The sequence below is a fragment of the Cyanistes caeruleus genome, chromosome 10 (assembly GCF_971803275.1).
Source record: "Cyanistes caeruleus chromosome 10, bCyaCae1.hap1.1, whole genome shotgun sequence".
Taxonomy (NCBI): domain Eukaryota; kingdom Metazoa; phylum Chordata; class Aves; order Passeriformes; family Paridae; genus Cyanistes; species Cyanistes caeruleus.
In genome coordinates, this window is record NC_141710.1 from 2,845,630 (window position 1) to 2,980,466 (window position 134,837).

General features: G+C 42.8%; 2 protein-coding genes and 1 long non-coding RNA gene across 38 annotated transcripts; 1 reads left to right on the plus strand and 2 right to left on the minus strand.

Annotated features, from left to right (window-relative positions):
• Positions 1-9,358: 9,358 nt before the first annotated feature.
• Positions 9,359-57,401, minus strand: PER2 (period circadian regulator 2). Of its 36 annotated transcripts, none has more exons than XM_086844213.1 (27): positions 56,895-57,241; positions 48,489-48,545; positions 48,013-48,147; positions 47,558-47,621; positions 45,446-45,698; positions 38,774-39,263; positions 38,045-38,113; positions 34,819-34,973; positions 34,077-34,198; positions 32,423-32,624; positions 30,839-30,890; positions 29,312-29,454; positions 29,030-29,108; positions 24,570-24,676; positions 23,782-23,935; positions 23,495-23,603; positions 22,962-23,093; positions 21,698-21,794; positions 21,028-21,181; positions 20,818-20,945; positions 19,189-19,362; positions 18,669-18,929; positions 17,073-17,920; positions 15,118-15,304; positions 14,442-14,634; positions 12,743-12,893; positions 9,359-11,796 (listed from the first exon to the last, which is right to left on the minus strand). In XM_086844213.1, exons 6-27 carry the CDS (start codon positions 39,043-39,045, stop codon positions 11,647-11,649), a joined length of 3,939 nt encoding a protein of 1,312 aa, XP_086700339.1. In that variant the 5' UTR covers positions 39,046-39,263; positions 45,446-45,698; positions 47,558-47,621; positions 48,013-48,147; positions 48,489-48,545; positions 56,895-57,241; the 3' UTR covers positions 9,359-11,646. The 36 variants fall into 36 exon arrangements, with proteins under 36 accessions (XP_086700339.1, XP_086700347.1, XP_086700353.1 ...); XM_086844221.1 differs by having other exon boundaries at positions 45,446-45,606; positions 56,895-57,097; XM_086844227.1 differs by having other exon boundaries at positions 45,446-45,612; positions 56,895-57,097.
• Positions 57,402-71,429: 14,028 nt separating this feature from the next.
• On the minus strand, positions 71,430-120,351 carry LOC111933754 (vesicle-associated membrane protein 2-like). Its single transcript, XM_086843467.1, has 5 exons — positions 120,210-120,351; positions 88,906-89,023; positions 84,430-84,588; positions 82,571-82,622; positions 71,430-80,202 (listed from the first exon to the last, which is right to left on the minus strand). Coding segments are annotated over exons 1-5 (348 nt in total). The 5' UTR covers positions 120,212-120,351; the 3' UTR covers positions 71,430-80,185.
• LOC147651189 (uncharacterized) lies at positions 98,544-111,049 on the plus strand. Its single transcript, XR_015274331.1, has 3 exons — positions 98,544-98,812; positions 109,315-109,362; positions 110,739-111,049. It is a non-coding gene; the product is annotated as an uncharacterized LOC147651189 (long non-coding RNA).
• Positions 120,352-134,837: the final 14,486 nt, after the last annotated feature.

Genomic DNA, 134,837 nt, shown 5'->3' on the forward strand with positions numbered 1-134,837 from the left:
GAGTTCCTCAGTGGGTTTCAGCTTCTCCTGGTCCCTGGGGAAGCCTGGCTGTGTTTTGGGCTTTGCACACAAGACTTCAGACTTCCAATCTTCCTATCCTAAAGTAAGTTCACCAGCCTGTGCTGAGCAAGGTCACTATGAAACCCCTTCCACTGTCACCATGCAACAGGTTTTGTAATCATAAATTCCATACATTAGTGGATCATCAGTTCCATCATAAGTTCCTCGTACTGAGAAAGCGGGGAAGCCCAGAAGAGACACATCAGCCCCATCAAACTCTTCCACCAGTGGGGAAAGGTTGTTCACAGCACCCACACGTCTCACCAAGAACTCAGCCACACAAGCTGAGTGAATTTGCCTCCTGTGGGCCTGCAAATGTCACTTGATGTTTACAGCCCTCGGTGGCCTCATTGCTCACGGCTGTCCCAGTGTTGGTAATATCTACCTACACACTCCCACTTGCCAAAACAACGTGCTCGGGTTCCTTTCCTGCTCCACAGATCCTCAGCAGAGGCCTGCACAGCACCAGGAGCCTGAGACTACTTTACACACATAATCCTGTTCCAGATTCTCTCTGTCATTCACAGGAGCAGATTAACGGGTCAGAAAATGGGTGTAATTGAATCCCCACATCCAGGCAGAGGGAGCACACAGCTTCTTACCAAAATCTGGGATTCTGGAGCAAATCTCTACTGAGGAGCTGCTACTCCCCAAGCAGCTGCAAGTCCCCCACCCATTGATCCCTCAGCTGAAGCAGTGTTTCTTACTAAGCCAACACATGCACTCAGTAGAACTCAAGTCTCCTCAGGAGCCTTAGGGAACCTCTCCAGAGTGCCCAGGATGTCCTTTGTTTCCCAGAAAACTTTATAGAAAGTGACAGAATTTGGAAAGCTCCCGAATGCACTTGGTCTCAGAGAGGTTTTAAAAAGCACAGGGAGTCCCACATCACACCTGGAGGTGATGCCTTGGGATGGATCCCCAGAGCAGGGGCTGGACAGAGTTAGGAGAATAAAGTGGGTGTTTATTGAAGACCTTCAACAGGCACACCTTGGGCAGTCAGAAACCTCCCAGAGGCTGCACCCAAGCTGGAAGATGGTCACAAGTTTCTCACACAATTACAAGTTTGGTCCATTTCCATCTCAGGGGTTGATGCTCCAATTCCAGCTTCAGCTAATGAAGTCATTTACCCCCAGTTTGCTCCCCCAATTCACTTTTGTTTATTCTTTCAGGGCCTGAGGCTGTGGGGTGTCCTTGGGTTCCAGGCCAGAGGAATTGTTTTATCTGAATAAACTGGGAGAACAGCGGCTGACAGGCCATGGAGCTTTAGGGTTACACCCTAAAACAGTTCAGGGTCTGAAAAATATAAAAGCCAAAATCCTGAGGCATCAATGGGCTTGGCACCCCCAGCTGCAGTGGGACCACACAGTGACCACGGTGGCTCAGGAGCAGAGGGACACTCTGCACTTTCAGCTGCTGCAGGAAGCAGGAAAAATGATTCATATCCTCTCAGGCAGCGCCAAGCCAGAGCGTCCCTCCTTGGCTACAAAACTCCAGCAGCAAAAGGGAAACACAACACAACCCCCCAGCTCCCTGATGCTGCTCTGTGCTTACTCAGGACTCAGTTCCCAGCCCTGTTCCTTCCCAGAAGCACCACTCCTCTGGTGCTGAAATTTTAATCTACTCCCTGAACCCCTTTAAAAAGAAAAGCAAACAAAAACCACTAACCAAATTCTTATCTGTCAGCTTTTTGCTAGAAGAACTGGCTGCATTTCCTGGGAGGACGTGCAGCAATATGTACCTGCTTGCTTTAACACCTTGGGATTTATTTTTGCTTTTTAAAAGATGCAACAAAAGCATTCTGCTGATGTGCAACTTGTTATAATTTCAGCCAAGAACAATTCACAGTTTGCTCTTGTTCAGTTCTGTCAAGAGCTATACAAAGAAGGGTGAAGTATTATCTCAGGGTTTCTTGGAGGGAAAGGCAATAAAAACAGAATTTACCAACAACTTCCATGTATCTTTTGTGGGTTTATACAGTCACACACCAATTTACAACTGTTACAATCAATCATTTCATAGCACAGAGATGCAAGGGGCAAAGGAGAAGGAAAAGGGACTAAAGAACTGTTATTTGGGCTACAAGGGAGAATGAATCTGTAGGGCCAGAGCATCTGCTGACCTCTCAGAACTGTCAAATCTTCCCTAAAATCAAGGCTCTTGCTGCCAGCCACTGCTGTCGAATCAAGCCAATGTTTTCTTGCACTTTAATTTGCATCATACATGAAATTCAAGTGAGGACATTCAAAACAAGCAAAATTTCAGTTTCCCAGGATGGAGCCTGCTGCCAGGCACTCCTGAATTTAATTCCAGAATTCCATTAAAGGACAACTGCTCACTTGTCTCTCAAGGTGGAGTGTTACTGCCTAAATGGCCAACTCAACTGAAAAAGCCTCCTCAAATTTTACATTCTCAAGTCTCCTATGACTCAGATGTGACGAGACCCAGGTACTGCATGGATCACCAAGGTCTTCCATGAAGAGCAAGTGTTGGTGGGTGAATGACAGATGCACAAACTCTCCCTGCTCCATTTGGTCACCCAAACAGGTTTGTTAAGTCCCACTGAACACTGGAGGGAAGGGTTTTCCTTGGTCAGCCTAGCAATGACCACTCTGACTCAGCCACATACCTGCATTTAAAATAAATAGATGCAAATGACATGGGCCAGGTGGAAAATGAAATATGCAAACAAACATAATCCATGTCATGCAAAATAAGTAGATCAGGGGAAAAAAAAAAAAAAAAAAAAGTTGCATGTATTCAAGCATTCTTTGGTTTGGTTGTGGGTTTTTGTTCTTCCCCCACCAAGCAGAATGCTTGCATCCCTACTGCCTGCCCTGGGAAAAGGGATTCTTGCAGTGCTGGCAACACCACGGGAATTCTCAGGTGTTGCCTCCCTCCTTGAACGTATTAGAGTCCATGCCAGGCACTTTTAGATCTTGTGGACACAGACAGGTGGATTCTTTGGCCTGGCAGTCCTTCTGTCACTTTTCCAGAGCAGCATCTCCAGTCACTGAGCTCAGGGTGACACCTGGGACACAGCTCCTTGCCACGAGAACGCAGCGGTGGCTGCCTGAGCAGGAAGAGCTTTAGCTGTGGATCCCAGTTTTCCCCACCACTTCTGGGAAAACCTAGCAGTTTGTGACAGTCTCCACTCAGTGTGCTGTCTTCACCTTTCCTTCATTTCTTGTTGGTGAGAAACCAAACCAAAAGTGCTGCTCCCACTGCACCCCCCCTAGAAATGCAGCAGAATCCTACAGAGATTTGGCTTTCTGGCTCAAATGAAAAGGTTTTGACCTCTGGTCCTTTTTTTGATGCTAAAACACGTGAGCCTTCAACGTTGCTGTATCTCCTGTTAGGATCATGGCAATGGGCAGGGAAATGGGAACTGGAGAGGAGGGAGAGCCCACCTGGTGCTCAGGGTTTGTTTTCTGCAGTGCCTGTCACCATGGCATCTGAGCAGCACCAAATCAAACACACACCTTCCAAAGAGGAAGGGCTCCACTTCCCCTGGCCTTCTCCTGGAACAAAAGAGTAGCATTTTATACATGTTTTGTACTTACTGGCTTTGTTTTCAGAGAACATTTGATATTAAGAAACTCTGTGGACAATGATATTTTAGACATTTTTCTGAATAATGCTGCAAAGAGATTCAAGCAGCCCAATTTATTATCTGGGGTTTGGTTTTCAAAGGACCCAAAATCTATAGTGCCTGGACAGACAATTTTGATTTGACTCATGCTACAGAGCTCAGATCTGACAATGCAGCTCAGCCCAGATGAACACAGCCCTTCATGGGATTGGGTTCTGCAGCTGTATCTTCTTTTGCCAAAAGCTCTAAACATCACTTTTCTCTGTCTTGCTCAAATTTGTTTTGTTTTTTTTTTTGTCTAGACACAGGGCAATTCCAACCTTCCCTGTTCTGACAGCTTTCTCGTTTGTTATGGTCGCAGATTATAGATGCACACAGATTTAACCCCGTGTCTTTCTTTTCTGCTTGTATTTTAACAACTTCTCACTTCCATTCAATTAAACCGTTCCTAAATGTCCAAACATCCTCAAGCCTTAAGAGCGATTCATCTTTGTTCTTTCTCAAATTCTCTCTGACAAGGAGCCCTTGCATCTCATCCAAAGAAAGAAAAATCGTGTTTTGCTGTGGATAAAACTATTTTTAAAAAGGCAGTGTTAAGCAGTCTCAAAGCAGCAGTGCCCTTTGGAGCTGTTATTATCCTCTTCCTCCAATTCTTTCATGGAAGTCACAAACCAGAGTGCAAGAACCCAAATGTTCCCAAGAGCAGCAAGCTGTCACCTTCTATATATAGCCCAGGTGTCACAGCTCAACCCCAGCCTTATCTAGCAGCCTTAGCAGCACAGAAACAACGCTTGGGAGGCTGGGGATACATTTAATTACAGCAATTTAATCACCCTAAGTTTTGGCAACCAGCTTCAAGTCACCTTCGTGTGTGTGTATAAAGGCTGCAGAGTTTGGGGAAGGCTCCTGCACTCACTCCTGGGAACACTACAAATAATACAGATTTCTCTCAGCTCCTCTCTGTAATGAGTGAAAAGTAACACCATAAACTTCACAGGCCTGTGAACACTAAATGAGGTGGTAAAGGCAGTCATATATCACTTCATCAAACTAATTCTGTCAGTGAGTGAAACCTGTAAAACCATTTCCAGTATGCAGTCTGTTCAATTTATATCATTCTGCCACAAAATCGATGTGAGGCTATAAATGGTTTTCTCAGATTGAGATACAGATACCTTTATCCCACCTGATAGCCAAGACAAAAAAGAAAAAAAAAGAAACAAACAACAAAAAAGGGCCAAATAAACAAACAGATTTTCCTTAAAAATCCAAGCCAGAAATCCCTGAAAATTCAATTAAAATTTAAGACTTAAGCATCACCTCATAATGGTAGAGCACATACAGAGCAGGTATTTTAGGGGGCTGGCAGGACTAATAAAACAATGTTGTTCATATGTGTGTTCCTAATCAGGTCTTTATAGCTGAACTCATTTAAATTCACTGCTCATGTAATGCAAAGTAATTATTACTAAAATAATACGAAATTCACTGCCTGACTACATCCAAAGCTTCAGAAGCCTTTACTGAAGAGTTTAGTACCCATATTTTTGCATACTAAAAGACAGTGGAAGCTTAGGACAATGGAAGAATTTCCCAGTTCTTTGCACAATGTGGGAATCATTCGGTATTGCCACGTAGCTTTGGCAGTTAAAAAAATTCAGCTCAATTCTAAAATAAATATATTTCTACTTGGCTTTGTCTCTAAAAGGGAGGGAGGAAAAAGAACTTCACGGCAAGCAGGAGGGAGCAGAAGTTTTGCTGTCCTCAGGGATGTGGGGTTTAGGAAGAGGCATCTCCCCAGGAATGAGATGTGAACAGAAGGTTCTGCCCAGCTGCCCTCCCCTCCCAGCCCTGCTCCGAGCAGCTGGGACAGAATCTCCCCTATTCACAGGCGGGCAGCAGCTCTGCACAACACAAAAAAGGAGGAGGCTTCTAAAGACAACTGCATATAGAGCCTGGAAATAACTCCCGATGGCCACATTCCTGCCATTGTCGCTGCTGCCCGCTTTGTGGCACGCCATATGCTTCATGCACATGCATTTATTGCACAAATTGCAATACAGAATTGCTTGGCCCCAGGCCCTGGGTTTGTTACTGAGCCCAGCACTCCAAAGCTCCTCCTGCAGCCATCCCAGGTCATTCCTGGGTTTTCCATGCCCTGAGGCAGACTGGGTTTTTTTTTTTTCCAATTCCATTATTTCCTGGAGATTTTTTTTTTTTTAAGTAAATTGAAACCTCATTTAGCCTAAACAGGAAGAGAAACTACACTAGAAAATAGCTATTGCACTGAACAATGGAAAATACAAAATGGTTCACTTCCACACCATTTGATACTGAAATACACTGGTTGGTATAGGAAATTACATGTGTTCTCTCACTGCAAGAGAAAAATAACATGATTTTATTTCCTACCATCCTGTATTGCTGCAGAAACAAACTAGTATTTTAGGGCTGTAAAAGACAGTACCTCTGCATTGCAGGTACTGCTCAGCACAGAGTTGTTACTCTGCAATTTAATTAACCATTTTCATCAGAAACCCCTGGTTTTTACCAAATTCAGAAACGCAACTGAGCCATGAAAGAATAATTTCCAAAATACGTGAGGAGAGATCTGCCAGTGTTCAAAACCGAGGCTGAAGTTAAAAGGAGGTGAGAGAAGTTTATTAACACAAGAACAAAGCAAATCCTGAGCCTATTTCATGTGTCAACCTCCATCTTTATCCACTCCCGACAAAACTACAAACACTTAAAACGCTGGGGAGGAACAGAAGTGGCAGCAAACAGAAGGGACAGATGGCCCAGGTTAAATCATTGGTGCAAATTCCGTGTACCACCCCTGCACTCACCTGGGACCTGGAGGAGCTGAGCCCAGCAGGCTCCTCCAAAAGGAGCTGCTCCAGCCCCAGGGCTCTCCAAACCAGAGCAGGGCAGGCACAGCTCACACACCCAACCCTGCTTCTGCTTCCTGGAGCTGAGCTAATTAAAGATTACAGCCAATTAGAAAAGTACATTTGCTGAATTTAGCCAGCACCCTGTGCAAAAAGCTGCAGATTTCTGAGGGAGGCAGCTGGTGACAACAGAAGGGAAAGCAGTAGACCTTACCTTAGACAAGCAATGGTCAGGTTTTTTAAAAAGGAAAAGCATAGCAAATAAATTCTTGGACAGAATTAGAATTTCTGAAGCAGGCAGTGCAACAGCAACACAAGCAGTTTACTTTTAGACCACTCTAACAATTTAAAGAGAGTAGTAAATTCACTATATCCTGTTCTACTGCAGACTGAGGAATGAGAAGTACCCCTTGACAAATCCTGGAATACCAGGAAATTTGCATTCACTCTTATTTGTCTCCAAAAGATGAAAACAAATGAAGTGCAAAGCAGTACATCCCTCTAGGGCTGAGGGTGTAGTGGCTGCCTCACCAAACCTTTCACCCCAGCTCCAGCAGATGCTCATTTTCCCTTCCTGCACTACACAGACAGCATTGTCCCCACCCTGCACATCCCTCAGCGATGCCACCTGCCTCAGGAGGGGCCTCTTTCACGTCGTGTCCTTCAGCTAAAAAGCATTTTCTCACTGAGTGGCAAGTGTTTTCATACTCTGTATTATCCACTGAGGTTAAACACTGTTCATGACTTCTCTGTCTGTGAGAGTCAGTGAAACCCCAGCACACACACAGCTGGTGGAGCTCGTGATTTATCAGCAGATACCCAGAGAAATATCCGGGATTTCAGAGTTCAGTTGCCTCAGTTTCTACCCAGTCTTATGTTGCTTTTCCACTTGGAAAGCCTGGAGAAGTTTGGGTTTAGTTTTTTGTTTGTTTGGCATTTTAAGTTGTTTCAGTGAAGCAGAGACAAAGCTGTAAGACACCTTGTGTCCTGCCCCTGGAAACAAGGTCCTCTTCCACAGCCCCTGAGGAAAAGCAGTTTCTGAGCTGTTCATTACCTTGTTCAATACACTGGGAAAATTTCTTAAGCTCCTTGTGATCAATTCAACAGTGGAATTTCCAGAAGTTACACCTACAAACCTTATCCTCCTTCAAGTCATCTGCTTGTTACTTTGCCAGAAACATGCAACTCATTTTACCACATTGTTTTTTTGGGTCAGAGGTTTATCAGTGCCTTGGGTTCTTTCCACTCTTCTTAGAGACAAAATAACCATTAAGGATCTTGATTCTCAGTAAGAACAGCATCTTTTTTCACCTCTAAATTCATGACAGCTGTTAAGTGGACTAAAACCTGATGCTTTCAGCAGTCTGTTTCCCTTTTCCAAGCAGAGCTTATGTTTGCATTCACTATTGTTGGGCCAACAGCTCCTCAGTATGAATTTTCCCATCATCTTATTTGAAATTCAAGCCACAGAGCTTTCACTTCCCATCAAATAATGTCATGGCAAACTCACCAGCCCTAATACACAAGAAGCTGAAGAAAGACAAACAGTGATGGAAATGCTGCCAAAGATAATCCCAGGACACCAGTGACATCTAGGGGCTGCTGAGGTGGGGAAAACTCGGACAAAGGCTCCTCCCAACAGCTCTGCAAGCTCCTGGCTCTGCGTGCTGACAGAAGATACCTCTCCAAGGAGGAGTTCATGAATGCCTGAAGTCACGTTTAACTCTTATTCTGATTACTTTCACAGCTGAACAAAAAGAAATTACCAAAAGCAGAAATATAAGAGTGAAACACCACCAGGTAGTTTATCCCAGCAGCAGCACTCAAGGCTCTTGTTATCAGCACTGGAATCCAAATGCCAGCACCTGTGGAGTGGCACAGGGGGGTGACACTCAGGTTTGGAGATCTGCCAAAGCTCCACCACACATCTCTCCTCTGCGTGTTCAGCTGAGCCAGGAGCCGGTGCTGTGAGGACAGAAGTGTTTGCAGACAGACACAGACCTGCCCACCAATTTAGGGTTAATTCAGAGGACTGCAAAGGGGCTTGGATGATGTTCAACAATAAATGCAATTTTAAAATGCAGCCAGTGAAGTGCACGACATTCTGCCCTTGGTGTGAAGGCAGCTCACCCGTGTGCTGAGCTGTGGTACCCAAACACCCCGACTGTGCAGCTCACAGAAGTTTCTGGGTCCTTTATGACCAAAGCAGGGCTTGTACTAGCTTGCTCTATTTAAAAATTCCCACAAACCTCTCAAAACACAGCCATGGAAATAAAGAGATAATGAAGGTCTCGTAAACTGAGTCCCTTCTGAACAGGAGGAGTCCAAGCCCTGAGCTCAGCACTGCTCCACTCACCAGATAATTAAACATGAACAGGGAAGCACTCCAGCTTGGAAAGTTTCAGCAATCTTCAAAGACAACACCTCATACCTCGACAGAAAACTTAAAATCACTGAAACTCTGAAAATACAGAATAAATCCAAGGGGCATAACTGAATTCTCTGTCCCTAAGCCACCCCTGCAAAAGCTCACATGGAATAAAGCAGGAAGCACAAGGAAGGTGTCCTCTGGCAGATCAGAACAACACAGAGCCCGCTGCACGTGCTCTTCCAGGAAATGTGCACAAGATTTCAGAACAACTCCTCAATATAAAGATTTAATCTTCCATGTGACCACTAAACTTAGAGGTCAGAAAAGCTGGCAGCAATTTGACTCCAGGACAGGAAGCCAGAGTTTGAAATACCAGTTCACACAGCATCAGTAAAGCACATGTTCTGACTTCTTACTTGGAGTAGAAGCCTCAAGGAACAAAAAGGCAACTAAAAATATATCTGTTTTATTTACCAGTTTTCTAAAAAGCAAAGTCATAAAAATTAGTCACAAGTGGCAAAACCAAAATATATTGCACAGTGTACAGAAAACATTGTTGACATATTGACAAAGTGTCATCACAAATAAATCATCTTACAACAGTTTGGAAAAATTACAGCTTCAGAATCTTATCTATAAATGGAGGCATGTAGATTTAAAGTTACAGGAAAATATTTTAATACCACCCTGTAAATGCAAACACTTTAAGGATGCAAGATTAAGTCCATAAGTAAGCACATCCACAAAATGCTCTAAATATACTTTTCTCTTCCTTTCACTAAGTTATGGTTACAAGATGGTCATTGAAAAAAAAAAATAATAAAAGAAATGAGGATAAATAAAAAAAGACATGGGGGGGTGAAAAAAAAAAGCATGCTAAAGCAAAGAAGTTCAAAGTGGTTGAGAAGTCTTTGAAAATTATTTGTATAATTATGATGCACTCCTTTTATATAAAGCTTTTATTTTTCCCAAACCCTGGTCCATGTTTGTGTTTCCATGTAAAAATGAAATATATTTCATATGTTGGTATAGCTGCACTGTTCCATTTATGATTAAAACATTTAACACATCGGACGTGAACACCAACACTGGAAAATTTCTCATTCACTTTGTATTTACAAATATTTACGTTTGACCTTGCTGAACTGTTAAAGACAGGCATCAGATCTTGCTGGGTAGTGCTTCACACTACATTTAAGATATTCATTTTTTAATATCGTGATTCTGCTTGTTTCACAAGCTGACACACTTTACTACCTGCAGAACCTGTCTCCAGTGCAAATTTTCCAACTAATAATGAATTACTTGGAACAAATTATTTCTTCCACTAAGCAAATACCAGTCACTTTTGTGTGTTTTTGGTGCCAATGTAAATTCACATCCTCTCTGTATACAAACAGAAGTATTTGTATAGAATTAAAATAACCTTAATTTTCAGTGAATAGAAATGTTACCCTAATAAAAAAGGAAATGCTTCCCAAGAAAAAATATTTTAAGACAAACATATCAAAGTTAATTCAATTAACTTTCGTCATTTTTCACCCCAGGACTTACAGCTGACATCTAGCAATACAGCAACTAAATGTCCTTTAACTAACCAACATATTAAAAGTTGTTCTCTCATGTTCTCTTCCCACATCCAACAGACATAAACAGCACAAGAACATAAAGTACACATATTCAAGTCAATACAATCAGAGGCATTAAAATGAGATCTTTGACAGCAAAGGACTCCAGCCACACTAAATTTGAGATTATGTAAATTGAATAGAGTGAGTAAACACTATTCTCAGAATCACTTCTTTTTTAGAAGAACTATCTTCAAATGACAAGACACATCTAATCCTCCCTTGCCACAATTTGATGTTTGTTTAGCCACATTGGAAAAACTGATGGCCAACCTCCTGACAGAACAAGTCAGAAAAGAAGATTAAAGTTACCCCAAGCTTTGCCTAACTGGGGCATGGCCAGACATCCTCCGTGGTCTTAGGTTTTTTAAATCTTTAAGCATAAGGATTTCTTGAGTGTAAATTCTCAGAAATTATGCTTCAAGGTATTCAACAGTTCATAGTTTTGCAGTGTCCATTTAAAGAAAAGGCTACAAAGTTGTCAGCACTCCTCTACACTTACACATCAACATGAACTCTAACCCCAGACCATCTCACAAAATCAGCTCAACATTTCTCTTAGACAGAAAAAGTTCCTACATTCAGAACTAGAGGAGACAAACAAAGAGGATGGGATCAACTGGTATGAGAAGGGCAAGTGTGAATTGATTTCCTTGAAGGTTATTTCTTCTACTATGCTGGACCACTTCAAATATTAAGAACAATGCTAAAGAGCCACTAAGCAAAATTGCTCAACAATTTATAATGCTGAATCATCACCAGGAGATTGAAGAACTGTATGTATGTGAGGAGATTTCCAGCACTTCTTAACCCACTCTACAAAAAACAGTAGGCATCAATGAAAGTTTCTAGAGTTTATAAAGAAATACTTGAGGCATGTAAGTGCAAAATGAGTCTTTTAAAGAAAAGTTATACCATCTTCAACAATGTCCTTACTGGGAAGAGATTGCCACCATTTAAAAAGAGATTCATTCACAAATGACTCTTCTAGAGCAAGAAAAACACATGTACTTTTATGAACTGCATTCATCCTGCTGGATAAAAGATTAAAACCTTTATGGATCCTTCACTGTCGTTTTGAAGCAATTTTCAAAACAACAGGCTCAAAGGCTATGTTTGTTCTTCACTGACTTGATTCAGAGAAACCAAGTTGTTTTCTCCACTATCTTCAATCATTTCATTAAGGTCCATTTCATGGATTTCTTCATCATATGAAGTATAAAAATTGCTCTGTATATTGTCCTCACAAAAAATACATTCCTAAAAAGAAAAAAAAAAAAAAAGAATAGAAGCACTCATAAGTAAAATTTTAAAAAAAAAAGCTTTTCCAGGCATCAGTCCACCTGCATGCAATCCTTGATTCCAAGGGAACCTTTCCACCTGTGCTGTAGCAGCACAGCAGATATATTTTAATCCAAAACTTTTCCACACACCAGGATTTTATAAAGTGCAGTAAAATCAATGAAAGTACTTGAGAACTCTACTGGAAAGCCACAGATCACGAGCTGGGTGCTCAGAGGATCAGGGCTGCAGTAACATTAACACCACAATTTGGATTCCACTGCAGCTCCTTCACACTGACTTTTGGAACACTCATGTGCAAACAGAGCCTCTGTGTTTGACAGCTTTTGTGCCAAAAAGCCACAAATGACAGAAAGCTTAGGGAAAAGGAAATGCAATCAGGTATTTGCGTGTGAATAAGTAAAATACACAGACAACAAGTAAAATTGCATGGATGCTTTGTTTTGTTGGGTTTTGGTTTTTTTTCCTTTCAAGCCATTAAACTACTTAGAAGAATCATGATCCTGAGTGAGAAGTCTGACAGGAAAAAGGATCAGCATATTGCCATTCATTTTGTACTTTGAAATCAATGGACATCCATTTCTGCACACAAACTAGAGATTTTGATGTAGTGAAGTTTCTGCTGTGTTGCTAAAGCACTTCAAACAAAGACATGGAAATTCAGAAACAGGAAGGAAATTTCTTATACTGTATTCACCAGTACTTTAATTTCCTCCATTGGAAGGAGGATTTATGCTAAATTGAATCAAGCTAGAAACCACTGCATGGAAGTTTGAATTTATTTTTTTTTCCTCTGCATAATTGACCAAGCTTTCATAGCAACAGGAAAGGAAGAGTTTAACATAGGCAGCTAATAATTTAAGCACTATTATACATGCAAAAGTAATTAACTCATTACACTTACAGAATTAGCAACAGTTTTTGGCAGGCCACCTTGCTGGATCCATGGATGAACTTCAATAAGCTCTCTTTTTTGTTCTTCTGTAAATTTTGGCTGTAGTTTCTGCATTTGCTTTAATTTCTGCTTATCTTCTTTTAAAACTGTTTCCAAATCCCTAAAATAAAATGTATTTAGAAATTGAGCTTCAGCAGTTTCTGGGCTTCGTGCCTATGTGAGGTTACACAGTCAAATACTAACATTTTTAAAGACTATTTTTGTTCTAGAATGTTATGCTTAGAAATCTTGTCTTGGAAGAAGATGAAATGTGATTACTCCAGCTGCTCTCTGCATTTGTAGACATCTCGGCTGGCTCACTGTCTTTGCAAATCCCATCAGTGAGAAGAGTTTTCTTAGAGCCATTCAGGCAGCACCACCAGTGAAACCAGCAAAACCCAGTTTCCCTCTGCTGCTGCTGCAGTTCCAAGCCCCCTGCAGTGGGAGGACAACCCAAAGCAGAGACTCCTTGCACACGAGATAAAGCAGCAGTGTAAGATGTGTTTAAGAAGGTCACCAAGATTGAACTAAACTTTAGAAAAACAGCTTTATTTCAGCAGCCAAAATTCTCTCTCCCTCCAAATGCCCTACCTCCATTCAGGAACTTACAAAACCCCATCCCACAGCAATATTTACGAGCTGTATCCCTTTGTAAAACACGACAACAGAAAGCAAGATACTCCAAATAATTTCTATTCCTTACAGGGCACCTAAGAACAGGCTGGATTTACTTCTTGGGCATTATTCTCTGACAATGAGCTTCACTCTTCTCATCAAAATACTCTGGTAGGCTTTGCTGATTTTATGGGCTACTGGAATTCCCACCTATGGCTGTCAACACTTCAGACAGCAAAAACTGAGAAATGTCAAAGTATTTTTAAAACTAGAAAAAAATGCTTAAATTCTTACAATGTATTTTTTGCCTTCTCCATCATGCCTGTGCTTCTGTATTTTGAAAGCTTGTTTACCTTCCCTTTCAAAGGCTTGTTTTTACTGAAACCTCTTATTCTTCTCAAAACACCATTCAGTGCTCCCAAGAAATATAAACAAGTAGGTTAAAAAAAAAGAATCCACAGACTTGTCACCTCTTCTTCCCCTGTATCTCCTTTCTGCTACTTAAGTAGTAAGTTTTTTATGGTTTTTATGTGTTTTATGTTTTAAAGAAGTTTATTTTATTAGAAGCCTTATGATTTTTATTTTCTACTTCCTTGTCCTAATTTATGAAGAATAATGAACATATGGAAGTTAACAACTCAGAAGAAAATGCACAAGTCCAAGAGCAGCATTCCACTGGATGTGGCATCTCAAGGATAACAGGCAAGGACTGGAGATCTTCCAGGCCAGACCATGCCTAGATCTAAGCACATTCACCAGGGATTTCTGGACAAGTAGTTACAAATCACTAACTATGAAACAGCTCCCAGAAAATACACACAGTTCATTTCAACTCAGGAAATTGACCTAAAAATACAGCCAAGCTTAATTAAATCATTCTTCCTTCTTGAGAAGTTCTTGGGTAGTATACAAAACAAAGGATGCAAGAATTTTTCTTGACACTAAGCTGACCAGTTTATTTCTCCTCAGACAGAGATTCCTATCCATCTCCCCTCCTGTACACTGTGCTTCCCCTAAACACAGAATGTGTGAAGGGCTGTGCCACTGGAATTACCGTGAGGGGAGCTGGTAAGTCATCATCACTGTGTCATCTGTGTTAGCCATCAGCAGCCAGATGGGATCCTGGAGCACATATTTGATGAAGTGCTCACTTTCTTCCATTTCTGTCTTCATTTTGGTTTTATGGTGATTCTCTGAGGAATCAATGCTCCCGAAGTATTTGCTGGTGTGACTAGTTTCACTGCTACCTGTAAACAGATTTAACATTTCATTATAAATTGTCCAATACTTGGATTACCTGAATACCTTTGAGTGTAGAGAAGTTTAAAGAGAACTGAATGTATAAATACAACCACTATTCTACTCTTTTTAAACAGAGGGAACTTTCACCCTTGAGTAACTGCATTAATCTTTTAAAAACTCAAATTCTTAAGTAAAGTCTCCATTAAATTTCAACAGACTAATTAGCTCACTTGAATTTAAAAGTTTAAAATGGATGTGAAGGAGTATGGTCTTTATATTATTCCTTTATACCTGCATAATATCTTAATGCCTGTTTTACACACACTTGGAAAAGTCTCTATTCTGTAAATCAAGCACAACAGAAAAACATTTATGTAACGCAATAAGAAAGAAATCAAGGATAAACAATGCAAGGAGAAGTAAACCCAAAGTTTTTCATTTGCTGCTCATGGTGCTTGCACCAGGAGGGTTCTGGCTGCCTGAGTTACCTGTCCTGCTCCCTGACATGCCACAGCCATTGGAGCCAGAGCCCAGGGACTCGGCAGCTGCAGACACACCGCTCCCTGAGGAGGCTGAGCCAGTGCCTGAACACGCATCCTCCTGCAGTAAAATGTCAAGCAGGACACTGGACATGGAGAGCTCATCGCTGTTTTGAGCATCCATTGGAGATTCAGCCTAGTGATAAGAAGAAGGAATAAAATTTAAAAATCCCAAACACCAAAAATCAAAGCTGTTTATTACTAAATATAATAGCTTTCTGACTTTAAATTAATAAATTCTCAGAAATTATGCTTCAAGGTAATCAACAGTTCATAGTTTTGCAGTGTCTGTTTAAAGAAAAGGCTACAAAGTTGTCAGCACTCCTCTATACTTACACATCAACATGAACTCTAACCCCAGACCATCTCACAAAATTAGTTCAGCATTTCTCTTAGACAGAAAAAGTTCCTACATTCAAAACTAGATGAGACAAACAAACAGGATGGGATCAATGAGAATTGATGGGATCAATGGAATCAATTTGTGAAGGACATATGGGACTGGCTTCATTTATTAATGCATTTGTTACTAAATGTAACAGCTCTATTACTAATCATGTAAATGATTAGGAATAAATCCATTTCATATTCTAATGTTTACATAATTATTCTAAGGCAGTCACTAGTAACATATGCCAAGGAATAATGAAGTGGATTGACAGGGGAACCTTCATTAATACCAGTTGAATTTCTCTTCAAAAAATTAATAATATGGTTTCATAAGAAAGGCAGAAATGTATTTCCTGTTCACTTTTGACAGCACCTACTGTCCTGTATTAGTCAGATTCTACCCAAGACACTCACAGCATATGAAGAATTGCTCCTACTATAATCTACCTCAAAGGATTTGCATCAACATCCCTCACTGCTCCATCTCCTTGAGATGAGAAGGAAGAGTGGCATTGAGAGCAGTAAGAAAATGTTCCCAGGTGCTTCCCAGGCAAGATCACTTATTTGTGTAGTTTTAAAGGAAGGAGCATTAACTACACTTCTTTCCAACCTAATTAAAACTTGACTGCAGATCAGTTTCAAGATTAAATATTAGAAATTAAGGCTGACAGAACTTAGCAAAATATGTAATAATTGAAAGAATTTACCCTGAACAAGTTCCTGAATAAGGGAAGGAGGCAGCCAAAAAATATACAGGATGCAGTTCCATCCCATCAGCATTTATAATGATACTCTATGGTGCCTTTAGAAAGCACAAATAATAGTTTAGATATTTCTACCATGGAAACCTTTACAGACATACTGCTCTCCCTCAAGTTTTTTGTTAGACTGATTTATCAAATTGAAATGAGCCAGGAAATAAAGAAACAACCCTGAAGTTACCAAATAGTTCAGCATAGTTTCAATGCAACAAACAAAACAAAAATAAAGTAATGGTCTGCAAGAAATGATGAATTCTTAATTTACTTTGGTTGGTTGTTTGTAAACACAGATGTGATTTTAATTTAAATCAGCTTCTTTCAGACAACTTGCAGATTGTTTTTCCCTTGCACACAAATTCACTAGCACAAAAGCTTTTGCTAAAAATAAAATGCTCACATTATTTTACAGTTTATTTCAGTGGTTCTCAGTGGGCTTATCCATATTATTTTCTTCATTGAAATGGAGCAAAACTCTTTCAGGATATATTTCCAAGCCTCCTAGTGTAACCTTAGAAGAATGATGAGGCAGATTTAGCTTTTAAAGACTGAGACTACTCTAATGTTTGGACTTCGGGTTTTATGCAGTTTGCTGAAGTTTAAATTTACCAACTACAGTTTTGAGCTCCTGATGTTAAACTTCCTGATGTATAACTTCTGTCTATGGTTAACAAAGAGGAAGTGCTAGAGCTGGAAGTGAAAGGACTGAGAATGATGCAGTAGAGGCAGGAGAAGGGTGGTGTGATCCAGACTTACAGGTAAGGATTCCTTCCCACTGCCGTTATCCACTGTCCTGATCTTGCCTATGGCTCCTTCCTCAGCCAGAGCTCCGTGTAAACCCGCAGGAGCTCCGCTCTCTGCAGTTTTGGTGGTTTCTTCCAGCTGCAGGAGATTCAGAGGAGAGCTGCACCTCGACTGGAACAGAGGTGGTGAAGCCTGGTCCTGAGGACCCAGCGACTGAGGAGTGCAGGAACGGGAGGGGTCGTTGCGTGGCTCTGCCACGGGAGCCTTTTCAGGCTCTGCTGGGGGGTTGTACTGGAATGGCTGGGCTGGGAAAAAGGGCTGCTGTGGGAAGGGGCTGGCTGTGCCAAAGGGGGGCTGTGGGGGGAACACTGTCTGTGAGGAGAAGGCAGGATGGGCAGGGAAGCTGGGCTGGCTGGGGTACAGCGTTTGAGGTAAGTTATTGTTCATCTCTGGGTACATGTAGTTGGGGAGCACAAGAGCCACCACAGGGGTCATGAAGGGTGCAGAGAACTGGGATGGCTGCATGGGGCAGCTGTTTCCAGAGTCTGGCAAGTGATTAAAACCAGAGAGCGAGGTTTCAGGAGCCGGAGGCACGGTCCCTGCTGCTGGAAAAACAGGAAGGGAATATGCAGGCATGACAGTGGGGAAGGACACTGCTGAGTAGCTGGCTTGGGAAGTCTCTGATGGTGACCAGGCTGTGGCATTTAAACCTTGCAGGGGGAAGCGATGGGGGAATTTAGCTCCAGAAGTTGTGCTGTCTGAAGATTCCTGTGGTTTAATGCGCTTCGATTTCCTGTTCTTTCCACTTTTCTTCCAAGGCTGATCCACTCCAGAAGTGGCATTTCTTTGTCCACGGCCACCTGCAAAAGGAATAATTTTAAGAAAAGTTATAAAAATGTAGCTATACAGGACCTGTATAACTAGTTAAATAAATTAAAAAAAAAAAAAAGATAAAAATCTGGAAAAAATGCTTAGCAGTGTCTGACTTGTGTTCCAAAATGAGAACAAAAATCTTATCAAGCACTCCTGAAAATGCCACCCAGAGCTCCTAGGCCTAATAAACAAAACAATCTCCCTATTACTGCTAGTCTCTGCCATTTCCATCCTGCTGATCACATTATTACCTTAAAGGCAACCAGAAAATGATCAGATTGTCTCAGCAATTACACAACAGTGGAATGGGGAAAACTGGAAAACAAAGGAGCTGAAAACAAGACAAAACCACAAATCTGAACAAAAGACAGTTGGCAAGACAGAAGGAAAAGAAAAACAAGGGCATACAAGCACAGATACAGTAAAGCAAACTTCCTAAAGCAGATTTTTTTGTCCCTTGAAAGTAGATGCATGACAGTAATAGTACAGAGAACAGACAAAAATCAAAATGTTAGTTACTAAAATGTCCATTATGACACTAAAAGCAATATTCCACTTTAAATCTTCTAGCAAGATTTGTCAGAAAATTTTTCTGTGGGTTTTCTGTATTTGAAAATAGCATGCAACTGTCACTGTTCACACTGGCCCCACCAAACAACTAAAAATGGAAATGCCTTCTCAAGAGGAGTTACTTTCTATATAAATACAATTTTATTGTGAAAACTAGTGCCATACCACGTTCAGCAGGCCGTCCTTTTGGTTTATCTTGTAAGTAGTAATTGCAGTGTGATTGAAAGATATTAAATCTCTTGATTTCTTTGAACTTATTCAAGAAGCTCTGCTCCTCTTTTTGTGTATGCACTGCAAGGACCTCCTTTGTAAGTCCCAGTTTTTTAAATGGCTCCTTCTCCTGATTTATGTGCGCAGAGCTGGATGGAGGGGCGAGCAGTTGGCCATCTATGATTTCTGCTCCACTTGGACCATCTTCTATCATTTCTACAGGAACAGAAGGCAAAATACTCAAGATGAAGCAAAGAAAGCCCTGTATATGTATTTTTAAGGTGTTACAATTCTGTAATAATTTTGCTGCAAGTTAAAGATTACACATTCCATCCCTATTTATTCCATTTCCCAAGACCATCTCGGCTTCAAGAAAAATGTAGAGTCAAGAGCAGACATCAGCTGTTCACCTGTCTGAAATTTGAACTTGCTAGCACTTGCCACCTTGAAGAGAAAATATTAGCAAAAATCCTACCTAATTCAGGTTGTGTTTTTTTGTCTCCAACGTGAACAATGGTGCTACTGTAGCTGCACTGGCTGGTGAGAGACACAACACTTTCTGGCTTGCCAGGTAAAGCTAAAGATGTTAAGTGAGCACCAACCACTGGGGGACCACTTGATTTACCAGATGCTTTCAACACAGCAGGATCTGTTGAAAGAAATAAAAGTTGCAGCTTACTGAACATAAACAAGACCAAATTCAAGTTACACCCTGTCAGGGCTGCAAAACAGCAAAGGCCAAACTGTGCCTGACAAGACAAAAAAGTGAACTTTTTACTTTATACATTCTAGGAATAGAATGACTATGAAGCAACAAATGCAACCCTCTGCACAGCCAAACCAAAACTCTTCACTGAAGGCTATCTTCCTCTTTTTCTGGTCTTCACTCTTTTTTCATGGCAAAATTTTAGCATTTCTAGCCTCCTCCAGCCCAAGAATAAGTTGCCCCCAGCTCCCACAGTGTTGTACATTGATTTCTTTCATTAGCTGGTTACTCTAAGAGCTTTGTTTTGAGCATACAGCTATTGAAAAGTCTCTGCATTGAAAGCTGCACACAGTAATCCAGCAGAGGTCAGAGCAGTGCCTCACAACACAGCATTAAAACATTCCTGCTTTCATAGGAATACTTCCAGAACATATATTTAAGATCTAAAGTTTGCCTTTTTCCTGACTGGTGACTTCATCTGTCTCAGATATCAGTGCAACAAAGAGCTGGTGACCCACATCATCTCCTGCCAACCACAACCAGAGACTCCAAATTACAGCATTTCAACCCTCCTGCAGGACTCTTTGTTCCTGGTCTACTGATACCTTCTAATTTGATTCTAAAAGCTGCATTAGAAGAACTTCTTTTTGAAGCTCATCAAATAGCCAAGATCATTCTCACCACTTTTGAGAAACTCCACTGGACACTTCCCTTCAGCATCATATAATGACAAGGTAGAATGAGAAAATCTCTCATTTGCATGGCGTTCTTTATCAATCTCACAACCCTTGTACTACCCAGTTACATTCTTCATTTAGCTCCCCATCCAGACAAGGGGCTATGTCAAATGCTACATCTAAGGCCTAAAAGATTAACTGAATGCTTCTGTCTGCAGGAGACTTAAGACAACTTGCCTCAGTAATCCCCAGCTTTTTGTTTTCATGGATGAACATTGGGTTCTAACATCTTACAAAAGACAGGACAGTCCAATTTTACCTTCTCTTGTTCCTCTTTTCTAAGCAGAAAAATAATATGCATATTTTTGTTGCAATTAATTAGCTGCTAGATTCTTCAGCTGATTTTTCTTATTAGTCCTAACTGTGAAATATTTGATATTGATTCAAGTCCTGAACCTCAAAAATCCTACTGTATTTTTAATTATATTACATAAACTATAAATTAGTTTATTTCATCTGTAAGCAGGATATACAATCAACTACTCAGTATTTTAATTGTAAGGAAGATATTAATGATAAAAGTTAAATCACCAACATCAAACACTGAGAAAGCAGCTATGAGGTCATGCCTAAGATACACCTGTCATTATTCTGCAAAGAAGTAGCATCCAACTGCCTGCCAGCAAAACTCAGCCACAAAAAAGCTGTGATGTAGAGTTACCTCCCAATGGCTGGATAGAATTATCAGCTGCTTTTTGTTCATGAACTCCAGAACTCAGTGATGCAACACTTGTTGAAGGTTCACATTTTCTTTTTGCTGTACCAGGCACGTTACAACTCTCCAAGTACCTAAAATACAATCATGTAGCAGTATTAGACATACTAGTCCTGTGTCCAGAGGTCAAGAGTAATTTACTCACTGGCTGCTCACCTGATGACACTGTCCAAACAGCTGATCTGCTGATAGGAATACACAGGCTGTTCTTTCCATGCCAGCTCTTCAGTAGTCACATTTTTTGGAGCTGCTGTTGCTGCAGCATCCTTTCCCCCTACACCTTTCACCTGACCAGCAATATTTTGTTTTTCTGTGGAAAGAGATACTGGTGTTATTCAATTAAGACATTAAATCCTTACAAACTCCCCTAAGAGCAACAGTAGTAAAGGGTTTTCATTTCTACATATTTAGCAGGTCACAAATTAACCACTGTAATGCACTAATAAATGAATATTGTGTAAATATTTTCCTGTCCTTATGGGTTCTTGGAGTTACAAAGTTTAATCAGACTGCATATGGATCCAGAGTGAATAGACATGGTTGTAAGAGAATCATTAGGGTTGGAACACACTCAGGATCAGGACAACCACTTAAATTATTTCAAGGCAACAGCTTCAGGCCATGCCTCAACTGTGTTACACCACTATTGACTCAATACAGCCAAACACAGTATTTTCCTGGGCACAGCAGAGAGACACAGGACAATATAATTTGAAATGATAAAATACTGTCTTTATGCATTTATCAGAACTCAACTAGAAAAAATTCCTGCTGCCATATTATCCAAGGCACCAGCACAAGAGACTGGGAACTGCTAATGTCTCACCTGCAAAAGACTCTTTCTTATAGTCCAGTTTTGCTTTACTGTCAGTGAAAATACGCTGTCCTTTATTCTTGACCTTACGGGCGTATTGACAAACCTCCTGCAAGCAGTTTGGGAAGAACAGTTATTTCAAGATTTTGACATAAAACATAATAAATAATGATTCCTCAATAGACTAAATCTAACCTCTGTTAATCTCTATCTTGCAATTAGTTTGATTACAGGAGAAATGTGTGTATTTATAATTTTATTGTGCAGTTGCAAAAATTTGGAATTGGAAAGAGAAGAAATTTGAAGTGTGTTTCTTGTAAACAATTGCTCTGTGTTTTGTTCAATCTGTTTGAGTAACTTGGATAGGAAAATATAAAATACACATTATAAAAATGACTTCAGAAAAAAACTCCAGAGCTATCATGTGGTAAAAAAACTAGAAGTGTAACTAAGCAGTGCCAGGATGTTACAGAACTGGACTGTAAACCTTCCCTGTCTGTGGAAACAGTGAAGGAGTGCCAGGCATCTACTCAACAGGGAAGTCCCTGTTAAATAAGCCATCCTGAGACTTCATCTGCTTACTCCAGCAGTGTTTAAGAACTGAAAGCCAGGAAAGTGAGCACCTTGGCAAGAGCAGGAGTCTGCACAGTCTCAGCACAGAAACACAAATCAGATTTGGGAGAATTAGCCTACAAGCAATACAACTTATCAAGGAAAATTTTTTGCTTTCAGAATTAAACACAAAGTAAGGTTCTAAGCACAAAGTAGAAAAATTGTTTTATTCCATTCAATGTATTTCATTCTATATAACTGCTGCATTTTTACATTAAAAGTGATCAGGGTTCAGCTATCCCTTGGTTATACAGGTATACTGCATTTAATCTTCTTACTTTCATTGGGGAAAACAGTAATTACAGGCTTTCCCCTCCCAAAAGAAACTGCTTTCACATATCCAGCTGGTTTTCCAAGAAACACAGCATATAACAGGTAACAGACATTAGATTAAACAAACACACTGTACAGGTTTAAATTCTTTTTAACACTGACTTTCATGTCTATCGCGGTACTTCAGTACCCTGAGGCTTCATCTACACCAGAAATGTTTATTCCCCCAGACAAAAGGGTTTTTCTCTGCTAAACAGTAAAAGAAAGATGGCATTTTCTTTATACTTTCTCCTATTTCTAATTTGAAAACCTTATTCTAGAAGTTAAAAATCCCCACTTTAACTAGTTTGTTTTGTGCCACATATTTGAATGAGAAAAATTCAAAACCTACTGGTTTATCCTTATGAGTGTCTTCATTATTATTTCCTGTGCTGTCACTGGAGGATGCCACACTCATCAAGTGCTCATGTGAACCATTGCTACCCAGACTTCCATAGCCACTGGATCCACTGTTGTGTACAGGCTGTTAAAACAACATTAAAAAAATAAATATATGTATATGTACACACACACACCCCTCAGGACACCAGTAATTCCATGTCAGGAAAAGAAATTGTATTTTACTCTGGGTTTTTTTGTTGCTTGGTTTTTGGGGATTTTTCTTTTTTTTTTTTGTTTGTTTGTCTTCTTTTGTTTGTTTGTCTGGAGGACTCCATGACTACATGAAATTATTAAGATGTCAATTGGAGCTTTAACATACTTCAGTAACTCTTGTCTGGTAAGCATGAGTGCAAGGAATTCCCAGGACTGTAGCCAAAAATTCCAGTAGAATAGAAGCAGCTAAACAAGACGTCACAGCAAGATAAATCAAATTGCCTTTCCTCAGCAGGAAGTGGGGAGGGTGAGAGCAAAGCCCTGCTGTACCTGCAGTAGGAGCCGATAGATCTGCTCAGTGATCTCCTGAACGCTGGGGTGAAGGATTCTGTCCTCTGTGTAGTTGGGAGCAGCAAAGACATCTTCATTTAAGGGACCCCTGCACAAACCAAACATACACCAGCTCACTGCAAATGCAAGTGTTTCAACCACAGAGACCACAGTTTCAATTTACCACCTACATATCCTACACAGAATCTAATGCTTATTCTGTTCCCTCATCTTAAGGATCTCTATGTAAACCTCAGGGAAAGGAAAACAAAAATATATTTACTTACGTCCTAACTTTGTGTCTTCCAATAATAAAGGAAACTTTGCGACTCCAAGGGTTGATGAAACTGGACCAGCTGGTGTCCATGGTGATATAATCTCCATTCCTAGTGCAAAACCTGATTGGTGAGTAGTCAAAAGGCTGCCCTCCATACTGAAGAACTGCAATGAAGGATTCAAACAGAAATTTCAGATTAATGTTTGCACAGTTCTACATAACAGTTCAGGATTCATGGAGGGAATGGACATTCAATGTGCTTCCTCTTCATGGAAGAAGATGCCACTTGTGGGAACAAATACTAGGTACATTGATACATTTAGAAATACTGAGCTACCAGAATAAGCAGATCTTCATAATTTACTGAACTATGGTCAAGAAAATCACCTTTAGAATACAACAAGCAAAAGAAGGCTGAAGAAGCAGCCTTTACAAACTTTGCCAGAATGGCTCTTATTTTCTTCTCTATGAAATAAGAAAGACTATCATGTAAGATAAAACACTACTTCTATCACATCATTCTCAAGAAAATTTTCTTTATGTATGAAATATTAATTTGCAGTCAATTTATTTAGTAGATATGTATGCTTCACAGAAAGTACAGAACTGAGTGATTTCTCATTTCCTTGCATTTGCATTAAGAACCAAGTTCTGCAGTAAAAGATTTAGTATTTATTTGTGGAAAAAAAATCAAAGTCACAATTAATTTTTTCCTACTACTTGTTGAGGACTTTGTAGTCCTCATTATTAAGTCCTAGAAAAAAAATTATATTTCTGCCACAGGAGCAGGCTACATACTTTTTTTGTGAATTGCCAGCATTAAGGGTCTGTCATTTGGGTGAAGATGCACCAAGACTGGTGTTCCTATTAAATCCTGAGGTAGGTATCCCAACAGAGGGACTGCTCTGGAGAAAGAAAGACAAAGAAAACATAATAAAAATCAAGTAGAATAAATGTTTATTTCATGTTTAAAATGTTTTCATTTTTATCTTCCTTGGCTTTTATTCCTGTGAAGAGAACCAATAATTTTAGGTTTACATTTGGTGAAAAAAGCAGTGCCAAGTAACAACAGTCATACACTTAGGGCAAGGGGGGCTTTGTTTGTGGGGTGGTGGTTAGACCAAATCAAGGAGTCTGCTACAGCAGCTCTGTCTTTTCTTTGCTGCCCAACTTTAGAGGATAAATACTTACCCTAATTTTCAAAGAGCATTAATAAAGTTTAATCTTGTAAAACTCTCATGAAGATAAACAGTACCCCAATCCCTTGGCTGGGAGCCATAGCTAAGGATCACAGCATTACCACAGCTGAACTAGCACTGGGGGAGCTGACCAGCACTCAAGACAACTTTCTCACAGGCAGGTGAAGAGTTCAGCTCAGAGGAGCTGCATGGGAGCAAGCTTATTAACAAGAGAATTAAAAGCAATCCTACTGAATTCCTGCACATTACCCATGACCACGTCTAGTGATGTGAAAAACTAATTTATGTGACAAAGTAATTTTTATTGATCACTTCAAGCATTTGCATTAAGTGGAAGTTCACAAATGCCACTTTGCACCTTACCCTGAAGGTTAACCACTGAAAATGTGCTTTGGGGAAAAATAAAATGTACTAAGTCAACACCACTCAGTGATGTTTGAGTTGCCAGATGCCAACAAGTCATCTTGAAAGCTCCAAATGCTGCACATCTTCTCCCCAGCCCCACTGACTGCCAAAGGCCTGGGAGATGTCTGAGTATGATACACTTGAATGAAGAACTCAGCCCCAGTGCACCAGACAGGGGATCTGTGTCAGGTATGAACTTCAAAGCACTGTGCAGTGAATTCTCTCAACACTGCACTTCCAACAACCCACTGGAATTACATCAGTTCCCCAAAACATCAAACATACCATTCCAGCAAAGAGGCTGAGAGGGAAAAGAGGATAGCAACTAATGCCTTATTATCAAAGTAATTCATTTAATAATGAGTCTTAAAAGCTTGTGTAGATGAACTACAGCAAGAGAGCAGAAACTGGCATGGAACCCATACCAAACCAGAGCACTTTGACACATTGACATTTAGAAGTGCTGCCAAGTTCAAAGCACATGAGAAAAGCTGTGCTGCTAGAGGACTTTAAAATGTCAGTCAACTCCAAACAATTCAGCCAGGCCTTCATCGAATAACACCACAAGAAGGATTTGTTCAGCACTATTCCTGTTCTTTGCCACCTGCTTTATGAAAGTCAGGGATCTAGAATCAATGTGAGACTGAGCTGGCCTTGCCTGCTCTGATGAAAAGGAAGCTAAAAGATGATCCAGGAACTTCCCACACTGCTGGAAAGAGGAGTTACGAAAATGGAGTTAAAATTTTCTTGATGGTGCCAGACAATAAAACTGCAGGCAAAGATCCCAGACTGGAGTCTAGAAAGCTGATGCTGGATGTTAGGAAAAGGTTTTTTAACAGAGCAGTGCAACATAGGAGGCCTCCCATAGAGATTGTGTCATCTCTGCCCCTGAAGGTTTTTCAGCATTATTGAGACAAGCTGACCTTGGCCAGGACTGGGCAAAGTTTCATTCCAAGCAAAAGGATGGAACCAAGACCCCAGCAGCCCCTTCCAACCAGCCCTTCTGTGCTCATCTAATGCTCTATTTGAGAATGATGTCTTGGCATCATTATGCTTCCTCATAATGAGTAACTCATAAAAATTCAGAGGTTAGGTTAATAAATTAATTTTATGAGTGCAAATACACGTGTGGTATAAGAATGGCTGATGAGGAGATCCTGCCAAGTTTAGTTTGTGTTTCATAGAATGACATTTAAAGTGTCAAAAAAATATGAATAAGTCTCTTTATATTACTATTGTAAGTTACATACAAAACTACTTTAATTTACAAAGATCACTCCACTGTGAACTACTTGCACCCATTACATGCATGAAGTATCAAATATATTATGACAAATAGGACTGATCTATTTAATTTCAAGAAAATATTTATTTTTACTTAATATACTCTATGCAGAGATCCACCTGCAGAGTTCAGACAAATATGCATTTTTCCAATACATGAACATGTACTGATTACAGAAATTAACTTTATTTCATGCAAGTCGAGCAACAGTTTCAGGGTTATGTTATGAACAATGCTCAGTCGACAGCAGGTGCTCAGTTGCACATTTTTAAATATTAAGACTCTGCTTTCTTTAAGAATCTCTTGCTTTGTGTATTCCACCAAACCCTGGAGAGCTTAAGAGTAATCAACTGCATATGCATGTCTTGGTAAACATTTATTGGGCTCCCAATGCTCTCAGGAGTTGAATAATTGAAAGCAAACTCAACTACACTATCACAAGAACAGAAATGAATGATGCAAAGTCCTAATTTCAGACCAAGATGCAATCAACCCTCATTGGAAGTGTTAGAAAATGGTATTTGAGAACAAGTGGTAACATCAGACCAACAGGAAAGAAGCTGCTATAGGATCCACAGGGAAGGATTTTCTGGACTTGCTCAAGCCCATGAATAAGGGCAAGGCTGTGCACTCACTAATTCTGCAGTTTCTGTTAAATGACTGCTGGAGATCACTGAGCTGTGGATGCACAGAGGAACAGAAGCTTTGCATTGTGCCCTCAGCCTCTTTGTAAAGATAAACCCATTCTGCAGCTGCCTTGAAGTATGTGTGGAAATGAAAGAGAGAGAAAAATCCATGAAGAAGACAGAACTACACTGGATTTAAGTAGTTCTTTTATCAACTTGAGCTGTTTAGAGACACTGTATGAAACACAGCATGGAAAGACTGTTTGTCAGCATTACACTGTCTATCCTACAGGAACTCAGCCACAACATCTGCCCCTCCACAGATAAAACTGGATCAGAAGTCAAACAATATTCTTTTTACCTGGACTCCATCTTAGTCAAACATCTCAATAACCTCCTTTCCCCAATCCCTCTTTTCTGCTGCCTTTAAGCATTTTGCTAAGAATTATGTATTTTTTCAGAAGCAATATTTCCATCCAAAAAAACACCACAGAATCTAAAAATTGTCCATTATACTCCTACTCTCTCTGAACACATCTACCCCCATATCTCAACCTAAAAAGAAAATTTTAGCATTCTTAGAATGCTTAAAAAACAAATGGGAGAATTTCAGCAGTCAGATGTTACCACTGTAGCTAACTTAGTTTCTGCTAAGGAGAAAAAAAAAATAATCCAAATTAAGTTCCATATACAACCCAAATATCAGAAACCACCAGAAAGAAAATACCAAGAAGAGCAGAAAAAGAAGAGGAAAGGTAGCGTTTTCAATTTAGGAATAAGTGAATTGTTCTATCAAGTCAAGTCCACAGGGCTCAAGATTTGGTCCAGTTGTATTTAATGTTTTTAGCCATAATCTGGCCAAGAGGATGGAGAGCACCCTCCATCAGTTTGCAGACAACAGCAAATTGGGTGAGAGATTTTATTCTCCCAGGGAATAAGTAACTGGACAAGAGGAAATGGCCTCAAGTTACCCCAGGGCAGCTTTAGACTGGCTATTCTTCATGGAACAGGTTGTCAAGGAACAGGCTGCCCACAGAAGGGGTGCAGTTACCATCCCCAGAGGTGTTTAAAAATGTGCACATGAGGAATTTAGGGACAGGGTTTTGTGGTGGACTTGATGATCTTCTGCAACCTAAATGATTCTGTGAAACTTTGGTTTAGACCTCAGTTCTTAGGTCTTGGTATATACATTAAGATCACAGGTGGCATTTTTGTTCCTAATTTAGAATGTAAATACTTACTCTAAGCAGTTTTCATGACTGTAAAAGCAATGTGAAGTCTTCAGCCAGTGCAATTTGAACCATTATATCTTTTTTTTTAAAGATCTAATGTTTTATTGAAAAGCTGTACCTCTAGTTGTACCTGGGCCAGCAGAGAGAGACAGCAGCATATTTGCTGAATTTGGTTAAGAAACCAAAAACCCACACCTAGATGTCTCATACAGGTAATAACTGGCAGCACAGGAATTCTTCTGAGCATGGGTTCATTGACTGAATTTATGTCCAGAATTTCTCAAGAGGGAAGGAAAGTGGAAGAACAAGTTGCTAGCAGGCACTTAAATACACTTAAATACCAGTGTAATGTGTTCTCATGCTTAGTGAAAATGGGGGGATGTACTTTTCTTAGGTTAAACACTCTTCAGCAGTTGCATAATTTTTTAACCCCATATAGACACCTTAAATCCTGCAAAGATACTGGAGAGATTGCTCATCAGTAAATTGAAAAGCAATTTTTGTAAGTTACCTTTCATCTACATCCTGGAACAAACAGGTTGGCGTGTGCGTAGTTGTAAAAATCCTTTTGTCAGGAGGAATTCTGGGTGCTGAGAGAAAAATAAAAGCATATTAGCAACTGAGGGTTTTGCATATATAATACTTCAAAAGCTGCCAGTCCAAAATTCTGGCCAAGAGCATATAGGAAAGCAGCAGGGGCAGAGAACAGAAACAATTCTCTTTCTCTTTAATAAAGCTTGAACAGTTTTTACTTTTAGGAAAGCAAACTAGACTTTGTGCACTCAAGGATTACCTTCATAGCCAGAATGGACTTTTTCTGCAAGCAACACACAGCAAAGCTGGTCTTCTGCTATTTCTGGATCTTGCACTTTGATAAGGTAAGGAGTCATCCGGAATGGGTGATAGCAAATCTCATTTTCACGCTCCTTTCCCGCACTAATAATGAAAGGGAGTCAATTATTTCAACAGATTACGCTAAATAAAAGTTTAATTTATCCATTGTATTTCTGTCATGACACAAGAACTGAACGTTAGCAGTTCACTAAAATAGTTTATTCACTAAAACAAAGTAATAAACTAAAATAGTTTATTCACTAAAATAGCACCCAAGATCTTAGCTTGATTTTTATTTTGGTGGAAGAGAATCTAATTCTGGTGGTATCCTTTGCACACCAACTTCCATAAAGACTGTGCTGCTCTCTCCACTGTCTGAAACACATATCCACAACAGCATTACATGGCAGTTTGATAGAAAAACCCAGCTCACACAATAGATTAAGTTACTTTGTTGTCCTTTAGAGGGATGAATTTACAGAGCTTTTTTATGAAGACTGATATATCCTCTCAGTTAACACGAAGATCGTCTTTTAATCAATATTTAATCCAGTTTAGAAGGAGTGAAGACTCAATATTTAATAACAGGTGTTTGCTTAACCAGAATGCAAACACAGTAATGAAAACAATAATTTACACAGTGACAAAAGAAGAATCAGCTGTAATAAGTTTATATAACAGCAGAGCTTAATGGAAGTAATGCTTTTGAAACCAGTGTTAGTTGGACAAAAAAATCTCCAGTAACACCAGCAGTACTTGTAGAGTACATCCAATCCAACACTCTGGAGCACTGCATTTCCTCCAATTCATTTCAAGTTTATTCATACCTCAATAGTAAGTATTTATTTACTAGAGAACTGATTAAATAATTGGATCTACTATTTTTGTTTCAGAAATGCTGCTAGAGAGGCAGTAAGCATCAAGAAATCAAATTGCACAAGAAAGAGCATGAACTAAGGTGCCAGCTTTTCCTAAACAAAAAAATAAAAATAAATAACAAACAAACAAAAAACCAACAAAAAACTAAAGAGGAGTGATTGTGGGCAGGAAAAGGAAGAAAAGCAAACCAAAGAACTGTGTTCTCTATTAACTGCAAAATAGATAAGTTATCCTTGCGTATCTTCCTAGGGGATACATGAGATAAATTTAAGACACTGGTTTTCTAGAATGTAGGAAGGTGCTGAACAGTTCCATTGACATGAACCAAAAGCTTTCCAGAGCAGGAGGAGATGCTGTACCACCTTCCTTTATGGCACAAAGGCCAATATTCACAGGGATTAACTCCAAGATGGAACCTCCCAAAATCAGTTTGGTTTTCTCTGTAGCTGCTACAATTAATCAACTCAAGGATGTGCATTTGTTCTGCTTTATGATCACATTATGAAAAAGCATGAAATGTAGGTACCACATGGTTCTTATAAAAGTCAAATACTTATGTAATGCTTGGTTTCATAACACAGCACTAAGCTTTGCAATATTGTCTTACCTGATGCGACAAAAAAAAGATTTCTCTTCCATGCAATCCTGGGTGGAAGACTCTAGAAATATTAAGCATATTTCATAACAAGTTACAAATTACTAGAAGATGATATTTAGCACAGGAAGTTTTCCTTAGATAATAAATGTTGAAATATTTTTTAAAAGCTTACGTTCCCTGAAGTATCCACGTGTATTGGTTAAATAATGTACATCATAAGCAACTAAATCTGAATATCACTCAGATTCTGAGGCTGGTGTGTCACTCACAGATCCTTGTTTATCAAGTCTTTTTCCTAAACATATCTAAACAACTCTCCAGTTTTATCTGCTTACTCTTACCAACTCTTTCACACCACTTAATGACCAAAAATGCTTGACTACCTAGGACCCCAAAATTTGACCCTTTTCCTAGAAAGACACTAGGACAGCTCCAACACCAAATACACTTCTTAGCACCCCTCTTGTCTCTTTTTCCTGAAGACTTCTCATGTTTTAAGCTTATTTCCCTCCTTTTCCAGAGTCCCCACACTCTGGCATTTCAAAGGCCTCCAGTGCACAATATTTTGGATATTATACTGTTTGGCAGCTGATACATGCCAGAGTGTGCACATTTCTACTTGTTGAATTTTTAAAATCTGAATCTATACACAAAGATAATAAAGCTACAGAAAATGTTTCAAGAAAGCAAAACCAAGAAAACTCCCACATAACTGAGTAATCAGGATTATAGATCATTTACCACTGACCCTGTTTTGAGCCAGAGGTTGCACTAGAGACCTCACAAGGTCCCTTTTGACCTGCTTTATGTATGCATTGCTTAGCACGTGTTTATTGCTAATTGTTTTTTCAGATTGAATTGGTTCACACCCTGGCTTTACTTCACAGGTTTAGTATGCAACAGATTGGAATTTCAAACATTTATAGCAGACCTTGAATTCCAGGTCCTTAGTTGAAATAGTTGATAGATATTTCTCAATGACTAACAGCTGTAGGTACTGTAAAACAGTCCTACCACAAACAAATATCAAGTGCCCTGAGACATCTGATTCTTCACCATTAATTATGCCCAATATAATTTTTTCTAAGGCTAGAAGAAGAGAGCTGTGATTACACTTGGTGACTGCACAGTGATGACAGCTGAAACACATTTCTCTACACCATAATCAACGTGTCCAGTATTCAAATCATAACCATTTTAAAAGGAAGGAGACAGAGCATTGTCCCCTTTATACTTGAGGAAGAGAAAATGTGAAGGAAAACTGTTTTCATTTGACTGCTAGTACAAGTGGAAACTAAATTCACCATTCAACATGAATTCCTACTTTGTTTTCATTCATCATCTGGCTGAAAGGGGAATAAGAACTGATAAATGATGACATTGAGAAGACTTTAAACCAACAGACAAATGCTGCTAATTTATATAACAAATTTGTACACCTAGTGTTGTTCAGAGGTCTTCTAATAATGCCCCTGTGCTACACCCTCAAAAGGTGATGGGGAAGGATGGAAGGAGATTCAAAATCAGTGCAAGTACTTGAATTTGCATGACTGAAAGCAGGTCAGAGAAATATCTTCTGTTGAGACCACTCACCAGCTCTATTGCAAATGTTCCATGATGGTAATCTGTATGGGGTGGTGGAAGTATAGAACACACTGACATCCTGAGGTGCCAAGAACTCCACAAATTTGGCATTTTTAAAATAACCCCTCTTGCAGCGGAGAATAGAAGAAGCTTGATCAGAGATGTACAGAATTTTCCCAGTTATCAAAGACACAGCTACAGCAAACATATCCTAAAAAAAAAAAAAGTCTCAATTTATTTAGACAGTTTGGAACATTCTTCAGTGCAGCATTTATTTCTGAGAAAAACAAGAATTTAAGATACAAAAACATAAGTAAGTTCAAAATGAGAATTAAGAAAATTTAATTTTATTACAGATGTCGTTCAACACAATGAATCTGCTCATCAAGTAGACACAGAATATTTTTTCCATGATTATTGAGAATAATACACTACTATTTACTGGATCATAAGCCCTAGATATCATTGTCTACAGTTCTTTGATGCAGAATGTATTTACAAATTAGGAATTAATGACCTTCCAACTATATAACTTCACATTTTCCCTGTGCTTGTTACAGACATGACGTACTTTTATGAAATTTTTGAAAGGAATTTTTGTTTGTGTTAGGGCTCTAAACCACTTGGTAAAAAACAGTGAGTACACAGGTGGGAAGAAGTGCCACACACTTGTATTGTTTCTCTTCCTGCCATACAGGAGCTCCCTGCACCACAACCTTTAGTTCTCCATTCACAAACACTGCACAGGAATTGAAGAGCCACCAGCAGAACGCTGCTTTCACAAATGCATATTCACATTCACTGAACAATGTTTATAACATTTGGCTGAATTTCTCAGTTGTACTCTACATTTCCTATTTATTTCACCTTGTGGGCAGCCTTTACTATTCACAGATTCAACAAAACTCACCTACTTCCACCTAAGGAACATCCCCCATCATACTCTTGTTTTAGAGAATTCAAACTTCATATATTCAAACACAGGTTGCAGTTCAAAAAAGTAGTAGAAAGTAGACTAATATATCTAGATGCCATTATTTTTTGAAGACTCCATAACATATAAAATACTAGTAATATGGAAATAAATATAATTTAAAAAATCATTCAGGTTATCATTTCACTGCTAGAACTACAGTGATGGTCCTAGCTGTTCTCATCTCTGTGAGAACACAGCATAACTGCACCCCACAGTCACAGACCAGACAAATCCCACAGGAAAGGACACAGTGATTCCAATACTTTTGTCACTCTTCAGTCAGACTAACAGAAAGAACTGGTGAAACATTAAATAACTTAAGAATCAGCTGAAGTGATTCATCATGTGGCTCGACTAAGATTTGGAAAGAGTTAGCTCTCCAACTTTTGCAGTGCTCTGTATCACATGCACATAGAGAGGTGTCCCAGCACCAGCTCCAGGCACAAGGCACAATTCAGAGGATCAGGGAGCTGAAGCCTGTTTATTTCCCACTTAACCAACAGAAACAAGTTTGCCAAGTCTGAAAAGGTTCAGAGTTTCTCAACATCCCCTGGAAGGCTAAAGGCAGTTTCTTCAGCTTTCTGGCCTAGCTATCAACCCTCCCCTTGTGAGAAGAAGGCATGACTGAAAATTCCAGCTCCAAGAAGCATTTTCAATACACACTGAGACTCAGGGCACCGTACTCACCGCATTTTTCACAATGTATTCTGAGGTTATAGTCTCCACTTCTTCCACTGTGTAAGATGATACATTGAGACCAGCAGGCTGGGATTCATTAATCATCAACAACTGGTAATATTCCTCATTGGCTACATGAGAACAACAACAACAAAAATTATAAATGTTAATAATAGTATTAATATATTAATAATAGATGGATACTAATAATATAGTAATTATATAATAATATAATAATACATAGTAATAATATATTATTAGTATTCATTTATTAATAATATAAGATTATCAATAAACACCTAGACCAGGAGTAGTAAATGGCAAAAATATCTTTGGGCATAAATGCAGAAGTTGGGAAATGTAGGCACTATTCCAAGTACATAATTTTCCCTGGTAGGGCTTCCTCATCAGTAACTCATACAAATGTACACATCTTGATCTACCCATATATGAATGGTCACATATTTTAGCCTGACAGCTCAAACAGTACGAAATTGTTGAATTGTTTTCAAATCAATTTTCTAACTCAACCAAACAGCAGTAAAATATTAAGCCTCTAGAGAGCTGCTTCAGCTCCCAAAGGAACAAGTTAACAAAGCCAACAAATGAGAATAACATGAAAATATCTGGTTAGAAAGGTTGTCATCCATAATACAGTTCTCTGTGTAGAGCTATGTTTATTTAAATTCCTATTTTGAAAGTTTCACTTTAGCCAGGTTGGCATTATCTAGGCAGAATCACACTTTATTACCTTTAACTTGTTTAATGCTTTTAAGGGCATATTTCAACGTTGTTAGGACACTGGATTTGCCTTTGACTCTCTTCTCAGAAGGAAGGTGAGCTTTCAGCTCCTGCAGTGTTTTCAGCAATTCCTTTTGTGTTTTGGCTTTAGTGGACTGCTCACTACTGTAAGATGAAGAACAAAAAACACAACATCACTTGAATGCTTGAAGTGACACATCATCCTATGAGAAGCCCAAACATACTCTGACACTTGTCATCCACATCCAATTTGTACCACCAGCCTCATGAACTTTGCTAGTACTCAGAATCAGCTTCCAGAACTTATGGAAATTCTTACATGACCATTTAAAATCAAAGATTTACCACCACGTGGAGTGTGATAGTAAAACATACTTCATATGTGCAAAGTACATATGCCCAAGCACCACAAAATTTCTTTTTTCTTTTTCTTTGCCACAGTCCCCCTCCTCCCTTTTTAGTGGTATTTTCCTTAGCTCTTTTCAAAATCAAACTCAGAAATGTTCAAGGACTTCAAAGGAGAGGAGCAGGAGGTTTGTTCAAGTCTTCACCTCCTGTTCGAGCAGGTTCTCCTGAGAAAGCTCCCTGAAAAGGGCATGGCAAGGGAGAGCATCAAGTTAACAAAACAAATGGAGAAATCCTTTGAATAATGTGTCCCAGCTAAGCATGGCAATACATTAAATAAGATAAGGAACCTGACTAAATTTGTAATGAAAAGAATCAGAGGAGGCTGGAGATAGAAGCTGCATTCACAGTTCTCAGGTGCTGTCAGCAGAGTGTCTCAGTGTAGAAGAACAAACTACAGAGATTATCAGCACCAATATCAGAAAGTTATCACTCTCCTTTCCAGTTCCTGCTATCTCTTCCCATTATTGAGAGGTGCTGACACAATCAAAAAGGAGAAAGGGAGGTGAGGGAAGTGAGGGAGAGGACAGCAAAGGTGGATGGCAGAGGAGCAGGAAGGAATTTCAATGATAAATCACCTTGTCCTTCACATTGAAGATTTTAAAAGCTGATCATTCACAATGATCAAAAGGAATATAGAGCTGTTCTTAAATATTCCTAAAAATTTTTTCCCTTCCAAAGGGAAGTCTTCTCTTACCACCTGATGGTCATGGCTGATAATCTGTAAGAAGTTACCCTGGGCACTGCTCTAGAAACAATAGTCCTGGCAACTGCACTGCCTGATTGAAGCAGCCAGAAAAGCAGCTTCAGCTGCCAAGTAATTTTCAAGAGGATTTTTCTGAGAGGTTTTAAGAGCTTGAAAAGGTAGATAAATCATTACCAAAAATGCTTGCAAAGTGACAAAGCTGTACTAGAGAACACACATTGTTCTTGCTCTCATCACAATGCACTGTGAGAAACGCAGCATTCATTTACTCACTGGTCATTTTGTACCAAGAAATAATGGCAAGGGATCAAACAAAAGGCTATAGTACTCCCTTGGGAAACACTATGTTCATGCTGTGTATTAAAATCACGTGTACAACGTGGCTTGACAGTTTGGACTGCTGCAATCAAACAGGGCTTTGTTAACAGAGGTTCATAGAAGAACCCTCCACGCTGGCAGTAGGGAAAAAGAGAGAGAGGAAAGATTATGAAATAATTGAGCATGCTGCTGATTTGTACTCTCAGAATACAGACTGCTTCATGAGAGAAGACTCATGCAAGAGTCTCATTGCTCAGACTTCTGCAAGAAAAAAAACCTTTCCAAATTAGCCTACGGCAGCAGCAAATATAGGAGATGGACATTCTTGAAAATAAATTACACAGCTCCAAAATGTTTTTTTCCAGAGAGCAGTAGCTCAGCAGGCAGCCACAGGGAAGGTGGCACTTGCAGAGGACAGAATAAACAAGCTCTATAAAGATACGAGGTTTTCATTTTGTTTTTTGTGGACAGCAAACTGGGAAGGTACCTACAGATACTAAACAAGAGTTGTTGGTTGGCACTGATACTGAATGCAAATGCCAGTAGTCTGAATCAAAGATGAAGCCTACTTTAGTCTTCTCTTTAAAGACCATTCTCTAGATTTCTTCATTCTCCCATTCCCAAATGATCATCAGGTTCTGCTCTGTGCCGTCTAGCACTGTGCCCGATGGCTAGGGAGAACACTCTGGATTCCTAATTATTTCTAAGCAGAGAGCTATTAATAAAATTTAAAATTTAAACACCAAAAAAACTACAGCAAGTAACCCCCTCCAAGATCTCACAGTGAAGGAAACAGAATCAGTGGGAAACAAAGATAATAAATGCCTTTGGTGCACTTTTTCACATTAAGCAACACAAACTCTAGATCACAATTTCCAGTTGAAAATACAGCATGGAACAAATCTCCAGGTGCCTGCAAGGCAGACACAGAAAATATGTTGAGTAAGCACCAAATGGTGCATAGGAATAATTTGAATTTGCCACTTTTCTAGGAACTGCATCAGGTAGAAACACATTTAGGTAGGCAGGTCTTAGATGTGGGTCTTAACGTCAGCATGCTCTAGCTAGATATCACTGATCTGCTCAGGACCAGGCTTTGATCTCCTGATCTGAATTAAAAGTTGAGTCAAAAAAAGCTGATTTAAAAACACAAGTGCAGCAGGGCACTCTGAAGTGTCTAAATATGAGCCTTCAAGATACTAGGCTCTTCAAGGCTGTCAGGGACAGAAGCAGAGTTCATACAGAGATTCATCCCTGCAGCTGGTGTCCGTGTATCCTTATCCTTACACCCTGGGGGTGTAATCCCAGCAAATGGAACACAGGAGAGGCAGGTGACCCAGCTGCTGGACACCAGGAATAACCCAATGGTGAATTCAATAGCTCAGTGGTGAATTCTGATGTTAACACATCACCAGGCTCAGATTCTAAATTCTGAAGAGCAAAAAAAATTTAAAAGCTACAAAACCCCATTGTAACTGAAGCAGTATTCAATGGGACCCACAAAAAAAATAATTACAGAATTAATCTATCAAATCAAAACAAAGTAACAGGACTTTATCACACAACTTGCATAGAACAGCAACCAAAAGCTCAAATTTAATCAAGTGGTTAACATGACATGCTACATGACATACTGATTATGGACAGGAAGAAATCAAAGACAGGATTTCTTGTGTAGTCATCCAGGTTGAGGCAAAACAAAACAAAAGAAACAAAATTCAACATTATTTAGTTTTCAGCATTTAGCATACATCTAAATTAATGAATAATATGCCCACTAATTTACCTGCATCCACTGCTAGACTGATTGTGTTCAGAGTTTGCAATCATCAGACTAAATGCATTTGAACTTGAACTAGAATAAGGAAAAGAGAAAAAGATTAATAGTTGAAAACTTAACAAACAACTTTTAGCTCATTGTAGCTTTTTATTTTCAATTAATGACTGTCTCCCTTAAAAAAAAACAAACAACCCACAAAAACCCCATCCTAAATTTTAAAAGCTTCTGTGTGGTACAACAAATGAGCATTAAGCTGTATACATTTATCTAAGCAGCAAAGAACAGCTTGAGTTGGAAAGGACCCATAAGGATCACTGAGTCCAAACACCCTGGTCCTCCCAGGACTACTAGGGAGGTGGTTCTTAATATAGCTTTTCTCTGTAAACTATTATTGAAAAGATTAAAATAGCTTGGTTGCATCCTCACACATAAGAGTCAATTGACAGGTTTTGATATACAATTACAGAAGTTGGTTTACAAGAAAATTAATAAATAAGGCAAGTTAAGCTCACGATAATAAGGAAGATGCAAATGATGAAAACACCAGAGACCTTTTCTTTATGAATTATGTTAAATTACATTTTACATCACATGAGAGTAGAACTTATGTAGCATACTCAGCTCCATGCTGAAGAGGCTTTATGCCTTAGTTATTATTCAGAAATATTGATTCAAATGAAAAAAGGTTTTTAGGGGCAAAAATAAAAGTGAAACGTATTTAATAATAGCTACTACCTTTTATGACAGTCTGAAGATTCCATAAGCATTGCTGAATCCTTCCCATTTTCATCAGATTCATGACCATGAGAATCATGCCCACTTGAATAGTTTTCATTTGTGTCATTCCCACTGGAGTCATTTCCACTGGAATCATTTCCACTGGAGCCACTGCTCATTTCAATATCTTCCTGAAGAACTTCATGAGAGTGTTCAGGCTTTGCTTGAATTTCTGAATCTTCAGCAATCATCTGGCTGTGGTCACTTGGAAGTCCAGAATAATCACTCATCTTGAGCTGCTCTTTTAAAGAGAATGATGGAGAAATGCTTCTACTGATCCAAGGCTGCTGCTCAGGGTTCTGCTCCTCAGTGCTAGAGGAGAACCCCCAGAACCTGACAGAGTCCGTGGGACACTCATCAGAAACACTGCCAAGACCAAGAGCAAATCAAGCCATATTCAGAATTTTCCCTCTTTACAAATTCTGTTTGGAAGTACAGATGCAGAAGTCTGAGGAGGAAGGGAAGGAAGAAAAAAAATTATTTTCTTGTTTGCCTTGCTGACGAACTGGAATTTGCACTGATTGTAGAAAGTAAAAAATGACATTCATGGTTAATATATTCAGCATTTGAATGGAGAAGTGTTTCATTTAAACTGAAAATCTCACAATGGTTTATCATAAAAATAATATTTATTTTTTAGTAAAAACCCACACATAAGAAATAAAGTTGAATAAACATGGAAAAACTCCTGAAAAGTTCACATATTCCCTAGTTTTCTACTTTCCTGCTTGATCCTTGTCAGTATGGCTGCCTAGATTTGGATGACAGCTGCTATGATTTTCAGTGAAAGCATTCCACTGCCTTGCAGTTTACCTTGATAAAGAAAAAAATCTCTATTCAGACATCAGAGCATTGCTCATTTAACTTAGAGGTAATTTGGGCTGGTGTTCTGTTTTATATTAGGGGTTTGGTGTTTTTAAGATCAGCTGGGAGGGAACACTACTGTTCTCTTCATTTCTTTCTTTGTACAAAAGCCATAGAGGTAGGCAGACAGAACATACAGCAGGAACAGGGAAACTAAACACACAAACACACCTCATCACTGCCACCAAAAATTCTAAGCCATGAATAACCCTGAGAATCATTTTATCTACTGATTACCACTAATTTTGGGGGGATATGATAAAAATTGCTTGGAAAAGTAAGGCTAAAAAAAACAAAACAAACATATCCCTGCTTTTAAACCAAATTCTAATGTTATCAGGCTCAAAAATCAGTGTATACAGAGGTAAATCAAGGACAGATCAGTACTGAGGTACCACCAAATGAGTACTGGAGAGCAGTTCAACTTTATTTATAAAAAAATCACATTTAATCTGACTCACAACCTCATCCATTTCAGCAACTCAGACAATAGTGTAAAACTATGAACTAAGATTCTCTGTTAAGAATCTCTGTTGTTTTCAAGACAACAGAACAATGTGTGTTCCTTCCTCTTTGGCCCTTTAAAATATTCAAAATTACAATTATTAACTAATAAACCTCTGACTGGAATAAGTCAATAAAAAAATTCACAACCAAGTTTAGTTAATATTAACTACAGCAGTTTTGTCTTAAACACAAATAAATAAATATTTATGTTTTTTAGAAAGATTGTAATGGAAAACATACACAATAGTAATTTAAAACACACCATGATTCAACTCCCCCCAAAGCAACACCACATGGAAGCTATTTTCTTACACTCCTAAATGATGTTTTTCCAGACATTTTACGTTTATTTTGCATTTTCCAGAAAGCACTATCTGTCTCTTCACTTGATCAAAATAATATGCAAGATATCTGCTTTCATTTAAAAGTATAGTTTAAGGACATTCACTTAAGCTATCAGCAGTGGTATAAAAATAGAATTTTTTTCTTTCCTTACAAGGAAATAAAGAAATTATTATAGGTGATAATAGAAAAATGCCTTTCAATAGAGTAAAATATACTTTTTTTCCTCTGCAGGTACTTTAATGCAGATAAAACAGACCTGCTGATATGCTGCTGTATTGAACTCTACTATCCCAGCACTGAATTACCCTTCAGGAGCTCTGACAGTTATTTTCTGGACTAAGGTTAACCACTTCTGTCTTGGAAATTACATAACCGGAGCACGCAATAAAAGAGTATTTACTCTGAGCTGAAACTGTAGGATTATGTCACAATGGCACATTCTGGTGGCCAATGATTAACTAGGTCAGATAGTTCATCTCTGATTTAATCTCTGTGACAGGACTTGCCCTCCTCAGGATGCCTGGAGTGAAGCTCAGTGCCCAGGGCTGCAGGGCACAGCCTGAGCTCAGCCACACCTGCCTGGCTGTGCCAGGGACCAAAACCACAGCACAGAGCCAGGGAGGACAGAAGGTGGCACAGGGAGCACCTGCACAGACAAACATCCCTGTACCACACAGGTTTGGTACCTGGGAATGTGCTGATCCATTTGGACCCAGGGGATGCTCTTCCCACTGCTGTGTAAATCAAAGCATTCTGCTTAAATAACTGCAGCCACCCTCAAAAGCCATCTCCCAAGTGACATCTATTCTATTATTTCTCAGAGAACACCAAGGTTGTAAAGCTCTGTGAGAGTTCCATAAATAAAGGTAATTAACCCCATCACGATTCAAATGAAGTTTTAAGAAAAAAGGCACTTGCAGCATCACCTTTAAAGGAGGTCTGGGGTATACAAATGTAAGGCAAGATGTGAAATTTCTCATCCTATATTCTGTAAGCTTAGAGTTCCTTCCTGTTTTCCTGACAAAATGCTACTTAGAAAGAGCTTTAGATAAATGAGAAAAAAATACTGCCATAATCAAAACACCACTATCTGTTAGGAAATTATATTTTCTTTAGAGATGGGGAAAAGAGGTCTCACAAATTAAAAAACTAAAAAAATAAAATTTTTGGGCTGCTCTATTTACTCCTATAAAGAAAACTATGTAAATGACTACTGATAGGTTTATGAGCATGAACTACCAAAGACAGGCTCTCAATTAGCCCAATGTCACAGTAATGTAGTATCAGTAAAACTGTGCCATTTATAGGAAGAACAGTGATAGTGCCACAGCTTTCCTACTCTGATGTAAATATCTTGTGTATTAGTCTTTAGGCATGAGAAACCTCTTCTGCTGAATTCTGAGGCCAGAGATGATTACATGTGCTGTAGTATTTCCAGCCATGAGAATTCTTCACAAGTATTTTTTTTTACACAACCTTCCCCTGGAAAATTATTTTCCCCAAAGTCTTTTTTGTAATCTTTAGAAGTTTAAGAGGCAATAAAAATGCACCAAAAAACAAAACAAACAAATAACAACAAAAAAAAAAACAAACCAAAAAAAACCCCAGAGTCTTAAGGTTTGAAATTCTGAGCTGTTAAACCACAGGTGAGTAATTTTTTTCCACCTCCAAATATCCTCTATTGTCTCTTCTCCTCCCTTCTTTCCCTGACCCAGACTAGCTTCTACCAGGTATCTGTAGGAAACTTCAGCAGTGTTTCCTTAGGTGGGAGAGAACTGTTCCCTAAGTAAATAAACAAATAAATCTGTATGCTATCCAACAACTTTTCAGGAATTTCCCATAATTCCTGAACAAGAGTTGATTGATTCAATGACAGTCAAGCTTTCAGGGTTTTAAAAAACATTTTTATTTTAAGCAATGAGTACAAATTAAGAGAGTCACCAACAGAAAAGAAATAGACACTGACCCTTAGGAGATACCATGTAAATTTTATTCCTCTTGATACCTGGCAGAAATTTGTGTCAAGAAGCAATTCAGTCCTGTTTCTTCTGGTTGTAACTAACAACATGCCAGAACTTCTGCAGCTTTGTCCACACCTAATAACTACATTATAGTGACTACGATTCGGACCCCAAGGACACTCATACCAGAGGAAAAAAAAATTAAAAAAAATATTTGACTAATAGAGAAAACACAAGTTTGCCATCTTTAAAGATGTATGTTTCAAACAGAACTGGCTCAGCCTGAGCTGGAATGGTTTTCTTAGGCAAGACTGGAAGATTAACGTCACAAAGTCTGTCTTGCACAAAATTTCTTCCGTTTCAAGATCTCAAAAGTCTCAGTGCCAGAGGCACATACCAGAGTAAGGAATACAGGAAGAGTAAAGAGGAAGGAACAAGAAAAATGGTATTATAAACTTGCAAGAATTTTTCCTTTTCTGAAGAAAGAGAAGCATTTCTAAAACAAGACCTTACTACTTTGGGGGAATCTTGGTGCTTTGTTCATTTATAATGTGATGTTCATTCATGCCCTAACTTTGGAGACATTTTCTTAGAAGAGACTGGAGTAACTGAAAAAAGCTCAGGCTGGCAATAACCCTCCTCCATGCTCTGCAATTTAGATAAGAAGTGATGCAGCTGGCTAGACTTCACTCTCAGCAGAGAAAGATCTTTAAGTGGAACATCTGCATGCAGACACCAGCGCTGTGCAAACACTTCAGGAGCACAGACGGTCAGACAGCACAAAGAGATTAATTATCTTTGAAACTCAGCTCAGGGAAAATGACATAATAAATTGCACATATTCATCCCACTCATACACTTGAATAAATTCCCAATCACTAACCAAACAACACTGGAAGGCAAAAGCTTGCATGTTTCCCCAGACTGAGGTTCTCTCCTGTTACCAGTTTGAGGAAGGTGATTACATCCCATACTAAGTTCAGTAAGAATTTGAACATGGAAACACAAAGAGCTCTTTTAGGTTTGATCTTGAAAGAAGCCAGGTTTTTCTTTATTTCTTGCTCCATCCTCTAAACTTTTAAGGGATGTTGTCTATTTTGGCTCTATAAATAAAAACTTTTTTACTATTAAATTGGCACCAGTTAAACTTGATTTTAAGGTAACTGGCTCACAAAAAGCCATTCCACTGAGCACTGAGGACAAACATGGGCATTGATTTGCCAGGTTAGATAGGCAGGAAATGTCTTCTGGTTATTCATTACCTACAGTTGCTCCTTTATCCTGCAGTAAGACAAAGGAAACAGCCTGAACTCTAACATCACCAAAAAAAGCCAGACCAAAATATGTATGGACAAATTCTGAAAGAAGTAACTGAGCTTGTTTTTGAAAAAACACTCTTAAGAAGGGTTGCAGAACACCAAGAAGGCAAATTTCTTCTGAAATTTTAAGTTTAAACCCAAAAATCTTATTTCAGCAGAGATCTGGTTATATTCAGAGAACAGATTTTTCCAGATTTCTTTTCACACATAAACTATAATATTTACTACTGGCATATAAAGGATGAGAAACTAACAATCCAGAGTCAAAATGATCTAGAACTGTGTAAGAGGCAAACATTTCATGATTTGAGCAAAAATTTGCAACTACTATCAACTTACCAATATTCCCAACATAGTAAGAGCCACACTGCATTTTATGCTTATAGACATGTAAATATTTAGGTACTTTTAAATGTACTAGAACCCATGGGAGACATTCCTAACGGCCAGGATTAAATTTTACTGAAGATCTTGTCAACAAGAAGGACTTCCAAATGTCTTCTGGATTTTTGCTTTGCAAAATTATAAAAGTTTTCTTATTTAGATGACAAATAAGTAGCAAGGGTTTAGTCATATCACGCAATTCTAGATATGATTGAAAATTAACATCTACAATGAATGCATTCTCTCTGTGCAATTATACAATAATTAAATGCTTGGGAGTTGAAAAACGTTAGGAGAAAATGTTGGAAAACAAGCAATAATAAAAGAAGTGACTTGTTCAACTGCACAGTTTCACCAACACTGAGAGCTTCACGTTTTCCTGGCAAGAACAATTAACAGAATACCTTCACTAGGACTTTTCTAGGAAGGGAGAAAAAAAGAGATGGCAATATTCTCAGATTATAGGAAACAATAACAATGATGCTCAATAATTTCTTGTGAGATCTTTTTACTTAAAAAAAGAAAGGGAACTTTTTTACTAGATTACTTACTCACTCCAAATAATCATGAACAAGTTTTGCTCTTTTCCTAAACAAGCAATGAGGTGTCAATGTCTACAAAATTATCAAAATCTAGTATACCATAAATACTCCCATAAAATCCCAATTTCACAGTATTTATTTCACAACTCTTTGATAAGGATTCACCTCTCAGCTCAAGAAAATCCCGGACACAAGACTCTTATTCAAGTAAGAATTACTAATAGCGTTATAAGGGTCATCTTCATTAACCACTGCCTTCAGCTGCCACTTTACAAGGGGAACTGATCAGGGCACAGCCTTGTTCCAGAACCATCTGAGTGCCACCCTGAATTTACAGCAGCACCTATCCAGGAAATCAGGATCAGATCAGGGCCCTGGCATCCACAGTGAGAATGCTTCCAATCAGATTGCTTCCTCACTGAAGAAACTCAAACTGAATTTAAAAGTATGGGTTTAGGCTAAAAAATGTTTTGGCTTCAAATAAGGTAACTCCCAGTTTATACCCAAAATATTGTTCTGAATGAGTACATATATATATATGTATATATATATATATATATATGTGTGTGTGTGTGTATGTGTGACTAAAACCCCAGTTTAAATATAACACAAACACAGAACAATATACTTTCTGCATAAACTCTAGAGGAGAGGAGGGGAAGCATCTTTCTACTAGCATGAATCATAATAATTATGTGTGTTTCTTACCTGTTTTTTCTATGAAAAGGTGGCAAAAGTGTTTATCAAGCTCCCTCCCAGCTAGCATCGAAAGCATGAGGTGCCTAGGTCCAGAGTCTCCCACATGCATTTAATTCTTGTCTCATCCTCTTCTACTGGAAATCTTTGACCATTACAGAGTCCGGACACCTCTATAACTATAAAATATAAAAGAAATACCTGGGCCCCCCAACAGTGTCCTCTTCAAACAGATACCAGAGAGATGCTCACAGCTATGTCACTCCTATGCAGATAAATGTTGGTTAAGCATGAAACTGTCATACAGCAGAGGAAGACACAAATATGCATTTTTAACACTTTTGCTCTGAAATAACATCTTTAAGAGTTTTAAAGTAATAGCATGTTCTGCTCTAGATAAAATAACCCTTAGGATTCACAATCAGAGTGGTATCACACTATGTACAGCCTGCATGGGCTGACACAGCCACTGGAACACAGGGCTGCCCTGCCCAGCAGGGCACAGAGCCAAATGCCTGACGTGGTCAGCAGAGCTCCAAGTGCTCATCAGGTTTGGTTGCAATATCATTTTATGACCCTCTATCACAATAGGATTGGTAAAAGCATTAATGATTTTACCAGGCAGTTACAAAATTTCAATTTCCATAATGATTAAGATCAAAAGAGATTTCTGGAGGTACCATGTCCAACTCCCTGCTCAGGCAGAGTTACCCAAGAGCAGGCTCAGGATCACCAACAGATGAATTTTGGGTATTCCCAAAAATGGATATTCCATAGTCTCTCTGGGCAATCTGTGCCAGTGTTCACTCACTATCACAGCAAAAAAGTGTTTCTTTATTGTCAGAGGTTGCTACTAATGAAGTCCATCAACACTATTATTCTATCTAATAAAAAGTTTCTCAAGAGAAACACTGGGAATTTTGATGAAAAACAAAGAAACTGAAAGTTCTTCTAGCAAATCTATGAAACTAATTCTGTTGGTGCATGCCACTGCCCCGTGGCACAAAGAAATGGTAGAATATGAAGTTCAGAAGACCAACATTTGTGTGACAGACAATTACATCATTCTAAGTGCTTCATCTGAATGTGCAGAAGAAATGTTTGAACAGTGTTCAAATCCCAGGCTAACCACTCTGGAAGACAGCCCATGCTAACATGCCTTAATTTAACATGCTGCACGTCTACCAACTGTTAAAAGTACATTTGTGTTGGCCAGACTAAAGGAAGAATTTATTCACAACATTCCGTCCTGTGTGACATCATGAAGCCAATACAAGTTCTAAAATACTCATATCATGGTATAAATCTGTATGAACTGGTTCTTTAGATGTTTTGACTTGGTTTTTATCATAAACTGATAATACATAATTTAAATTATAGGCTTTATTTCTGACCAAAAGAAGTGTTAGAAATTGCTGTAGCCAGGGCTACTTGCAGATTTCAGTTTTTATCCTGAGCATTGAAAATGTGCAATGTCTTTCAGCACCAGCTAAATCCTTGTTTAACGACAGCTCTTGCAATTCCTTTACACTAACTCAACTCCCTGTAAAATATTCAATTAAAAAAAGTAAAAAAGGTTTTCAAAAGTCTAAATTTGAAGATATATTCACACTAATAGCATGTACCATTTTAATTGTGTATCATATTGGTTTCATGTAATTAATAACACATTTAAGAAGACATTAAAACAATAAGAAATAATAATCCTTGAAAACTACTAAAAATTCTCCTTCTAAAATTTGCTTTCTACAATTTAACAGAAAGTAAGACAAATCTACATCACAAGGTTTTTTATCTGAAACAAAATGTCCAGTTTGAGTAACTTATATTTAAACAGTTAGAGCAGAATTAGAGGCAGCCAATTCTACTTGCTCTCTATTATTTTTCAGAGGAAATGTACAGGTGATTGAGTATGCCCAAGTCCCAAAACACTAGAAGAGTTCAACTACAGACAGCATCTCCAATAAAGTATTTTCCACAGAAGGAAGTCTAATTTTTTCAGTTTATGAAGAATACAGAACCTATGATATTTCCTCATTTACTTCCATACTGACATATACATCTCTTCTAAGCACAAAAGACTTTACACAGTATAAAAGAGTGAAAACTGCTGTAGGAACACACCTGTGAGACAGGAGGCAAACCAAGCTGAACCAGGTTCACTTTCTGCAGAGAACTGGAGTCACACCTGCAGCATTGAAAAGAGTCAGATTTTAGAACCTATTCAGATCACATTTTCCAGCCATAGAAAAACAGGTTGGTTTGGGTTTTTTTTCTCAGTCATTTAGACTAAACAGACATTGTAGTGTGAATCCTCAAAATCTCAGTTACAATTCCATCTGCATTGCAGTATTACTACCCAGATCAGCTGTCTTTCCTGTCTAGGGCCAATACTGTGGCATCATCAGACCACATTTATTGAAAGCACATTATAAATTTTCTTTGCATCAAAGATAACATTCCTCCACCGTACTCCTTTAATTATTTCTCCTTTTTTTGCTCCAATAACAATGAACTTTTCTTCATTTTCAAAGGAGAGCACAACTGACCAAAAAACACTGTGGGAAGTTATAATCTACCTTTTTAAATTCAAGTTTAGGAGCATAATATTTTCCCTTTTCTTCCTGAGCTATCATCCTGATTATCTAAGTAACAGTAGGTACTTGGTTTTCTGGACCTCAAAATTTTCCTCATAATTGGAAGTTCCTTAACACCTGCATGAGCAATCAAAAAAATGGAAGCTATTAATAAACATCTGCACAGCAAACAACACAGATGATATCTTAATACTGACACTACACTAAATTCCAGTTTCATAAAGATTTAGAGAAGCCACAGCATCTCCATGTACTTCATGATTTGTGCAACAGGCCTTTAGAAATGTAAAGCCCTGAAGATCTCTGGTTTTGGGCACTCTGACACAACATTTCAAAGGAAATACACAGAAGAGCAATAACAGAATCACAGAGACACCTCCCACCTTCCCAAGTTCAGAGTCATTAAGAAAGAACTGATATCACAAATCACTTTCTTGAGTACAGCATGAAACACTCACCTCAATGAATGTACTAATCATGATCTTTCAAAATCTCAAAGCGTCATCAATATATTCCTATTTTAAAAAAAAAGAGAATATCAAGTTTTATAATGAAGATAAAAATTTATTATAAAAGATAAATCAAGTACATTTCATAATGCAATACAAGTCCAACCATGCAAAATATCTCTTCCACAGGTGAAGTACAATTATAAAGACTATAAATACAAGATGAGAGGAAATGCAAGAAATTTTACTGATATTTATTATTGTAACCTAACTTCTAAATTAGTTCCTTGAGCAATGCACAGAATAACTACCCACTGAATTCTGTTCCCTTTATAAACCTAAGAACCCCCCTCCCCCCCAATTCTCATTTCTGCCAGACCAGAAATAAAGTTTATTTTACCCTTTCAGGTAAGTATTCCTTGCACTGTTAAACCCACCATCTGTGCTGAAGACTCCATAGTGGATCTGATCATTCCCAACAGCAAACAGAAACTGTCTTTCAAATTTATTCTTTCACCTTGAATAAGAGACTTGACCCAGAGCCAAGTTTAATTGCCAACAGGTTGGGGATTTGCTATTAAAAAAAACCCAGCCTGTGCTGAGACATCTTGTAAAGACACTAAACATCTCCTTCACATGTCCCATGCCAATTTCTAGACATCCTTCTTTCCAGCTTCCAGTCTTAGAAAAGGTGCCTTCTTCTAAAGGTATGCAAAATTACTTGTATGCAGTGTGAATTTAAAAAAACACTTTATTTTCTTTGTAACCAGAAAATGCTACTGTCTTCCTGAGTCAAACTGGAGAGACAATTAAGCACAACATCAAGTCATAACTCTTAATATTTCCATGTCAGCTCTTGCCCCTTTTGAAAAAAATGACAAAATTATACATTTGAGGTTGCCAAGTGTTGTCACAGAAAGGAGGGAAAAATTATCATGTCCCACCATGCAGGCATATATTTCACCTTTATTATAGGTGAAGCTAGATCTAAAACTATCTCAATACCATACATCAGCTTTAGTATTTGTTGTCATCTCCATTAAGCAGTGTATTGGCGTATCTACTATGTATTCTCTCTTTCCAGAAAAAGGACATTCTTTCACCACATTTACTGTATTCCAGGCTAATGCTTCTCTTCACACACTGCTGTGGTTCACACCCTGTCCAAAATTTCAGTCAGAATTAAAGTCCCCTTCTGGAAGGCACTGTGCCAAATAAATTCTTGTCCCCATCCCATCAATAATCCACTCCAAAAACCGCAGCAACCTAACAAACACCATGTACTTGTCCTAGGAGTTGGATGTATTAATGCTGAAATAAGAGCTCAAGTCACAGGAGAACCATGGCAGAGATATAATTGAAATCAATAACTGCTTTATTCACTGAACATCTTTGTACAATTAAAGAAACTAAGCAGAAACATAAAAGTACATGTAATAAGGTCAAGCACAAAAACTGTACTAAGATACAAAAGCTGCAAGGAATAAGGAGGATAGGAAGTGAAACCAAGAAAAAAAACCACAAGTACTAGACATTCTCACCACTTCATCTTGTCTCCCTAAGCTTCAATTACAATAAATTGCAGGTGTTATTTAACAGTGAATTGCCTCTGCTTCAGGACAGGATGTTAGAAAGGCAATGTAGCTTTGGTTCTACTTTTTAAAAGTCAGTTCTACTTTAAAAAAAAGCCATCTATACCAGGAAATCTCTGCCCATCTCTAGCTATTCTACCTATAAGAAAAATCAAATGTTAAGAATTACCATGGTATGCTCAAAAACAGGTGGAGGCAAAACTAAAGTCTTTCCCAGACATTTTGGCATACAGATGAGGTTTCTTTCCCAGCATCAAATCCTGTCAGGATCAACACTGCAATTGCTTGTACTGAACTTCTGCAGTCTGCTCACACCACCTGCAGAATCTCCTCATCCTCCTGCCCCAAGAAATGCTTTCTGTGTATTTCAGTTTGCTCGTGTAAACAGTGTGTTGAATCATAACCACTTCAGCATCCTCAATAACATTTTCCTTCCTATTCAGAGAAAATTAAGGAAAACTGAAAACCATACTCCATGGTTATATATGTTAAGGAAGGTAAATTTAACCTCACTTCTGATTGCATTCTACAACTGAAGTTGTCTAAATCACTCCCAAAAAAAAAAGTCAGAACTCATGAGGCTCCTCTAGGACTACCACACACACTACTTCAGCAGCAGATCACCAGTAGCTGAGAACATCTGTACAAAAACTTCTTGACTTTACAAAAGCTTCCACACACAGAAATTCTCATAACTTCCCTTTCATCTTTGGATAAGCAGGAAAAATGTGCCGTTTAGAACCACTGCCTGGGCAACTCACGGGAGACTCAGTATATTGCTGCTGTCCCCTGGTAACTCAAGAGGGACAGAGGGCCTTGTAAGAGGATTCTATACTGGTGCAGGCATCCAGACAAAGACCCCACTGACACCTGAAGGTAACCCTAGAAATACAGAGCAGAGGCACAGCAGCCTGCCCACGTCCCCTGGAAATACAGAGCAGAGGCACAGCAGCCTGCCCATGTCCTCTGGAAATACAGAGCAGAGGCACAGCAGCCTGCCCATGTCCCCTGGAAATACAGACCAGGACACAGCAGCCTGCCCATGTCCCCTGGAAATACAGACCAGAGGCACAGCAGCCTGCCCATGTCCCCTGGAAATACAGACCAGGACACAGCAGCCTGCCCATGTCCCCTGGAAACACAGAGCAGAGGCACAGCAGCCTGCCCATGTCCTCTGGAAATACAGACCAGAACACAGCAGCCTGCCCACGTCCCCTGGAAATACAGAGCAGGGGCACAGCAGCCTGCCCATGTCCCCTGGAAATACAGAGCAGAGGTACAGCAGCCTGCCCATGTCCCCTGGAAATACAGAGCAGAGGCACAGCAGCCTGCCCATGTCCCCTGGAAATACAGAGCAGAGGCACAGCAGCCTGCCCATGTCCCCTGGAAATACAGACCAGGACACAGCAGCCTGCCCATGTCCCCTGGAAACACAGAGCAGAGGCACAGCAGCCTGCCCATGTCCCCTGGAAATACAGAGCAGAGGCACAGCAGCCTGCCCATGTCCCCTGGAAATACAGACCAGGACACAGCAGCCTGCCCATGTCCCCTGGAAATACAGACCAGGACACAGCAGCCTGCCCATGTCCCCTGGAAACACAGAGCAGAGGCACAGCAGCCTGCCCATGTCCTCTGGAAATACAGACCAGGACACAGCAGCCTGCCCATGTCCCCTGGAAATACAGAGCAGGACACAGCAGCCTGCCCATGTCCTCTGGAAATACAGACCAGGACACAGCAGCCTGCCCATGTCCCCTGGAAACACAGAGCAGAGGCACAGCAGCCTGCCCATGTCCCCTGGAAACACAGAGCAGGGGCACAGCAGCCTGCCCATGTCCCCTGGAAATACAGAGCAGAGGCACAGCAGCCTGCCCATGTCCTCTGGAAATACAGAGCAGGACACAGCAGCCTGCCCATGTCCTCTGGAAATACAGACCAGGACACAGCAGCCTGCCCATGTCCCCTGGAAATACAGAGCAGGGGCACAGCAGCCTGCCCATGTCCCCTGGAAACACAGAGCAGGGGCACAGCAGCCTGCCCATGTCCCCTGGAAATACAGAGCAGAGGCACAGCAGCCTGCCCATGTCCTCTGGAAATACAGAGCAGGACACAGCAGCCTGCCCATGTCCTCTGGAAATACAGACCAGGACACAGCAGCCTGCCCATGTCCCCTGGAAATACAGAGCAGGGGCACAGCAGCCTGCCCATGTCCCCTGGAAACACAGAGCAGGGGCACAGCAGCCTGCCCATGTCCCCTGGAAATACAGAGCAGAGGCACAGCAGCCTGCCCATGTCCTCTGGAAATACAGACCAGGACACAGCAGCCTGCCCATGTCCTCTGGAAATACAGACCAGGACACAGCAGCCTGCCCATGTCCTCTGGAAACACAGAGCAGGACACAGCAGCCTGCCCATGTCCCCTGGAAACACAGAGCAGAGGCACAGCAGCCTGCCCATGTCCCCTGGAAATACAGAGCAGGACACAGCAGCCTGCCCATGTCCCCTGGAAATACAGAGCAGAGGCACAGCAGCCTGCCCATGTCCTCTGGAAACACAGAGCAGGACACAGCAGCCTGCTCACGTCCCAGCAGCGCGGGCAGGCAGAGTACGAGCAGGCTGCACAAGCGTGCCTGGTGATGTGCTAAGCCACTTAGCAGAGCCTCAGATCCCGGCATGGACAGCCAGGCATGTGCAGTCCCATGTGTTCGGTGCCTGCCTACTACACATGGCTGCTGGCTCCCGGCAGCAGGCCACAACGTGCTCCAAGAGGCACTGCAAACATCTCCACTCACTTTACAGATGCTCAGATCATCCGGCCCCTCTTCATTCTGCTCTTCTCTGCCACACTATTTCACAAAAGCAGCCTAGGGCTGCAAGAAATCTCAGCAACAGATAGCAAAACTATCGCCCTCTGAAGTGTAGTTTTGACTGCTACCTTCTCTTTTCCCATGTCCTTTAAACATACTTCACAGAAAGAAGTCTAAAAAGAAACATCCTCATCCCCTCACAAACTAAGTGTCAGAAGGCAGAGTTCCACAAGAAAAGGCAATGTAGCTTTGGTTCTACTTTTTAAATGTCAGTTCTACTTTAAAAAAGCCTTCTTTGCTGACCAACACCAATGAACAATGTTCCAGCCTGACGCCACAGCAGGGGTTAAGGTTAAGTCAGCACTTACAGCAGGAAAGATGACGGGTATCTCTTACACAGGACACAAAACAGCACAGCATTACTTTCAAGACCAACAGTTTCTGCATCCGACTTCATCCATAACCAAAAGAACAAGTACAAGCCCTTTTGAGCAATACAACAATATCACAAAGAATAATGCAAGTATTAACTGACTCCTTTGCTGTTCAGTGCTTGACAAGCTAAGTTAACATAATGAATATTAAAACAGTTTAAAACTTGCACTACAGGGATATAACTGAATGTGGAAAGTATGAAGGCAGTAAGACAATCCAGGTAAAAATCTCTATAATCCACCATCCTTATAGAGGCATTCTAGGCCATGTAATCAAAACTGGAGACAAAAATTCCTTTTCAGAAACACCTGATTATCTAGTAATTATGATGTGGTAATGTTATGAGTATAATACAGTGTCTACAGGACACTCATGCCAGCTATTACACAAGGCCTTGCTAAGAACATGACGTTCCTTTTAACATAGGCCAACCATAGCAACCCTATGGAAAACACTACAGTTGATCTAGACTAGTGATAATTTACTTGCTCTACTGGCTACTGGTAATCTTCTTGCTCTTAAACCACAACAAATATACCTCATCCCATGGCAACTTGCTCATTTCCTTATTCTTTGAGGGGTGAGAAAAGGATTTTCTGCAGTAAAGCATATTCTAATATTGTAAAGATGTTAGAGAAATAAGGGTGTGGCAAGAACCCAGGAAAAAGAAAACTGTTTATCAGTCTGTATCTAAGCCAAACACTTCCTGGTCGTAATAAACGTCTGGGGCAGAAGAAACATCCAGAACTCTACTGCCAATCACTTTCCCCACTTCACTGTATTCTCATACTTTGAGACTAAATTCCATCAGCATCTCAGCTTACTAAAAAAGCTTATTACTGTGAGAGTGTATTGCTCAGGGAGAGGCTCAAGTAAGTTTATCAAGTAAACTGTTGTTACATACTTTAATCTTATGATTGGAAGAAGAAAAAGCAGAAAAGGTATTATGCCAAGAGTATGCTGACTCTTTAATGCCTCTCTGTGGAAATCCAAAATGAAAACCAGTAAATTGTAAAAATTAAGATTACTTAGTTTTTCACCAACAGAATTTGTTTGCTGGAAAAAATATAAGAAGTCTATAACAAGTTCCACCAATAAACAAAAATTCCAGCAAAACCTTGCAGTTTTTGAATTATAAATGGAACCAAAAAACTTGCCAAATTTGATGAAGTGCACAAAAGGCAAAAACTTTTCCATGCCTTTGCCTTCTGAACTACCTCAATCCAAACCACTTCTTCACAGGACATACCATGCTCTTTCACTGCAGTGTTTGACACTTATTACAACCAACCAAAGTATCTTCCTTCCGTCTTGAAATACACACTTGAAACAGCCAAAACCTCACCAAAACCTGAAGAGCATTACTTTTTTTCTACTACTCCAGGCCAAAGGCCATCTCTTTTCCTCTGTGTGTTACTAGTGAGGTAAGCAAGCTCCACAGTCCAGAATCAGGACTCCACACCTCAGGACAGTATCATCATCACAAGACTAACATCTAGCTTTGCACGGAGCAACAACACAGACCAGTCCTCCAGTGAAACCTCCTCACTTTGCAGAAATAATGCAAGTTTCAGAGACAAAGGCAAAACAGAAAGATCACAAAAGCACTCAAACATGTACAAGCATAAGCAAGAAGGAACTTGATGCTACAGTGCAACAATGTGGGCACTCTCCCTAGCACAAATCAAACTGGCTGAAACAATACTGGCAACTTGGGAGGGTTTCTCACCATACTAATCAGGTTTTTACTCTACTTTTGACTTGACAGATACTCTTACTGCTAGAATCATTAGAGAATTTCTACTTCTTTCCCTTTACTTGGGATAGCTATTCAATCTCAGATGTCTCAAGACAATAAATTTCAGTCTTGCACTTTGGAAAGAAAGATGTGCGCTTACAAGGACGATGGAGAAAGACTTCTTTTAGCAGGGCATATAGTGACAGAATGAGAGGCAATGGTTTGAAACTGCAAGAGGGTAGATTTAGATTAGACATCCAGATGAAACAGTTGGACTTAAGGACCTCAGAGGTCTTTCCCATACTAAATGATTCTGTTTGTTTGATCAGAATCAATGCACTGTCTCAGCCAAGTTTACTTTTTCACTGGAATACACTTGCTAAGTACTGTAGTTTCCAAGTACCTGAGATCTCATACCGACCTCCTGGAAGGCCTTTTTAAGTTCCTATGGTACACAGAGAAATGCTATCCTTTATCCTACCCTGTTATGCAAAGTCAAATGTAAAGCGTCAGCTTGACTGTTACCATGCTGCTCATCTATTTGCATGAAACTGTACTTACATAAAGGGTTTTGTAATCATGCATGCAATAGTATGCATCTAATGTGAACAGCAGCACAGCCACACCGTCTCAAGGAACAGAGTGTCCTCAGAACAATAGGCAACACAAAAAACAAACGGACAGCACCTGTTGCCTACTCTACCTGTAGCTCACGCATCTCATCGGCGGTGAGATTCACTTCCCCACTGCCGCACGGTTCCTCCCGTGCACCATCCCGCCGGGCCCCAGCCCGGTCCCCGCGCGGGGCGGGCGCGGAGCGGGGCCCGCGGTGCCGCTCAGCGCCCCGGGACACGCGTGCTCTCCGCCGCTTCCCCCGCTCCGCACCCCGGCGCTGCCCCCGGCACAGACGTGGCTGCAGCCCGCGGCCAGCAGGGACGCCAGAGCGGAGCCCCGCCGGGAGAGCCGGGCCCGGCCCCGCTGCCACCGGTGCCCGCCGCCTCCGCTCCGGGCCGGGGCCAGCGCCACTCAGCGCCCCAGCCCGCCCCACGCGGCCGCCCCTCGCGGAGCCCAGCTCCCGCCGCAGCCCCCGCTGGGGGTGGGTGTGTCTGTGCCCCCGCTCCCGGAGGCTCTCCCGGTCCAAGACGGGCGAGGGCCGTACCGCACTCAGCCCCGCACCCCGCCCACGGGAGCGACTCACAGCCGGCGGCCGCTTCCCTCGCTGCGGCTGCACGGGGAGCGGGGTGGGGGGGCGTGTCACAGCCGCCCTTCGGAGGGAGCCCCACGCGTCCCGTCCCCAGCGGGCCGGGGGCGGCAGCGGGCCGGACGCCGCGGCACAGGAGCGACCCGCGCCTCGATCGTCCCGGCAACGGGAGAGCCCGGGCGCGAGGGTTATGTAACCTCGGCCCGGCGGGCGGGGGAGGAAGGAGAGCCCCTGTGCCCCCTGCGGCCGCCACTCGCCGCCCCCTCCCACCACTCCCCGCGAGCCCCCCAGCCCCTTCACGCCGCGGGGAGCGCGCCCAGCGGGCCCCCACTCACCGCGCGCGGCGCGTCCCGCCAGCCCGGCGCGTCCCGGCTCGGGCTTCATACGGGCAGAAACGTGACCGGCCGCCGCGCGCCCGCCCCGCCCGCGCCCCCATTGGCCGCGGCCGAGTGACGCCAGCGGGGCGCGCGGGCGGGGGCGGGGCGCGCGCCGCTGCCATTGGCCGCGCGGGCCGCCGCTCACTTTACATAAGCCTCACGTGTGGCACCATGTTTCCACCGACCGCCGCGGCCGCCTCCCGAGCCTGCCCCGCTGCCGGCCCGCCCCTCCCCCGCGCCGCCGCCGCCACCGGGACGCACTCACCGCCGGCTCCCGCGCCGCCTTCCGCCGAAGCCGCGGCAGCTCGGTTCGCCCCCACCCGCGCCCGCCGCCAGCACCGCTACGGGACCGCAGGGCCGAGGAGGATGGGTGGGGGGGGAAGGGGTGGGGGGGGGAGTGGGCAGGGTCACGTGACGCCCCAGGGAGCGCGGCTCCGCCCCCGGCCCGCTCGGAGCCGCGCGTGACGTGTCGTGCGCGCGCGCGCGCGGAGAGACCGTTGGTGCGCGCGCCGGGCCCGGGCCGGGCCGGGCCCCTCAGCGCCGCTCGGCCTGGCCTGAGGGCGTGAGGGCGGCGGGAGAGCCCCGCGCTCCGGGCTGAGCTCGGGCCCGCGCAGGCGGCACCGCAGCCCTCCGGGGTCACCCTGCCGCCGCTCGGTTCGCTTACATAAGGCAGTAGCGCCCGTATCCCGTTTCCTGATGCTGCCGCCCGCGCTCGGTGCACGCCCTGAAGTTTCGAAACTGCCCCCGCGTATTGTGCTGGGGACGCCGGGTCACAAAGCAATGGGCAGCGCAGGAGAGCGCAGGGCTGCAGCATCAGTCTGAATAACTACAACAATGATCAAACGGAGAATTTCCGAGTTCCTAAACGTCTGTACTGTTCTCGGGAACAGTAGTTCCGCATACGGTAACGTGTTACCGTAAGATTGCTTTCCATTTTGACTGTTTAAAGAAGCTTTTCATATTTATTAAAAAAATAGTTTCCTCTTCTGTTCAAGCAAAACATTCAGAGGCCACTGACATTTCCCATCTTCCAGTAACAAAGAATTAAATGAATTTTCATACATCGGTCACATAGGTTTTCGCTCAGGCCCCTGCACATCCATCCTACAGTGGTGAGGGAACCTGAGCTTTGAGTTGCTGCAGTTCACTGGGATAACCCAATAACCCATGGCTAAACCAGCTTCGGCTCTGCTCCACTCTCCACATCTCCCAGGGCTAAGCGGAGCAATCAGCTGAGAAATTAATGTTACTTTATTCATATTCTGAGCTTCCTCTATCTCCACTGTGGTCCTTGGCTTTGCAAAGAAGGAGCAGAGTGTGCCAATGCCACTTTCAGGCTGACAGCATTTTTCACTCGCTGCATGTGTGCAGTTGCTCCATAGGTTGAAACACAGGACAGAGCCATCACTGTTTATCTGCAAAATGAGGTTAATGCCACTTCCCTCCCTCACTGCGGTGTTAAGGATAAGTCCATTAGGTACACAGATATTTATGCTCTGACTGTTACAGAAACAGCCTGTGAGTGAAGGACTGTGGCGTATTTAACTTGTGGAGAGGAGAGGGGGTGGGCAGCGGAAGCATTAGGACCAGATTCTGCAACTGGATTTGTTGCAATGCACAAGTCAGCTTACCAGAGTACCATTCTTAGTATGCACTCCTCTGAGGAGTCTAATTTTAAGATTAATCCTAATTAGGTAGTCTTTGTGTAGTTTGGTCAACTCATTGTTGGTAGGTCTTCGCATCCAGAATTTCATCATCTGTTTATAAGTTCTCTGCTTTAGGGTTAAAGGGATGTAGAATAATATTCTTTGTTTCCATGGGATGCTATTTTTCGTGCTATGTGTCAAAAATATCTGTCCCTGGCTCTGTGCTAAGGGCTGTGGTCTCTTCCCACAGACCCAAACTAAGGCACTTCAACCAAAGCAAAATCTTGAGATCCACACTGTCCCCCACCCCATCTGATTACAAATATGAGAAGGATGGCAAACCATGGCAGTGTGTTAGAGCTAAATGAGTTTCCCGACTTCACATTCCCTACTGCAGCAGGGCATGCCAGTCCTGGCAGAAGAGTAACCACCAAGACCACAAATAGCCGGTACCTTTCCCACCCTGGTAACTACCAGAGGCATTACTTGAGTTCTGCTTATTTTACAGGGATACTAATTGGTTGTTTCAGCCAAGCTTATGGGAATAATTTTTAAGTTCTATTCATACCACCTTTTAGTAGTTACAGCTTTATATTTAATGCACCCTGACCAAATTCAGTCCAAATTTTGTCACTTCCAGAAAATTGGCACAAGAGAAATCACATGTGTAGATACAAATTATTCCATACACCTCCAATTTGAAGTAACAAGAGCACAGGCTCCTAAAGGAGTGAATATTGCTATTGACTCAATGGCTCATGTACTAAGGAACAAAGCAAAATAAAGTTATTGCAAAATTTTACAGGTTCTACATGTTTGCTTTTAAAGTCATGCTGCCTGGTAAGTAGCTATAACATGAGAGTTTTTATAGCAGCAGGAGTAAAATACATATATGCACACACACAAACAGTTCTAAAGAACACAAAGCTTGTAAGAAAAGCATTAAAATGGTTGTGGGTTGTTTTTTTTTTTTTCACCAGCTTTATTTTCTGTGTGTTGTAACTCTTGGAGCATGGCGAGAACAAATCACTCCAAAAACACTCCAGGTGCCCCACTGGCACTGCCCCAAGGCGGCTGTGCCCGGGTGAGCTGGGGCACAGCTTGGAGCACTGCCCGGCTCCCTCGTGCGGTCCCGCCAGGAAAATGCTGCTCTCTGGGGCTTTCCTATGGAATCCCACTGCTTCTCACACTTAGATCAGTAGATTTTTAGCCACACACGCAAATGCCAAACCTTTTCCCAGTATACATAAAAAGTAGAATTTTTGCTTAACTGAAGCAATTTGGTCAGTTCTGATAAGCAGCGATGTATTGACAGTGTCTATATTTTTAAAGGGGAAAAAATCAAGTCTTTCAACGTGGAAAAATAATGATCTGAGACCACCTGATAAACTACCTGAGGACGGCTTGCTTGGATTTGCTAAGGAAATAAGGCTTCTCTTTTTGAATAACTCTGCTTCCCTATCCACTTGTAGAAGTTGCCTGTTCCAAGATACTCCACAGCACTGTTGGAACTGTATAGTATTTTTTAAAAATCAAAAAGTTAAAAAAAAATAAATAAAAATCAATGCTTTACAGCTGGAGCCCACGTCTAATTCTTCATTTCCTAGGTCTAATTACTCACCATTTACAGTGACGCTGACAGTCATTGATTCTTGCAAAGATCCGGAAAGGCTTTCTTTGCTAATGAGCAAAAGTCGTCACTCTTATTCTCTGTACAGACAAAGGAGGAGGAAAGGAAAAAACCCGCTTTCCTCATTACCGGTAAATATATGGACAGGTTTTTCTAAAAGCATTGAGAGTGTAGGAACAAACTGTAACAAATAGACAGCAATATCATACAGTTTTGAAAATGCTTTGATAAAAATGTAAAGGAATGTAAAAAACACAATAAAGAACTTCAACTCAAGCAGCAAATTCCTGAGATGTGCTGCAGTTCAAAAGTCTTTTGCACAAGTTTCTGCTTGTTGCCAGACAGAAAACCTTCACTAAAAACTTCTGGTGAATGTAGTTTTTCATTATGTCCCTATTCTCACTGTTTTCTAACTATTCTTATTAAATTCAGTTTCTGTTGGCAAATGCAGTGTAATTTTATGTTCCAAATATCTTGAAAAGTGACACATGAAGGAGCTTTGAATTGTTCTTTTAGAAGGATACAAATGGAAGGGGTGTATTTCCCCACTGTACCTCCATGTGCTTATCCCCAAGCCCATGAGCATGATCTCAGAGGAAAACATCTCAGAGCACTCCAGGTCTGACATCCTGCTATTTAGTGTGTATTAACAACTCCTTTTCTGCAGTCAGCCTTACAGAAGGCTGAATGAAGAGAGCTTGAAATTGAATTCACAGTGCTGAAAAGGGTTTTAAAGCTTTCTGCATAACTCAGAGAGTGATAGTTTGTGATTTCACAGTCTGCCTAAGGTCATCCAAGTCCTTACACATCCACCAAAAGGAACAGTCCTACCACCTCCACTGAGTTAAAAGTCTGATTATGCAACTGTACTGTTAGTCAGATTGGGAAACCAATTCGGCTGAAAATATCCCATGAAAGAAGTTTTTGGTTGGATTACATCACAGCTGTGGGAGCACAAAAGCCAAACCAAAACAGGATCAAAGAACATATTTTGAGCTGGAGCAAGGATCCAAGACCAAGAGGAACATCAAATTACAGAGTTAGGCACTTAAAATGAAATTCACATGTCATTAGATTAGCATAAGAGAGCTAATAAGAGATGCCAAGCAGGAAAGTGCATCCTCGTTCCTGCCTACTGTGTTGGACTTGCACATCCTCTTCTGCCCTGAAAGAGCGACTGAAACAGGTTGGCCTTCGCCATTCAAAACCATCCAGACATTTGTGCCAAAGACAGCTTTCACAGTATTTCTGAGCTGATCTAACATTTCTCTTTCATCAAGGGGTTGGCATCACTGCCACCAAGTACTCATGGTTGTGTGGTCTTGACTGTTCCTTTTCCCATTGTGCTATTTCCTTGGCCTCTCAGTGAGCCAGTTCAATTTGTCAGTCTCTCAGAAAGCCCCCTGAGTTTGTCTCCTGCCTGTGGGCTGCTCAGTCTGATCCCTTGGTGAGAAAGTGCATTCCCACGTCCAGGTATGGCATGGACAGGGCATTAGAAAGATGTTTTAAGGGCAATGAGACAGCAGAAAATATTTCCACAGCTTTTGATACCTGAGGTGCACTCCTTTCTGGATTAAATGTGCCCGTATTTAGCAGGTGTTCTTGAGACACCCGAATTCCTCGATACACCTGAGCATCCAGGCCTATGACATGGTGCTGGACCTGTACCACAACCTTTGGTATTCCAACCCTTGCCTTGCCACTGGTTCCTAATGCACCCTCTGTCATCAATAAAAGCTCTCAAGAAATCCACCCCGGTTAAAATACTGTGTTTAGTTATGTACAGTTAATGTTCTTATCCCATTTGTAAACCTTGTACCCCTTGTTTACTCCGATGGTCATTAGTAATGTTAATTACTTACCAGGTTCTGAAGTGTTTTAAAGGCTCTTGTGAGACATTCCTGTACCCTTTCCCTTCCTTCCCTGCTACCTTGTAACAAAGCTGCTTCCATGGGGGCTAAATCAAACTAACAAAAGCAACCCATTAGAAAGTTATGCCACAGAATGAGGCAACTCCCAGGGATGCTGTGCCACACTAGAACAAAGAAACTCCCAGGAAGCTGTGTAACCGAGCAGTATGCAAACTAGGACATGCAGGACACCAAAACAACGAGCTAACAGAGGAATAAAAGGACAAGGAAACATATTCTAGCCAGCTGTGATGAAAGATCATCTCCCTGCATCACCTAAGCCTGCTTAGAAATCATTTTTTGCATCACCATGACCTAATGAGGACTGGAAAGGACCCTAGACAACGAGCCAGCACAACACATTCTCCTGACTACTCTCATGAGGATGGAAGCCCCAGCTCTGCAGTGTGTGCTGCAAAGCTGAATTGTGCCTCCTCCTTGGAGCTGCCAGTGTGGGAATGGCCCTGGTGCAAGCAACCCCTCGGGCCCCCCACCCCAAGAGCTGAATCCTAATAAAGGCATCAAACAGGAGTCTTATCTCCTGGCCAGTTTCTTTCTCTCTCCTTGTATTGATTTCAACTCTGCATTTGCTGACCAGAGTCAGTTTACTGTTCTTCATCGCATTTATGATGTGCTGCAGAGTGCAGTGTTACCAATGTCTTACAGAAACAAAGTGAGAGACATACCTTCCTTTAAACACTGAGTAAAGGCAGAGAGACAACATCTGGCTACTGACTTCCCCACCAGTGAGCATTTATGTAATTTTCATTAACGAATCATTATGTAAAATGTTGGATTAGGTTTTGGCATGGGATTGGTGCTGGTCTCGTTCACAGGTAAACTGACAATCACCATGCAAGGGAGTCACACTGCTGCTCTCAGCTACTGGGAATCGAGGCCCCCTTCTTCCTGACTTTGTTCTCATTTTTAACAAATACGATAAAATAAACAGATTATAACAGAAACATTTGTAAGAAATTGGATGCTAAGTGGCAAACTAGCTAGAATCTGTTGCAGCACACCAAGTGCCCTCCCTGTCACAGGGACAGGCCTCACTCCAGCCAGACACTCAGCCATTCCCACCACTAACAGTACTAATTATAGACCGGTGATTTGTACTTGTTGAGGAAGGAAGAGCCAAATTTTAAATGGGAATGAGTGTCTTTCTGTATAATTCTAGAGAGTGTCTCTTAATTAAAAACACTTCATTTTCAGATTGAGTTTCCCATTACTCCTCTGTGTCAATTAATTTTCCGGCTTTAGTTCACACTTGAGCTGTTTTGAACTGCTCGTTGCTGCCACTGAAGTCAGCGGAAGCTTGGGTTTGTTTTTGGGAGAGGCTGTTTAGTGACTGGCTGAGTTTGCTTCAGGAAGAAAACCTGATGTACCTGGCCACACTACTGAAAACAAAGCAGGGATTTTCATAATCAGGCGTTGCAGAAGTCCCTTGTACTAAGTCAATTCAAGAGATTTCAGTAAATAAAGTTTTACAGATGCTGTCAATAAATAGAAGTTTCTGATAAGCAATCAGAAATTCTTTTGGTTTAATTCTAATCAGTTAAAAGGAAATGAGAAAGGACAGCTCATTTTGCTTATTGTCATTGAAACATAGAACCAGGGAACAAGAACAAGAACTGATACAAAGTGTGTTTGGACAAATCCCTTTGATATAAACAGCTTTGGCAATTTGCTCAAGAGAGTAACTAAACCAAAGAGGCAGAAATCTTTTCCCATCTTTGTGGATTATCAGGTATCTAATTGGTATAAGCTTAACTACAGTCCTTTACTAAGTGCAGCTCTAGGGAGAAAATCCTCAGCTACCTCGTTTCCGAGGTGTAAAATTTCTTGACAATTATGTGGCTGGAATATCCTTGGGATTTCTTCTTATCTGTCAGTAGCCAATAAATTTAAAATTACCATGTGAATGGGAGAAGCAAGCAGGCAGACAAAATCAAAATGATCACATGAGCCTTTTTTACACAGAAACCCACTAAAATATAGTACTCATTACCGTAATGAGACATATTCTATCCACTTGTAACATGTCACACTTCATTAGCAGTAGAGGAACTCTGGAATTCAATGCTTCTTTTGTGTAACTTCATGATAAAAAATAATAAAATTAAACAAGTCGTTTAAGCCAGTGAATAGAAAAAAAACCAAAACAAAACAAAGCAAACCCTTATATTTCTTAAAGGATAATGGTTAAAGGACATAAAAAGAAAGCAGGAATTAGTGATCCTAAGTAATATTAGCTAATTATTGTTCCTTAGAGGAAAGGCTGTGCTACAGGAAAGCAAAGGAACTATATTTGAGAAAAACAGAGTAGCTGGAACAAAACAGAAAGGTGAAATAAATCTTACCTTGCCAAAAAAGCTGAGCTGTGAGATGTGCCTTCCATGGGCATTTCTAAAAATGCTGTAGGGCTCATGGTTTCTTTGGGTCTGGATAGAGAACTAAGTCAGCATTGGGGTGTCTTTCTTTCTCATGGGTCTATAAAAAACCTACAAGGACCTTTCATTCCTTTTATTGGTATGGAAGTGGCTCCTTATGTGTTCCCCCACTCACAGGACTGCTAGAAAGAGGAGAATTTTCCTCTGCAGAAAGACTTTACACCATCACTGTGTTGGTTTCCCTATGGTCCTATCTGGGATTCCCTATCAAGGGAACAACTCACGTTAGGAACTCTTAACTCATGTTAAGCAGTTATTTTCTAGGCTGAGACAGGAAAGATGTAAATAGCTTGATGCTGTATTGTACATTTTCTAGCAAAAAGGTGCTTGGACTGAACAGCTCTGGGCTAATCGAGTTCAGCTGCATTTTGGCCTAGTCAGAGAGGATGCTGTCCTACTCTTCAAGGCACTTCAGAAAGCAAACCAAAAAAGGGAATGTTTTTTAAATGACAGATTTTAGACTTCACTGGAGCCTAATAACCAATGAATCAGCTTTTGCTGTCATACTTACTACTGAGAAAACATCTCCTCAAGTTCTAAAATGCAATTAAAGCACATGATGTCCCTATAATAATATATAATATATATTCTATAATATATAATCTATAAGCTATTATCTCACTACAAACTTGATCATTAGAACTTGGATTCAGGTCCCTCAGAAATACAAATCAGTTCCCAATGTGGCACTTGCCACATCAGGAGGCCATTATACCACACCTCAAATTGTGAATCTTACAATCTTACAGTAAGTGAGAATCTTACAATTCACACTGAGTTAATGTCAAATGTCACTTCCAGAAGCCAAATCTATTTGAATGAAGTTTTTCCCAGCCACACGTTGGATTACAGTACAATGAATTGTATAAGGATATACAATATATAATATAATTATTATTATTGTCAATATTATTGTATATTAACAAAATATACTTGAAAATTGCACTGAGCCTGTCCAAGCACAGCCACTGCTACTGAAGTGAATGCATTCCATTGTTTCCAATTTGGGATGCCACAGCAATCCTGGAGTATCAGCCCACTACAACCAAAGTGAAACAACAGGAAAATACCTACTATGAGGATTTCTGCATTCCACATTCAAAAATTACGTTACTATTTGCATACATTGATAGCTTTATCTGAAACAAAGCCTCAATTCCCCTTATATAATCAAGATTTTTTTTCTTTGTTGTCAGTGGCATTGGTGGAGTTAAGATTTTATAATACCAAAAATATTTTACAAATAAAGCTCTCATTTTCAAGGTTTACCCTGTTATATTGTAATTTCTGTTGTCTACTTTGTCAGAAAGTTTTATCAAAGCAGTAATTGATTTACTGCAAGGTGGAAAAGCAAAAGCACAACAGAAATTAATTTTGTATCTCATTGTTAAGAAAACTGAATGTGAAAGTTGAACACTCTTGTATGTGAAGTTATACAGTCAAGCTTTGATAATCAAACTAGACACAAATCTCCTTATTTTCAGAACCCTGTTCTCATCTCAACACCATCATTCTCACAATCATGGACACAAAACTATCCATTCCTTAGTAATGGTATTGCTGTTAGTATTGGTGTGTCCATATCTGCTGCTGGAGCTGGTTACAGTGGGAGAGCTGGGACACCAGCAGAGAAGATGGAATTGTTGTGGAGCTCTTGTTCCAAACGTGCTCCTGCAGGGCAGCAAGGGGTGTGTGAGAACACTGTGCAGAGAGAACTTTTTGTTCTCCCTTCAGTTCTACTTTACTGACTTTGGAGAAACCAGTTATTAAAAAGTAAGGTAGGGAATGTTCTTAAATGAGTCATGTTTGTTCTGTGGCTGTCAGACTGCATCCATAACTGGTTGAGTGGCTCCATTCAGCTGCTGAGGTCACTGCCATGCAGCACACCAGCCTTTGTACAGCTGCAGGCAACATGCTTCACACTGGCTCACAGGTGGAGATGGTCCATGAAGGGATCAACAGGTACTTCTCCACGTTGATGCAGAGTTTCCTGGTGCTTGCAAGAGCACAGGACAGGCTTAAAACACACAAGAAACTCACAGCCTTTCATTTGAAGACCAAGGTGCATTTATATTTTAAACTTGTTTTTAAACAAGACTTGAAAGGTTCTTTTAATGAGAAACAAGACCACATGATCAGTCAGCCTGAGCAATGCCAAAATAGAGAATGTCAGTGTGCAGGAAGCAGCCCTGTAAGCATCAGGATAATGCAAAGATGGCTTAGGCAAAGTGTGCAGCTTTTGTGGCTACACACAAATCATCTGATTACTCTTTTTTCCATAGAGAAAGTGGGGAATTTAAGAGTTAATGAACTCGAGAAGTAATAGCTATTGTAGACAAGAGGAAGAACACTTTCATTCAGTACCATGAAACAGAGAACAACAGGTGGGATGAAGCACAGAGGAGGAATGAGACAATGACAAACCCACAAAGAAAAATGCTGTTATGTTTGAAAACACTTGAGAAATTTGAAGCCTCAGCTAAAAACCTGATGTACAAGAAATGGAAAAGAGTTCTGAAAAACTATTAAAATGGATGCCAGTTACAGCAGAATGGCTTACCCAATGCAGTCTAATCCCATACAGACAAATTGTGACCAAATTTAAATTGCATTAGAGATTGAGTCTGACCCTCTTAGCCTATGTTGGCATCATTTGTGAAATAAATTCACTTGAACAATGAGCAGTGTCCCTGCTGTCACAGTGCAGTGCTGCCCACACCAGCTGCCCCTGTTTGACATTCCCAGGCTGGGCACCATGGGGTGGCTCTGCTCTCTGGACACCTCCTGTGCCCAGCAGGGTCACTTCAGGGAGCTGCAGCAGGCAGGTGGCTGCACTGCTGGACAGCTGGAAACAAAAAACATGGGCCTTTTTGTTCTTTGGGGTTTTTTCCCCTCCATGAAGACACTTTAAAAACCATTTATTATATTATATATTTTATATATATTTATATTATATTTATATATATATATATATATATTATAAATGTTTAAAAACATTTATTTTAAAATATTTACTTATTTATCTATGTGGAAAGAAAGTTTAAAAGTTTTAAATGCTTTCTGGCATGGCAGATATGTAGTCACGTGCCCACCCTTGGCAGGGTATTTTGAGGGGCAGAGGTGGCTCCAGAAATCTTTACAGAAACCTCCCAGAGATTGTGCTGTGGGCTGCAAAGATCCACAATAAATCTATAAAACAATCAGAAATAGAAGCCGCTAGTTTGAGAGGACTGAATTTTGACTTTTCCCTCATGTCTGGGCCGAATAGGAGCAGACAGGTTGTATGCTGAAGAGGTCCTTTTTAATGATTGTGTGCCTTTGGCTTCCTCTCTTTTCCAGGCTCACACCATGATGTGTTGTACAAGGCTGAAGAAGTGTTCAGACTGCATTTAACTCTGCACTAATGAGCTACCCAAAGGCCATTTTTAATCAAGTTCAGACACAGAGATACCTTGTCTTAATGGCACCAGAAGACACTTCAATATCCTACATGAGAGCTGATAAATCTACATACAGGCAAGGGGAGCCCAAAATGGGAACAGCACCCCTACTTACACAGCCAAGCTTGGCTTTCTCACTCCATGGAGTTTCAAGTTGTAGGCTCAGCTGCAGAGGATGTGGGCTGGCTCTTTGTCTGTGTTAAAGACAGACCTTGAGGATTCTTGTGCTTACAGCTATCCAAAGGTGCCTTTTCTCCATCTAGCTGCCAACCCTAGGCATACTGAAATAATAGTATTTTCAACAGGCATTCAAAGAGAACAGAGATGCCTGAGTAGTCAAGAAATGCTTCCTCTGGGAAGTGCAGGAGGCAAGTTTTACATTTGGTATAAAAAAACCTTTCTGGGGAGAAAAAGTCACGCAAACTGTGAGACTTCTGAGTGAAACAAAAGACAGAAATGAAGCTGTTAGGGATTGATGGGCAGTGTCTCAGGTCACCAGGCTGCCATTTGGCTGGGCACTGGATGTATCAATAGGATTTGTTTTGGTGATAGAGGCAGGAGAATTTGGATGAAATTTATTGTTGAGGATAGTGCTTACTGTTGATTCAACAATTATAATTTTGTTGGTCCCAAGCTATAGAGGTAAGAAAAAGAGATAAGAAAACCCAGCAGGTGTAACAGGATGATTAGGATGGCTGCCATGGGGGTTGGAGGGTAAATGCAGTTGTGAGAAATTCTAGTATGGTATTAAGATATTTCAGGTTTCTTCAATACAGACACCAAAACATTTGTGCCAGCACATACAGCATTTGGCAAAGCTTTACTCGGAGCAGAGAGCTGAGAACTGCAATGATCAGAAGAGACAGAACTGGCAAGCCTGCATGGATGAACTGTCAGGATGCCTAAGGAGGACATAGGCAGTCCTGAAGAAGTTTCTTCCTGAAGAAAAACAGCAGACAAAAGAGTAAGAACTACACACTGTGCCCAGAGAGTAAGCAGAACAATAAAAAGAGGTTTAGAGCCAGCCCAGAAATGAAGCTCAGATTGAGCTTTCTGGAGGACTGAAGCATGCCAAGAGCGTGTGTGGTTATGAAATGATGACTGATAAGCAGGTAAAAGGATGGCAAAACTAATCCAGAAAGTTCCTGTTGATAAAATGATTGAACTTTGAAGCTTGCAGGTGTCTTCAGAGTGAGACATTAAAAGGAGATTAAAGTATTCTTTGCCAGGGCAACCTGTGCATTGTAATTACTGGTTTGCATTCCCAGATCCTCAATCACCATTAACCCCAGTGTTCCTTGGGGCATGACAAATTCAGAAGCTTCCTATTCAGAATGGAACTGACTCACTGGACAGTCTGACTTGAGAAAAGGAATTCCTCCTTGTCTCCCTGCCCGTTTGACTCAGACTGGTGAGAATTTTTTGTTTTCTCTTTTCTGTACCTCTCTTGGATCATCAGAAGGGAAGTCGAACAAAACCTGGGTTGTTGCAGGGCTGTGTGGTGCTGGCAACACCCCTGATTTGGGCAGCCCTTTCAGTGCACTGTCTACATGGATTACTACAGATTGTGTCACAGGAGCATGCAGGAGGCTATTGGGGAGCCTTTCCAGCTCCTGCTCAAACTGTGTTTTCTAGGCTGAGCCAGGAAAGGTGTAAATAGCTTGATGCTGTATTGTACATTTTCTAGCAAAAAGAACAACCTGCCAGTCATTAGGTAAGTACCAGAAGTCAAATTATCAAATCCACTGGCTACATTCTACAGAGCAAATCTGTGTTATGGCCAACAGGATGTAGAAACACCAGGCTTTATTTTCCTTTGTAGTCAGCCAACAGCTGTTAAATTCTAATTACACTGTTCAGATGATAAGGGAGAAGATAAGGGTGTTACTTCTGCAGAATCATTCTAAAAACTGCCTTAAAAGTGTAATAACTCAGTGCCAGGAAATTCCCCTGGTAAAATGTAGTGTTTATGGTTAGCAGAGTGTGGCAAGAGCTTTTGATGATAGCTGCCCAACCACAGGCAGTGTTACAAGGTTGTGTTTCCCTCGAACAGAAACTCTTAGGAAGGCAAGAAAAGCTGCCTTGGCTTTACAGTAGTTACCACTGCCTCACTCTCTTTCATATGGAACTCAAGTTAGTTTACCAACTTTTCTTCTCAGACTGCAATTTTGACCATCTTTAGTCATGTGAGTTTTGGTTTTTTTTTTAATTTTAAAACTGTCAGGAACACTTACAAGCACTTATTCATTCACTTACCTTCAGGTACTTCAGCTTACAAAGCAAAGTGTACAAGCAGTCACCCCAAGGACTGTTTTGTCTTTGAGCTGTCTTGTATTAACATTCCAAAGCATCTCCCAAGAGCTCATAACCCCACATAAATTAATAATCCCTAGGAAGCAGTTCTTCTTTCTGCTCCCTGAACTGCCCTGAATTATGCAAATCTATCTGACCAGAATGAAAGGTAGATTTTTCATGTAATCTTACTGATTCTTCCATATCCATCTAAATAGCTCCATTATTTTAAGCATAACTTCATTTTCACTCGGTTTTATCACTTGCAATTCTATATAAGCTCAGAAATTGGGATTTTTTTTCAAGAAAACTGAGCTAATTACACAACCTTGCTGTAAGAGTGCTAAGTGGAGCATCAGCCCATTGTGCTCCCTCAATAAGCCTCACTTTGGCTTTGATCAGTTTCCTGTGTTCTTTAATATCATGTTCATATGCACCAGTCAACATAATTCCCTTTCTCACTTCATCCTTATGTGCTGTTTCACACAGACCAGAATGTGCAATGTATGAAATCAGTGATTGCTTTGTCTCCTTTTAGACTCACAAGTGTCTCCACAATTGATTGCCAGGTGCACTGTGTTACCAAGGACAAATCCATAGTTTTGTTAATAAAGAACCTTCTCTTAAAAAAGGCATCTTGACATTACCTGGCTTGGGGGTGGGGAGGGACAATAATGTGCCTTTTTCTATGTTCTGAGATAATTTGCAACAAAACTGGAGAAGTTGTTGAACAATGCACAGAACCAGTGCATTGAAGGTGTGAAGCTACTTGGGAGTTACAGTGATGCTTATGCAATTTAAAATTTAGGTGTAGGCACTAGGAAGGGGAGAAAAGCAGCTTCCAAGCCTTGTCCCTTCAAAGGGCTTAATTGCTCATTAGGAATAACCATGGCAACAGTTACCATGGCCCATTAATCCATCACACAAGTGGCCAGCACCAGCTGCTTCAAGTCAAGGCAGGACCCTGCAAGAGAGTCTGTATTCCCCTCGCTGAAAATCCTTCTTTCTTCATCTAAAATCTGTCCAACATACACCAAATTGATGAACTATCAGTATTTCATAGCATTAAGTTCCCTGAGCTCACCGTGCCCTATTAAAGGGAAAACCCACGTTACCATTATGAAAATTAAGAATATGGTCAAATCCACTACATGTGTTTTCTTATCTGCTCCTGTTCACCATTCGTTAATTTTTGTGTATATTTTGTAACATTTGTATATTTTTGTACAGGTTTCTTTCACTGCTTATACAACGGAAGTGCTTTTTTTCTCTTTTCTGTTCTGCTGAACATGTAAAAACCCAGTGTGAATTAGAAAATCTTCATTTCTAGAAATCTCTAGTATTTAACACAGAGAGGGAATGAAAGCTGAAGCCACTGAACTGTCCTAAAACCCCTCTGTATTGGGAACAGAATGATACAAACTCAAACTTCTTAAAACAAGATTTATTGGCACAAACATACATGTTACAAATGTCTACGATATTCCTGGAAAATATGTTCACCACTTCAAAAAAATCACCGTTCACAGAAAAGTACAGTAATATCAAACTTTGTAAGTCATCACAATTTCAGCATCAAAATACATGCATTTTATCATTTATAAATGAAATTCCACTGACCTCCAGGTAAAGCACTTTAAGAAATGTCCTGGTCTCCACAACATTATTTTTTCCCTCTCCAGATCGTTCCAATAAGGTGCAAATGGGTTGTTTTTCTGTAGAGGCACAAATCACAGCTCCTTGCTCAGTACAGCTGAGTCTGTGAGGTGAGAGATGCTGTTCTCAGCACAGACTTTCAGGTCCTTTCTGAGTGTGTTACTACAGAGCTTAACACCACGGTGTGGCCTTAAAAAGAATGCAGTTAGAGATTTGGTCTGGAGTTTGGGCTTTTAAAAGGGCAACTGAAAGCTTATTTCTGGTTATTCCCATTACAGGAAGTAAAGCTTGAAGAATTACAAGGAAAGAGGTAGAAGAAAGGTTTTTATTTTGCACTGCAATTCCATCAGCATTTGAAACGGGTGTGGCATTGCCAAGGTTACTTGTGAGGAGAAGGAGTAATCTCAGTAAATCCTCTTCTTTCTTTGGTGCCAGTTTAGTAACTTAATAGCCACTCCAGATTTTGTCACTGACCTCAGATAATACAGAACAAGACTTCAGCAGAGGTCCTGCGTCTGCTTCTGTGCCTATTCCAGGCTGAGTGTCAGAGAAGCAGGCTTCACACACTCACACAGGGGAGAGAATGCACTGATGTCCTCAGCATCATCACATCTGCCTTCATCCAATGGCAACAAGAACAAAGGAAAATTTCAGTGGGAATTCTTTGAAAAAGAGGTGGGTTACACCTAATTCCACTAGGTCTGAATTCGATTCTAATCAGATCAGTGCACAACAGAACAAAAAGGCAAAACCATAAAGCACGTGCACTTACAGAGGTGTTTCCTGCACTTCCATCAGCCTTGGTAGGGCACTGAACACATACCCAATGACAGAAATTGTTGTGGAGCTGTGGGTCTTGGAGGTTTTCAAACCTCATCAAAACCAAAGCTGTGTAACCTGCTCCAGCCCCAAAGGCAGCCCTGCTCCGAGCAGGACATTGGACCAGGCAGCCCCGGAGGGTCCTTTTCACCCCAGTATTTTTTATCATTCAAAGGAAAGCTTTTTCCACTGCTGAATTAGAACATGGCACAGATTCCATGCCAGGCCTGGATTTAGTGAGGACAAATGAGGGTTTTTTTTGTTGTGTTAAACAGAAAATGGAAATTCACTGTGTGCTTGGGCACACGTTGAAGTCACTTCCAGACCAGGACATGCCTCGCTCCTCGCTCCAGGCTGGCGAGTGTGAGATACTGCAGTGCAGAATTGATTGCACAAACACCTCCAGAGGCTGCTCTTCTGTGCTAACACTCAAGCACAAGTCGTTAAGGAAAATACTAATTAGCTGGCTATGAACTCATTTCCTGCAATGAGCATAACAAGTTTATAATAAGAGTTCATACCTTGCCACTTAGAGGACTTTTGATGCTGCAAAACGACTAAAGGTGGCTCACAGTAGAATGTGGCTGTTTCACCTCTTTCATCCTTGGAAGGAGAACACCTCACCCAAATGGCAAATGCCTCTCTACATATATAAGCACTTCCTTTGGAAAGGGGAAGGAAAAAAGAATAGGAGCTGTCAAATAAAACTTTAACCTCTACACAGTTTGTGCTTCCCCCTCAGAATGTATTTTTGCAACAGACAAAGCATATTTTTGAGTCCTGCTCTTGAGTAGGAGGTGCTAATTTCTAATCTTTCAGTGATGCTGATAAACCTCATGTGAGTAATATTTTACCACATTTGTGGTTGGGGGAGGGAGGACGTTTCATTTACAAAAATAATGATGTTTTTAGTGATAAGTAAACTATCCGTAACATTTTATTGTGCAGATCTGCGAGTGTGTCGTAGCAATATTAGCATTTTATTGTCTGGGGAAAAAGTAGATGGAATATAGATTGAAATTAGCTTTTCTAGTGAGGAAAAAAAATGTTCTTTCATCCTTAGTTAAGCTTTGGAAACTAAGTGTTTGACTATTTTTCTAGCTGTTAATTGCTTAAATAATATATAAATAAGTCATGGTTAAACTTTATACCCATAGTCTTTGCCATACATTTCTACTTTGGATCAGAATATATTTTCCCTTTGGGTTCCATGAAAGGCTGAACTTGCATTATTTAGTAGCTTGCTGGTGGCATGGTAGTCACACCGATCAGTGAATTTTCAGTTCCAGCCAAGACTACTTTCATTAATAAAGAAATTTTAGCAAACATTCAGATGAACAATATAAATATTAATAGCTAAACTTCTGAAAAAATGATGCATTGAGCATCTATGAATTTGTAGGTCCATTATATGCACTATCTCAATCCTTCATCTTAGAAAGAAAATAATTGCAGCTGCCATTATTTAGTTTTACTTTAAACAAACCCGCAGTGTATCAGGGGGAGAAACTGATTGAATCCTTCTAAACTTTTCCTCACAAAGAACTCAGAACACCACCATGTGTTCACATCTATATGACAGGAATATAAGAGATTCAACAGAGGGGTTTTTTATCCTCACCTTAGACCATTTACAGGTGGACAGGCACAGGTAATAATCGTGCTGTGTCAAAAAGATTCTGTTACCGAGCTCAAACTGCTCTAGGACATTCAGGCTGGATCTTTCCTGCCCCAGGCACTCTGAAATCCTGATTTGACTGAAGCTGCCAGCAGCCCCATGTCCTGGGCTAGAACAGCCCAAATGGTGCCCTCTGCAAGGAGTGCTGCACCATCCATCTCCTGCACTGGCCAGAAAAAACCTACCATCTGTCACAGTTCATTCAGCTATTTGAATTTAATAGACAAGCACTGCTTAATTTTAATATGAAAAGGGTGCTCTTAGGTAGAGCCACTTATAAAAAGGATTTCACTGAATGTTAGCAATATTTCACTTGGACCATTTCCCAATTTACAGTATTGTGATCGCCACAATATCCTTATTTAGTGTTCCCTCTCTTTCCAAAAGAATTAATGAAATTTCTGTTACAAGAACTGTTAAATAAATGTAATTATAATTCCAATTTAAAGTAGTGTAGCAAAAATGCTGTTGTTTGGCCTTCTTTTATGTCAGATGATTTTGAGCCAAATGAAGGCCCAGGAGCCGTGTTCTGCCCCAGGTGCTGTCAGCCAGGGGGTGGAGGTTTGAGGAGAGCTGGGCACTGTGGGGAGGAGGTTCTGCTTCAGCCAAGGCTCACCTGAGCTCTGCTGAGGGCAGCAGTGACACTGGGGCAGAAGGCAGGGAGACAACCCAGAGGGCAGAACAATGTTCTGTGTTCCAAATGCACCACGCTCCAAAACCACAGTGGCTTTCTAAGAGAACAGAGAGAGACTTGAAGAATAATGGCTAAGCCAGACACTGTGAGAAGAGCTAAAGAATGGAGAAGGTTTTTTTTCTAATTGTCTCTGTTGTTGCCTATGATGTTTTCTCTTTGAGAACAAGCACATTGCCCTTTTAAACTTGTAGCACATGGCTTCTCTGGTTGAATAGAGTGTTATGTGCAAACCATGAGGCTGAATTCATGTTTGAAAGCAGTGCAGGTTCTGGGTTTGCTTTGGAGAGTTAGCAGATGTGATACACTCATGACAGAATGAGGTTACTGCAGGAGTGACTCATTGTTGAATAATCAAGTGTTTACTCCACCAAAACTGCATGTAACCAGACTGCCACAGTTTTTCTGCTTTATTCTAAGATGTAGCTTTTAAATGTCAGTGCACCAGGAAGGAAGGTAAACTCCTTGGGTGGCTCAGATCTCTTTTTATGCATGTGTTCAGAGGCAGAGAGTCTTACGGTTCTCAATGGAGTAGAAAAACTACTGAGCACATCAATTGAGACATACATTAATCAATTGAGGAAGGAAAATTAACTGAAGAGGAAAACTGAATCCTTTCCTGAAGTGTTTCTGAAGTAGACCAGATGGAGAAAGAACAACTGGTGTGAGGTTCTGCTTTGGTTGTTTCATACACCCCAATCCAGTGTCCCCCCTGACAATAATGTTACTGTTTGAGAAACCTCCAGCCTCATTTCTCGAGCTGCAATTAATTTTTTTCAATCTACTTTCTTCTGCCTTTTAATTTTGCTTTTAAAGAAGCTAATTTGAGGGTGCTTGTGCTTTCTCTGGCTCTGAAGTTTCTTGTCTAGCAAATCAGGTGAGGAAGAACTGGCTGGAAGAGCATCCCAGTCTTCTGACGAGACAGAGGGCCCAAAGGTTATGATCTGTTACAGGTCTAAAGTTCAGGTCAGGATGCAAAGCCAGACCAAAGAGACTTTGAGGCCTTTTTCTAATACTCACTGTGTACACTGGGAGGCTGCAGGTTCAGCTCACTTCCCTGTTTAAAGGGCAGGAGAAGCAGGGCTGAGATGAAAATCCTGGATCACACCCCAAGTGCTCCCTAGGTTATTGGTGAAGGTCTCCCACCAACATGCAGTCAAGGTGCTCTCTTAAAAATCAAATAATAGATCATGCATATTCCCTCTGTGTGGATAATCTCCCATGGAATAGAGAAAATTCACTATGAAAAATCATGGAAGAATTGAGCTTGATCTTCTAGAAGTTCCTGAAGTTTAACTCTGCCATGGTGGATGCCCTTCTGAGAAGCAGACATCACATTTTGCAGGTATGTTCTACTACCAATGTCAAGAATTTGCTCTTAAGGGCTAAAATCCTTGGTATTCAGACAAGAAGTAGTCCAGCTGCTCATAAAATGAAAGTTGGGTCCCTGTCAGAGGAGCAGTGACAAAAACAGTAGAATTTTAAAAGGTCTTGCTACTCAGACAAAAGCACAGCAGATTGAGGCTGTTGTAATTAATTCCTTGCACAGTCAATGGTGTCCTGCTCTTCCATCACTGGGTGTTTAAGTCACTTACTGCAGATCACGATATAAAAAGGAAAAACCCAAATATTTTACTTGTCTAAACTGTTCCTGGGGCTAACCTCATGTGGATTCCAACTGAATGGAAGTGCCAGCTTTAGAAATCCAACTGACAACATTTCTAACTCACCCCTTGTCTTACAGGCCCTGGGTTCAGAATCCTTGTCAGATTCTCCCATCCTTCTTCTAAGAGCACTGGATTAGGTTTGACTCTGTTGGATTGACTGTGCTGTTATGGAATGCTGTGAAGATCAGGTCAAGCACCTCCTTAGGGTTTCCACACTAAGTTTTCCTGCCAAGCTCTGTGCAAATGCTGTTTTGGGGTTTAAATCCACATCTGGGAGCTGAATTGGAGAGAAGGTGTAATGCCCGAGCAGGACCTCAGTAACCTGTTGGTGGTGGGTGCAAGCAACACTTGACCAAGCTCAGGGGCTGCTGCAGGATCATTGAGAAGATCCTTGAGAAGCCAAGCAGCAGCACAGGCAGGCATGGAGCAGCTGTTAACCCCTTGCTTTCCGCTGTGCTGTGTGTGAAGGGCATCTCCTGCTGTACAGCCCCTGGCATGTACAGCTGGGCTCCGGAAAGCAGGGGAGGAGCTGCTTGTGAGGATGGAGCAGGCAGGCCTCAAACAGTATCTGTTTCTGGATAAAGCTATCAGAAGCATTGCTTGCAGCCAGGAGAGGCTGCAGTTTGGTCCCCAAGGCAGCAGTCAGAAAGCAGTGGCCTAGGAGTGCCCTGAGGGTTTGCCAGGGAGTCACTAAACAGGGGCCCTCTTGTGATGCTTTACCAGCCCAAGAGCTGAGGCAGCAGTCAGTGGTGCAGAGCAGGAGCTGAAATTCTCATCAGTGGTGACTGAACAAGAATGACTTAACCTTGCCATGGAAAACTTACAGGCAGGCAGTCGTAACTGCACGGGCATTTAAAATGTAGAAGCAGCGAGTGGAAAACAATCAATCCTGGCTTCAACACAAATCAGATCTCCAGCTGTGTTTGTATAGATTGTGCTCTGCACCAGCCTGCACATATGTGATGCTCTTGCACAATCTGTGACCCTGAACAGTCCTGTGTTACCATATTCTGTGCCAGAGTAGCTCTGGGTCTGTGCATGGGGGAAAGACACACTTGTTCATGCTTCCTGAATTAGAAAGGTTACACAGTTTATCTCACCAATTACAACCTACCACCACAGCACATGCAGTAGCAAACATTGAGCATTCACCAGCACACCCTGGGCAAACAGCTTTGGAAAGTTAAACACATTAATTTACCGTATTTCATTACCACACAGAAGGAAACAGTCTCTTCACAAACATTCTACAACCCACTAGAAGGCAGGTTTCTTAGCTCTTCCTTGCAAATTCTCACTTATATTTAGCAGGCATCCCCATTAGTTACAGTTTTGAGAGAGAATGGGTCCACATTCCACAAAGAGCAGTTCCTGTTCTCCACTCTCACCTGAAGGTATTATTTGGTTATTAACTTGCTGGAACTACATTAGCTGGGAGGATGCAAGCTTTGCACCCTTGTAGCACTTCCACTGCAGTTTCATTTGGGAGCTTTAGAGGATTCAAACTCTTTCATGTGTGTTTGCAGTCCTGCCAGCTGAGCACCAGTTCAGCCTCCCAGAGGAGAAGGAACATCTGCATTAAGGCTCAGTGTCAGCATTTCACCTTCCTGAAGTTGCACCACCTCCAGCAAAAGCTATCTCCATCTCGTGAGGCTGCTCGGTGGAGAAGCCCTTTGGGGACACCACGCCCAACACAGCTGTGGGTGGCAGGGTCCCACTTTCAGGAGAGAATTCCTTCATGTCAGCTATCCAGTTATCTTAGCAGTTCAAATGGCTCCTGAAGTTGGATGGCTCATTCCTCTACCAGTGCAAGCTCATTTTTACACAGCCCTCAGCTGTGCCCCCTCCAGAGTCAGGCCTCTCATCGCTGCTACGATTTTTGTCCAGCCCATGAGGATTTCAGAATTGTTTGTGTTGTGTTGAAGTGATCAGGGCATACCAGGGAATCCACTATCACATTAGTAACTTTGAATATTCAGCTTCATTAAGACTGGGGCCACTGATGACTTAATGATATGAAGCAGGACACGTGACTATAAAGTGATAAATACTTAGGGGGAAATGCAACTGGAACCTTTCAATCGATCATTACTTATTCTCTCTGCAAAATTCTACTTCTGCACAATTTATGTATAGATTCACAGCAACAAACTGGCCAGGCTCTCCATTTTTTTAATCTAAAACCATATCAGGAGAGATACTCCACTGTGGGAATATTTACACTTCCATTATCACTGCTTCTATTCCCTAATTAAATTGCAGACAAAAAAACCCCAACCCATCAAACTATTATTTTTTTAAAATTCTATTAATTCTTCTTAGAAATTCTGAAGGAGTTATCCTAAAAAGACCCTTTCCTGAATTTCCTGGCTCAAAATTTGATTAATTAATTTTTAGTTTGGTTAAGGATGATTAAACTATTCACTGCTTTAAAAAAAACGAAACAAGAAATTCACAGGAGCATACAAGAACTTTCTCTCAAGCCACAACATATAATTTCTTTTAATTACATTAAATGTTAGCTTAAATTAATTGAGTATAATAGGTCTCTCAGCTGAGCACTTTACAAAGATGACAGTATAGTTTATGAACTATCCACATGCACAAATTCAAGTATATCTTTATAAACCCTATTAACACCACTTTGGACAGTGTTTCTGTTCCTTCCTCTTCTCCAGGAAAGCTTTGCTAGGCACCCTTCCCTTTCTCAGCCTCTGCCCACTGTTCCCCCTACTTGTTCCTGGTTTTTGAGCGATCCTGGCAGTGGGGACCATTTCTGCAAACTGCTGCAGAGGCAGCTGGGCAGGCACAGACATCACCAGAGCTGCTCATGGCCTTTAAACCAGGCTCTAATTATTGGGGTTGGCATTCAATAATGCCAGTTCATGTCCATGAAACCTGACAAATGGCAAGAGTCACTGGTGATGCTTGCATTACCACTCCTGCATTTCACTTGGCTTTTCCAGGACTGTGCTAGCTGGTGCTTTTTGGCTCTCACAGATTTTTGTTGCTCTCACAGTGAGGCCATCTTGGTTGTTCAGAGGTGCTTTCCATAAGGACAAAAATAAAGTCCATAAAAAGATGATAAACCAGTCTCATTTATTTTCTGTGGACAGTGTTTTTAGTTTTGGATTCTGTGCCTAATCTCAAAAAAGGCTGTGTTTGGTTGGTTAAATTGAAATATGATATCTTACATGAATATTTATAGGAATCATTTTCTTCAATGGGAGCAACAGATACATCTGACGATGGATTTTGCCATCCAACTTCAGGAGCTCAGTTGAGAATTTTGGTGCTAATGTTTGCTGCAACCTTAGGTTTGGGTCCAATCCACCTGCCAGTGTCCCTTTAAACAGGAGCTTCCCCACAGCTGCATTCTCTGATTCTGAGATGTTTTAAGATGCTTTTCATATACTACAGTTTCTGAAGGTCAGTGCGCACACATTTTAAGACACAGTGATTAGACAGTGTATGGAACTACTTGGCAGTATTTAGCTGGTACAGTTTCTTGTGGAAACAACAGAATTCCAAAATACACCACACTGAATGCTTATGGGTTATTACAAGCAAAAATCCCGAGAGGCTGGGAATTAAAAAGCGGAGTTCAACAAAGGAACACTGATACCGTCGGTTGATATGAACAAGGTTGTGCCAAGTCTTCCTTCTTTGCTCTTTCAAGTGGAGAAATAAACTGGGAAATGAAGCAGAAGGAAAGAAAGATTTAAAAAAAGACAAAACCCCAAGAGTTATCACAGAGTTACTGCCGTGCTTTATCTCACAGAAGCGCGTGATGTCAGAGCATTGCAAACATCTTTAGCACATTTCAGCTGGAGGAGCGGGATGTGTCTGGCACACAGAGTTCCTGTTAGCAGAGGTGGGGATGCTTCTCCTGTGAGCAAAGGAATTTGGAGGGGAAACTGGAGCAGAGAGCAGAGAGACTGTGGCTCGAAAGGCAGCAAGGGCAAGGGCTGGCAGAGATGGCAGCTGCTCGCCCCAGCAACACCTGCAAAGCCTCCAGCAGGCAGCTGGGGCCATTCCAGCACCCATGGCAGCTTTTCTAATCTAAAACCATGTCAGGAGAGATACTCCACTGTGGGAATATTTACACTTCCATTATCTCTGCTTCTATTCCCTAATTAAATTGCAGACAAAAAAAAAAAAAACCAACCCAACCCATCAAACTATTATTTTTTTTTTAATTTCTATGAATTCTTCTTAGAAATTCTGAAGGAGTTAGCTAGTGAGTTAGTGAAAAGTGGCTCAGTTTGCTGCATCCACCCCTTGTTGAGGGGATGATCTTGTTCCCACTCAGATCACAGACTGGAAAAGACATGCAGGCTTTGTCTAACAGCATCTGGATGCTTGGTGTCTGTAGGATTTAAACATTTACTTGAGAGCTATGGTAAATAAACACAGCACTAAGTTAGATACACAAGATCTTTCCTGAAGCTGTACCCTTTAGGCACTTATCACACAAGAATCAAATAGACTGGAAAAATAATTTGAACAGCAGGTACACTCAAATCTCAACAGGTCCACTCAAACCTCTCTGACCTGCTACTCAATCTCACTATGGTGAGCCACAGCCTGGGATGAACAATGTGACACTCAAGTTTGTGATTAAATACCCTAAACTCAGCCTAACTCATGTCAAACCTGCACTGGTTTGTTTGGTTTGTTTTGTTTTTGTGGGGTTTTTTTTTGTGGTTTTGTTTGGTTGGCTGTTGTTGTTGTTTCCTTGGTTATTGGTTTGGGGTTTTTTAACTTACAACATTTAAAACCAAAAGCAAAACGATGTTCTTACTTATAAATGTTTCAGCCTAGACCTCTATGGAGGAGACAGGAGCTATCCTGACCACTTTTTACTGTCTTGTTAAGACTCACACCATGCTCACTGAGGAATACATACCCAGCAGTCAGCTCAGTGGCTGCACATCTTTTGTCTGGTTGCTGCACCAGGCTGCAGAACAAAGGCTGGTCTTTCTCTTGAAGCCAGTTTCTTTGAGCTCCCAGTTAATATAGTTAATTAATATCTAACCACTTCCCACTCTTGCTGTATCAGTGTTACGAAACCTGGAATTATTCTGGGTCACTCTGGTGCCAGCATTCATAAGGCTAATAAAGTGTCACATGTATCTCATTCCATTCAGTCATGTTTACAGGTGATCCTGTAAGCTTTCTTTGCAGGAGCAACAGGGGAAAATGGAAACATGCTGAATACCAGGCATGTAACTCGAGAGCTGGGAATTAACTCACAGCCACAGTCTGGCCTTCTGCTGAGTCTCTTCTGGGTTACTACCTGCATTGTGTATCTGAAGAAATCTCCCTCTCAGGAGTCAATGCCATATTACAGTTATGTCACCTAGCAGCTGCTGCTGACAGAGGGTTACATAAATGAAATGTTCAGTTCCTGTCATTACGAGGCCCCTGAGTCCCCAGCAGCACGACTGCTATTATTCATTCATTGCCAACTTCCCTACAACTGCGTGGAATGAGATGAGAAAGGAAATCAGTGAGACTTTGGGCCATCTTTTAACAACGTTTGGGCATTGGAGGTGCAAAAGGATCTTCAGAAACACTGACATCTCAAATTCTAGCTGGTGTGGTAGAAACCAGCACCTACACACTTTTAAAAAATTCATCAGATGCCTGTTTGCCTGTGTGCCTTCCCCCTCTTTTTATAGGCATGAGGTGTTTCAGGAATTACTGCTCTTAGTAGGAAACACCAGGACTGTGGCACTCATCGTAACGAAAGCAAGATCTCTAAGACTGCATAAAAATTTATTTAAAATGTAAAAAAGGACAGCTTTTAATCCTAGGGAAAGTTATGTAACGTGCTAATGTAAAAAACATTAAATGTCAGCAAATTCTGCCGATGTGTCCAGGGAGTTTGAAGTAATTCTCACTATAAAGGCACAACACTAGAAGGGAAATTTCACAAATTAATCGGTTTAAATATTTTATATCCATTTTTTTGTTGCTTTGGTTTATAATGTATTAGCCATTCTTAAGTCACAAGCTACTGAGATCATAAATAAAAGAGAAAATGAATTACTCACTTATAATTATAATGAGAATGACTGCGCATACTACACCAAGGATGATCATCATCTATAAAAAGAAAGTTATAAGAAAGACAAAGTCAGATTTTCACATGAAAGACATTAACCCCTCAATTTTTTTGTTTTTGCTTAGTGACTCATTCCTCATACTTTTAACTCTTGTAAACACCTACTGCAACAGACTTGCTAAGGCCCCAAATTTACTGTCAGTTTTAAAATCAACAATGGAAGCAGCTTCTTGTCAAAGCTGCCCAGCTCTTGCCTGTGAGCTAAAGATGAAGTGAGCAACCTCAACCATCCCCAGCAGTAGAGAAAAGCTCGATTTCCAGAGTAAAACAGCTCCAGTGGCTGGGTTCCCAGCACACAGCACGTTTTACCAGAGTCACCTCACCCCTTTCCCCGCGTTCCTGGGGTCAGTGGAGAGGCAGCTGGAGGAGTCTGAAGCCCAGCAGCAGTTTGGTGCTGCTGAGAGAGGAAGCCCAGGGCATCCAGAGCAGCTCCCAGCACGTTCTCCTGGACACAGCTGCCCCAGGAGCAGGTCCAGCAGAGACAGCTGTGCACACACCAGCACTGGGATGGCTCAGGGACCCCACCTGAGGCTCACTGAGAGCTAAGGAGCCCTCCAGGGATGCTGCAGCCCTGCTGCCATCATCACCCCAGTGAGCAGAAAGTGAAAAACAACAAACACGGGCGTGGTTCCTCCTAACATGAGGACAGAGCCAGCCATCGGCTTGCAGGAGGTTTTTTATATATTTTTTTTTTAATTTCTTCCCTCTCTTTGCAGAATTTGGGACCCAGAGGAAGGACAGGGGGATTGATTGCGAGGATAAAGCAGGAAGGAATGATGAGGAAAGGAGAATGAGGGTAGGTTTGAAGGTCTGATGTAGTTCAGTCACATGGGTGAACCTGTCTCAAAATCTGTGTAGCTCCCAAAAGCCCTGCACTTCAAAAAGCCAGGCCTATCAGCTGGGCAGCAGCTTAAAGAGGCCCAGAGGACCTGCTCAGCTGAATTCCTAACCTAGATCCTTTTATTCCTGGAGTGTTTTTACATATAGTTTACCCAGAATATTTTGTATTACTTTACATTTTGTAGCACTGTGACTGCAGAGCGTGGGATTCCCCCTTGGGAACGGGTGGTTTTGTTTGACTGGACATAAGTGGTCAGCAGGAAAGTTGCTATTGAGAAATGGAAATGAAGCAGAACTTTTGGCACAGTGTTCATGTTGGTGGTGCATGAGTAGGAAGAAGCAAAGATGTGAGTCTTAGAAGAGTAAGAGGAGATGAAGTTTCTGGGTCCAGAATCCACAAATACTGGAGAAGGTCTGAAAAAGGAGAGTGGGATTTCCTCTGCTCTTGGGAAAGGATTAGACAGCAGAGAAGGCAGCTGGTTGATGGAAGTCCTGCTCTATCCTAACCAGCCCACTCTTTATAAATTTCCTCCCTTCTCACAGCAGTTTGTGGGACCCAGTGTCGGGTATTTTTTATTGTTTACCATCCTGAAGGAAAATCAAATCAAATCAATGATCCCCACGAGGAAAAATCTTCTTTTCTCTCACTGATAGAATTTGCTGCACCTGATCAGGTTTTGTGGGTCACACAGAATTGCCATGGAATTTTTTCCCATGCCTATTTGAAGCACCAAAAGCTGTATCTACATTTTATGGGAAATTATGAGTCCTAGCAAAGACCAAAGTTGCTTGCTTGACTTCTGGAGCCTCAAGGTCAAGGCACCTCTTTCTCACCTTGACTGGAAGAGATGACTCAGAGGTACAATCCTACAGGCAAAGTCCCACTAAATGCAAGTGAGAGCAATTCCTGCCAGGAAGCCATTCCCAGCAGGGATTTCTATTCCTTACCTTGCAATTTTTCCACCAGTATTTCCTCTTCAGTTTGGCTGCACTGGTCTCAAACTGCGAGGCGCCCGCTTGCAACGCGTCCGCCCGGTTGTCGAGCTCCGACAGCTTCTGGTCCCTTTCCAGCACCTTGTCCACGTTCATCCTCATGATGTCAACCACCTGTGGGGGCACAGACACACGTGGCACTCCTCCCACAGGAGGGACACCCCGCTGTTCACAGCCTGCAGTGCCACAGCTCACCCTAAAGCCAGCCTTTGTGGTGTGTGATGGCATTTCCCTGGGCACTGCCCCAAAATCCCAGCCTGGGGGAGCAGCACTCCGTGAGCCACACTGTGTGGGTGCCCTTTGAGGTAGGGAATGAAGGGACATCATGAAATGCCACATTCACTAAAGTATTTGATTTCTTTTATACAGATACAAAAGCCTGAAGAAGATCTCTGCACCACAATTTGACATTGCTAAGAGCCAGCCATTATTTTCCTTGTACATTGAATACCTTCCTTACCTGAAGCAGAGAAACCAGACAAAGGCCACTCTAAAGGGGGAACTTTATATAACTTTTTATATATGTTTATATATAAAACAATCTTCTCATTCTGCAGATCTGGGCAAGATGACTTCTCAGCTATAATCTGAAGTCTTGCTTGAAGCTTGCTTTTACTGGAGCAGATTCAGCCCAAGGGGTGGCAGAGGGCTCACACCACCTTTATTGCACAGCCAGCACACAGCAGGCAAGGACTGCTCCTGCATGGATTTTATACATTGGGTAAGGTGAAAATCCTCCTCTAGCCAGGCAATAACTAAATGGAAACCCTGTAGAAATTCACCACGAATGGCAGACAGTGTCACAATCTCAGCAAAGCTGTGTCCAATTTTTCTAGCAGTGAATGAGGCTGATTGCCTGTTAATTCTCATGCTCTATACCATGAAATTCCACGTTATAAACATTTAATAAAATTTAACTGTTACCTGCAAAAATCCAGAGTTATTTAAAAGATTATTGATTATTTTTGATTATTGATTATGATTTGATTATTGATAATATTCATTATTGAAATACAGTGAGATGAAATTGGTAGAGAAAGAATCTTTAACAACTGGTCACAAAATATTTGTTTCACTTGTCCACCAAACCAAAACCAAAATGAAATCTTTTGGTCAATCAAGATTTTCTAACTTGCTTTTCCAACCCAAAACCTTCCCAGCACTCAACTTCATATAAACAATAATAAGTTTTTTTAAGTATTGATCTCTCAGCTAGTATTTAAAGTTGAATTTTACCTTGGTACAATGATTTGTAGTGAAAATTTTAAATTATTTGAAAATGCTGAAACAAAATACTATTTCCTACCCATTCTCTCAGTTTTTTGGGGATTTTGTTTTTTGTTGTTTTGGTTTTAAGTTGTTGTTTTGTTTTGAGTTTTTGTTTGTTTGTTTCCCCAGCACTACCTATCGAATCTAACCCAGCTGCACTGAACACTTGTCCAGGTGAGATTTCATTCTCCTCAAATAAATAAATGTTTGCCTGGGCCTTAAAAAAATAAGCTCTACGATGTCTAGAGGAACCGGGTGGGAAAACCCAAGAGATGAATAGCTGAAATACTCTGCGGGCATTGGTGTAGCATTAAAAATATCAGCGATTTCCTGCAGCCCCAAAGTTTCCTGCTCTGCCCAGGGCTCTGCTGCCACCTGCGGGAGACCAACAGGGAAAGAAAAGAGCTGGGAAAGATCGGGGAGAAAGGGAAAAGCAATTTAACTTATTTATTTCATCTTATTCGTTTGTATTTATATATTATAATTTATATTTATTTATATTTAATAAATATATTTATGGTACTGATGCCTTAGGATTGTTGCCTTTATGTTTTTCAGATCCTGAAGTGCTTCAGGGTTATATCCTAAAGCTCCATGGCCTGTCAGCTGCTGTTCTCCTGATTTATTCAGATAAAACAATTCCTCTGGGCCAGGAACCCAAGGACACCCCACAGCCTCAGGCCCTGAAAGAATAAACAAAAGTGAATTGGGGGAGCAAACTGGGGGTAAATGACTTCATTAGCTGAAGCTGGAATTGGAGCATCAACCCCTAAGATGGAAATGGACCAAACTTGTAATTGTCTGAGAAACTTGTGACCATCTTCCAGCTTGGGTGCAGCCTCTGGGAGGTTTCTGACTGCCCAAGGTGTGCCTGTTGAAGGTCTTCAATAAACACCTACTTTATTTTCTTATTTATTCTTATTTGTTGTCCAGCCTCTGTTCTAGGGAGCCACCCCAAGGCATCAGCACAACAATTCACCAAGGTGGAATGTGCCAAAATGCACACACAGGGTAGATCACATAAATAAATTTACAGACCTTGCAAGTTAGCATATAACAAAGATGACTCAATAAGAGGCTTAAATGAATGTTTTGACATCTCTAAAGTATTCCCCCCCAGATGGGCCTAGTTTTAGTTTACAGGATATGTTTTAGAGGAGGCTTTGGTATCTCAAGACACTGTAGGGTTTTAAGATGTTTGGTCTTCTGGCCTAGCAAAGTAGCAGGACTATGTTAAGATATTAAAAAATTACAAATATGCATGTTAAGGGTATTGAGAATACATTAAAAGTATATAAAAAATAATAATAAAAAAACCACCCTGATCTCTCAGAGTTACAAACCAGTGTCACCCCAGAGACCTGGCAGTGCTGGAAGGGCCAGTCTGCCTCCCTTGGCTATTCCTGTATTGTGATTTCCCTGTTAAAAAGGACCTGCTGACCAGGTGCTACCAACTCCAAACCCCTGAAAAATCCTTCCCTGAAAGTGGTTGGGCACTGGAATTGTTTGTCCAGGGAGGGGTGGGGTCACTGTCCCTGCAGGTGTTTTAAAGCAGCCTGGAGGTGGCACTCAGTGGTTTAGTTGATGAGGAGCTGTTAGGTTGTAGGTTGGGCTGGATGATCTTAAACATCTTTTTTCAGCCTAGTTCATCCTGTGACTCTGATTCCAAATCGACTCTCAAATGGAAGGCAAAACCCCCACAAATCCTGAATTTCACCCACCTAATCCTCAAGTCCAGGAACTACTCATTGTCCCCTCATACTGGGCAGGAGTGACTGCCAAAATTAAGTCATCATCTCCACGAAAAGATCAATTTTCATGGGTCTGAGTGAGAAGAGTCAGAATACAGTGTCTTAAACACAGAGCAGGGGTTCACTATCCCCACTGATGCCATCTCTGATGAGCTGCTTGAACAGCCCTATGTATCTGACAGGCATCACTCATTTTAAGATAATAAAAGGCAATTTTTATCAACTTTTAGTTGTTTTTGTTGTCATTCACACGAACAAATACAGGACCACCATGATGTAACATGTTCAGGACAAGAAGTTTATTTCATTATTCTGACCAAAGACAAAAGCTAAAATGTAACATTCCTTTCCCTACTGGAAGAGGAAATAAAGAGATAGAGAACCTAGCCTAGGCGTTTCTGCAGGCATTTCTTCAGCCAGAGGATGCTGTGAACACTCTGAGCCCCAAAAATGGGGAGATAGAAAGTCACTGCTCCAGATTTTCCACAAAGAAAAGCTTCTCAAAAAGACAAAGCCCACTTAGACACATGTATTTAACTCATTTAAGAATGCATTTGAGTCGGATATTTTGTGGTCTTCTCTACTATCTTTACAGCATGCCCAAAGCTTTTAAAAATAGGGGCCTTTATGCATGTAGGTAGATATTTTCTAATGTGTATTCTATCAAATTGGCATTTAAGAATGACACAAGCTCTGCACACTCCACCACAGACAGTAAGCAATGAGTGACTTCAGGCTTTGGAGGGGTTTATTTTATTCTTTCCTTAATAGGCAGCACACAGAAGCACGCAGCAGGTGTGTGAGGATGCTGCTCCTGTCCCTGTGGGACACTCAGGTGCCCATGAGCAGGGTGTGCTCGCTGTTCCCATTCCCAGAGCAGCTGGATGGACACTGCCATTACAGCCAAGAATTACTGGATCCAAACTGGAACAGGCACATGGTCCTCCAAGATCAAGAGAAGGAGAGGGGATTTGTTAAAGATGCTGTTATGACATCATGTGTGGGTGCCTTTCATTGGGATAAACGGCGATGATTAATCAATAGAGCTGTTGCTAACGAGCACCGCCCTCGGTGGCTCAGTTCAGTGCTGTTCATCTGCCTGTGAGAGGCTGAAGGTCTGTGACACAGCCTGTGAAATTAGCAGCTAGCCTTTAGGAGTGCAGGAACACACTACAAGAGCTGCTTCCACTGTGACATTTCCTCCTTACCAGACTGACTTGGGGGAATCCCTGAGCTGGCACCAATGCCCACATTTAATCTGCAGAATTGTTCCTGGAACAGGGATATTTATATTCAGGAGCTCTCTTGGACTGTCTGCCTCCTTTGACAGATCTGATTTCCTAGACCCACTGCTTTCAGATGTGTCCACAAGGGAGGAAGCCAAGCCCAGCAGCACCCTTGTGGCACTCACCTCGTCCACCTGGGCTTGTGTCTGCTGCAGCCTCTTGTTGCTGGACACGTTGGTGGCAGGAGGGGGCCCTGCAGCCCCTGCAGCACCGCTGGGACCCTGGGCAGAAGCTGGAACAGACCTGGAACAAAACGAGAGAACCTCAGTGACCAAAACCATTTTTACTTGTTCACTTCGCCTTTTCTGAAGCTCTTAAAGTACCCATCTCTTCAAAGAACTTCTGAAGTTTCAAAGTAGCTTCTTCTTCTTCTTCTTTTTCTTCTTCAAAGAGCTTTTCCATTGTTTCAATACATGTTTTCCATTCCTGGATCACAACCCTACTGTTCCATTCCTTCTCATACCACAATCAGTTTTTACACTATTTCTTGGTGGGACTTTATCAAACTCTTTCACCTGCCTTGCTGCTTTTTTAAACAGTTCAGATTATCTGCACTAAATTAGTCCAATGGCCAAACTGACCACTGAGTAGCAGGGCAGAGCTTATGTCCCATAAGGACACCCCCTCTGCTCTGTGTTCAGACTTCACCAAGCAAAGATAAACGGAAGCAAACAACCAGAAACAGAAGGAGATCAAATCCATCACAAGCAGAAGGAGAGGAGGAAGAACCAGGGGGTGAGAACTGCACACATCTCTGGCATCCAGCAGTGCTGACCCTCCCCAGTGCTGGTCACCAAATGCCCCACCAGGGCAGCTCCAGCATATCCACAGCTCCTGGCTGAGTGTTTGCAGCTCTGCTGTGAACAGAGCCCTGACCCTCTGCACAGCAGCTCTTTGCTTCAACACTGCCTTTCTCCAGGTTGCTCTATAACAAAGGACAAAACAAAGCGTCCTGAAAATCCAGCAACAGATCTGGTCTGTCTCAGGGTACCGAGTTTGTGCAGACACATCACCCCAGCAGCCTGAGCAGGGTCCCTGAACCTCAGCCAGCCATCCTTCACAGCCACTCTAACCTGTGAAACCCCAGCTCTTCTTTCTAGGGACCCCTCTCCCTCCTTCCCACAGGGAAATCAAACCCTTCCTGGAGCTGCAGAGGAAATCCCTGAGCATGTGAACTGAAAAATATCACAAATCCCACTCATGCATTACCAGTGCCTTCCCACAGTGACAGACTGAGAGAACACAGTGTTTCTCTGTGAATCATTCCCTTCTACATCCTGGGCTCTGATTAATGCTGCTGGAATTACGGCCTCATTAACACACTGTCAAAACGCCTGGGGGCACTACAGCTAGCTCCCCAAGGTACCTTAAGCTGCAAAATTCAGTTTGCCAGCATTGCCTGAGGGCTGAGGTCCCTGGGGGCAGCCCTGACCCTCAGGAGCTCCCAGAGATGGAGCAGCTGTTTGCAGAGCACTGCTGTGGCTTACCCTGCAATTCTTACCTGGGGTGAGAGCATCACTGGTGAGCTCAGTGCTCATCCTCCCAGCACCTCACTACTGAAAACATAAAAACCAGATGCTGCTGCCAGCTGCAAGGGAATGACTCCACTGACAGCCCTGGGCCAGCAGCCCAGCAGGGTTTGAGCTGTCACAAAGGATCCAAAGCTGACTGCAATGCACAACACACACCACACAAAACAAGATCTCCCTGGAGCATCAACAGCCTCAAAGGGAGATCCAGGTACAACAACAGAGCTAAAACTGGAATCTTAAAACTTCTTTGCAGTTAAGGAAGTAAATTGGCATTTCCCCAATCAACACAAGCAGAATTTTTTCTGTGGAAACACCGTGTCACTACTACAAACACCAAGAGAGCTCCTCTCTTGAGTTCTGGCACTGTTGGAATCCCAGAGACTGCCCAAGAGGAGTATGTGAGAAGAGTTTTTCCCTGCCACATGTTCTGCTGTAAGCAGAGCTTATAAATTCAGTGATGTTCTTGGTCAGAGGTACGAGATAACTCCAAAGCCTGGAGCACTGCCACACACCTTTTCTGCCAAGTAATTCTCTTTCTTTTTTTGTGCCTCCCAGGCTGTCCTTAAAATGACTTGATGTACAGTAGACACTTTCAAGGTTGTTCTCCTGCAGCATTCTTACTGCCATCTAATTTGGTTTCAACTGCATTTTTTGGGTCTTCTCTGCTCCCTGCACAAGGGAGGAAATGATGGGAAGAACGGGTGTTTTTCCAGCTGCCCTGACCATCCAGCAGGAGTTACTGCAGCCACCAAAGAGAGATGACAATCTTTATGCTAAGGCATAGCAATTAGCATAGCCAGCTTAATTAATCACCTAAAATCTAATCCAAGTTTTTTGGTAAAGAGGGGAACCGAAGGCCTGCATCACTTGAAAGCACAGACATTCTCTGTGATCTCATAGAGCAAAAATTCTAGAATTAAAGTCCAGCCTACATTTACATAATTCTTCCTGCATTTACATAATTCTTCTATTATTGCCTCTGTACCATGTCATATCAGCTTATAATTTCTCAGAAGTGTTATTCAAAGAAATTCATGCAAAAAAATATTAGAACTATGTTGTAGAAGCTTCCTTTTGAAATACATGAAGCATCATAATGTTAATGTATAATTTCTCATGGTCTGGCATGATTTTGGGGACTCACAAAAGAATGCAAAATCCATATAAAAGCCCCATCACTAGGCCTCCAGCCATCAGACTTGTGTAGTTTTTTTAGGAAAATGAAAAAAAAAAAAAAATTACCATTGGTGCTGAGAACTGCCATTCCCAAGAACAAATCAAATTAATTTTGAGGGAGGAACAAAATCCTGTTATTGTTGGTGAAAAGGGGAATGAATCCCTAGCAAATACTCTCAAATGGCAGCCACTGTGTGACATCAGAGCACAAGGCAGATTTGGATCAGCCAGCACACGAGCAACCCAGCAGAGCAGTGCAGGCTCTGTGCTTGCAGCCACCTCGGAAAAAACACTCAGGGACTTTCTGAGTGATTCAGCAAAATGGTCTCAGCTGACTCAGACATCCTCAGCTCTTCCACTTGGGCCTGAAACTGGCAGGTCAAATTCATGACTAAGAGATTTGTCATCTCTCCGAGATGTTTTGGAAGCAACTTGCTATTTAGATCTGACAATTAAAGGCAGCTGCAACTCTTAATTAAAAGAGAATTGGAGATAGCCAGTGTTACTGTTTTGCATTTCAGCACTGGCTGAAAAAGCGTTAAGGAGGATTGTGTGTCTCATATTTTGGGAAACCATCTGACACACGCTTTCATTTTTGTTTGTAGAGTGAGCTACACAGCAGAATCTTTTCTGCTGGGCCAGGGGAGGGAGATGCAGGGTGCAGATACCAGGAGGATGCCAGGCCACCACTGTGCCCTGGTACAGTTTATATGAGGACCTCCAAGGCTGCTTTCAGCATCTTCTTTTATCCATCCAAAGTGCTTTTTAAAGCCTCCAACTGCAGGACCTAATCCCTTCAGAGTCTTTATCCTAGCAACACTGCAGTAAGCTGAGGAAAAGCTGTTATCCCTGCATATGGCTGGAAACAGGTACAGGGGGATGAAGGGGCTTCTCCACACACAGAGCAGCCCAGCCCTCTTCACTGTCCTCCTCCTGCTCCTCTCCAGCTCTGACTCAAGTCTAAGAACTATTTCTAACAGCAGGAGTTATTTTCTCTCCCTCAGACTTAAACCAGTGAGGAACACAGCTACAGCTGAAGGCACATGGGAAGTGAGACTCACATCAGCTTTAGGGGTGTCAGCAGCTCAGGGGAGGGGCACTGAACGTGCATCAGTGCAGCAGATCTCATTAATGACCCCTACCAAAAGTGAAGCTAAGCAGGCAATTTTTTAAGAACCCCAGTCTGATTCCTCTTTCCTCAAACCCTTTCCCTGTTGTTCAAATAAAACAAAATTGCACTGCCTCTCTTCTATTTAATTTATTTATTTTTACTGCTCAGAGATCATATTTGTGCAGTACACATTCACTATTGTAACTTATGTATATTTATGACACTTTTCCCATGTGGACCCCTTCAAAAAGCACCCACCCATTTGGGCTTCCCTGTGGAAGTACAGTCTGAAGGTCTGTGGGGTTTTATTTTATTTACTTCTAGACTAGCTAAAAAAGCTTTCTAACCAATCACTGTGGCCATGGCAGGTTTGACACAACCCTAATAAAATCCAGTCTGATAAAGAGAGAAGACTAAAATCTTCTGTGGTCATCTATTCACTTGTCACCACTCAAATAAATTGATATTTAAACTCTTTTAGATTCTGAGCCTTCCAGACTCGAGTCCTTAACTGTACAAACTTAGCAACAGCATGGGCCCACCACAGTTGTGGCTGGACAGTCGTGTTTCTCTTTGTGTACAGGAAAGAGACATTAATTATCCATCCCAGCACCTCCTACCATATTTTTTGGTCTTCCCATAGTGAAATGGGGTCGTGTCAAATGGCAGGTCCTGTTACTCTTTGAAAACCACACACAAATTCTGTCAGCAGAGGTGCAGAGAAACTTCTAGCACCCCTGTGAAATGAAGTGCTCTTCTCACAAGTAGGTAATGATGTTCTCTGCCTCTCTCTGTTCTCTCAGGGTGAGAGGATGCTCCAAAAGACAGCCCTGGCTAGAGACCATGACCTCCCCCTTCTGAGATGCTCTCAGTGGGGTAATTTGCTTTTCAGTTCAGCTGCCCACTAATTGTAGTACGTATTTCAGGCTTCCAGCTCATCTCTCCCCCTCCAGTTATTAGCCAGCCTGTTTTAGTAGGCAAGGTTTATCCTTGTTTTCCTTCCACTGATCTCACTTCCACAGGGGAAGCAAAAAAGAGGAGTACAGAAAGCCATGATATCATGGACCTGGCTGGGCTGAGGAGATAATCAGCTGATTGACAGAGGAGTGTCACTGCTGGGCTAGTGGACATTGGCACACTGCAGCTGGAGGGATTTTCAGGCTACAGAAAGATGTGTTCAGCCCTCTGAGACCTCACAGAGGGAGTAGAATTAGCTCCCAACAAAGGCAAACAGGCTGCCTTCACTTACAAGGGAAGCATCACTGCTTGAACAGAGATGTTCCTCTTCATTGTGCTTTTTTTTCTGTCTGAGTCCTTGTGTTCAGTAAAAATGTGACTATTGACAAGTAAATGGCTACAGACTTAAGTTAACTCCATTCTGGGACTATCAAATTTCAAATTATCCCTCGTGCTATTTGTAATAGCTGGGTAATGAGTAATAGTGAATTGATGATAGAACAAAACCCCACATATAAAAGGAATTAGCATTTGAGATGTCTTCATTTTGTGAGGAAAGATCTGCTTTGAACACAGCTCTGTTCTCAAATGTGCTTTTCATGTATTACCAACAATATTCTACAAGGACTCTCCCTTATTGCCAAATATTTACTCTGATCACCAGCCAAAGGATAATACTCCACATTTAATGTCCTGGGAACACATTTAATTAAATATTCCCACTAGTTTATTATGACTGCATTAACCATCTGGTGTGCTAAATATGCACACAGAGGAAAAGGAGAGGAACCCTAAGACATCATCTTTAATTTGATCAACATTTGTTAAGTTAGTAATGACCAACTGATTTATCTTCTCTGGTATCTTCCTTCAAGCCAAATGAATGTTGCTTACCAACTTTAAGGATCAGTGGAAAATTTGATCTACAGTGATATTTTTAAGAACATTCTTTCATAATTTTAAGCCACTTGGATTTATGTACCTGCACCTTGAAAACTTTTTCATAAACACTTTTTGCTCTGTATTACGACTGTGATGTTCTTGTGTTTCCTTCCCTACCAACAACAGAGAAATATTTTTTATTTGCACATCTTCATTTTCAGCATCTATAATGCTTTGTTAATTTAGAAACATTCCAGCTTCTGGACACTTTGCTGCTGGAGGCAATAATGAGGTGGATCTCAGTCTCTGTCCACGCTGTTCAGCAGGACAGAGCTAATGCAGGTTAGTGATGCTGAGCTCCTGGATCCCACTGCACCAGCCTCCTCTCCACATCTGCAAACATGCAGAGCACCGAAAAAAAAATAATCCAACCCTAAAGTAAATCCCCCTTTGAGGTAATTTCCACAGACTGACCTGTCACTTCAGCAAATTTTAGTCCCATGCTGTGAGTTTTTTTCTTAGAAAAGGGTTAATTCTTTTTTGTTTGCTGATACAAAACTAATTATAATCTTTATACTAAATGAGATTTATTTTTATTAGAGAATGAAAGCAAATACAGGTGTAAGCAGTAATAAGAAACCTTTCTCTTAATACTTATACAGATGTTAACATGATATTGTAAAAAGGGACAAATGTGATTTATTGTTTTCTACATTCTGCTTGTTTCAATTCATAAATTGCTTAATCTGCATCAGGCTGCTTTCAGATAGAAATTAGTTTAGAAAAACATATGGAAAATCATTTATGTGATATGTTCATAATAGTTAATAACTAAAATCTATCTTCAGTGCAATGTCTACACAGAAAAATACCAAAACACTGTATTGCACTGAAGTCAGTTTTCAGAAGGAAGTGTTACCTCTAGTTCCTGGGCAATATTGATTGCACCTTACATTAATTCTTACAAGATTTCAGAATTGGCAGGTTTCACACTCCTGTAATAATTTCTCTTCTCTAGCTAAAAGAACACAAACTTCTTTTTTTTTTATCTTTTTATTTTTTTTCGTGCTCTTCATTTTGTTAACCTTCAGTTATCTGGGTTATGATGTGGGCTAAAGGCAATAAAACTGGCACAAAGATCAGGTCTGTGATCTAATTTTCTCTCAAAATGGTTACTATTTCAAGCCAGTTCAATATAGATGAAATCTAGTGTATGTAAATGAAGACACTGATACAAAAAAAAAAATAAAAATCAGAATTTTCTTTCACAGAAGTTCCTTGTGCTCCATTACCCCTGCAGTCCTTATGTGAATGTGGTTCATCTGAGCTGAAGTGGTCCTCAAATCCCTGAGAGCTCTTGGTTTGGCAAGGTGCATCCTGTCCTGCACGCTGAGGTTGCACACCTGATAAAACCTGAGCACCACAGCAAGAGGGGCACTTTTCTCCCTAGAAAACTTTATTAAAGGAATTTTAGTTTGTAAATAGGAAAATGCTTCTACTGGGCATAAGAAGACACAGCCCCCCCTTCAGCTACTGTGACAAAACCCCAACAAACCAAAACAAAGCAGAGATCCAGCAGAGAAGCCAAACCCTGGATAACACAAAGCCTTTCTTTTTCTTGCCCTGAGTTACTGATTCAAAATCAAAATTAGGGAAAGAAAAAAACTGATTGCAAATACACAAGTCTGGATTAAAGCATAAAACACCAAAGTGAGAGAGAGGAAGCCTAAGAGAACAAAGCTTCACTCGGTGCCTTGGTGAGACACATCTGAAACAAAGCGAGAATAAAACAATAAATGAGTCACTATCATTGCTGCCATTTCCTATTGGGAGCTAAGAAATGCAATCTGCCTTGATAACAAATTATAGGGCAAAGACATAAATAGCAAACATGTTGCTAGAGAAATGTTTCAAAAATTCAGGAGTCTTAAAGCTAGAGTAGATTTGAAGGTGTTTTTTTTGGTATTTTTATTATTTTTTTGTTTTGTTTTGTTTCTTGTTTGCTTTAAAGTCCCAGAAATACCAAAACAGCTAAAGAAAGTCACATTTCCAGCAGCAGTGAAGAGTTTTTGTAGCCTGTCTATATATATGTGCTACTGCTATTCAGTGGCAGCTTCATCACAGATAAACTTCAGAGGGTAATTACCACCTCTACTTATATTAAAGCTTAATTATCAGGAGGCTTGTTAAGTTTAAATCTTGTCTAATTGCTTGGCCAAGAAAACTGCAGTGAATATTTCATCCCACCTATTCATTACTTAAATATCAGTCTGTGCAAGTGTCAGAGGGCAGCCAAGGGATCTGTGCAGAAATCCCTTATTTCTCCCAAAATGTCCCCTTCAGTTCCGTGAAGTACAGCTGTCATTTCAAGTTTTCACCATCACAGGGCCTCCACCTCCCCATGGTGTCATGATTCACACACAACATCCCTTCTTCCCAGTTTCAACATAACTGGGTTCCATTTAACCAATAAAATACATTAAAGCAATAAAGGGAAACTTCTCATTTCAGGTTCTCACTGAATTAAAAAAAACACCCTCCAAAAACACAAAATACTTTGAATAAAACAAAGCCAGAGCTTTAAAGACCTTTTAAAAAACATTTTTGAGATTATTTGGCCAAGTAAATCACCTGGTGAACTAATGTAAATTCATTAAATGCCTCTTAACAGAAAATTATGAACTGTATTGAAACTAAAAATGTGTAAAGTAAGATTATTCTGTAACATTACAGCCACCTCTCCTGAACTCCCCATCCTCATGGGATCCCCAAGAGCCTTTGTGGTTCCTCCTTATGCTAAGCTCCCACCTTTATCTTGCTGTCTTTCCCTCAAACTCTGATTTTTTAATGATTATCTTTGCTTTCCACAGAGATCTATGTTTAAATCACATTTCCAGAACCCTGGTGTGATTTCTGAAGCTCACAGCCATAATCTGTGGATCGATGCTGGGAACACCTGTACATTTGCAAAATGCCACAGCCCAGAAATTGAACTTCAATTTTGCTTTTCTTCCCCCAATAAATCTATAAACATCTACTAATTCAGTAAAGACCAGTTTACCCTGCTTGTATCTCTCAGTTTGGTTACATTCAAGACGCTGCCTTTTGCTATTTGTGAAAATCTGCAGTGAGTTGCATCATTAAAAGCAGCCCTTCTTCTGGGTTCTCTTTTCAAAACATCCCCTCCCTGCCTGCTGAAGGAGGATTTCTACTTTGCTCTCCATTCATCTGAAACTTGGAAGTTAATTTCTTTTACAATACTTGAAAAGTAGCCACTTGTTTCTCACCTCCCTCTTTGGAAATAAAAAGTCCTTGGGATTGAGAAGGAATATCTCAGTTTAAATTTATGCTTTAAAAGTCAAAGACTTCATAAAAATTTGGATTGTCGATATGTTATTCAAGTGACAAGAGGAACTGGTGACAACACAACACATTTCCAGTCAACCACAAACCCTTGTTTATATAAATAAAGCAGAAATCAGATGACTGAAACATTCCCATAGTTGGCATTCCCTGCCCTCAGAGCTACTCTTCTCTCAGACTTTACACCCCTTGAAGGGCAAAGTATTTCCTCCTGCCACTACAATTCTGGTACAGATACGTAAGATACATACTTTAAAAGTAAATGTTATTCATGCATTTTCTTTCCATTAAAATAAATAACTTTCAACTGCTATCCCAACAAAATATTGGGAGTTACAGCCCACCTGTTCACAATAAATTCAGCCTACCTACAGCAAGATCCAGTGCACTGATAGAGTTATTGCTTTTTTATTACAATTTATTTTTGGCCTCTGTGTCCTTGTGCAGTGGAGTCATCACTCTGGGGCAGTGCTGTGGGCTCCAGACTCCCCGTTCTCCCACTGCTACTGGCAGCCCTGTGGATGGGATGCCTTAAAATTTTTGCTTTTATCTTTTTCAAATCCTGGACTGCATTAGTGTACAACCCCAAATTCCATACAGAGGGTTAGTTACTGTCTTCACACTTTGGTCAGATAAAACAATTCCTCTGGGCCTGGAGCCCAAGGACACCCCACAGCCTCAGGCCCTGAAAGAATAAACAAAAGTGAATTGGGGGGAGCAAACTGGGGGTGAATGACTTCATTAGCTGAAGCTGGAATTGGAGCATCAACCCCTGAGATGGAAATGGACCAAACTTGTAATTGTCTGAGAAACTTGTGACCATCTTCCAGCTTGGGTGCAGCCTCTGGGGGGTTTCTGACTGCCCAAGGTGTGCTTGTTGAAGGCCTTCAATAAATCCCCACTTTTACTCCCTTTAGCCTCTGCTCTGGGGATCCATCCCAAGGCATCAGCTGGCACACCTGATGACAGGCAGAGAGGAAGGAATGTGCAGGGCTGGAGCCAGTTCCCAAGGTAACCAAGGGATGTTTTAAAAGGGAAAGTGGTAATAAGTAAATAAATGCACACAATAAAGGCCCACACACATGACTAACTTTCCTAGATACCGCGGACAATAGAGAGTGGCAGAGCACGGAAATTCATGGATCTGTGAGGAAACAGACAAATTTCTCCCCAGTGAGATGGTTAAATAATACCCTAATTCACAAATTCCTTATGATGCCTTGGGGTGGCTCCCTGGAACAGAGGCCAGACAAGATTTAGAGAATAAAGTGGGGATTTATTGAAGGCCTTCAACAGGCACACCTTGGGCAGTCAGAAACCTCCCAGAGGCTGCACCCAAGCTGGAAGATGGTCACAAGTTTCTCAGACAATTACAAGTTTGGTCCATTTCCATCTCAGGGGTTGATGCTCCAATTCCAGCTTCAGCTAATGAAGTCATTCACCCCCAGTTTGCTCCCCCCAATTCACTTTTGTTTATTCTTTCAGGGCCTGAGGCTGTGGGGTGTGCTTGGGCTCCAGGCCCAGAGGAATGGTTTTATCTGGCCAAAGTGTGAAGACAGTAGTTAACACTTTATATGAAGTTCAGAGTTATGCACTATTGCAGGATTTGAAAAATAGAAAAGCTAAAATCCTAAGGCATCACTTGCAGGCAGGCAGGACCACTCAGCCCTTTTCCTTTTCCCTCACCATTTCCCAGCTCTCACACTGCAAGCAGCTCCTAAGCTGGATTTAAGATTTAGATGGCAATAGGAAATCATTGGGCTTTGGACTGATAGTAAAAATTTTGGGAACCATTTAAGGTCAGTCAGCCCCCAATGTAAGCAACTGATTTTGATGTAACTGGGAGTGTTCCTGGCAGAAAATTTCCTTCTGAATGAGGTTTTACTTCTTTTTCTTCCCTCCCCAAAGACAACAATGGAAAAGAGAAAATTTAAATGAAAAAGGACTCAAGAGTTCATCTTGGCCACCCCCTTATCTCCAGGCATGTCTGAGTGGTACCTCAGACCCAACCCAGGTTTGTCTGCCCCAGCCTTGTCTGCTTCTTTCCCCAGCAGAATTTGTCTTGGGCATTTTGAGGCCCATTGAGCACTTTTAACTCACCCAGGCTCAGGGGACATGAATCCTTGCAAGGATGCTTTGCCCTCTTTGGGCTGGGGTCCCCACTGAGGGTGCCCAAAATGCATCTGCAGCTCAGGCCCTGCAATCATCAACCTGCTGAGAGAACACGGCACCCAGAAAAGAAAGAACTGTGACCTGTGAATATGAGCAAACCTGTATGAAAACCTTAAAATCAAGCTCTTTATTTTATCCATGAAGCCCTAGAGTGGCTGAATATCCATAGAGGAGTTCAGTGCAGAAATGAGTAGAAGTCATTTTCCTTGGTAGAATTTCCTTGCTTTAATCTTCTCTGGATAAAGTTGTAGCTTGGCAAAAGCCACATCTATTCTGGAGAAGTGTCCATGAAATCATTGGCAAAGTACATTTTAACCTGTTCTGTGCCTCCTCTCTTTATAACTGGGTTGATTCAATTCCCTAGTCTTAATTAGAATTAACTTGTTAAAAATAATTTAATAATATACTCATCAAATTCTTGAAATTTGCAGTCTGTGACCTGCTGCCTGTGAATATTTAAATTATTTAATTGACAAAGGTATTATCAAAAAGACAAATTACAGTGTTATTGGAAAAATAGATTTTGAAGCCAGTACGGCATTAAAATGGAAGAGAAAATAACAGAACCAGTCCAGCCTAAATGAACAGACCACATTCCCATTTTTACAATGAGATTTTAAATAAAAACAACCAACAGCTTGTGAGGAGTACATTGAATAGAAGTTCTCAAAGATTACTTTCAAATTATTAAAAAAAAAAATAAATAGATTATCCTCATAGGAAATTCTTGAAAAGTGAAATAATAAACTGTGAAGTATTGATTCACTTCAAAATCACAGAAGTTACTAGCACAAGGGTTTGTTATGCTGTTTGAGAAGCTGGAGTAATTCCACAAATGTGTAAGCATGAATGTATGTGCATGTGTATCTCAAAACCAGGAACCATCAGAGCTCAGGGAGATGTTAGACATTAGAATATTCTCCAATCTAGCAAACAAAACCATAATGATCCTGGATTAGTGGTTTATCAATTAAAATGGTTAAACAAAGGCTAAATTTCAATTTAAAAAACTTGAATATTAACACACTAGTCCCTGCTGTAATTCAAAAAACTTGTAGTGGCTTAAAAAACTAAACTGTGAAATAATCTATCTACACAACACAATAAATCAGGATTTAATGGCATTTTGGCCTTAGTCTGTGTTCCAAGCTGCAGTTCATTTGAAAGAAAAAAAAAATCAATTTCTAGCTGAATTAATTTGATTTTTATCAATAGCTGCTAAATTAAATTCAGATGAAGTATATATCTGTTGATTATGCTAATCTCTCCACACTGCTACATCCAGGTTATTCAAGTAGATGAAATGTAATCTGTAACTTGCAGAAAAAAAACCAATTTTGTTAACAATCTTATCTTCTGGATTGTTGCTGAATTTAAAGGTTTTATTTTGCTCATTTACTGTTTATTTAGTCACTAAACACAGATCCTCAAATCCTTTTGGACCAAGAAGAACATCATTCATTTTCCAGTAATGAGCCAGTAATTCCTCCAGTCTCACTAACATCATCCAGCCAAGCAGGGTTAAAGCAAACATTTTTTTTTTACTTTTTACAAACATGATGGAAAGATTTGATCCATCTTTTTTTTAACAATGGATAATAAATCAATTTTTAGCAATGGATAATAAATTATGCAGTTTATTGCTTCTCTCTTGCATTCTGCTATAGCTCTGGATAACGTTGTACCAAGCTCCCAGCCTCCCCCCAGTCAGTTTCCTGAGGAATCAGGAAATATATTACAAATATATATATTGTAAATATTAGAACATCTGAGTGACTGTGTAACATCACAGCTTTTTAAAAATAAATGCAATTTCTTACTGGTTGCAACAATTTTGTTGTGTCCCAGCAGCCATCAGATGTAATGCACCCCTGTGTTAATGAGGATTAATAGAAATACTTCCAGGAGCTTCAACTAGCATAAAAGAACACTTTGGAAACGGATATTGATATTTTGACTTCCATATACAGCCTTCCTGAACAGCACCAGGATGATAAAGGCACTTCTCACTGAATGTTTTTTATTAGGATTTTTTATTTTTAGGATTTTTATTAGGATTTTTATTAGGATTTTTGCTAACATTTCATGTGATTCAATAGATTTGGAGGGCCCAGTTTTCTGAAAAAGATTCTTCAGAACTTTGTAGCTCCACTTTGTACTGGATTTTTTTTTTTTTTTTTTTTTGTCGCTGATTTGGGGTTTGTTTTTTGTTTGGTTGGTTTTTATGGGGTTTTTTTCTGGTTGGTTTATTTTGTTTTGAAGGAACTTCAACTCAGCCTTCAATCTTGAACATGCAGAGTTTTACATCTGGGATTAATTTTGGACATTTGGTAACTCCCCACTTGATGCTTTGGGCAGGGAGTTCAGAGATTTTGCTCAAATTCTGTAAGATTTCTGCCCCAGCATTGTGGAGGAAAAGGGGTTAATCTGACACAGGTATTTTCCTGGTGAGAAATGCCTTGATGAATTGCTTTTAATCTGAAGAACTTTCTAATTATGCAAATTCAGAGCATTCTGTCAGCAAGTAGGTCTGAATCACACATCTTTGGTTTAACTCACACAGAAAAAGTGACAGCAACTTCAGCACCCTGTCACCCCCTTAAGAAAGCAATTATAGTAAAATATTACTGTCACAACTCTAAAGTGTATCAGGCAATGTCCAAGGAGCTTTCCACAGTGGGGTACAGCTCCATCCTACCACAGATGTCCTCTGGTACAACTGGAGACAGCAATCAGTGTCCAAAAGGAAAGAATATCTTCATTTGATTATCATTTGTATGTTAGTTTGCCTGGAAATGAAATGCATCAAAGCAGGACTGGCTTATTTATTTATAGAATAAGCTCATGGTATATTATCATACTTCATATCATACTTTATATCATACTTCTTAATTTTCTTTCAATTTCTTCCTGTTTTTTTTGTGGTTAGGGTCCCCCAGGAGTTGTTATTGATAGTGAGCCTTATCCCTTCTACTGGTCCAAAGCATCAGCACTGTTCAGAACTGCTCCATTTATTCCCTGCTTTATGATAATTGTCAGCAAAAAGCAACTTTTGCAGGTTGTATTATGACCTGTTCCACGAGGAACTAAACCAATAAAGCCTGCCTTCACCTCCAGAATTGCTCCATCCCTCCCCAGTCACCAAAACACCTTCAGCTCCCCTCTGTTTCCATCTCACAAGAGTTGCTGCCTCTCAGTAGCTCCAGTTCCTGCCACATCCTCAGCTGTGCTGAGGTTCCCCCACTCCTGCCCAGAGCAAGGGAAGGCTCCTGAGCTGCTCCTGCTCACTTCTCCTCACCTGGCAGCAGCACCCAGGGCATCACCCCCACCTGGCTGCTGATTTCCCACAGCGTTTAGGAATCTGCATCTGGGAGGTTTTTTACCACTCCATCAAGCTTAGCAGGATGGTAAAAGGGCAGTCACAGAAGCTGTATTTCCTGGAAAGGCTGGCCAGAGCCAGCACCATTTAAAAGCCTTGCACATGTCTCTTTTTGGCCTCTGCTCTTGCTTTTGTTACTCAGCTTTCCACCTCAGTCACGTCAGTGGCTCTCCAGGGGAGGACACTGTTCATTTTCTGTGGAAGTGCTGTAAGACATGAGCAATCATTCAGCCTCCAAAGAATGGTGTTGCTTTGCTTTTCTTCTGCATTCAGTCACTCAGCTGCCCTGAATGGAACAATGTGAAAAACGTGGGGTGTTCTGAAAGCACACATAAAGGAATCCACCACAAATGTTCGTATTGATTTCGGTTCAGAACAAAATTAAAAATGCCTGCCTGAAAATCCAGATGTATGGCCACTGAATATGGAGTCCAAACACATTTCCATTAAGAAAAATCCTGCTAGAAAAGCACGATGGAACAGCTCAATTCTAAATGCTCCAAGTACTTTGAATCTTCTTATAGAAGTCAATGCCAGTGGACTTCCATTTCCACCAGAGACTCACAGAGTAAAACAGCAGCCAAAGAATGTTTATTGGTTCATGTGTACACAAGTACAAGCTCTTGTGATCTGCTTGATGATAGGTTTTAAGGGTTTCATTTTGAATTAATTTCCTAACTGCTCTTTCAAAATCGTCCACTTGGTGCTACTCATGAAAACAGGTACAGACACCAACTGATTAACAGGATCAATGCTTAGTTTCTGTAACTTTGCATCATCAAGCCACTGATCACTCATCATTTCCCAACCTTATGCACATCAGCCACTGTTGTACGTGGTTCCTTTGGTTTTTAAAATCTTTTAAGCACTTTAAAATCCCTAGGGGAAAAAAGAAGTGGGTAGATCGTAGATCATACACAAGAAATCTTTAATTGGAAGAAAAGTTGGGGCTCCAGAGTCACTTCTCTTTGTAGCAGCTGAAGATCTGTCTCAGAATTTATCCAGTAAAAATAAAGAATCTTCAAGCACTGTCATGAAAAGCTTTGTAATTTCTTTAAGAGCTTGTAATTGGGTGAAAGATAAGTAACAGGTGCCTTTTGCAGCAAGTTCAGAGGTTTACACATGAGTGAATGAGCTTAAAAAGATCCATTCAGGATTTCCTTTAATCTACTGATAAAGTTGCTGCTTGAATTTGTTGTCTAAATTGCACAAATATTTCTGAGTTATTTATTACAAAGAGTATTGGCTGTGAAATCTGGCCCTTATTCAGTGCTTGGGTATTTCACACACTGCATTTCTCCTGCTGCATTCATGATACAGACAGCCCAAATGTGTTTCAACCCACAGCTCATTTATGATGAGGGGAAACCCTCAAAAAATGCCTTTTTAACTTGTGAATGTCTGCTTCTCAACGAGATCAACCAGAGAGCAAATGTGCTTCCACAATTTGTTCTTTATAGTGAGATTTGCAGTCAGATTCCCAGTATTGCTTTGTTTGTCATCTTTGGAATTACTTCATTCCCATCCAAGTAGGGAAAAGCTCTGAACAATGAGCTACCCTGGCTCAGGGTGTCTAGGAGGCAAGTAAGTAGCTTAGTTAGCTAGTTAGTTAGTAAGTTAATAATTAGTTAGCTAGTTAGTTCCCTCATTATCTTCTAGGGACAGGGAGCATCTCCTCAGGATTTGTACACCATCAAGTAAAGCACAGGCTCTGAACTCTCCTGTTATAACCAAACAAGAACAGTTTTAACGTGGCTCTGATGTTCCTTTCAAGCAGATATGGAAATCAGAGGAACACCCAAAGCTCCATCTCAGCCACACTAATCCTGTGAAAGCAGTGACTCACTTAGTAATGGCTTTCCATAAATTAGGCAGCTAAAAATGGGTAGGATGCATGAAACCATTAACAGCTCCTGTAGTGTAAATTCTCTCACTGCATGTGAAGAAAACCATGGCAGTAAAAATAAGAGATGAAGGTGTCAGCACCCGTCATGGTTAGATATGCTGTTAATAATTCAAATCTTCCTCCCTTGGAGCGGATGGCTTCAGGATGAATCACTCCATTTCCTTTCTCAAACGAAAACTGAGCTTCTGTTGCTTACTAATCCCATATGTTTTCTTCCCAAGTATGAAAAGAGAAGAAGTCAAGGTGGCCAGTGGCCCTGTGGACCCTCCTGCTGTGTGTGCTGTCACCCCCACCCTGCTGAAATGACTGATGGAAAAGTGACAGCACCCGAAGGAAAAGCCACCCAGAGCTGTGTCAAACAGCAAGAGATGGAGGAGGATGGAGCATCTTTGGGAGTAGCTCTCCCTTTTTCCAGCTGCTCTGGGCCTGGCAGGAACAGAGAGTGCCAAAGGCTGCTTGGGACAAGTGCACCGTGGTAAAATAAGGGTTGAAAACCGGAATTTTAAACTTAGCTGCTGAGCTAAGATTGTGTGGTTATACAAAAAGGAAAAAAAAACAACCCAAAAACACAACTGGAAAACCCCAAAATGGTGCCAGACATAACAAAGTGCCCAATTTTCTCATGGCACAGAAAGGACAATGACAGAACACCCTAGAAAAGGTGGGAGCAGCATGGTCTCCTACTGAGAGCTGCCAGAGGCCTCAATACTGGGACAGTTCTTGACATACTGCCTCAGTCACACTGTGGCACCTGCCCAATTACCCACTTGCAATTCTGTTGGCATCCTCCTCTCCAGAATTCTGAATAGCAAATACTCAGCTCTTATGTTCTCATTTCCAGAGTAATGACATTTCTAATCAAAACCATTTCTTCTATCAAACCCAGTCTTCCTGCATCTACTTCCCACAACTTCTTGGGTTTTGTTTATACTTCACCAAACTAAATAAGATCTTAAGAGAAAGAAGATAGCTGTGCTTTGCTATTTATAGCTGAATTTTGCACTCCTGTTGCTCCACTCCTTCTAGACCATGCAGCCACTGAGATCTATTCCTTTTATATCCTATATAATATCCTGTTACAATTATTTGTATCTTCTTGTCATAGGGATAGACGAGAGATTGCTCTTGCCATGGCTCTAGCTTTAAAACAAGGGAAAACTGCTAGTTTAAAGTAAAACTGTCTACCCAAAAGCAAGTTTGCAATTTTATTTTTAATTTAGTTAAATTATTTTTTTTTTGCATTCATTATTTTTTCACTCAAAGTTGCCTGTGAGCTGGAAGCAACAAATCCCACGTCAGCTCAGCCACAAGCAGCAGGTTTGTGGAGATGCAGCTGCTCAAACATTTGGAGCCATGAACCAGGGGGGTGAGCAGCAGCACCCATGGGTGGCTCTGTGGGGCTGAGTGTCTCCCAGGAGATCCAGTGCTCTGTGTTCTGGCACAAACCCCTGGGACTTCTGCTTGGTGGGAAGGGAAGGATGGGATAGAAATGGGAGAAGTGAGGTGCAGCTTCTGCTTGGCCACAGAAGCCCAGCAGAGCCTTGGACAAGGTGACTGGATCTCAGCTTCTGGAGGCATCTCCAAGGTTCCCAGTGATGTGGCTCTGAGAGGGAGATCCTTGAGGCTTTGCCTTTGCTGCTCAGCTCCAGCTCCTGTTCCTCTGTGGCTGTGACCCAGGAATGCTGCAGGAGTGACCCAGGCCCACAGACTGCCCAGCAGTGCAGATGATCTTTGCTAACAATAACCTGAACAGGAGATTTTTATGGAGCTCTTTACCCATGAACGCCTCCTAGCTCACCAGATGGCTTTCTGCCTTTTTTTCTGTGATGAATTCCATATATCAGTGAGCCTAGCAGGACCTGCTCAGCCTGTTAAAGTGACTTTTGGAGTTACTACAATGACCCCAGGTCCCTGCCAGTCTGGCAGGACCTGTTTGCAGTGCAGGCTGCATTAGGCTGCAGTCAGCAGCACAGAGCTCTGCAATGGAGCAGCAGCTCAGGACTGCAGCTCCAAGGCTGCCTTGACACCATGGAAGTGGAGGCTGCACCAGACAGGAAAAAAGTCTCTATTTCCTCTAACAATCCTTTAGCTACAACATGTAATCTCAAGTACTGAGCCAGACATCTAACTACCCTTTATCTCCAGCAAAAAAACCTACTCCTTCCTATTCCTCTTTTATGTTTGAACTAGCTATTTTCTCCAGGTGTTTTTTTACCTTGTCATAATCCATTACCTTCACATGCTTTGATCTTTCCATTGGGAGTTTATTTTCTCCCTTCAAAGATCTTTTCCAGTCAGAAGATATTTTTCACAGGCTCTGTTCCATTCAGATGTCACAGTTTGATGCTTTTCTTTCCCTGCCTTTTTTTTTTTTTTTTAAATTTATGAACATTTAAGAAATCAAATTTCAGATTAGAACCAAGCCAGGCAAGTTTCTTCCTGACGACACAAGATGTGGCCTCTGATGAAGAATCCAAAGGACACACATTGTGTACACACTGCTGGAATAAATTCACTCCACAGAAGGTTTTGTGAGGCAAAATAGTTACAGGAGAGCAAAGATATTCAAAGGTCAGTCATAGATCGACTGTTGTTAATCTGAAGGAAAATAATCCATAAAATATATTCTATGTGGCTACAACTGCCTCAGTTTTCCAAGGAGATTTTAATTCTTCTTTGGTTCATTTGTCAATGTTTGTGCTGTGTAAATCTGCAGTGCTGAGGTTGCCAGTGCTGCCAGAATCAGTTTGCTTTACTTACATGTGCATTGCAGACTGGGGACAAGGGGCAAAGAGGAAGATGCCAGATGCATCCTCTTCTACCTGCTATGGTATCACACAGCCCTTCATTTTCCTCTTCTGTGAACAGGGCCAGGTCAGTGGCCACCCACTGTCCTCCTGTGAAATAAACTCTCAGTTTTTCTGGTGCTCTAGGCACAAATTTAAAATAATTGTTCTTGGTTTGTTGCCATTAAACTTGCTACAAATGATCCCTCCACATGGAGAGGGCGAGCACCAGCAGCACGTCCTGGGTAAAGCAAAATACTCCTGACAAGAAACAGATCCCCAAACTGGGACAAGATGTTGAACTCCAGCATTTAAATTTGTCAAGCAGCTTCTCCATTTGAGATGTTCTGAATGACAAACAAAACAAATTCCCTATCCCAAAACAAGCACACACATAGGAAAAATACCAACCTCTCAGGGCTTTGTTTCTAAAGACAGAACAAAACACTGAATTGTCAAACAGAACATGCTTGAAATCATAATGCTCATATGTAAAACAGCTCTTGCACAGCATCATGGAAACTTCTGAACTGAGCTTTCTTTATACAAATTTGCACAAAGCAACTGCCATTATAAACATTATAAACAGCAGCAATTTGAAAAAAAAATAAATCTGCATGCTCCTGGGCATAGGTGTTTGTTCCTGTGCTGAATATCTTCTCACCTAAAATCTCACACTTCTTGTGGAGTATTAATATCTTCTCTCCTAATTCTTGTAAACCCAATTTGTCTTTGTGATCTCTGAACTACACACCCATTTATCTGGACACGTCCAAGAGCAAGTTCTATGTAAAATCTAGGTAAAAACAAATTCCATAGATATTTAGAAATACAAAATACACCACAAGTAAGGTAAGGTAAAGTAAGGTAAAGTAAGGTAAAGTAAGGTAAAGTAAAGTAAAGTAAAGTAAAGTAAAGTAAAGTGAATTAAAGTGAAGTGAAGTGAAGTGAAGTGAAGTGAAGTGAAGTGAAGTAAAGTAAAGTAAAGTAAAGTAAAGTAAAGTAAAGTAAAGTAAAGTAAAGTAAAGTAAAGTAAAGCAAAGTAAAGTAAAGCAAAATAAAGTAAAGCAAAGTAAAGCAAAATAAAGGTTTTAAGGCAAAGTAAAGGCCTCTCTAGAGGAACCCTGCTTTGGTTTTGGCAGTACCTATGAGGAGTTCCCAGCTCCAAACAAGCCCCCACTTCTTGGGCAATGGTTTAATAATTGAAGATAACCAAACAAAGTACTTCAGTCTTTTTTTTTTCTCCTCTTCCCTTTGTTGCACTTTGCAGACAGAAGGCCAGAGACAGCAGCAATCTCATTCTGTGTTCAGCAGAGAGGTGAGTGATGTCTGATGTCACAGTGGCTTGGACATCCCCGTCTGTCTGTCCCCTGTCCTCCTCGCTCTCTGAGCTGCAGGAAAAGGGAAGCAGCAGCAATCTCTTCTATCCCCAAAGCCCCTGACCCAGCCCTGCTGCAGGTGGCAAAGGAATTGCCCAGGTAAAGCTCCTGCATATGGAGATTGATCTTGGCAGAAAATGCAAAGGCTTTTCAGAAATTCAGAAGTTCTGTGAGAAAGAGTCAAGGCCCTTACCTCAATTCTTCGCATATTCTAAATTAATTTTCTCCTGACCCCAGCCCACATTCAGTCTGTTCTGTTACAAAAGAATGAGCAGAGTTTGCCTAGTTTATTCTCTCAAAGAGACAGCCAAGAAGAATAGATGCAGATTATTCTGCTTTGACCAAATGAAAGAAAAGCTGCTCAGAGCAGAGGGATTCCCTTTGTTTATCTGACAAGACAAAGGAATTACTGCAATCCTGTCTCCTGTCACCACTGACAGGCTGTTGGATGTGTTTTTGTTGCTACTCCTTCGTCATTTAGGTGCAAAATCCCATCAGCAACCTGCACAATCAGCTTCAAAGCGAAACAAAGACAACAGAAATAAATGTAAGCCATTGAGAAAAATCCTTTCCACTAGAGTTTTACAAATGGTTACATGTACCCAAACAGTGAAGCACAAACACTCTGCTCCACTTTGAGGAAACAGCTGCCTTTGCTGTAAATAGACAAGAAGTTCTAGAACAGACCCAGAGACAAGCACCAGCACCAAAATACCAAAAAAAAAAAAAAAAAAGTGAAATTTTAAATTAAATTAACATTTAGGTTTCGTTAAATGTTTAATATTTTGCAACATTTGGGGATTTTTCATTCAGCAAATTAAGTAATGTTTAATTCATTGGGAGTTACCTTCTGAACTACTCTTTGCTACCTTTTTTTAATGTTTCCCTTCCCATTACGCAGCACCTCGAGGTGAAAGCACCTTGTACACGACGATTCCCACACAACAAACACTCAGAGCTGTTTTTCCTCCTGCCCAAATATTCAGTGCTTGACTCTAATTGTTGTGTTTTACTCCAAGTGCTTCTTTCTGCAGGGCAGCTTTCCCCATCCAGGCTGCCCATGGAAGGGGAAGGGCTGGGATGGGCACACCAGGACTGGACAGGTTTTATTGCCAAAGCTGCGCTGCTGGAGGAGCTCTGGAGCAAACAGCAACAAGTAAAATACCAACCTGCACACTGCATAACTGGCTTTGCCAGGTGGGGGTTAAAGAAGAAAAGCTCCTGTCAGCTGTGATTTCTGTTAGGAGATGGTTCCACTGCTGAGACACCTCAGTCTGCACACACAGCTTAATCAAATCTGTTCATTCCTCCCTAGGGCTGAGTGCATGAAACTGATTGTCACAGCAAACATGCTGATGGACAGGTCTTTGCTTCAGCACTGCTGCTGCTGCTGCAGCCATGCATCAGCCCCAGGATGAAATGCAAGAGACCACATCGCTTTCATGAGCGTGAGGCTGACGTGGAGAACGTGATTCCTGTCAAGATTTGTGTGGGGCAGATCCTGCCTTTCCATTCCCTCCCCCCATCTCCCTAAAATGTTCAGTGCAAGGAAAGAGGCATCAAGGTGTTAAGTGACTTGAAGTATTTTTGTATTTGTATCATCTAGTAAACAAAGTTGCTGAAAAATGTCATTGTGTGATCTTCACACGTGTGTGGGAGACAGAATCTCAGCTGCCAGGGAATGACTGTACAGCTCCCTGCTGGAAAGAAGAAGTCAAACATTTCACAAGCAGACTTTTATAGGCTGGTGGGATCTCTGCTGATCACTTGGGATATCCAGGCTGTCAGTGGGAGATATCTGCTGATTCATGCTGGCAGTCCCCACGCCCCAGGGAGCTGTCCCCAGGTGCCAATCTGCAGAAGGGCTCCCAGCCACAGCTCAGCGAATCCTGCCTTCAGATCCTGGGGGAACCAGAGGGACAGGAGTCACCATCTGAGGGGCAGGAAACAGCCCAATACCCAGAGCCCAAAGGAAGGGCTGTTCTGCTTCTCCTGGGGTGTTTTTGCTGCTATTGATTGAAGCTCTTTGCTGCCTTTCCCCACCTGAGCTGCCAGCACAGGTGGCAGGCGCTGTCTCTGCTGGAAGCAGATGCTGCTGGAGATGTGAAGGAAAGAGAAGGGGGATCCATTCTCTGTCAGAGCTGTCAGCAAACCCAGCTGCAGTTCAGAAAGCTTTCCCACAAGCCAGCCTGAAAGAGCGACTGGGAGAGGGGATGAGAGAGTTTTGTCTCTTTGGTGTTGCTCAGGATCACTGGCAGCAATAAGGAGTGTAAAGGCTTAGAACCCCCCTCTAAACTCCAAAATAATGTCCAGAGCACCATGCATTATTCTGTGCCACCAGCTGCTGGGGGCCAGCAGACCAGGTTTCTGCTCTCCTGCAGCAGTGCCCTTGGCCTTCCTGCAGCACACTGCAATTAAAGCCCTGCTCAGGGCCAGCCACCAGCACCATAAAGAGCTATTTTTGTATGTGAATTCAAATGCACAAATTTCTGACCATTAACCTCCTGAAGCAGATAACAAGTGGGTTTAGGGATAATCAATGATTTTCATAGTTCCCAGGAAAGCTTTATCAGGATCCTTATATTTCTAAAATGCTGACACATCCCATGATCCAGGACCTCAGTGTCTAAAAAAGCAAGGAGTACATGACAGCACCCTCAGCTCCCAGAGCCAGCACTCCTGAGTTTCTGTGTGTGCAGGGGAGATGCTGAGAAGCCCAGGCAAGGTCCCAAGCGCTTTCCTTCATGGATGCACACTGGCTCTTAGCTAGGCTCCCTGCTTCTGCAGAGCTGAGGACTTTGGGTGGATCTCTCACTGTGAAGGTTCAGAGATTGATGCCAGCAAGAAATTCAGTTTGCATGGGAAACTCGCTGCTCTCCTCCAGAGGTACACAGAATCCAGTGTGAGGAAGGAGATCTGGAGGGGCAGGGAAGGTGCTGGGCTAGGGACCCACCCAGCTTCTGATGATGCCTTAGGATTTCAGCTTTTCTGTTTTTCAGATCCTGTAGTGCATTAGTGCATAACTCTGAGCTCCACACAGAGTGTTGGTGAGCTCTCTTCACACTTTGGTCAGGCAGAACAACCCTTCCAGGCCTGAGAGCCAAGCTCACCCCACAGCCTCAGGCCCTGAAAGAATAAACAAAAGTGAATTGGGGGAGCAAACTGGGGGTAAATGACTTCATTAGCTGAAGCTGGAATTGGAGCATCAACCCCTGAGATGGAAATGGACCAAACTTGTAATTGTCTGAGAAACTTGTGACCATCTTCCAGCTTGGGTGCAGCCTCTGGGAGGTTTCTGACTGCCCATGGTGTGCCTGTTGAAGGCCTTCCATAAACACCCACTTTATTCTCTTAACTCTGTCCAGCCCCTGCTCTGGGGATCCATCCCAAGGCATCACCTCCTGCCTTGGCCAGCACTCCTTGCCTGCTGTGAGCAATTCCGCACCTCTGCTGCATGTGGCAGGGGGATTTCCCTCTCCTCTGGGATGGATCTGAACACTCCCACTTGGTATAAACACAAATGGTTTTATCCAATTGATCACTCTGCTGTACTGAGGCAGCATTTCCAGGGGAACAGCACTTCCCAGGTTTCCAGACTCCCCAGGCCCTGTGGGACATGGTGTAGAGAGCTGGGAGCTGACACCAGGCTGGAGAAGACTGCATTGAAGATGAAAAATGAGAAAACTCACTTGCAGAGAATCTGGGTTTTGTTCTCTGTGGGAAGAACATGAACTTTTGCATTCAATCCAAATTTAATAATGCATTCCAGTGATCTACATTCTTCCAAGCTCCTACATTCCCTCCCTGCCTCAATACCATATGTTTTCCCATTCTAGCAGAGGTATTTCTGTGGCATCCACTGCCAATGGGTGGGATATCAAAGTTATCACGGATGAAACATCAAGATCTTGAATGTTTGGGAAACAGGGGAGTGTTAGTTTAATTCACTCCAACATATTCCATTTTGACTGACCTTTTCAAACAGAATCAGAGAAGCACTGAGGTTGGAAGTAACCTCTGGAGATCATCTAGTGCAAGCATCTGCTCCAAGCAGAGTCCATCAGATGGGCTTGCCCAGGACACCATCCAGTCAGATCTTTTATTATCTCCCAAAATGATTTTCAAAACATCTCTCCTGAACACAGGCACTGCAGCCCTTCAAGAAGTTAATTCAAACCAAATTTTGCAACTTCATTTCCTAGAATGCAAAGAAGTCTTCTGATAATATTGTAACAACATGTTTTCCAGAATAGGAAATAAGAAAAACACTTTTGCTACAATGACTGCATTTTTAATACTGTTTGCTTTTCAAATTCCAATTACCAATTAAAAATTTAAAACTTCAATATAGAAATTCCCATCTGGGCCTTGTGCAAGCATCTTAAAAGAAAACCAGCACCTATCCAGTATCAAGCACTGAGAAGAGTTAATACAACACTTATCACTGGGTGATTCTTCTCCTCAGCTCTTCTCCAGATCACAAATGGAGTTTTAGAAACTCTTTGGACACTTTTTTGCCTACTCAGACTCCAGCACATGAAAAGCACTGTGTGAGACAGGAGCCTGGGGTGTTCCCAGCACCCAGCAGCTCTGGTTCTGTCTCCAGCTGCTTGCAAAGGCAATTCTGTGTGGTTTTGACAGGTTTCAAAGCAATGAAACCTCCAGTGAAGGGCACAGCACAGACCCCTCACAAACCCAAACTTTCAGCTCTCTGCTGCTCCCAAATACGCAGTGACCACATATTGGAAACCATTACAGTACATCTACTGCTTTACACTTAAATTGCACTGCAATAGATGAGAATGTACTAAAAAAACCCCAAACAAAACAAAACCAAACAGAAAAACACCAAAAAGAACCCTAAACGAAACACAACTCCTGAAACATTTTGGGGTTTATCTTCTAAAAGGTGACCATAGGAGAATCTACTTTCCAGAAGAGTTCTCTTTTCATGCTCTGATACTGAGTCCAGGTGTAAGTTAAAACACCTAATAAATTACATTTTTTCTCTCATTTATTCCCAAATATACTTTTCTTTTTCTCATTAAATTTTTCATATGCAAGGAACAAGGAACTGGATCACGTAATTCAGATCATTTGGTCAGAAACTTCCATTCTAATTATATCACCCAGTACAGAAGCAGCAATACAACTGCAACCAACAAAACACTTACAAAAGTACAGACAGCTCTGTTTCAAGGAGTTCCTTACTAATTTCCACTGAAAAAAACATAAGGTTTTCATAGCTAAGCAGTTAAAAAAAAACCACCTTGCAATAATTTGATGGTTCTTCAGTGAATAATGGAAAAGGGTTTAGAGTGCTCAACCACAGACACCGGGATAAAAAGGGAATTGCATCATTAAAGAAACCCAGGCCAGTTAATTGCAGGTAATGGCTATGAATAATGACAGCAGGGAGTGCTGAATGACGTAGGAGAGAGAAAATTCTATCTCTGAGTTGTAATTGCTCAAAACAAACAGTTTGGTCAATCTGAGCTGATTTGTGACTGTGCTGCTCCTGCTGGAACTGCAAAGGTTTTGGTTAAGGCTGTCAGGGAGCAGCTTCCACGGGCTCTGCATCCCACAGATGCTGGCAGAGGAGCATCTTGGTTTTCAGTATTTCTGATTTCTTTGTCTGGTCATTCATGACTCGAGTGCACAGAGCTGAGAGTTTGTTGGACTGGTGGCTGTCTCTTTTTTCCTGCCTTCCACCCCTTTTCCCCTGGATGTGGCTGCTTGGTAGAAAGCCCAGGAGCAGCCAAGGAGAGGGAGAACATTGAATCCATTTCTCTCCTCCCCACCCAGGAGCATTCTGCACACACGTGCTCACAACCATGGCCTGGTGCTCTACAGCCTGATCACTGATTCTTCAGGAAAACATTAATTATGGAAACAGCTCCTAAAAAAGGAGAGGTGTTCCTCTGCCAGACCAATTCATCTTCTGCTGCAGCCACTCTCAGTGGCCTGTGAGTCACTCCACAGCTGGAACCTCCTGTGAAAAATGCCTGCAAGTCAAGGGGAACAAGTTATGGCTGATGCACAGGAGAACCAAGGAGAGCTACAAGGAAAGGGACCACCAAAGCACAAAGTGCATTTGGGTTTCATCTACTTCATGTTAGCCTGTTTGGAAGAATGTTCATCAGGACACATAATCCTTGCCTGTACTTGTCACGTATCATTCTTGGTTTCTTTCTTGGCTGAGGCCCTCAAGATATCACCCAGTTTGACCTCTACACTTTCAAACACTCATCCCCCAAAAGATTCACAACCTACTTGGGCCACCTTCACTTCAAATGGCAACTTGAATGTGTCAGGAATGACCCTCCATGTGAGCTGGAAGCATTTATTCCTACATGGAGGTGATCTGTGTCTGCAAGTGGAGGGAAGCAAACAGTGAACAAAACACATGGATCCCTCTGGGGATGTCTCCAGGCAGCTCCTACTCCTGACACCCTTACTTCAAGGCTCTTACTGAGAGCTGAGAGCCTCAGAACCAGCACAGGAGTCAGGACAGAGCTGTGCTGAAAATGGGCACCCCATTCCACTTCTCAGCATCCCCTTCTCATGTGCACAGCCCTGCTGCTGAGGGCAGCCTGGCTGTTCTCACTACAGGCTCCAGCGCAGCCCTTAAAGGAGAAGAGCAGCCCACTCCTCCACAGCCCTGGTTTGGATTGCTCTCAAGCCACCAGTCCCTCTGCCAGGCTGCAGGGGGAGGGAGAACACCAAAAAATGTCACTGCTGCCCTTGGCTTGTCCTGGGCTGAGGCAGCTGGCCACCAGCAAACCCCCAAACCCAGGGGGCTCCAGGGTTTACAGAACTCCTGTGGAACACATTCCCAAGGGGAGCCAGGCACAGCATGGAACAGCTGCACCTCTCAGAACGTGTGTCCCTCCACTTCAAACTCCTTGGACTTTCCTGGGACATGCACTGGCACTTTTGTGAGACCCTGAACTCCCTGAAAGCCGTGGATCAGGACTGTGAGGAGGATTATGCTGAATTGTTTGTCTCTGCTGATCAGTGCAAGAGAAGGGCAGGGAGATTTTGACAAGTTTTATAAAATTATGCCCACAAAAGCAGGGCTAAGTGCTGCTCTACAAACAACAGGAGACAATAGCCACAACATTCTTCTCATTCAGAGAAACTGAACAGACATTCAACCAGAACAGACTCACTGCTACTGCTGGGACCATTTTAATCCCACCCATCCCCTCCTTGCTGCTCTAAACCAGGCAGAAAGGTATTTTTTTAGGAAGATCTAACTGCTACCCTAGGAGTGAGATGCAGTTTTGCCCTGGGGAGAGCCAGGTGCTTTGCTGCTTGTCTCACAGAATTTGTCCCCTGCAAGGGAGCCCATTTGTCCTGGGTTAATGCAATCAGAGGCACCCTGCTGTCTGCTCAGTGACCTGGCTGAAACAGCAGATGACACCATGCCTTGAGCTGCTATCCTGTACAATTACCCACTGACTTGTGACCACTGGAAACGAAACACATCCACAAATTCACCTGCTGCTGTTGGCCTCTTTTCCAGCAAGGAACAAAGCCCAGAAACACCTCAACTTTGAGCACCACTTTGTCCTTCACTGCTTCTCACATCTCCTCCAAACGAGTTTGTGTGCTCTTCCTCTCACCTGGAACAATTTTCCCAGCTGTACTGGCAGGCCTAACCTTTCTCTGCTCTTGATTTAAATTCCTTTCATGTCCTTCTCCTTTCACTCAACCTTTTGATGTTACAGCTCCCTCTCCTCTGCCTGGTTAAAGGTGAAAGTTGTCCTTTTCCTGAATGGATCTCACCTGGCTTGTGCTCACCCTGAGAGGCCACGGGGACAGATTGGCACCTGATATGAATGACACAGCTCTGCTGGGCTCACACACAACCGTGGATCACACAAAACACGGCAAATAAGGAGCACTGCTCTTTGGTTTCCAGTAGCAGAGGGAGATCGGGCAGAACCTGCTCCCTGCCAGCTCCAAACCAACAGGGAGCTGCTTCCACACGCTGCATGGTCCAGCTGCAGAGCTCCTCACCCCAAACTGAGCAGCTGGACACCTTACTGAGAGAACAAAACCCACCAGGAGTCGTGAAACACAAAGAGCTCTCCCCAGGGTCACACACTCCCCAGGGTCACACACTCCCCAGGCATTTCCCTTTTGCTGAGCTGGAAACTGGGACAGCATTCTGGGAATCCTTGGCACAGGCAGGCAGCCCTTCCTGAGCAAAGCCTGCAGCTGCTGCAGAGGACAGGGCACTGTGCAGGGTGGGGCTGGCAGCTGGCCCAGGGCAGGAGATCTTTATCCCCAGCACTGAAGTCACAGCACTGTGTCACTGCGGGTCTGGACAGGAACAGGAGGAGCCCAAAAGTGCCACAGGTGGAACAGCAGGAGCAGGGACCTGCAGAGGGTTTGGGGCTCACCAGAAGCTGCTGTGAGGCAGTGGCTAATCCCCACTCACCTCTGCTGCTCATCAGTAACTCAGCAGTCCCTGGGACATGACATTTGGAGGCATGTTCAAAGGAAAGGTTTCACTGCAATATCTGGCAGTGAAACAGAAGCCAGCTGACTCTGCCAATGACAAGCTGCTTGTTTGTCTTGGTTTTCTTTCTATTATCAAACTGAAAGTCCATTTGGCCAAATTAGATAAAAACTGCTTTCCCATTTTCCTCTATTTTTTTGTCAGAAGTCTGATGTAAAGCCCCCACAGAAGAAGCATGACCAAGTTATATCAGTATCACCCTTTCTACTTCATGTACGGATGCTGCCATGAAAACCAACGTGCACTAAGACAGAAACACTCTCAGGTTATGTTAAACATTATCTGATTATTGCTTAGTGTCAGAACAGCTCAGATTGTATAAAACTGCAGCAGCAAACTCATCTATTAATCATTGAAGAACAGCTCACATACAAATAAAAGTGTTTGATGTCATCATCTGGCTCACTGGAAACACAGCTAGGCAACAGGAGCCTACAATGAACTGGCTTTAACTGGCAGACTTTGCTGTTTGCATGGGGAATCTTCCATTGGAAAGCGGTTTTTTTTGACTCCCAAGACACTCCTTGCTTTGGAAAACATTTTGGACAACATGAACAAAAGCTTCTTGTCTGAGATACTATACAGGAAACAGCATTAAAGACAAAGGCTAACATTTCAGAATGTGTGATTGTAGACTCTATTTTGAGAATGCCTCCTGAAGAACAGTTGGTTATTAGAAATATTTTTGAAGTAATTTAATCACACATTTCCAAGACAGTCTGCATTCCTCGTGTTCTCTGAATCAAGCAAGCTCCAGTTCTTACAAGATCACCCAGTACCAGCACAAATGACTCTTTGTTTGTTTGAGCCATCTTCTCAGGCTGTCCCTTAAGGGTCACTGGGAATGAGCAATGGCTTGGGGAAACAGCAAAATGATGCATTCAGCTGCCTGAATCCTGTTGTGAATGAATGTGTCTGATCAATTCCTATTTACCCCAGCACACTTCTGGTTTCCGAATGGACTCTGGGGGTTCCATCACTGCCTGGCAGAGAGTGTTAATGCTCCGCGTGAAAACTCGGAACAGGTATTTGGAGAGGTGGGAACAAGAAGGAGCAGATGGTATCAAGCAGTGCTGACAGGAAGCCATTGGCACTGGAGAAGGTGAGGCTGGACTGATGAGACAGGCAGCGTCTGAGAGCATTTCCTGAGCGCTGACAACAAGCAGGACCCGTTTGCTGTGGAGCAGCTCAGTGACTCATGCTATTGCCCAGCCCTGACTCCAACCTGTTGAGGATCTCGGCCCAGCCTTCCCTTCTCAGCACGAATCCCTCTCGAATCGTGTCAGTAACGCCCTGGGCTGCCGGACAAACACCCAGAGAGCCCATCCGTGCCCTCGGGTGCCCGGCAGCGACACAGCTCAGGCGGGCGGTGCTGCTGGAGTCCCCTGCCCTGGAGCCCTGTCCCTGCCCTGGAGCCCTGTCCATCCCCTGGAGCCCTGTCCCTGCCCTGGGAGCCCTGTCCCTGCCCTGGAGCCCTGTCCCTGCCCTGGAGCCCTGTCCATCCCCTGGAGCCCTGTCCCTGCCCTGGGAGCCCTGTCCCTGCCCTGGAGCCCTGTCCCTGCCCTGGGAGCCCTGTCCATCCCCTGGGAGCCCTGTCCCTGCCCTGGGAGCCCTGTCCATCCCCTGGAGCCCTGTCCCTGCCCTGGAGCCCTGTCCCTGCCCTGGGAGCCCTGTCCATCCCCTGGAGCCCTGTCCCTGCCCTGGAGCCCTGTCCCTGCCCTGGGAGCCCTGTCCATCCCCTGGGAGCCCTGTCCCTGCCCTGGGAGCCCTGTCCATCCCCTGGGAGCCCTGTCCATCCCCTGGGAGCCCTGTCCATCCCCTGGAGCCCTGTCCATCCCCTGGGAGCCCTGTCCATCCCCTGGGAGCCCTGTCCATCCCCTGGAGCCCTGTCCATCCCCTGGAGCCCTGTCCCTGCCCTGGGAGCCCTGTCCATCCCCTGGGAGCCCTGTCCCTGCCCTGCGAGCCCTGTCCATCCCCGGCTGTGTCCCTGCCCAGCCACCCCCGGCCGTGCCCATCCCCTGGGAGCCGTGTCCCAGCCCCGGCCACCCCCCGGCCATCCCCCAGCCCGGGAGCCGTGTCCCAGCCGTGTCCCAGCCGTGTCCCAGCCCCGGGAGCCGTGTCCCAGCCGTGTCCCAGCCCCGGGAGCCGTGTCCCAGCCGTGTCCCAGCCGTGTCCCAGCCGTGTCCCCGGCCGAGGACAGCAGCTGCCATGGCTGGGGCAGCCCCGGGTTCCCGCAGCGCTCCGGCCGGCACTCACATGGCGAGGGGCTGCGCTGCCTCCCTCTCCTGCAAAGATGGCTTTCGGCTCCGCTGCCAGCCGGCTCCTGCTGCTGGAGGCACTGTTGTTGGGAGAGGAGGGGTAGCAGCGGCTACTGAGCATGCCTGCGCCTGGCATGACGGGCGGGGAGCTCGGAGCGGCCGCTGGGTGCTCCCCAGGGCCGGGGCAGCGCCGGCTCCTCCCGCTGCCAGCGCAGCCTGTGCCCGCTGGGTGCTCCTGTGTGCCCCCTGTGTGCCCGCTGGGTGCCCCTGTGTGCCCACTGTGTGCTCCTGTGTGCCCCCTGTGTGCCCGCTGGCTGCTCCCTGTGTGCCCGCTGTGTGCCCGCTGTGTGCCCCCTGTGTGCCCGCTGGGTGCCCCCTGTGTGCCCGCTGTGTGCCCGCTGGGTGCTCCTGTGTGCCCGCTGGGTGCCCGCTGTGTGCCCGCTGTGTGCCCCCTGTGTGCCCGCTGGGTGCCCGCTGGGTGCTCCTGTGTGCCCCCTGTGTGCCCCCTGTGTGCCCGCTGGGTGCTCCCTGTGTGCCCCCTGTGTGCCCCCTGTGTGCCCGCTGGGTGCTCCTGTGTGCCCGCTGGGTGCTCCCTGTGTGCCCGCTGAGTGCCCCCTGTGTGCCCCCTGTGTGCCCCCTGTGTGCCCGCTGGGTGCCCCCTGTGTGCCCCCTGTGTGCCCGCTGGGTGCCCCTGTGTGCCCCCTGTGTGCCCCCTGTGTGCCCCCTGTGTGCTCCTGTGTGCTCCCTGTGTGCCCCCTGTGTGCCCCCTGTGTGCCCGCTGGGTGCCCGCTGGGTGCTCCTGTGTGCTCCTGTGTGCCCCCTGTGTGCCCCCTGTGTGCCCGCTGGGTGCCCCCTGTGTGCCCGCTGTGTGCCCCCTGTGTGCCCCTGTGTGCCCGCTGGGTGCCCCCTGTGTACCCCCTGTGTGCCCGCTGGGTGCCCCCTGTGTGCCCCCTGTGTGCTCCTGTGTGCCCCCTGTGTGCCCCCTGTGTGCCCCCTGTGTGCTCCTGTGTGCTCCCTGTGTGCCCCCTGTGTGCCCCCTGTGTGCCCGCTGGGTGCCCGCTGGGTGCTCCTGTGTGCTCCTGTGTGCCCCCTGTGTGCCCCCTGTGTGCCCGCTGGGTGCCCCCTGTGTGCCCGCTGTGTGCCCCCTGTGTGCCCCTGTGTGCCCGCTGGGTGCCCCCTGTGTACCCCCTGTGTGCCCGCTGGGTGCCCCCTGTGTGCCCCCTGTGTGCTCCTGTGTGCCCCCTGTGTGCCCCCTGTGTGCCCCCTGTGTGCTCCTGTGTGCCCCCTGTGTGCCCGCTGGGTGCCCACTGTGTGCTCCCTGTGTGCCCCTGTGTGCCCGCTGGGTGCTCCTGTGTGCCCCCTGTGTGCCCCCTGTGTGCCCCTGTGTGCCCGCTGGGTGCCCCCTGTGTGCCCCCTGTGTGCCCGCTGGGTGCTCCTGTGTGCCCCCTGTGTGCCCCCTGTGTGCTCCCTGTGTGCTCCTGTGTGCCCCCTGTGTGCCCCCTGTGTGCCCCCTGTGTGCCCGCTGTGTGCTCCCTGTGTGCCCCCTGTGTGCCCCCTGTGTGCTCCTGTGTGCCCCCTGTGTGCCCCCTGTGTGCCCGCTGGCTGCTCCTGTGTGCCCGCTGGGTGCTCCTGTGTGCCCCCTGTGTGCTCCCTGTGTGCCCCCTGTGTGCTCCCTGTGTGCCCCCTGTGTGCCCCCTGTGTGCCCCCTGTGTGCTCCCTGTGTGCCCCCTGTGTGCCCCCTGTGTGCCCCCTGTGTGCCCCCTGTGTGCTCCCTGTGTGCCCCCTGTGTGCCCCCTGTGTGCCCCCTGTGTGCCCGCTGGCTGCTCCTGTGTGCCCCCTGTGTGCCCGCTGTGTGCCCGCTGTGTGCTCCTGTGTGCCCGCTGTGTGCCCCCTGTGTGCCCCCTGTGTGCCCCCTGTGTGCCCTCTGTGTGCTCCTGTGTGCCCCCTGTGTGCCCGCTGGGTGCCCCCTGTGTGCTCCCTGTGTGCCCCCTGTGTGCCCGCTGGGTGCCCCCTGTGTGCCCCCTGTGTGCTCCCTGTGTGCCCCCTGTGTGCCCCCTGTGTGCCCCCTGTGTGCCCCCCGTGTGCCCGCTGTGTGCTCCCTGTGTGCCCCCTGTGTGCCCCCTGTGTGCCCCCTGTGTGCCCCCTGTGTGCTCCTGTGTGCCCCCTGTGTGCCCCCCGTGTGCCCGCTGGGTGCTCCCTGTGTGCCCCCTGTGTGCTCCCTGTGTGCTCCCTGTGTGCCCCCTGTGTGCCCCCTGTGTGCCCCCTGTGTGCTCCTGTGTGCCCCCTGTGTGCCCCCTGTGTGCCCCCTGTGTGCCCCCTGTGTGCTCCTGTGTGCCCCCTGTGTGCCCCCTGTGTACCCCCCGTGTGCCCCCTGTGTGCCCCCTGTGTGCTCCTGTGTGCCCCCTGTGTGCCCGCTGGGTGCTCCTGTGTGCTCCTGTGTGCCCCCTGTGTGCTCCTGTGTGCCCCCTGTGTGCCCCCCGTGTGCCCGCTGGCTGCTCCCTGCCGCCTGGGCAAGGGGAAAACAGCCCCAAACACCTGCCTGCTGCCCCTCCGCGCTGGAAAGAGAGGAATTGAGAAAGGAGGAGAATGACGGAAGGTGCTGCCCTTCAATCCCTGCTGTGGTGGGTGAGGACTTGAGAATGGAAGCTCAGAGGAGATCCAGAGGCAGACAGCCTGCCAGATGAAGCACTGATGGTGGAAGGGTTGTGTCTCAGATGAAGTACAGCCAGTACTGGCTGTAGATGTCACCTCAACCTCAATCTCCGTGAACATCAGCACTTCCCTGTGCCCCATCCTCCTGTGCAGAGCAGAGCTCACTCTGGAACAGCACATCTTCCTCCCTATTCAACACCAAGGCCTTCCCATGCTCTCAGCAGAGGTGAAGGAATAAGACAGTTTGGGTGGTTTTTCAAGAAGTGGCATTTAACCCCTTTCACTTGTAAAAAGATGCTTCACCTGTTGCTGTCCTCACAGATTTTCCGGGGGTGTCAGAGGCAGCCAGCACCGGCCATTCAAACTGGGCATTTGGGTAAGGCAAGCAGCTTTTCTAGGTATCTGCACCTCAAATCGTGGGGTGCCTGTTGGGAATAAAGTGCAACAGTGTCACCAGATCAAATCAGTGTTTCCTGATGTGGAAATCCAAGAAAAGGTGAATTGCTCCTCAGAGCAACAGGCAAAGGCACCCCTGGGGCTGAGCAAGGCACCAGTCCCAATTTCTCAGCTTGTCATCAACCAGCTGAGTATTTCCATGCAGAAAGGATACAGGAGATGTGACAGCACCCACAGCTCAGACATCAGGACACTGAGCTATTGCCCAGGTCTGGGCTCAGATGTTATCACAGCCTGGTTCAGGTGTAAGCCATGGGCTGGCAGCTCTGAAGGGATCCAGCTCCTTGGGAAATGTGGAATTCTCAGAGTGACAGGCACAGGAACCTCTCCCCTCTCCTCTGCTGCCTGAGAGCTTGCTCACTGCATTTGAGACTCCTCACACCTCCTGCCTCTGGAGAGTGATTCTGTCTCTTGTGCTGGAGCCAATTATCTGCATGAATGAAGAAATGTCACTTCAGGCAGCACTTCCAACCTTCTTTCTTTCACTCATATATCACACTCATAGGAGCCTGACCCTGAGAAACTTTTCCTGATGGAAGTAGAAAACATTTCAAAGTGTATTTTCTCGATGTAAAGATGGAGTTTTGATCACTTGGTACGCCCTGATGACAATCAGGAGATTCCCAACTACCTTCAAGCTTTATCCACCCACGGAGTACTTAGCACTTCTCATCTGGAACTCCTCAGTAACTCTTCCCTCCCAAGGAGAGTGTACTTTTCAGATACCCTAGACAAAGACACATTTATATCAAATATTATATATATGTGATTATTTCTGTGATAGTTATATGAATATTTATGGGATAGCCCTACAGCACCTCCTGCTACCGGGGACATTCTCACCTTCATCCTCAAACCCAAGCCACATCTGAATGTTGAGAGAGGGCCAAGTCATGCCTGGCTTGTGAGGTTAGGAGCTTCTGGGACACAGAGAGCTTTCCCCAGACCTTTCTGCCCTTCCTGTGGTCTCACTTCCAGTCATTGCTACAGCTACATGCAGGGTGGAACTGATGTTCTGTACTACATCTGGTACTGATGCTAGGCCAAAGCTCACAAGACTCAAAAAAGCCCCCTGGAAGACTCCAAACCCAACATATTGAAATGTTTTATTGTACAAACTTGTTTTATTATACAAACTATCCAGAGCAAACAGCAGTGTTTGTGCTGACCCCGTATTTATCCTGGTTGAAGTGGAACAGGAAATACCCACACAGGCATGAAGGTGAAATGGCAGTCAGGAGAATCAGAAATCAGAATTTAGCAGAAGCATTCCACAACAGGGAGAACACCTCAGACCTTGTGAGCACAGTGCAGAATGAGCTGAAGCTACATCACATGGCCATGGCTTCCTGCAGAGTGGTACCACAGAAAACCAAATTAAACAACATCATCACACTGTAGCTGCTAAAAAAACCAATTCCTTACCACCTAATGAAGGCATCACCATTGCAATCCAAGAAGGCTCATGATCCTGAGGAAAATCCACAGCTAACCTGGGGGACATTTCCTTTAGCCCTACATTCCCTGGAGCTTGCAGACTGCCATTAGAGGCCACCTCAGCCTTTGGAGTTGGAAGAGATGCAGAGACACCCTGTGGTGGCAGAAATAATACCGCCAGGATTAGTTCAAACAGCTTAAATTTCATTTAAATCAACAACTGAATCAGAAAATCTGCATCCTGGAGACACAGAGAAGTTGTGCCCCAGCTGCTGTCCAGGTACTTTCCTCCTTCCAGACCTCCTTTCCCATCTTTTGCTCTGTCTGTTTGCGCTGCCACACAGATTTCCCCTCTTATTCTGCTTGGTACAATAATAACAGCAGGATCAGGGCTGGTGCAGCTGGAGGGATGGAAACGCTCCACTTTTGGAAAACAAGTTCCTGCACCCTCAGCCTGCCCCTCCTGGGTGTGGAGAACAATCATTCTGCTTTGTGAGCTGTTGGGTTTTTACCCCATCCATAATTTGTGTTTTGTCCCTAAGCAAAATTTTGTCTGTGAAGGCAGTTTCAGAGCCAGCTTCAGAGCCACTGCTGAGGAGGTTCAAGAACAAAAACCACCAACAACCATCATCAGTGGAGACCAATTCTGGCACCTGGAGTCTTGCAGGTGCTGGAGCTTGCTTAAAATTATCTAGGGACAGCCTGGGGCTACAACACTGAGGCTCCTGAAAATGTTATGTACTGCTGCTGCGTGATCTCCACCTGGGGGAAATGTATTTTCCCACAGATCTGCAAGTAGGATCCCCATTCAGAAGAGTCATCAGGTAGTCTATAGTTTATGGAGTGCCCATATAATAAATGGAGTAAATCTCAGGGCCAGCCACAGTAACACTGGTATCAGTTGTTTTGGCTCACAAAACAAAACACTATTGGTGCTAAATAAGAAAGGTGAGAGCAGTTAATTGGTTTATAGAAAGCAATGGTAATTAAGTTTCACAAGATTTAAGCAGAAAACAAAAGCAAGGCAAATAAATCAATTATTCAAATGCTGTGTTTTCAGATCTTCTGATCTGGCAATGCATTTAAACAAAGTATAAGAGGAATTTCCCCATGTGGCACTGGAGACTCAGCATTGCCAGACAAATTCATCTTTAACAGAGAAATTAAATACCATAAATGTCCAAAGTACAATTTTTCAAAAACTATTGTCTAAAAGAATTAAGAAAATATCTATTCTAAGTATCTTCTATCCTTTGTCACCAGGTTTTACATGTCTTTTTTCAATGGCTTCTTTTCTTCTCTTGCCTTTTTAGACAAGTGGAATTGGTACAGGATGAGCCAGCCTTTGCAGCTCTGAGAAGCAAGGCTGCCTGCCCAGCTGCTGGCTTTATTAGCCACAGGTGGTGTGTTCTGCAGAGCTTCACCTCAGCACCACTGACTGCCTAAAATGGGTCTTGAATTTGCAGATTATTTTCTCACAAATGAAAACCTCAAGCCTGTAGTTGTAGGATGTGTCCTTTTCTTTCATTCACAACTTTTATTCATTCCTCCACAGCACATCAGTGCTTTAGTGATGGAAGTGTCACAGGTCAGTGAAGTGTTTGTAACTCCTTTCATAAATTTTCTTTTCTGCCATGTCTGTGAGAGATCCAGGTCCAGCTTACCTGGGTTCTGTTAAAACCCTGGGTGGCTCATCACCAAGCCCGAGTAGCAAGGTGTGATGTTCTGTGCTCCTCGAGGTATTTACAGCTCCTCTATTAATGTATTACTCATTATTATATTATACATTATTACTATTAATATAATGTATTATACATTACTATATGATATGTTATTATTATTATTAATGTCACGTATTATACACTATTATATCAATGTACTGATAGGTACATGCTAATGTATTTACATTAATATACATTAACGTGTATTAATGGATAATTTTGGAAACTTTGCAGGTGTGGTCCTGCCAAGCATTTGCACAGTGAGGCCCAGTCCCTCCTGCCTCTGTGTGTCCCTTTGGTAAAAACTGGGTACAGGGAATTCTGCTTAAAAGCCTGGGAGGGGCTGGGGAGGGAGAAGAAGAGTAAAAGAAGTCAAAAGTGGTTGCCAATTTTGTTTTTAAGCCTACAAGCTTCGTGTGGTTTGTTTTAGGAGATTTATGGGAAATATTTGTAGCAGGCAGGAAGAAGAGAACAGACAGAGGAGGGGGAGGACATGACCCTCCAAGTCAAGCAACCAAAAGTTAACACAATTAGCAAATATCAAACGTGGAGCAGAGGGACTAATTCGATCAGAGAGGCCAGAGGGATAATTCTTGGAGACAAAGCACCACAACGCGGAAATGCGGGCTAATCAACTGCTTTATCAAAAGAAAAAGGAAACAATTTCCAAGCCTTAACTAAAATCCCCAGTTGGTTCTTCATCTTCCCAGGAGTCTGTGTTTTGCCCAGCAGTGTTTGTTCCAGCTCACATTTATCTCACTGCTTCTGCTCCCTGCACAAAGCTGTTTCCTGGCTCCCCTCTCCTCCCCGTTCAAGGAACTCCTCAGTGGCGAAAGAGAGCACGCAGAGGGAAATATTCATTATATTTAATACCCAATCCTACTTTCCATAATTATCTGGACCAGAGCAAGACTATCCAGAGTCCCTTTGTGGCTGCAGGATTTTTCAGAGCAGGTATTTCCTTCGGCTGGTGGACAGCGGCTGATCTCGGCTGAGCTCCGGTGTGACCCGCACCGCTCACGTTTGTCCAGATTCACCAGGCACAGCCCAGCAAAGCAGAGGCTCCCAAACACCAGCCAGCCTGCTCTAACCAGCCAAGCAGGTGCTGGTGGTAGGACAGATAAAATGAGCTGGCACAGAGGAAAGAACGAACTCACAGAAGAAGTCACAGGAGATGGAAAGCACGGCCGAAAAAAGCAAGAGCGGCTCCTCAAGAAGAGATTTTCTCGACTGAGCCTCTTCTCTGGGTCACCCAAGAATAAATTGTAAGTACATCCAAGATTATATTTTGCATACATTTTCAAACAAGAGATTTTGCATTTCCAGAGCAGCTTTGGAAGAGCCACACCTTGTTACCTCTGCTGGATTAACTGTTTCACAAACGAGGAAACAGAGGCTAATTAAACAACTTGAGCTAAAAACTGTGAACACTGGCAGCACTAGAGATGACATTAAGTGCTCCAAGTCTTGTGTGTCTGTGTGTTAATCTTTTATCCATCTCCCTATGCTCCCAGCAAGAGATCAGCAGGGCCAGAATCTGTTTCTCCAGGTACAACACCAGGACAGCACCACTGTTCCCAGCAGTAACTTTGCTGCAGGTTTTGTTGCACCAGAGCTGTAACTCCAGGGTACAGTGGAAAGTGTAAATGCAGCAAAAATCACTGCCCAACAAAGTTAATGATAGTAAATTTCTTAAAATTCATAATTAATGCTTGTGTTCCTGCAATAGTGCTTTGATGTTTACTCATTTCAGTTAGGAGGAGAAAAAGGGAAACAAGACAAAAAGACTAAGTAATAATAGCTATTCCCTTTTTAACCAAAGTAAGCAGAGGCCAAAATGATTTTGAGCTTGCTGCTTTGTGAATGCATTGCTTTTGAGTCCTTGTAGTCATTCTCATGGGATTTGAAATTCTCTCCTTGGGTCTTTCTTTCTCTTTAAAGAAGAAGAATTATTCTTCTTTAACATGAAGTAAACTGAGTGTATGCTAAGATCAGGAGCAGTTTCCAAAAAGTGTCTTTTCTCATCCAAGAGATGTTTTCCCTACAGATCTCCTAAAAGGAGTCTGTCTTTGGTAATTATCATGAAATTACCGTCTTAGCAGGAAGTGCACGCAAGTCTCCACAATTACTCAGCTAACTGCATTAGGCTTGATAGCCACAGCAGCTGCTTGCAGGCTCCACAGAAGACTCAAATACACGAGCAAGAAATGAACCTGAGAGCCAGACTTTGCCCTCAGAGCCATCTAACTGCAGCACAGCTGATACCAAGGGCTTGGTTTGGGGTTTTTCTTGCTGCACTGTTGAGGAACTGGACTAGAAAACATTGTCAGACATCCAAGAAGTGAATTACTGCTGCAAATGTTCTCTGTTGTTCATAATTTCACTGAAGAGTGCATTCAGGAGGCAGACAAATACTATTGAAACAGTAAAATCATGTTTTCTGAACATTATTTGTGAGTGATAAATACGAATTTTACCCAGTTTGAGTTAAAAGAAAAAAAAATTAAAATTTAACAATAATCTAGTAATCTCCCATGGTACTCCCACCTTAATGGAGAGTCAGCCTTCAGACTTTACAGAAGGGCTGCATATTGCAGTTCCCACCCCGTTAGCTGATGCCACTCTTTTATGGTTTTGTTTAAATGATGGAAATACTTTATTAATTCTGTGCTCTAAAACGAATGGCTTGTCACTGTCACCACAGCCCCAGACTCTCCTTTCTGCTCCATCCCTGCTTTTTCAGGTGGCCACACACGGCACCCAGAGTGTGTCACAGGTACAGCCTGAGGACGTGTTCATGAACCACAAAATGCTGCCCTCGTCCATCCAGGGGTGCACAGGCTGAGCTTGTCACCCCTGTGTGTGTGTGTGCCTGTCCCAGCTGTCACCTCTGTGTGTGTGTGCCTGTCCCAGCTGTCACCCCTCTGTGTGTGTGCCTGTCCCAGCTGTCACCTCTGTGTGTGTGTGTGCCTGTCCCAGCTGTCACCTCTGTGTGTGTGCCTGTCCCAGCTGTCACCCCTCTGTGTGTGTGCCTGTCCCAGCTGTCACCTCTGTGTGTGTGTGTGCCTGTCCCAGCTGTCACCTCTGTGTGTGTGCCTGTCCCAGCTGTCACCCCTCTGTGTGTGTGCCTGTCCCAGCTGTCACCTCTGTGTGCCTGTCCCAGCTGTCACCTCTGTGTGTGTGCCTGTCCCAGCTGTCACCTCTGTGTGCCTGTCCCAGCTGTCACCTCTGTGTGTGTGCCTGTCCCAGCTGTCACCTCTCTGTGTGTGTGCCTGTCCCAGCTGTCACCTCTCTGTGTGTGTGCCTGTCCCAGCTGTCACCTCTCTGTGTGTGTGCCTGTCCCAGCTGTCACCTCTCTGTGTGTGTGCCTGTCCCAGCTGTCACCTCTCTGTGCCTGTTCCAGCTGTCACCTCTGTGTGTGTGCCTGTCCCAGCTGTCACCTCTCTGTGTGTGTGCCTGTCCCAGCTGTCACCTCTCTGTGCCTGTTCCAGCTGTCACCCCTCTGTGTGTGTGCCTGTCCCAGCTGTCACCTCTGTGTGTGTGTGCCTGTCCCAGCTGTCACCTCTGTGTGTGTGCCTGTCCCAGCTGTCACCTCTCTGTGTGTGTGTGTGCCTGTCCCAGCTGTCACCCCTGTGTGTGTGCCTGTCCCAGCTGTCACCTCTGTGTGTGTGTGTGTGCCTGTCCCAGCTGTCACCTCTCTGTGTGTGCCTGTCCCAGCTGTCACCTCTGTGTGTGTGCCTGTCCCAGCTGTCACCTCTCTGTGCCTGGTTTGTTACCCCTCTCCATTCCCAGTTTGTCATCCCTCTCCATTCCCAGTTTGTCACCCCTCCGTTCCCAGTTTGTCACCCCTCTCTGTGCCCGGTTTGTCACCCTTCCATTCCCAGTTTGTCACCCCTCCGTTCCCAGTTTGTCACCCGTCTCCGTGCCCGGTTTGTCACCTCTCGGTGCCCTTGCAGCCCGCAGGGAAGGAGCCAGCTGGCCGAGGAGCAGCGCCGGTGTCCGCCCAGGAAAGGCTCCCCGGGCCCGCAGGGAGAGCCGTGCTCGCTGCTCCAGCTGCGGCGCTCGGGCCAGATGTGTCCGAGCTGCGAGCTCCGGCTGTGCCGGCCCTGCGGGACCCTGCACTCGCAGCACGGCTTCATCGCGCACAGCCTGCTCGATCACTACGATCCCCCGCCCTGCTGAGCTCTGCGGGGATGGAGGCAGCGGCAGCTCCGGAGCCCGAGCGCTGCCCAAAGCCGAGGCCGGGAGCCGGCGGGAGGATCCCGGCTCCAGCCACCGCAGCTCAGTCCGCTCCTTCAACCCGGCAAACACAGCTGGAACCCAAACATTTCTCAGCTGTTAAGGGCAGGGAATTGCTTCAGAAATATTCCCCAGAGCTTTCCTTTTCCTCCCAAGGAAACAGAGATGATCCCATCGAGCTGCAAAGCGGGTGTGATTATTACACGCGGAGCCACTTGCAGTGCCTTTGTTCGCTTCGGTGTTGCTTGTGGTCTGGAATATTAAACGTTTTATTTTTAAATTAACTACACCTCGGAGATGCACCTTTATGGGGGAAAGGGGCTTCTAAAAGCTGTCCTGGCAACAAGGATTGCTGCTCACATCCCAATTCCCTCCAAGAATTTCCAAACTTTCAGAGGCGTTAACATCTCATTTGTCATCCTGCACCTTGCCTTAAAATGAGCAACAACAATCACAGCTCGTGAAGTATTTAAGGCTACTTTGAGTTCTTAAACTGCATTTTTAAACACTTCTTCCAACAGCTCCAGCCATCAGGCCAAGGCTCTGGGGCAGGGGTGGATGGCATTAATAAAACTTTATAAATAAAACTTTAGCACAGTGGAATCCCTAAGTACAGGTGGAAGGAGCCTCAGACACAGATGATCCCAAGTCAGGCAGCAAACTCCTTTTCCTGCCATGCCAATGGGCACAAATCTATGTGCAGGATTAATTCCTTGCTCTTTGCTAGGGAACAGGCTAAACAGACACAGTCACACACAGCCATTCATATTAAGGGTACTTTTATTTAGCCAAGCAGAAGAACACAGGCTGGGATGTCTGGACCTTTGTTTCATCTCTCCTTTTCCTAAATTCAAAAGTAACAAGTCCATAGGGAAAAGGACTCTCTGTCCTTCCCACTCCTCTTTTGGAGCTGTTCAATTTTTGTTCAAATGAATGTCTGGTAAGGTGGCTGGAACCCAGATTTTTTCCTATCCCTAGGGAATACTTGGGCTGAGCCATGACATCTATTCTCATGTTTTGTTTCCACCCTCCCAGGAAAAGCATTTCAACAGGAGGAATTCAGAGCCACATATACAACACTGCTGTGCTCCAGAGTATCTTGAACAATAGTGCTCAGCTCTGTTGTGGAATATCAGACACCCAATGCTCCCCATGCAAGAGGCACAGAGACCATTTCAGAAACCAGACTGAGCTGCAGAAAGCTCCAGGGCAAAGCCCATCAGGAATTTCACACAGGAGAAAGCCTTAGGCAGGATTCACAAACTGGAATGAACCAGGTTCCTCCCTTCTGCCCACACTTCACTGGTTCTGCACACTGCCAGCAAGTGCCCAGACTTCCTGCCCAAATGCAGACTTCTGAAGCCAAAAATGGGATCTTATGAGCACCCTCGTGCTGCAAGGGCCTTAATCTCTCCAAAACCACATTTCCATGGTGCTTGATTGTCACTTCTGTTCATTTCTAAAAGCCAACCTGGTCCTGACAAATCATACATAATTAACCTTTCACATTTCTCTGCTATTCCTAAACTGGGACCCTTCACAGCTTTCCCAAGAGAAAGCCATACCACTGCTTGAAGAAATATAAATTCAACCCCATCCACTTCATCAAGCAGTCCAGAGGAGACTTCTCCAGACCATCACCTGAGGAAGAGCAGGGTGGCAGACTGAAAGGATGAAGGACTAGCTCATCACAACAGCATTATTTTAAATCCTATAGTCTCATACTGTGAAATCAGTTCAAATAGGTCACACAAGGGAAGTTCTCTCAGCACCTGCCTGGGAGGATTTCCTGTGTGGCTTGCTGAAGGACACAAGCAGCTGCTCGTGGTTGTTTTTGGGCTGGAAAGGCAGCCAGGTCAGCAGCAGAGTGCAGAGCCAGCTGACTGAGGAGAGCAGCTCCCCCTGGTCCCCGCTGGATGCTGCTGGGCTGGCTGCAGGAGAGCTGGCAGCTCGGGCAGGGTGAATCAGAGCCCCTCTCCTCCACCAAACACAAAGTCACGTTTGGGGGGAGTAACTACAAAGTTTTTGTTACATGCTGAGGCAACACCAAAACTTTTGCACTTGATTTTTCAGCAGCTGGTGAATTCCTGCACTGGCTACAAAACCTGCTGCCATGCAATGTGTGTGCCATGGAGGTCAGGCAGTGGAACCACACCCTGAGCTTCCCTGGCTTTAACCTTGTCAGGCACACCACAGCGAGGATGTCTCCAAAATCCAGAGCCCCGTGCAAACAGTGAGGCCCAACAGCAGCAGGGCACTGTCCCCTCGAAGGGCAGCACCTACTCACCCTTGTGCACCACAACAGCTCTGCTCCTTCAGCTCCTGCCAGACAAGGAATTTTTTTAATTATTATATCTTTGCAGAGGATTTCAGGCTTAGATTTTAAAGCTCAGACACATAATTGTGATGTCTGACTCAGACACATAATTACATTAATACACTGTATTGTGAAAGAGTAATAATAGAAATACTGATTACACATTTAAAAGATTTAGACTTGAAACCATCCTACAGAATAAAGCTATGATATAGCCTGACATATCAATTATTAAGAGCCTCTACTATTTAATTATCTGATTTCAATAGCTCTGGGAGATTAAAGAGGAATATTGGACTCTTTTATACTAAACACAGGAATGGGCTCTGTCCAAAGCATTTGCTGGAATGTGACTTGACAACCAACAACACCCCACTGCCAAAACATCCAACACAAGTGTGAGAGGGAAAGGAAGCAGCTCCAGAGCTAAGGGGCAAATCCCTGGGAGCTCATTCCCTGGAAATCCAACACAGGACAGGCAGGAATGTGAAAGCAGCACCGTTTGTCACAAAAGAAATGATTCAAGGTAGAAAGCAAACTCATCAAGCAATCAGTAATAAACCAGAATAAATAAAGATCATTTATACACTGCATATACCAAATTTCAGATGTGATTTTTGAAACAGCCCAGGCAGCTTTCCCCTCTGCCAGACACAATGAAAGCCTTGAGAGGGAAAAGTCATTTTTCCAGTGGACATATACAAAGAAAGATAATTAACATGAGACCATGTGAACTGAACGTTCAACACAAAATCTTTAAATTCTCTTATTATAATCTATTTCATGACTTCTGAATTCAGAAACTGGTCTAAAATACATTCCAAATCAGCCCAAATTAACTTACCGATTTAGTATTAGAGCTGGATGTTGGGAAGAAAGTACAAAAACAATCAATGGACTGATGTACCAAAATCCAGTGTTCTCTTGAACGACAAACAGCAGAGGATGCTCTCTCCTTTGACTTTTCACAAGGCACTTTATTTATTTATTTGTTTGTTTTCTGAATGAAAGTCTGTATGCCACAGGCTGCATGTAGCAAGTATAATGAGGAAAGTGGTGATCTATTTACTAACACAATTCAGCAAACCAGGACTCTGCTCAAAATTTAACATGAAGATGTATCACCAAATCAGCTTTGGTGACCTGGTAAATGCTGCTTGCTGCCAGGTTCAGCTCGGAGAGGTCAGCCTGGGAAGCATTCCTGTGAGATGGGATCTCTTCTCAGCTATTTAAGATCAATTCACAGGAGGAAAATGCTTCATTGTCTTTGCTGCCATTCTTGGTAATTAATTGCCAAGAATAAACATAGAGAAGGTAAAGACAACCAAACACACCACAGCCATTGAAGGGCTATTAACCAACACAAGCAGTGAGCAGAAGTAACATTTCCTAATCACCTCTAAATATTCCTCAGGGAACAGAGGCAATGAGATTTTCTCACCATCTCAAGTACTTTTATAACCTGCATTAAAGTCGCATCCAAAATCCCCTGAACCAGCCAAAAGCTCTTTGCTGAGTGCAGCAGCCTGGGTGGTGCTGGAAGCAGGGAAGGTGTTCCTGTGCCCCACCAGAGGGGAGAGCCTTGCAGCACCTGCTCCAGTTCCACACGAAGCCTGGGGTGGGACACGGACCCAGCTGCCCTCTGAGCAAGGGAAATAAGGGAAATGGAGATGCCACCAGTGCTCCCTCCTGCCAGAGCCCACAGCAGCCCCAGGCAGCCGAGGGGCAGCTTCATCTCAGAGTCCTGCAACAGCCCAGCTCTCCCTCAACAAGAGCAGAGATGCCCAAGTGCTCTGTCTCACAG

Excerpts from the sequence above, each read along its gene's own strand:
- PER2 (XM_086844197.1), bottom strand. The coding sequence starts at position 39,045 with ATGAGTGATTATTCTGGACTTCCAAGTGACCACAGCCAGATGATTGCT. Across the intron at positions 38,114-38,773 it reads TCTTCAGACTGTCATAAAAG|TTCAAGTTCAAATGCATTTA; the intron begins GTAGTAGCTATT and ends TCCTTATTCTAG. Across the intron at positions 19,363-20,817 it reads TTCTATCCAGCCATTGGGAG|ATCCTGCTGTGTTGAAAGCA; the intron begins GTAACTCTACAT and ends TTCTTTCAACAG.
- LOC111933754 (XM_086843467.1), bottom strand. Across the intron at positions 84,589-88,905 it reads CACAAGCCCAGGTGGACGAG|GTGGTTGACATCATGAGGAT; the intron begins GTGAGTGCCACA and ends GTGCCCCCACAG. Across the intron at positions 82,623-84,429 it reads ACTGGTGGAAAAATTGCAAG|ATGATGATCATCCTTGGTGT; the intron begins GTAAGGAATAGA and ends TTCTTTTTATAG.